Here is a 144,179-nt window from a genome sequence, read left to right on the forward strand (position 1 = left end):
AAAATGCAGGTTTTGCAAAACAGAATTGGAAATAGTTGCACACCTCATTTCTGGCTGTGACATACTAATGGCAGAAGGACTGTATATGGAAAGGCATATTAATGTGGTGAGACTGCTGCACTAGGGAATATGCAAACATTATGGTACTGAAGTGGCTGAAAAAACACTGGAAACATGAGTCACAAAGCATCATAGAAAATGGTGACGTACCAACAGTTCAAAAGATAGATGCTAGAAAACTGGATGTAGTGGTCCAAGAAAAGAAGACAAAAGTAGCATTGATCATTGAAATTGCTACACCCAGTGACTATAGTGTCCTGTGCACAGAGAGACACAAAGTCATAAAAATGTCAGGATTTGCAAGCAGAAACAAGAGCAATGTGAAAGAAAGATATCCAGATCCTTCCAATAATAGTAGGAGTAACTGGTCTTAAAAAAAAGTCTAGAACCATATTTAGATATGTTACCAATACATGTAACTCTGTACGAATTATAGAAGGAGTCATTACTGGGCACATTGCAGGTGCTGCGAAGAGCACTTTTTGCTGACATCAAAGAGTGAAACAATACTAATTTCAAGAACTTTAATCATACTTTGACTTAGGAATGGGGTCCATTCCCTTGTGGATAGATAGATAGATAGATAGATAGATAGATAGATAGATAGATAGATAGATAGATATAATAAATGTGTGTCTCCATGTGACTGTGTGTGTGGTAGCAATTGTTTTGACTGAATCACAGTTTATTGAGTCAGAGCTAACTGAATAGAATGCATTGAAACTAATTTGAGTGAATTGTGATTGACTGAAAATGATTAAGAATTGTGTTTTTATCTGATTGGCCTCAGGGTTTTACTTATAAAGGCTTTCATCCTGCTAGTATAAAAACCTTGTGCAAATGTGGTTCCCAGTGCTTGAATATAATCAGACCTCTCCAGTTTAAAATCCTCTGTAGGAAATGCTCTCCATAGTCTCACCACTGCAGGTCATCTAATAGTATACTACTAAACATTCTCACTTTGACCTTTTAAGTGACTGTCCCTTAATCCTTCCTATCTAGAAATTGTGTTTCCTTGCCTTACATAGCATAGGCTAGATTCAGACTCGCTGAATCTAGACTATTTTATATCATTGTGCTCTTAGACCAGCCATCTTACATGAAGAGAGCCTCTGCACCCTTGTGGAGTGTGCAGCTCAACACCCATCTGAGATGGGGATTGCTAGAGAAAGGCTCAGTTTGGGGCTTTCCCATTGGTAGTTGTATTAAAACTGTTTAAATTTGTCTGCATACAAGCCTCACATTTGTGCGAGTCTGTGCTCAATTTACTGGAGCTACTCAACATTTGGTAACTTTAGCCAGGGGTCTGGAGTGCATCTGCACTGAAATCCAAAGCATTCTCTAAAAAAAAAAAAAACTGAAAAAAAGTATATTTTAAGCCAGCACTGCACTTCATTAACTGTATTTATTTGATTACTGTTTCATTGTTGCTGTTTGTGACAAAGTCCAGCTAGCCCAATCCCTTCCCAAATACCAAATTCAGTAAAATCCTGCTACAATGAATGGGCAGTTTCCCATCATTTCTCCTGCCAGCTTGATTGACATGGGCATCTTGAGGCAATGCAGCAATTGCTTCATGTATACTGACAACCATTTACTCCTAAAGAAATCTAACATCCTATGTGAGAGATGCAAATACACTATGGAACTGGAGTCAATTCTCTCACATAAAAACAAACTAGACATCAAACAGGTTGTCAGCACACATACTTCACCTCTCACAAAAACCTCACCTCTCACACAAAATAAGGTCATGACACATAAGCTCACATGTGCAGAGGTATTCACTAAAAGCCAACAAAAAAAGAACAGAGACCTCCCAAACACACACCACCCACAGTCACCACTAAGCAAAAAGAAACCACTACACATATCAACACACACACACCTGTGTATAAACAAATAAGCCCCTGAGACAAAACACATCAAATGTCTTGGTCATAGGCAACGCCATAGTGAGACACACAGATGTCCCCCCTCACCCAAGTGGATAAGGAGAAGGTCACGGCCAGCTGCCTATCAGGTGCCAGCAGCCAACAAATCATGCATCTACTCAAGTCACTCAAAAACAAGTCATGTTATGACTTTGTCATAGTCCATGTTGGAGTGAATGACTTGAGACGTACCACTCTGGACTTTATAAAGAGAGACATGATGGAACTCTCTGATTATGTGCCCCAGACAGATATGTCCCTAGCCCTAAGCAGCATCCAACCCTCACCAAGGATGATGCCACAATATACAAAAAAAATGATTGACTTCAACAATTGGCTCAGCTTCTGCTGTCAGTCCAGGGGGATCCAGTATCTGCCAGCCTGGGAGGATACGTTAGACAGACCTTGCTGCTTTGCTAGAGATGGTTTGCACCTGTCCTCCCTAGGCTTTCATATACTAGCAAAGGCCTTTGCCTCCCTCATAGTGGCATTTTTAGGCAATGTCAAAATGACAGATTTTTCAATGTAACAAAATGTAATAGAAACAAACTCAGGGTCATGCTGCTTGATGCTAGGAGTTTAAACATGAAACTGCACTCCCTGGAAGTACTCCTCACCTTGGAGGATGCTGACATCTGTGCAGTTACTGAGACATGGTTCAAGGCCGCTGAGAGCACCCAAGCTGTGCAAGGTTACAATGCCTTCCACAAGTCTAGACCTCAAAATGAGCTTGAAGGAACGAAAGGTGGAGGTGCATCCATCTTCATTAAAACCAAACACACACTTTGTGACTGGTCAAACAGCATAACTCTCTCAAACTACTCCACATCAAATTAACTATTAGAGAAAGTACCATACAACATCACTGCAAGCTATAGATCCCCCACCATGAACCAGTATAAGCGCACCCCCTTCCTTTATTTACACAAATCTCTCACCATACAGCCTAACACCTTAGTCATGGGAGATTTCAACTATCTTTCCGTAGACTGGGGGACATACACTAGCAAAAATGCGCTCACCCAGAGGTTCCTGAACTTTGTTAATATAAATGTTCTGGAAAATATAGTCTGCATCCCCACTAGGGTCTCTAATATACTGGACATAGTGCTCACCAACATGGGGGGGGGCACTATACTTCCCCATGCATGATGCCTTCCCCCAGATCACAGATCAATCTTGTTTGAAGTAACTACTGGAACTGACATCCTCACAGGAACAAAAATTATAAAAAAACTTTACCCAAGCTAACTACAGCCTACTAAGTGATGGTATAAAAAGCTTCATACCACCCACAATCCCAGACATCAACGATCACTATGCAGAAGTGTACAAACACTTAAGTGACTGCATAGACTCTACTGTATCTGACTGGAGCAAACCCAGGTGTTCCCATAAATGCAAGCCACAATGGTGGACTTCAAGTGTAAACAGACTATATAACAAGAGGAAGAAACTGTTGTCCAAAAGCAAGAGGGATATCACTCTGCAGAGAAAGAGTTCACTCCTAAGCCTAAACAAGAAAATCAGAAATCTTGTGAAATCTTCTAAAGCAAATTACAAAACTAAAATTGCATTCCTAGCCAAGGATAATCATAAGGATTCTTTAACTACATCTGATGTCTAAAAGGGAATGCCCAGCTATGCGCTGAACTGGTTGTAGATGGAATCACTCATGCTACACTGGAATATATCGCCAACCTGCTAGTTGACAGATACAGTGCAAACTTCAACCCCATATCCCAAAGCATACCTGACACCATCTCTCTGCCTAATATCTTTACAGAACAGGTCATCTCTGCACTGGCTAAGGCTAAAAACATGACCTCAGTGGAGCCAGATAATATCCCAGGTTGTTTACTAAATAAATTAAAAACAAGACCTAGAGGTCCAACTTGCCATTCCCTTTAATCATAACTTGAGAACTGGCTATGTTAATACAGAATGGAGAACAGCAACAGTAATCCTTCTGCATAAAGGGGGGGGGGGTGCCATCAACTGACCCTGGGAACTACAGACCCATGAAAAAGGCTAACCACCCCCATCTGCAAGGCCACAGAAAGAACTACAATGGGCCTTATCAACAAGGACATAGGCGACCTCCAAACGCTGGACCCACCCAATCTGGCTTCATTAAGGGTTAGATCTTGCTTATTAAACCTGGTAGACTTCTTTGAGAATGTCATCAAAGCAATGGACGAAGATAAGACAGTACACACAGCCTATCTTGACCTTGCCAAGGCTTTCAACATGATTTCCCACTCTGGTATCATTGAGAAACTCTCCAAGGTAGGGACTGACCCTTACGTTACTAGATGGATAGCCAATACGTTCACCATCAGAACACACTCTGTCAAAATCGGTGACTCCACCTCCACCTGTAGACCTGTCACCAATGGAGTACCACAGAGGTTTTTGCTGTGGCCCTTACTGTTTGGCATCTGATTTTCAGAAGTCCAGGCCAAAGCAGATGGCCATTGGCTGACTAAGTTCATTGATGACTGCAAACTGGGAGCAATCATTGAGTCCCCCAATGATGTCAACATATTACAAGAAGGGCTAACACAAACAAATGATTGGTTCCAAAGCCATGGTCTAAAACTAAATGCAAAAAATGCATTATTATTCCCTTTGGCAAACCAGAATTCCCTACCAATTACCATATTGACAGCACCCCCTGAGTTCCAACCCAGTGGTGTGAGACTTGGGAACACAGGTTGATAGCAATCTGAACTTTGACCACCAAGTTTCCACAGTGGTAAGAAAGCCTTCTATGTAGCATACCACATAAGCAAGAGCATATCATCCAGGTAAAGGAATGTTATAACTCCACTGCACTCAACCCTCATCAGACCACTAATAGAGTATAATGCACCCTTTTGCATGTACCTCACCAGACACCTGCAGCAGCTGGAGAGACCTCAGACATTTCTCACTAAGAAAATACAGGGAGTCTAAACCATGACCTACATGGAAAAGCTGAAAGCCCTGTCACTTTACTCTGTATCTTATAGGCTGCTGAGAGGTGACTTGTGCCTGGCCTATAGGGCAATCTCCAACCTTGGCCTAATTGAAATGCTGCATATCCACAAGTCAAATGTCACAGGAGTCACTCGCTCTAGGGATCTCAACCAAGCTATGTCTCCCAGAGACTGCCACTTCTCTGGAATAGACTTCCTATTCATGTAAACAGAACTCTTCACTGACCCTATTAAAATGCAACCTAGATAATTAGATGGGAGACTGCAAATTCACCTCTGGGTTGGCACCCATCTCCTTCATGGACAGAGGTAGCTGGTGTTGATCACAGGCTGGATCTGTTAATAAATTTGTTCTGTGAACTACCCAAAAAGAACAAATGAGGATACTTGGGATTAACATGGCTAGGCTTGTAAAGGCTGTAGGGCCGCTAGCCTGGTAACCTCTGATGAATCTATGAACTTATAAGAATCAAATATTAATCTTTAGTATAACAAGTTGTAGCAACATATGCCACGTTTTGAAATACAGTGATTAAATTCAGGATGTTACGAACAAAACAGTACTACAGCTATTGTTGAGTGCTGTATGTACATGTGCCTGAGTAGCTAACAACTCTGAAATCAGCAGCTCAAGATGTTGCCTAATATTGCAGTGTTAAGACAGAAGAAGAAGAAAACAAAGACAGCCAGTATATTAATGTACAACAAAGCAAGCAGTTTGATGTTTAGAACTAGCATGTCTCCTTACTTTCGCTTGCCAATAGAATTATTTGCTTAATACTTGTACATATTTTCCCTATGATTTTCAACCCTGCATCCATATTGGCATGCCTTTATTAAACTTCACTTGAAGAAATGTATAGATTAAAACTGATCAGGTTATGATTATTGAATTGCTGCTTTAAGCTTCATTTCACAAAATGAATGATAAAATTCATTGTTTCCAGATACATGCTAATATACAGAACACTCTTATCAGTTCTTTGTATCTATTAACATTATTCAAGTTGTAAATCATATAAGTAGATTCCAAAGAATAATTACATGCTAAAGTGGCTCTTCAGTTGTCCAATAACTTATCTATTTTAGTACATTTATTGAGATATTTCCTTTGAACAGGTTTTACTTCCTGTCATTTAAAGGGTGCAGCAATAAATTCACATATACTAACAAAAAGAAATGTATGTTCACAAACTGCAGATATGACAGCCTTTTATCTTAAATCAGAGATTTGACTTTGCTTTTAATTGTATCCCAAGCTTAACAATGTAGCAAAACTTCATATAAAATGCTTTGTATTCATTCCAAGAATGAAACCGAGGAAAACCTGTTTTTATAACTTTGCGCCTTCCAATCTGCTGAGATAGAACATGTACATGGCCACCAGTGAACTTATCTGAAGTTTCAGCTCAAGGGAATGTTTCCAGCCTTGCCATCTAAGAAGATAAATGGATAAGTTCACACTAAACAATATGATTTGACATAGCAAAATCATTCATTTCTGTATTTAGCAACCTCTCTTTAATTAAAAAAAAAACATATATATTTAATTTTAAAGCACTCAAGTAGCACTTTCTATTTAGTACAGTATATAGCTAACAGCAAAGAGGTAAAAGCACCAGTTCATTCAGTCTGTGTGATTTGTTTAACTACGGGTATTTCAACATATATGCCTTTTCCAATATGTACATAGTTATTGAGTTTTTTTGTTTTTATTATTCTGATATGAAGTCATAATAGGGCTTCCCCTTTGTTTTGACTTTGATGTTATTCAAACCTATTGACTGACCAGCAACCCCCCAACACACACACACACACACACACACACACACACACACACACACACACACACACACACACACACACACCCACGCACACATGCACACACGCACACACACACACACACACACACACACACACACACACACACACACACACACACACACACACACACACACACCACTTAATTCCGAGATTTTAGTTCTAACAAAAAGCATAATTCTAACATTTATTTTTCATAATTATGTTCTAAAAATGGTTATATGGTGTGAAATGTAATGTAATATTCTATTTTAACTCAGTTATCTACTGCTATTACCAAATATGCTTATATGAAGTCTAAAGTCATTTTTCTTTTTCCTTTTTTCCCCATCAGCTTGGGAAGTCCACCATGCTTCATAATAGAATAGTCTGAGATCTCAATACCCCAAATTCAGGAACAATGCAGCTTTGATAAACAGACTTAAAAGCTGTCATACACTTTCACTGTCACAAACAGAAAACAAAATTATGTTAGAGTGTAGTGTATAGTTTCTAATGCTGTTTGTTTAACAGTGATACTTCACTGATATCTATGTGACTGAGTTTAAGCATTTTGCAGCTTCTATGGCTGTAAAACCCTTTGCTTTCCTACACTATTTAGGCATTGCCGAAATGAACATTGAATCTAGATCTTCGATTCATTCCACTCTGAAATTATTGGTATCCATGTCTCAAACAAGTTGGTTATGAAAAGGAAGCAGGACTGCTAGAGAAGTTACACACCATTGATTGGGCTCATTATATACTCCAAACAACCCCACCAAACCCTAAGCCTATTCTCAGAGCAGCTGTCATGCTATCTGGACTCTGTGTCCCCTACATCAATGACAAGAATGGAAGGACACCAATGGTCTTGGCTAACACAAGCATTAAGCATATAATTAAACAAAGAAATGCAGCTTAGAGGCACTGGAAATCCAACCAGCTTAACAATGTACTGCAAAAACAATTCCTTGACCTTTGAGAAGAATGAAGAGTGGCCATAAATGCTGCCAAAACTACATATATTAGAATTAGACCTTAGTTTTTGCTCTTCTTTTGGCTTTTCCTGGTGAGGGGTCACCACAGCAGAACTCTGGTCCGCTAATGATTGGTAGTAGGTTTTTTATGGGAGTTGAGGTGCCAGCTCGATACCCAACCTTCAGCAAAGGCACGCCCATTTTACGCATGTCTTTCGAACGCCACTCGACCGCCGGGAGGACATGCAGACTCCACACAGAAGGCGCTCCAGCCAAGAATAGAATGGGAGAACCTCTTGCTGTGAGGCAACAATGCTACCGCTGCACCACATCAGACCTTAGTACTTCCATGAAATGTTTCTGGTAGGTTATTAAATAACTAACTAAACACATAACTGACAAAACAGCCCCATGCAAGCCCTTTAGATAGTACTAATTTCACCTTTGATTATAAAACATTCCTGCTTAAAACAATAAAGTTCATCATTCATGACATATTGCATAATAATACTACTCGATTTCTGAAAAGCTTAGCAACAGTGGCCTCTACCATCTTCTCTATCCCTATCATCACAAATACCTCAGATATTTCATTTTAAGAAATCGCATACAAGGAAACAAAGAAACTGCTGAACAAACTAAGGAAACAGTCAGCAGCCAGATTTAGTAAACTCCATCCATCATTCCAGACAATGGCCTCGCAAAAAAAAATTCAAACCTCTAACTTTTATTTTCAGCCTTTCACTTACTGTTGGTATTGTATCAACACCTTTAAATCATAACATTATTACACTTCTTCCCAATGTCACTTATGCTGTCACACTAACAGACTTCAGACCCATTTCTAACCTTTGCAGCTTTAGTAAAATCTTTGAGAAACTAGTTTACAAACAAATACTCATTACTAGCTAGGAGGTACTCTGCAACAAACAACATGGTTGTAATGGCTATAGCACAAACATGCTCTGTATACAGTAGACAACTTCATATGTAACAATAAAGTACAGTTGTGTACACTTACCATAAATGTAGATGTTCGAGTGTATTCACTGTTGTAGTCATCACATTTGGGTTATCTGCTTGCAGTAGCCCTCAGTCGGCCTGATTATCAAAGTCTTGGGTCCTGCGTCGGTTGCTGTCTCATCTTCCATGACATCAGGTAGTCATCGTGGTATAAAGCATGCAGCCGATGCCATTACATCAGTTTTTCTTGCCCCACATGTCAGGTGCCACCTAATGGGAAGCAATTAAATATATATATATATATATATATATATATATATATATATATATATATAAACAAGGTTATACCTCCAGCAAAAAAGCAAATACACCAAAAAGCTTTTAAGCTTCGTAAAAAGGAATAGAGGTATAGCCAAAAGAAGTCGGGGACTGGAGAAAGGGTAACCAGGACTGCAACAGTGAATACACTCGAACATCTACATTTATGGTAAGTGTACACAACTGTACTATGTTCTTCATGTTTCACTGTTGCAGTCATCACATTTGGGTAGATTCCCAAAGCTAAGGATGGGAGGAAGAATTTAGATAGCATTAGGATGAGCTATAAGGCCCTGCAAGACTACAGTGGAAAAAACAGCTCTGGATTTAGAGAAAATTGGCAAATGGTAATGCTTGGTGAAAGTATGCACAGAACTCCAGGTAGCAGCATCGAGTTCGTCCCTGGTAGGGAAACCTCTAAGAAAGGCTGTAGAGGTAGATGCAGCCCTGGTTGAATGTGGTCTTATCCTCTGTAGGATAGGTTTTCCATGGTGCTTATAGCAGAAATGAATGCAATGGCCTATCCATTTAGAAATGGTTTGCTTTGAAATGGCCTTCCTCTCTGCCCCTGTAGCAAATGCCACTAGCAGCTGTTCAGATTTCCTTTGAGGTTTAGTCCTGTCCAAGTAAAATCTAAGTTGTATGTGTACATCTAAGGAGTGCAGTATCCGTTCCCCTTTGTTCTGTGGATTAGAAAAGAAGGTTGGCAAATGAATGGAGTGATAAAGAGTCACACTGGATACTACCTTGGGCATGAAGGAGGGATTGGTCCTGAGGGACATCCTGTCTGCATAAAAGATGATGAAAGGCTCCACTGCCATAAGGGCCTGTAATTCAGACACCCTTCTTGCTGAAGTGATGGCTAAAAGGAAGGCTGTTTTCCAAGAAAGGAATTTCAACTCTGCATTTGCAGCTAGCTCAAAAGGAGGTAGAGTAAGTTTTTCCAATACAAAGTTAAGGTCCCAGGCTGGAGTAGGTGCTCTCCTGGGTGGTCTTATGTTTTTGGCCCCTCTGAGGAACTGTTTGAGCAATGGATGAGAGAAGAGGGGTGGTTCTGTGTTGTAATGAGCTGAAATGGCTGAGGCATTAATTTTGATGGGGGAAAATGAAAGGCCCTTGTGAAGCATCTCACTTAAGTATTGAAGAATCTGACGTAAATTGGGTGCTGATGTCCCCATCCCTTGAGTTTGGCTCCAGGAAAAGAATCTTTTCCATTTTTCAGCATAAGATTTTCTAGTACTAGGCCTCCTTGCCTCCAGAATGACATCCAGGACTTGTTTACTGAGGGATGGTAATGGAGAGATCAGGTAATTAGTCAGGCTGCCAGGTTCAGGGTTTGAAGATGAGGATGCAGAATCTGGCCCTTCTGCTGGGACAGCAGGGTAGGGGTCTGAGGCAGGTGCCATGGTGCCAGCAGTGACACACTGCATAAGAGGGGGCACCAGTGTTGACATGGCCAGTCTGGTGCAATCAGTATCATCCTTGGTTTGTCTTGTTTGATCTTTAGATGTATCTTGGAGAGGAGAGGCAGAGGAAGAAAGGCATAATTTTATATATTTTTCCAAGTGAAGGACAGGGCATCCACTTTCCAAGCTTGTTTGTGGGGAGTCCTTTTGCAGAATTTGTCCAATTGGTAGTTCTGGGGGGAGGCACACAGGTCTATATCTGGGCTCCCCCATTTGTTTATCAACATTTTGAATGTCTTTGGTTCCAGTTTCCACTCATGTGGGTTCATGCGATTTCTGCTTAGATCGTCTGCCAGTGTATTTAGCTTTCCTGGCAGGAATTGAGCCTGTAGGTGCACTTAGCAGCTCAAGGCTGTGTTCCACAGTGCCATGGCTAGTCTGCAGAGAGGGTGTAAGTGGGTTCCCCCCTTGCTTGTTTATGTACCACATAACAGTGGTGTTGTCCATCTTTACCATTAATTGTCCTGGAAGAATGTAGTCCTTTAAGGTTGTCAGAGCATTATGTACAGCTAACATTTCTTTTTGATTGATATGCAGGTGCATTTGACTTGGGTTCCATTTGCCCTGAATGCACTTCCCTGCCAAGTGAGCCCCCATGCATAGTCTGATGCATCTGTTGTTAGGGTTTGGGCAGCAGGGGGTAAAGTGAAAGGCAGCCCCTTGTTTTCGTGGCAGGCCTCTGCCCATCAAAGGAACTCTTAACTGTAGGCAAGGTATAATAGGAATCATTGCTTCTAGATCCTGAGAATGTTGACACCATAGGCTTTTTAGATACCATTGTAGTTTCCTCATATGCAGTCTTGCATATGGAATTAGGGGACTGCAGGAGGCCATGAACCCCAAGGCTTGCAGTATTTGTCTTCCAGATAGCAGAGTCTTTGTGGCCATTAGTTTGAAGTAAGCTGTCAAATGAATTTGTTTCTCTGGCGTGAGGAAAGCCATCTGTGAAGTTGTGTTCAAGCTTGCTCCCAGGAATACAATTTGTTGGCAGGCTACCAGATGTGATTTCTTTTCTTTTATGGTGTACCCCAGAGAGGTTAGCACATTCTGTACAAATGCCAGATGCTTCAATTGCATGTCCTGGCTTTCTGCCTGAATTAGACAATCGTCCAGGTATGGGTATATTTGAATATTTCTTTGCCTGCAAAATGCAATGACTGGAGCTAGGCACTTTGTGAATACCCTGGGCTCAGTAGATAAGCCAAAGGGCAGTGCAGTGAACTAAGAGTGCATGAAGCCTGCTTTGAAGCGTAGGTATTTTCTGCAAGATTCCCTGATTGGGATGTGCAGGAAGGCTTCCTTTAAATCCAGTGTTGTCAACCAGGCATCCTTGCCTAGCATAGGAAGCAACTGGTGAAGAGTTAGCATGTTGAATTTTGGGATCACCAAAAAAGTGTTTAGGATAGAGAGATCCAGGATAGGACACCATGAGTTGTCTTTTCTGGGCACCAGGAAAAGTCTTGAGTAGAAACCTTGTCCCCTTTACTCTTCTGGGACAGTTTGAATAGCCCTTATACTTTAGAGAGAAACAACATGCTTTTGAACCTCTGCCCACTGATTTAGGGGTAGATCTGGCCAACCGTTTGGGGTTGGTAAAGTGTGGAAGTGGAATCTGTATCCTTGGGAAACTATATTTAAAACCCATTTTTCCTGGGTAATGCGTTCCCAGTTTTTTGCCTGCAGAGCAATCCTTACCCCTAAAGGAGCAGTCAGTTGAGAAGGGCTTGGAAGTTTCAAAGTTAAGTCATTGAGGAAGTTTACCATAGGGGGGAGTCTTACTACTCCCTGCTCTGGAAGTGGGTGCCCCCCACTGCTTAGTCCTGTGCGTACCTTGGGACTTAAGCCTGAGCGTTCTTCTGGTTCTGGGTTTGGACTGAGAAGGCCTGAAAGAGGCAGGAAAGGACCAATTCTTAGAGGGCCAATGCCTACTAAATCTTGGAGGCTGTACTTGCAGGAAATCTTCAACAGTTTGCATAGATTTAGCTTTTTCCTCCATCTTTTTAAGTACTTCTTCTGCTTTGTTGCCAAACAGGCAGTCCTGGTTTAAGGGGGCATCCAGCAATTTAGCTTTAACATGATCTGGAAAAGATTGCTCCTTAAGCCAAGCATGCTCCTAAGTACAGATCCAGTGACAGCAGCCCTGCAAGATGTCTGTAATGAATCAAAACCACATTGCAAAGTATGTTTTCCAATTTGTTCAGCAGACTGCATTAAATCCTGTAAATTCTTATTTTCAGCAAAGTCAGGAATCAACATCATTTTCTATTTAAGCAATCCAATAAAGTGCTGCTGATACTTTAACATATGAAACTGGCAGTTAATGGCCAAGGTTGCAGAAGTGTATACCTTCTTACCCCATCTATCCAGCGCCCTGCAATCTCTATAAGAGGGGGTAGTATTTTTGCAGTAGTAGTCTTAATGCCCTTGGGTCCCTGTGAAATGGTCTCAGGATCCACAGTAGGATTTTTAAAGAGGAACTTGTGAGAGTCAGAAACCCTGTAATATCTATCTGTTTTTTTGGGAGCAGGAGGTAAGGAGTCAGTGGCCAAGCTAGACTCCAAAAAGGCATCATCAACAATGTCCATTACAGGGGGGGGGATAGCTAAAGGCTTGTGTTGGGACAGAAATATGAAATCACTAAGCCTCTTTTTAGAATCAGAGTAATCCTGGCTTTTCCAGCGGAAATGCTTCCTAAGAGTATGCAAGATTTCACCAAAAGAGAAATCCTCTGGAGGGGAAGGAGAGGGAACAGAGTCCTCTGCATCAGAATCCTCATAGGTAGATAAGGGTAAATCCTGGTCATCAGAGGAAACAGAAATTTTAGAATCCTGATCAGAAGAATCATAAGCAAATTCAGTCCTAGGTCTCTTAGAGGGGGAAAGTTGGCTTCCCCTGATTAAAGTAATAAGGTCTTCAGCCATTCTTATCATTTGTTTTTTAGGCATAGAGGCCTGACCATTTGGTCTGGTCATTGGTTTTCTAGGTATGGAGTGAGTTTTAGGCCTTGATGGGTGGATGGGAAACAGAAAATTTACCCCGGGGATCACTGTAGTGGCTCTGCTGGACAGAGGAGCAGGGAACTAATAGCTCTGCTAGTCAGATACACGGGGAACTAATCTAAGGGTAAATGCCCCTGGGCAGATAGCCTAGTACTTACCTATGAACCTATGAACCTATGAAGAAGAAGATGGTGTCGGTTTAATATGCAAGTCAGTAGGCCTGAATACACCCTCAGAAGACGGTGCCTGCACAGCGGCTTTGGACCCATCCAAGGTATAGACATATGCAGGTTCCACAGTTGAAGCATCTCCTGGCAGACTGGACTCTGAATGGGTCTCAGTAGAGGCCTGCGAATCTGAAGTAGTGGGTATCAGGGGCTACGAAAGCACCTCACTGAGTACTGGCGAACTGGCGACTAGCTTAGAAGAAGTATCGTCGGCAGCTTTGGACCAAGGCGGCCTCTTTCTGTCTTTATCTTTGCATTTTATTGGAATGTCTGTAGTCATGTGGCTTACTAAAGTCATATCTGGATAATTGAACCATGTACCAAAATATTTAGAAGCATAAATATAGCGACGACGAATAGTTCATTGTTTAAATAAGGCATAAAACTGACAGCGAGGTACGTCGTGGTCAGGGCCTAGGCAAGGAATACAGTATGAATGAAAATTTTTATGAGCTATTTGCTTTCCACAATAAATATAATTATTGACTTTTACTGACATCGGTTTAGAGCAAGAAAAAGTTTCCCCAACAGGGTACTTAGCTTTAGTTGAAGACTTCGGTTCTGAAACTCGAAAAAGAAAATTTCAGGAGTTGGCCGACCGGCACTTGTGAGCTGCTTCTGCTTCGGGCACTGCACAGCAAGAAAAACTGATGTAATGGTATTGGCTGCATACTTTATACCCCTGACTACCTGACGTCATGGAAGATGAGACAGCAACAGACGCAGGACCCAAGACTTTGATAATCAGGCCGACTGAGGGCTACTGCAAGCAGATAACCCAAATGTGATGACTGCAACAGTGAAACACAAAGAACATCAATACAGTAATAGCAGTTATCTTCACAGAAATGACAAGGGCCTTTGAGATAATCATTGATAATGTACTTTCAAATAAACTAGCTAGACTTAATTTGGACAAGCACAATTTCATGTCTACAGAGATATTTATCAGATAGAACCTTCTGCATCCCAGTAAATTTCCATCTCTCCAATGAAGGCACATTTACATGTAGAGTTCCGCCAAGTTCATGTTTAAGGCCTCATCTATTTTGTCTCTTTATAAATGATCTGACACAAAATCTCCCTTTGGTAAAACTGATTATCCATGCTTGTGACATCAAAACAGGTTTTGTGGATTATCCCTATACAGTGGATTATTGATCTGCTTTTGTGGATTAAAATTCTGCACAGTTAACAATGTCATGTGGACCGAATAAAGGTGTTTTTTAACTCGTGGTTGTAGGTTATTGGCTCAAGGAGTGATTCGTTGAACGTTAATTGTGGTGGTTTCCGCTCTTTTACACACCTTCAAGTGTTACAATCTTTATACTACAAACAGACTTCAAAGAATTTTTCATCAGGTAGGCAGCAAATGCTGGAGGCATGACAGAAGAGAGAGGAGGAAGAATGAAGTGTAGGGGAAAGAAGAAATTAAGCAATAGATGTAATATCAGAGTGAATGACAATTGCTGAAATGGAAATGTGTATACTGAGTGAGACAAATTCCTACCATGGTTTGTTTTAATAATGCATGTGCACATGTGTCAGTTTTAGTTGGAAGAAAAAAAGAAATGCCATGTTTGTCCACTATCAGAAAAGAGAAAAACACCGGAACATGTATGTGATGTAATATGTTTTACTGGACCAGTACACATTTTACAGTTAAACATTTGAGCTAGCAATATCCCTTATTTGGGAGTTTAAGTTACTGAGTTTAGACACAGTGCATAAATATCCATTTGAGCCTAGTAAGGAAAGTGCATCAGTCCTAAGTGTTTTTATTTTGTATATATATCTCAATAACTGAAACTCCCAAAAGGGAGCACAACTGCATTGTTCTGTGCTGGCCTGGCACTTCACTGAGACTCTCAGGTTCACTGCCTATCTGAGATAGATTGGGAAATGGGTCGAAATTATCTTCTTCTTATTTCTGTGCTTTACAAAAGCTGGCTGTTTTGAAAATGCATTTCACAACTTAAGGCAACAGTAAGTGAGCCTCAGCAATTTATTGGGAAAGTTTTATTGTGCCAGTTCCTATACAATGCAGTTTATAAAACCAATCATTTGATTTTTCTAGACACATATGTGGAAATGGTCTGCAACTGGAGACATTTTACTTTACATTGTGTGAGGTCTAGCAAAGTTAATTAAAATGTATGACCTGTCAGCTGTTTTTGGAAATAAAGCTATTAAATTTGTCTGCCTATGAACAGGTGAATGTAGAAGATTCTTTCCCTGACTGCTTGGAACAGCTGTTGTTAAGAGGATGTTTATACAAATCAGAAGTGTAGTTTCCAGACTTCTTGTATAACAGGTATGTTAACTCCCATTATGACTACACAGAGATCAACCATTAAGGGATCCCTCTCATATTTTCCAGATCTCTGCCTGTATTTAGTTCCATTTCACTTACTTTTAGAGTCATTGCCATTCCACCATTTTCAAGAAAGTAATATTGGAACAGCATTCTCATACTATAACCCATTTTGTATTCTGTGATTTTACAGTGAAATACTTTCTATTACTTTACTATAATAACTGTGAACATTATCAGTTTTGTCATTATATATTATAAAGAATTCTACTAGATATTCTGGAGTAAAAAAAGAAAAGATAAGGTTTTTGGATCGCAAAATACTTCATTCTCTTGCAGTCAAAAGAGACTGTAAAATGTCAAAGAAGATTCTCTGTGTACATGTTTAGTCCCAGCAGTAGCAGCAGCAGCAGGACCTTCATTATTGTTGCTCGAGTGACTTCCTGCAATTGTAAAGTGATTCTGCATTTTCATTAGTGGACTCTTGTAAAACGTAGAAATATTGATATCATTATACATTCTGATGTGAGTTACTGTCATCCAGTACCTTATGTTCTGCATTTTACATGTATCACCACAATTATAACAGTGTGATTGTGTTGCTAAATAAGGAACAGAATTTTAAATGCTTATTTATAAACTACTGGGGATGAAACTGTGCTGAAAGCACCCCCCCCCCAAAAAAAAATATGCATTACCATTGTCAACCTCCTGCCACTAAATGGGACCCCTCTTGTTGAGTTTCCACAGTTATGAGCAATAATGAGGTTGTGCATTGACTACTCAAGGCCTACAATGCTGTTCAAGACTGTTTTCTCCTTCTCAATTGTTACTTATACTTTACAGCTACAAGCCTTTCTGGTTGATTTTATTCAGCAGACAAAAGCATAACCATGTCCAAGCAGAAATGAAGGAAACAAAACAATTATGACTGTTGAGCTACAAGCTTCACTCACATCATGACAGGGAATCCTACTGTTAAAGGACCAAAATTATCTGATTAGATGCTGGGGTGCTGTACTTAGGCAAAATGTGTTGAGTTTATACTTTATACATTCTCTAAAACTAAAGTACTGCTCCTGAGAAACAGAAACTTCGAGTGCATGTCAAATCTTTTTACAACTTGAAGTACCTGATTCATTAGAAATAAGCAACAAAACTACTAAGAAACTGGCTGTTCATAACACTATACAGAATCTATTTAATTCATTGAAGGTGACCAGGAAACTAATGAACCACAAATGCATGTCCAAAGCTGCTGATAATCCCTTTCTGAATTCGGTGTACTGTCTATCTGCCAAAACATCGGTTAATTAATATGTCCCTTTTTAGACTGCTGCAGTGTTACATTCAGCTGAAGAAGCAATTATTTCTTAGCCAATGCAGTATGGTGTTATTAAAATGAAAATCTAAAATTCAGATATTTATTTATACTTGTTAAATGTGACTGTCCATCTATGAAGTCTTATTCTCACTGTGGTCTCAGGGAAAACAATCTGCAGTACAGTATACCTATACCATATACATAGTAACACCTACATACTGGGATATATAGATGGTTAGCTTACTGCACTGTGTAAATTAGCACAAGTAGTGTCCACTCACAGTGTGCAGGCAATTCTAAAATACCAATAGTGTTGCCATGAAGTGGAGAAAAATAACATAGTATATAGTGCATGCTAATGAATCTATCCACAATTCCTTTTTCCCATAGGGGGTTGGGGTGTCACTTCAACAGTGACAATCATCTAGAGCCAAGGTTTACACAGCCAGCCAGCTAGCCCTGTCACAGTAGTTCTTTCCAACCACAATTACACCTATGGCCAGTTTAGAGTCCCCAATGCATCTACTACATGTCTTTGGAATGTGGCAAGAAACTGGAGCACTCAGAGGAAACCAATACAAACACAGGAAGGACATGCAGACTCCGCACAGAAGGCACCCCAACCAAGAATCAAACCAGGGAACTTTTTGCTGTGAGGTGGCAATGGTATCCGCTGTACCACTTTGCATGAATGCCTATCACGTAAATGAGGAACATCATGCAACTGAGCCAAATGATGTATACAACTTAAGGAATGCAAAACTTGAGACTGAATAAGAAATCTATAAGATGGTAGTGCATACCGATCTTGAGCACTGTGATTCATGGTATACAACAAGAGGCCATGACAGGAACAGCAGCATTAGCAGCAGAGCAGCAGCATGTGGTGGGATCTGCTATCACCAGCACCATCGTGTGTCATGGCCATCAAAGTCACTGCAGGAGGTAAAGACGACACCTGACACATCCCCAGCTCACAGTCCAACAGATTGTAGACCATTTCCATGTAGAGAGGGATACTGTAAGGGATGTAATTTAACTCTGTCACAAAGAAGTGAAATCAAGGGACACATGTGGTATGCCTATTCCTGTGGATACAATTGTATGTGTAATCTTAACCATCTTGGGAGGAGGTTCCTTCCTGCAATTTGTATGAGACATGCTTGGGATATCTCGGGCATCAGCCTCACACACTCAAAACCAAATCCTGGTACAGCATAGGGAGCATATCTAGTTGTCCAGGACAGTGAGGAAGGGAACAAACATCTATTAACTATTAGTTATTAATATTAGTTATTAATTATTTGTCAACCAAACTTTTTTAGCCTTGCTCCAGGCCATTCAGGCAATACAATCAAAACAAAATATTGTGCATATTAAGTCACATTCATCAGTAAGCCATTCCCTGACATCTGATTTGTTTATGAATTTCTGTACCAGCTTCAACACTGAACAGCTATGCTGGCTTTTCTCAGAGTTACTTACCTCTAGACAGAGTCATGAAACTGTGTGTCCAAAAAGAAAGTCTAATTATTTCATTTATTCACCAGAACAGAACCCTAATTCAAGAACTCAACAGTATGTCCTCTACCAGTGGAGCTATTAATGATTTTGCTAAATTTAAATGGATTATAAAATAGTGTCCAGTTTTTGCAGCTCTTATCTTAAGAGGGAAAATGTGTTAATTGCATCTCACTTTCATATGTCAAGTATCGTATCCCACAGGTGTATTAGCAAGCATTTCTATCCAGCTGATTTTGTAATCATTAGCAGGAGAAACATCAGTAATTTTATAGATTAGGACTTAATAAAGCAATCTTGCAAAGTAGTCCTTTTTTGGTTAGTTCACTCCTATGGACAGTTGAATCTCATACATTAAGTATATGTATGTCACTGATGTGCACTTAATATGTTTTTTTATCTTCTTACTTGCTTAGTCACAAGGATACAAATGGAGACTTAGAAAATGAAACTAAAAAAAACAGGATGACTGCCCAGCTCAGTAGCATGGAGGATAAAGTACTTAATATGCATCTGATGGCCATGATTCAGAGGGAGGTCAGAGTGCTGGTCTATCTAGCAAAGGAAGTGTCAGAGTTAGTAGCATATGCTAGCACATCTGTCTTCAGTGGAGGTAACTGGTGGTTCTAGTCTGTCCTTTTCCACTGTGCAAATGACATTTGCCTAAAGATCAATAGAGATGGACCTGAGGCATGGGATTCATCTTACCAAGCCAGTGATGGCAGACCTTAGAATATGTATGGTGAAACATGAATGCTTTAGAGGAGGATATAGTAAACCTGTATGATGATTAAAGTGCTCAAGTCAGTTATCAATGGATGGGGATGGAACCTCATATCAGAAAAGTCCTGATGAGTGATGTATTCTGAGACAAACTGGCACCCTGCAGAAAGGAGTAAAGATAGAACTAGCACTTGTTCAGTAGGGAATGAATCAACCAGTAGACCATCATGATGGATTAGTGCCAGAAGTCATTGATGGCCAAAAAAATAAAGACTACAGGAAGAAGTTTATAAGCAAGGAATGCCCTTAATTATCTGTCCTAAAATGTCCCTACTACACTCTCCCAAGATTCACCACTAAAGGACTGAGATAGATTTTAGAATTTTCTTTCAGTAATTGTACTATTGTTTATATTTTTATTGATTTCTGTTTAAGAGGGTAAGGCCTACAAGACATAAAATGTTCTTTACCTGTTTTCAGGAATGACCTGAGCAGCCTGGTCTGATTAAAGGACTTAGACAGCATACAAAGGGAAACTGCAGCGTTCAAAGGCCAAAAGCAGAGTAACAGGATGGTGCTCATTATCAGATCTCAGTCTTAGCCTTTTGCTGCCAAACCAGACTTAGTAAAGATGTACTTAGTTACTCAACTAACATAGTCATGCTGAGTACATGCAGCTCAAGCAATATGCATTTATTCTATTAAGCTTTTCATATCAACCAATTGTAATCTGTAAATTATGTTGCATTTTTTTATCTTTGCCTCGCCACACATATTATGCAATTTTTCTCTATTATAACTGTTACATTGCTATAAAGTGTGCACTGCATTGTTTATAAATCACTGTAAAATTGTAACTGAATGTAGAGCTTTTTTCCCTCCAGGCCTCCTCTGAAAAGGAGTACATTTGTCATCCCATTCAAACTGCCTCAATAAACAAAATGCTTAATAAATAAAATATAAATAAATAATTTACTACAGATTTGAAACAGGTGGCTTGATTTAAGTATACAAAATAATTAAAGGTAAAATGTTGCAGTGAGTGCTAGAAATTACTGGTTAACCATAAGACACAAGAAATAAAAATAAAAGTAAAATGTAGTACGTAGTAGGCATAATACATCTACTAAAAATTACATTTTCAAAACATATTTCCTACTAAAGATTACGTTTTTCAAAAAAGTTTGTTAAAAGAATAAAATTTGTTACTAATGCAGCTAAGTAACAGTAATTTAAATAAATAAATAAAATAATTTATGTAAAAATATATAAAAAAACAAGGATCATGTAGTGGTAACCTCTAACAAATGAATAATGAAGAAAAGTCAACTGTGCAACTTAGTAATGGAAACCAACTTTAATAATAAAGTACAAAACAAATGATCAAGCACTTTTGTCCCTATCACAATGGGGCTTCTTCAGAACCATTAACACTCCATCAACGTTCTTGTTAAATACTCATATGTACTGGTCACATGGTACTCATTAAAATCAATGTAATTAAAAAATCTTACATATGGTTGATGTCAAAACACAAGCTCATAAAATATCTTTACTAAAATATTGTAAAAACTATACTATAAAAAATTAATATAAATTATTGTTCAGCACTTGTTAAAACAAATGTATAAATTGAGTTATAAATCCATAACTTTCACTTTTTAAATAGGGAAATTTATTTATTTATTTATTTATTTCAGTTTGATTACCGGGGAAGTCCACTGAGCCAAGAAGTGCCCATTTTCAGTGGAGGCCCGGGGAGAAAAGCTCCAAGAACAGTATAATACAATATAGGTTACACAATGCAAATAAAGGTTACAAAGTAAAAATACATACAATATGGTTTGTAAAAACAAGTAGGGTTAATACCTTTGAGAGTTGCAGAGAACTTGATGGCAGATTTTTTTTTTTTTTTTTTTTTTTTATCAATATTTATATGCTTACAGTCACTTAAAGTTTGTTAGTAGTAGGTGTTTTGAGAAATTAGAATAAGTATGAGGGTATAGTGGAGTAGGAGTAGGGGTGCTTAGTTAAGAGTCCCTATGGAATTTAAGTGGGGTGAAAGCAGGAGCATTTCCATTTGGAGGATAGGTGAAGAAAAAGTTGAGTTTTGAAGGATTCAGTGTTGGGTATAGTCCTAAGTGAAGTAGGCAGAGAGTTCCATTTTTTACCTAGTGAGAAGGAGAGTAAAAGCTGGCCAGCAGGTCGTTTTGGTTTACTAATGGAGATTAGGTTTTGGTTTTCGGATCTCAGTGATCTGTTAGGGATGTATGGAGGAAGGATGTCCTTTAAGGCTGGGCATTTATTAGGGGAGAATATTAGTTTGTGAGTGGTGGTTAGTTGTAGATAGTCTAGGTGATTAGGGAGTTCTAGCCAGTTCAGAGAATGAAGGCTGTGGCAGTGGTGAGTTGATGTTTTGGATTTGGTGGCAAATGTAGAGATCTTATTATAGCATGCTTCAAGCTTAGAGGTGTTGGTAGCAGACAAGTTGGTTAGGAGAGGGGCTCCGTATAGAAGGGAAGGTAGGAGGAAGGATGTTGCCAGGGTATGCCTAGTGGAATTTGAAAGGAAGTGGTTGTTCCTATATAGCATACCTAGCTTTTGGTGGGTTTTCTTAATGTTATGTTGTATGTGAAGATCAAATTTGAGGTGTTCGTCTATGGTGATGCCAAGGAGTTTTGCAGAGGGGACCACTTCAATGGCAGTGTTAGTTTGGCTAAGAACATTGAAAGTGTTTTTGTCCAGAGAGGAAACTTTGGAGGGGAGAAAAATTAGTATTTTGGATTTATTGGAGTTAAGAGAAAGGTGGTTTTGGTGCATCAAGTTCTCTGCGGTGGTAAAGGCTAATTGGGTTTTGGTCTGGAAATGGAAATGGAGATGTTCTTATTAATATCTGGTAGTGTTATGGCATTTAATCTTAGTTGCCACAGGGGTTTACTTCTCTTAATTTTGTTCTCCCAAAAACCTCCCCTGTTATCTCTTCTCACCAAATCCACTATCCCAAACAAATTTTTTGTGAACTGAGGACAAAGTAAAGTGTGGTTATATAGTGCATTGTTATGGTTCTCATTCTGTATGACATACATATGCTCATAGATACATTTACATAGTGGTCTCTCCGTCTTACCTAAGTATAAAGGCCCACAGCCCTGGCAAATAGCTGTGTACACTAAACCTCTACTAGCATAATTACCTGCTACCAACCTAATCTGTTGAAGCAGGTTGCCTATTGTCACCCACTGTTCTTGTAAAATAAATTTGCATTATTTGCATGGTAGTCGCCATATCTATTGTGTTAGTTGCCAAAATATGGTATTCAAATAGATGCTATAAATTGGGTCTCATTTTATAAACAAAGGTAGGTTTTCCTCCTAGAATGTTAATAAGTTCCATACTACTCTTAAAAATCACCCAGTTCTTTATCAATATGTCTTTAATGTCCCAGGTTAGATCCCCAAAGTGTAACACCATGGAGTTGGTGAAAACTCTACTAACTTTTTTAGATTTTGTGTGTAGTGTGTCCACTTTACTACCTAAAAGTGGCTTATATCTAGTACTCCATCTTTCCAAGGCTTTCTCCCCAAAATCAGGTCCTCTGTCCTGAAACATCTGCAGTACATTACTGAGTTCCAACTTAAAATTAAAAATTTCAGAACATATTCTTGCTGCATATTAGTTGTCCCTTAGTAATGTTTTTCTTAATCAATCTCAGGTGGCAACTTTTAAAATCTAAGTAACTGTTTAAAATGTTGGTTTTCTATACATTTTTGAACTGAAACAATCATGTATTTCATCTTTATGAATAATCACATCCTAATATTTGATCCTTTTGTTGGAAGGTGTGTGAGTAAATTTTTAAAAAGGACAAATATTGTTTATAAAACAAATGAGCTCATCTCTTACGCTTCCTTTCCCTTTGCAAAGGATGAAGATATCATCCAAACATCGTAGGTACAAGGTCCAATGTTTATTAAATCTGGAATTGAATATATTTTTCCTTTTCTAGGAACACATAACTAGGTTGGCGTGCATAGCAGTGCAACTAGCGCCCATTGCCACACCCTTCACCTGTCTGAAAAGCTCATCATGAATTGTGATGAAATTGTGTTGAAGAATAACTTTCATAAATTCCATCACAAAGTTGACTAGAGTACTGTTTAGTGTAATCAGCTCAATGATTGCTTTCTGGAATAATTCCAAACCCTTGTTGTGTGTAATTGATGAAAATAAATTTACCACGTCTATGGTGGAAATGCATTCACTCGAGGCCCTCCTTAAAATGGAGAACATCGACATCTGTGCAGTGACAGAGACCTGGTTCAAGGCTCCAGAGAGCACCCCTGAATTACCAGGCTATAATTCATACCACACCTTTCGGCCACCTAACCTGGACCGAAACATTAAAGGCGGAGGCATGTCCATATTGATTAAGGATATCCACACCTCCAGGCTAGTTGCTCAGCATAATGCATCCGAGATTATCCAAGTCCAACTAACTCTGGGCAAGACCGCAATCCAAATTGTAACTTGCTACAGGTCTCCCACCATGCCCCAGGATTCCCACTTCTCATTTCTTGATACACTGGAAAATATTAGGGTACAACCCAACACCTTAATAATGGGTGATTTCAACTACCCCACCATTAAATGGGAAAACTACTCATGTACAAACTCTTTTGCTAAATGTTTTCTGGAATTGATAAATTCCAATGCCTTGGATCAACTTATCCACACCCCCACCAGGGGCAGCAATATCCTAGACCTGTTCATTACCAACATGGGTGACTGGTGTTCCACACTAGAGGTCAATTCCTCGTTGGTCAGATCCAACCACAAGCTAATCACCCTAGACATCCATATCCTGCCCCCACCCCCCATTAGGGAAACCACCGTTAAAAATGTCTCCAAAGCCAACTTCATGCTTCTTAAGTCAGAAGTGGAAAACTTCATGACACCCATGCAGACGGACAATAGAGACTCCTATACAAATGCACTTTATAAGCACTCACACGAGTGAATGGATCATGCTATCCCTAACAGAACCAAGATGCTATCCTCCAAAAAAAGGAAGCCAATTTGGTGGTCCCCAGCCTTAAACAAACTCTACAACAGAAGAAACAAACTGCTGCAAAAAAGAGCCAAATGACATGATTGGAGGAACTCCCTGGTCAGCCTCAGTAAGAAGCTAAGATCCCTCATAAAACCCTCCAAAACTAGTTACGAAATCAAATTCACCACTGAGTCTAAAGACAACGACAAAGCATTCTATAGCTATGTCAGGAATCTCAATAGTAACACTCAGATCTGCTCTGAGTTACAGCACAATGGCACTAAATATGCAGAACCAACTGATATTGCCAACATCCTGTCAGATAGGTTCAGTGCTAACTTTACCCCCTCTCACCCCCTAAAGGGCCCTTCTCTGTACCGGAAGAATGCAAAGTTCCTGTAATCACGGCTTCACAGATAAAAAACACACACTCCAAAGTCAAGAACACAGCATCCATGGGATATGACAACATCCCAGGCTGCTTTCTACACAAACTGCAGAATTAACTGGTACCCCACTTAAGTACCATGTTCAGTCATAGCCTCACCTCAGGCTTTGTGCCCACTGAATGGTGCACAGCGATGGTTATCCCACTCCACAAAGCGGGAGCCACCACAGACCATGGGAACTACCATCCCCAGTAGCCTAACAAGCCTGGTCTACAAGGCCATGGAACATATCATCATGGAACTTATAAACAAAGACATTGGTAATCTCCAAACTCTGGACCCCACCCAGTCTGGGTTTGTAAAAGGCAGATCATGTTTCCCAAACCTGATAGACTTCTTTGAAGCAGTCACCAAAGCCGTAGACAAGGGTAATGTAGATCACACAGCCTATCTAGATCTCTTCAAGACTTTTGACACCAACCCCAATCTGAAATTATAGATAAACTCAATAAACTAGGTATAAATCCCTATGTCACAAGATGGGTTGCCAACTAGCTCACTGACAGAACCCACACTGTGAATGTAGCAGATTCCAAATCCAACTTCTGACCAGTGACAAGTGGGGTAATCCAGGGTTCAGTCCTGGGTCCTCTCCTGTTTGGTATCTACTTTTCTGAAGTACAGGCTAACACAGAAGGTCTTTGGCTAATGAAGTTTGCAGATGAATGCAAACTAAGAGCCATAACTGAAACTCCTAATGATGTGGACATCCTACAAAAGGGTCTCATGAGACAGATGCCTGGTGTCACAGCCATGGCCTCAAGCCCAATGCCAAAAAGTGCATTGTCATCCCCTTTGGTAAAAACTCTGTACCCATGAGCTACCACATAGGTGGTAGTCTACTTAACACTAAAAGTGTGATAAGAGACCTTGGGACACAGTTAGACAGTAGTCTCTCCTTTGATAATCACATTGCCACAGTAGTCAGGAAATCCTCGTATGTGGCATACCTCATCACAAAAGGTTTCTCATCCAGGAAAAAAGAGGTCATTGTTCCCCTCTACTCATCACTCATTAGACTCATTATAGAGTTTAACGCCCCTTTTGGTATGTACCTCACAAAACATCTACAACAACTGGAAAGGCTGCAGAAATACCACACAAAGAGGATTACTGGCCTCAAACAGATGCCCTATGCAGACCATCTCAAAAAAACTCCAGCTTTACTACATCGCATATCGCCTACTTGGAGGCAATCTCTGCCTAACATACAAAGCTATGTCAAGCCCAGAGCTGTTGGACATGCTCCACTTAAAGAAATCCCAGTCCCTCTGAGCTACATGCTCTAGGGACCTAAACCTTGTCATCACAATAAACAGAACATGCTGGAGGGATAGATTACTGTCCCAGAGACTTCCCATACTCCAGAATAAACTACCTATCTATATCAAACAAAGCTCCTCATTAGCACTCTTCAAGAAAAATCTTGATGATTGGATGGGAAATAGGAAATTCACCTGGGGATCACCTCTGTGGCTCTGCTCGACAGGGACATAGGAAAATAGTTTTCTTGGATGGCAAAAGCCAGGGTACCTTTTTGGCTAGGCTTATATAGGCCCTAGGGCCAATAGCCTAGTACCTACCTATGAACCTATGAAAAACTACAGGTGTTGGTGTAAAATTTTTGTTTAATTTTTTGATAAAAAGTGCCAAGAATCTCTACTAAAGATTACATTTTTCAAAACAGTTTGTTAAAAGAATAAAATTTGTTACTAATGCAGCCAAGTAACAGCAGTAATTTAAATACATTTAAAAATTTGTTAGAGTCTTTTTTTTTTTTTGGAAAGAGAAAACCTTTCTGATTAGGAAGGTGGGAATGAGCCATTTATGACTTTTCTAGGTTCTGAGCCCTGTAAACATTGTAACATCAGTGAATATTGTGAATGTTATAGTTTAATGAAATGCCTTCATATATTTAAGTTGGAGGTCGTGTTTCCAATATTAAACAAGGGATTGTTTTTGGACTATTTTCATATTTTTTATTTGTGTAAAGTGGTTACTGTAGTTTCAGTGGCACACTTGTCGACGTGTAGTGAGAACATATTTATTGGTTAATATTTTTCATTACTATACAACATACTACATCTTGGCAACTATGCATACTAATGTTTTATATATTTTTCTGCATTCTTATTGGGTATCTTAGTGCATCTCATGTTTGTTTCTAGTGCAGTACGTAGGAAAAGATAACTCAAATAACTTGAACTCCTCCTCTTTCTCCACCTCTCATTCTCCTTCCTCAGTATGTCTGGGAGATGGTACAACATAAACATCCAACAACGCTCCTCACCTTCCCTCACTTTAACTCCTACCAGGACAGTCACCTGGGTTATCCTTTTCCAGTCTCCTTGTACTCTTCAAACAAGTTATTCCCACAGATCTGGACTTCATATCCAACTGAAAGCCCTTTCTCCCCCACATTCCTCCTTCTGTCCTTGTGTTGTTGGTCCTTGCAGCATGGAGACTTCTGGCTTAGTTTCACCTTTATCACTATTTTCTGAGTATATACCTAGACTTTTCCTTTGCTTTGCTTTCATAGCTGCATTTCTCACTTTCTCCGTGTAACCTTTTCCCACCCAATTCTTTCAAATGGCCTCTGTTTACTGTCCTCTTCAGTTCCATTTCACCCTTTCTTGCCTATCTGACCAATTCATTACCATCTCTACTCCCATATTCACTCTGGAACATCTGTCATTCTCCATAATCTTCTGCTGACCCTACATCTTCTAGTACCTCAAAGCTCCATGCACCAAGCAGCTGCCCTACATCTTACCCATATCCTCCATCTCCAGTCTTCTCTTCCATCACACAGTGGTCCTTTCATCTTCTCTGATTATTGGATAACTCCACTGTTCCTTTTTGTTATTATTTTCTGTTTATTTATATATAGGTTCAAAGGTTCATAGGAGGTTACTCAGCTAATGGCCCTAGAACCCTTAGAAGCCTAGCCAAGTTCAACCCTTGTTCTCTTAAGGGTCTAGATACATGGTCTATGTTCTAAGCAGATCTAAATCAGCACCAACTGCCCCTATTCAAGAGAGACATAGGCAAAACCCCTGGGATGAATTTGTGGTTTCCCATCCAATCATCCAAGTTACGCTTAAAAAGGGTTAACGAGATGCTCTGCTCAACCTGTATTGGAAGTTTATTCTAGAGGAGAGGCCATCTCTGGGACACATATCTGTATCTCCGGAAAGTCCTGTTGATGTTACATGGTAGGTTATGGTCCCTAGAATGAGTGAATCATGTAACATTTAACTTACAAATGTGCAGCATTTCCCTTAAAACAGGATCAGAGGTTGCTCTGTATGCAAGGCACAGGTTGCCTCTGAGAAGTCTATACGATACAGTATACTGACAATGATTTCAGTCTGTCCACATAAGATGTGCTGAAGACTCTGAATTTTCTTTGTGAGGAACCTTTGAGGTCTCTCCAGTTGCTGCAGAAGCCTGTTTAGGTACACAGCAAAGGGAGCATTGTATTCTATTATTGGCCTGATGAGGGAAGAGTACAAGGGGGTTATAACCTCTTTTGCTCTGGAAGCTATCCCTTTGCTTATGAAGTAATCAGTGTAGAAGGCCTTTCTTACCACAGTGGAGACATAGTGATAAAAAGTAAGGTTGCTGTTAACCTGTGTGCCCAAATCTCTCACCACTGATTTAGAGCTTATGGTAATCTGCAGGGCATCATTTTTGCCAAAGAGGATGATAAAAGCAATGCACAGTGTTATAACAGATCAGTATTTATCATGCATTATCACAAATGATAAACTAAAAATATCAGTACAGGCAGAAAAACCTAGAAGATGCATAAATAAATATAAAGGAAAAGTACTAAATAATTTATTGATGACCCAAAATGTTTTATAGAGCGTTGGGAAACAAGGTAAAAGGAATTGAAAGACCACCAAAAAAGAAGCAATAGATACATTTTGAAGAATTATCTATGAAGATCCTATGGAACATAACAAAGATGCTAAATGGATAGAAGTAGTAAAAGAAAGAATAAGAAGTTCAAATCTACAAGATATGAAATGGATGAAGTAATGGCCAGAGAGATAGACACAAAGTTAAGAAAAGCCTCTAACTGGAAAACCCCAGGCCCAGATGCAGTACCTCACTTCTGGCTAAAAGAATTGTTCATACTACTTGGTTTGTGGTTGAGCCCAACTTTACAGTCAGCAGGACTTGTTTTGCCATATATCTTTGCATGCAGATTTAGCCATGAATAAGAAATATTTATATGTGCACCCCGAACAGACACCAGCATGGCTAACAACAAGAAAAACAATTCTCTTACTTAAGAGCAAACCTGCAAGCTACTTTAAAAACTATAGACTGATAACTTGCCTTCCAACAATGTATAAACTATACACTGGAATTGATGTTGACAGAGTTTATAGTTATTTAGAAGAAAACTCAATTATGGCAATAGAACAAAAGGGTAATAAAAGAAAGTCATATGGAACAAATGACCATCTGTTGTTAAATAAAGTCATAGCAGAGAACTGTAAAAAGTGGAAGAATTTAAGTATGGCATAGATGTTGTTGTTTTTGTTGTTTGTCTTTCGGCTTTTTCCCGGTAAGGGGTTGCCACAGCGGAATTCCGGTCCGCTAATAATTGGTAGTAGATTTTTACAAAACGCTGAGGTGCCAGCTCGACACCCAACCTTCAACGAAGGCATGCCCATTTACGCATGCATGTCTTTCAAACGCTACCCAACCGCAGGGAGGACATGCAGACTCCACACAGAAGGCACTCCTAAGCCAAGCCTAGAATCGAACGGGAGAACCTCTTGCTGTGAGGTAACGCGTACCACCACGGCATGGATATATTACAAAAAAGGATTTGACAGTATCCCACATTCATGGATAAAAGAGTACTTAAAAATGTATAAGATACACCCTACACTAAACTACATCACAACGACCATGAGACAGTGGCAAACCACTTTGCAGTTAAGCCAAGATAAAGGACAAATTATTATTCCAGGGATGGAATTTCAAAGGGGATATCCCAGGGTGATTGTTCGTCATTGCTGCTGTTTTGTCTTGCTCTTAACCCATTAAGCTGTCTACTTAATAGATTAGGTCATGGCTACAGTCTGGATCCCAGAAAATAATACAGTGTAAAGACTTATCTTCTTTTTGTAAATGATTTAAAACTGTATAGCTTATTAGATCAGGGACTGAAAGCACAACTGCAAGTGGTCAAAACGTTTTCAGATGATTAAGAATGTCATTTGGTTTTGATGAATGTGCAAAAGCAACTTTAAAAACAGGAAAGCTGCAGCACCAAGAAAACATCAGTTTGTGACAAGAATGTGACATAAAAGAACTTGAGCAAGAGGGAGTATATAAATATTTAGGAACTGATGAAGGATCAACAATAAAACATGAACAGTTGTAAATAAAATTAAGTAAGGGATATTTTAGAAGACTAAAATTAATAATGAAAACAGAGGTGACATCTAGGAACAAAGTTCAAGCTATAAATCAATTTGCTCTTCCTGTCCTAACTTTCAGTTTTGGAGTGACCGACTGTCCTCTAAAGGTGTTGGATAGATTAGACAGGAAAACAAGAAGGATGCTTCATGCTCATCAAATGAGTTATAAAAAATCATTGCATACCAAGATTATTTATTCCCCATTCTGCAGGAAGTATGGGCCTCCTTGAAATGTATTACATTTATAGATCTGCAATTGTGACACTGCATACATATCTGCTGACCTCACAAGACCCAAACATAGTGAAAGTTTTGAAACATGAGGAGAATAAATCTAAGATCACTTTCCAGCTTAGTCTAGCAGAAGCATATTGGTGTCAAGCGGGAATAAAAATCAAACCAAAAGTAGATAAAAATCAGACAGCAACTGAATGTGCCAAAAAACAAAGGAAAGAATATAAGGTGATGAATCAAATGAGAAGGGAAAAAATGTGGAAAATGCATAAATATAGTTGCAATTATAGAAAACTCCTGGAACAACCTCATGTTGATTAGGACTGAATGCAGGAATGGTTAAGGAGAGGTGAATTCAAACCAAAAGATGAAAGGTTAATATTGGTGGCCCAAGATCGTGGATTACGTACATGTTGGTTTACAAAGTCCATTGAACATGTGGGAGAAACAGACAGATGTAGGTTTTGTAAAACAGGATTGGAAACAGTTGCACACCTTATTGCAGTGGTTGTGACATATTAATGGCAGAAGGACTAAAAGGCATAATAATGAGACAAGACTGTTGCACTGGAGATTGGGCAAACATAATATTGAAGTAGCTGAAAAACACTGGAAACATGAGCCACAAAGCATCATTAAAAATGATGGTCTACATCAGATGGGATCACCCATTACCAACAGTTCAAAAGACAGATGCAGGAAAACCAGATATTCATGGTCCATGAAAAGAAGATAAAAGTAGCATTGATCACTGAAATCGCTACACCCAGTGACTACAGTGTCTTGTATACAGAGAGACACAAATTAAAAAAATATGAGGATTTGCAGGCAGAAACAAGAGCAATGTGGAAGAAAGATATCCAGACAGTTCCAGTTGTAGTAGGAGCAATCGGTCTTAAAGAAAGGAATCTACAATCATATTTAGATATGTTACCCGATACATGTAACCCCATACGAACTGCAGAAGGAATCATTACTGGGCACACTGTGGGTGCTGTGAAGAACACTTCTGGCTAGCATCAAAGAATGAAAGAATACTAATTTCATGAAGTTTAATCGTACTTTGACTTAGGAATGGGTTCCTTTCTTGACATGGTATTAGAAACCCAAAGGACTTGGAGAAATTAAAAAAAGATGATAATGCATTTTTTGCATTCAGTTTAAGACCATGACTTTGGCACCGCTCATTGGTTTGTGTAAGTCCTTCTTGTGGAATGTGACATGAATCGGGGACTCAATGACTGCTCCCAATTTGCAGTCATCAGCAAACTTTTTCAGCCACAGACCTTTTGTTTTTACCTGCACTTCTTAGAAGTAGATACGTAACAATAGGGGCACCAGCACTGATCCCTGTGGAACACCATTTGTAATGGGTCTGCTGGTGGGGATAGAGTCCCCTATTTTGACTGCATGTGTTTTGTCAGTGAGCCAGTTTGCAACCCCCCCCCCAAGAGTATATGGGTTGACCCCCAGCTGGGTGAGTTTTTCAATGACGCCTGAGTCGGGGATTGTGTCAAAGGCCTTGACCAAGTCTAGGTAGGCCATATGCACAGATTTGCCTTCGTCCAGGGCTCGAAGAAGTCCACCAGGTTCAACAGGCAGGATCTCCCTTTAACAAAATGGTTGGGTCAAGTGTTTCAAGGTTTCCTCTATCCTTGTTGATAAAGTCCATGATGATTCTGTCCATCGCTTTGCAGATAAGGCTGGTTTGGCTAATGGATCTATAGTTCCTAGGGTCAGTGGATGCACTCCCCTTGTGCAAGGGGATGATGATAGCTGTTTTTCATTCTGCAGGAATAAAACCAGTGCTTATGCTGTGGTTGAAAAGAATATCCAATGGTGTTGTTAACTCCTGTTTTAAAACATTGAGAACGCAGTCTGGGATGTTATCACGTCCCATAGAGACAGTATTTTTGGCCTTGGAAACAGTGGTTAAGACCTGCCCTTTGGAGATACTAGGTGGAGAACAGATGTTAGGAATGCTTTGGGGTGTATTGGTGGGGATGGGGGGTGGGGAGTTTTCACTGAACCTGTCTGCTCGCAGGTTGGCTATTTCCACTGGTTCAGTATATGTGGTACATTTCACTACCAGTTCGGCACAAATCTGGGCTTTTCCTTTAAGGTTTTGGATGTAGGTAAAGTATGCCTTGTGGTTATCTTAGCTAGGGATTTTAATCTAAATTCATAGTTAGCTTTAGAGGGCTTTACTACTTCTTCTTCTTCTTTTGGCTTTTCCCAGTTAGGGGTCGCCACAGCGGATCACCTGTCCGCTCATGATTGGCAGTGGAGTTTTACAGTATCAAGTTGCCAGCCTGGCACCCAACCTCTCACAGAAGGCACACAAATGCACACACTCACACCTAAGGCCAATTTAGAGTGTCTAATCCACCTACCGCATGTCTTTGGGATGTAGGAGGAAACCAGAGCACCCAGAGGGAACCCATGTGACCACATGGAGGATATGCAGACTCTGCACAGAAGGCAACCCAGCTTTAGAGGGCTTTACAAGATCTCTTATTTGCTTGTTCAAGCTGAGAAGGGTGTGCTTCCAATTCTTAGATCATTCCTTCTTGCTCTTAGACAGCAATTTCTTCCCCTTATTATATAACCTATTTATGGCAGATGTCCACTAGGCAGGCTTGTTTTTTCATAAGGATCTTGCTTTGCTCCAATCAGGAACAGCTGACTCAATACAATTGTATAGATGCTTATACAATGCATTGGTGTATATCCCAGTATAGGTGTCCTGGCTGTTAGTGGGGACAGGAGCTTTGAAGCTATTAATACCTTCTCGTAAGAGGCTGTAGTTGGCTTTGTTGAAGTTTTTTAACCTAATTTCTCCTGGGAGGGAGGTCTGATGCTATCATTACTTTGAAATACATTGATTTATGATCAGACTTCACCAGGATGGACTGCACACTTGTGGTGGTGCATCATTCTACCATGTTGGTGAGTACCAAGCCTAGAATGTTTGGGCCCTTGCAGGGGTGCCAACTATCTGTTCTAAGGCATTTAAGTTAACAAAGTCCAAGAACCTTTGAGCTAGTGTGTTTGTATATATATATAATTTATGTAATCTATGGATGGGTAGTTAAAGTCATCCATAACCAGGGTGTTTGGTTGTATTTTGAGTGACTCAAGTAGATTCAAGTAGGTGGTGCAGATACCATAGAACCTGGAGGGTGATCTATAGCTGGAGATAACTTGAAGAGGGGTCTTTCCTTTAGTTACTTGCACATGGAGGTAATCTAGGAAATCATTCTGTTTAACCAATCTGAAGGTGCATTTATCTTTGATGAATATTGATACTCCTCCTCATTTAGTTTTCCAGCATTCATTTTGTGGTCTGAACATGTGAAAGGCATTATATCATGGTATGGCCGGGGTGCTCTGCACAGCCTTGAACCTGGTCTATGTGACTGCACAGATGTCTGCATCTTGCAAGGTGAGGAGTGCTTCCAGTGAGTGTAGTTTCAGATTTAGACTCCTATTTTTACATCAGGAGTTTCGTTTTTGTGACATTGCCTAAAAAAAGTACTATGGGAGAGAAAAGAGCCTTAGCCAGTAGCTGAAAGCTCAGAGGTGACAGGTGGAAACAATCTCTGTCAAAGCATTCTGGTCTATCAACCATATCATCCCAGGCTGACAGGTACTGGTTCCCCATAGGATAACACCAGAAACTAAGCCAATTGTTGAAGTCAATCATTTTTTGTGTGTACTGAGGCATCATCCTAGCTGAAGGTAGAATGCTGCTCAAGGCTGGGGACATACCTGCCTGGTATACATAATCAGAGAGCTTAGTCATGTCTCTTTTCATATAGTCCAGTGAGGTATGTCACAAGTCATTCACACCAACATGGACTGTCACAAAGTCATAACAGTGCCTGTTGTTGAGACACTTGAGTGCATATGTGATGTGGTGGAATCTGGCACCTGACAGACAGCTGACTCTGACCTTTTTCATATCTAGCCTGGTGAGTGGGACATTTGTGTGTCTCACAATGGAGTAACCTATGACTAAAACATTTGATTTTGTGTTTTGCCTTAGGGGCAATTTTGGTGAGACCCTAGTGTGTGTCTTTGTATTGTGTACTGTGATTTGCTGGGAATGTATTAAGTGAAGTGTGCTAATGTTTGGGAGGTCTCTGATCTTTAAGTAGGCTTCTTATGAGAATCTTTACCTATGTAGGTTTAGGTGTTGCAAGCATGGATGGTATAGGAGGTGAAGTGTGTGAGCTGAAAACCTGCATAGCATCAAATATACTGATTTGTGAGTGAGAGAGCCAAGATTCTAGATTATTTATATATATATATATATATATCTATATATATATATATATATATATATATATATATATATATATATATATATATATACATCTCTCACATATTTAATCTTTGTGAATTAGGAGAAGTGGGTTGTTAGTGTACATGAGGCAATTGCTACGTTGCCTCAAGCTGCCCATGTAGCTCAGATTGGCTGGAGGAATGGGAAACTGTCCATTCATGATGCTAGGTGAAGTAGTCCAGTCAGTAACAGGGAGGGGACTAGTAGGACCAGGTATGGCTAAGGGAAAAGAAAATGTTCTAAAACACAAGTAGCTCAATGGGTAAGACTTGTGGAAGAGTATCAGAGCCTCAGCTGAGTGTCTAACCAGGCAGTGAAGCACAACAGCGAGAAACCTCCAATGGAGCACAAGCAGTTGACTAAGGGAAAATTATCTGTCTAAGAGTTTGCGTCTATAACTGCCAATGGTATCCTCCACTGTATGGTAATACAAGGTTATGCAGGTGGTGCACACCACCCAAACTCAAGCTAACGTGAGCAACAAGTAGCAATGAAATCAAACTAATTTCAAACACTCTTAAAAATAGTACACTAGACTGGACCCTGGGCCAACAGTCACCACTCAGAGAGGTCCTTAGCTACAGTTTACCCTCACTAGGGTATAGGGGGAGGCCTTTTTTGTGGAAGAAAGCTGGACTAGTGCTCAGAAACTGTAAAAATGGACTGGCTTCAGCACATATGAAAGTGAAGATGCTTCTTGCACGTACGGCAATTGCAAGGCTTCAAAACACCAAAAGCATAATTCAAAAAAAGCAAAGCCAGCAGACAATGGCAAACTGTGAATTTATTAAACTCCTATGAAAGCATAGATAGTCAAAAACAACAAACCGGTTTCGGCTAACACTGGTAGCCTTCATCAGTGTAAAAAATGAATGATTTAGAACACATTTAAATACCATTCATATAAATGCATGTGCAACAACCATTGGTTCCTCACAAATTTTCATTTAACCCAGGTGAAAATAATGTACCTAATTTGACTATCCATTTATTTTCCTTCACATTTAAAAGGCTATGCCAACCTGCTTTATTAGCCCTATTGCCCAAGATTTTATCTATGACTGTGAATTAAAAAGAAGCACTGGGATGTTTATATGTATACAAACCATGAAAAGAACAGCACCAACTAAAAGGAAAAACACAACCACTATGCGTAAAGGAACACTGAATTTATGACTGTCACAGATTTAGCACTTTCGTCTGCTCAATGTCTGGACTTCTTCAGAATAAAAACACAGCTTGATTGATTTGGTTGATTTGGTTTGATTTGGCCCTAGAAGATTTGTTGCTCAATGGCCAAATCACCCTTAGTGACTTAGAGTATATGAAAGTGCAACATCCTAGGACTCCCACGATTTCTGGTCTCCCAAATATTCATAAATCTTTGGTTGAACCTCCCTTGAGATCCATTATTGATGCTAAGGGATCAAAGACATTTTTTATAGTCAGGTACATCAACCAAGCATTAAAGAACATCTTTACTGATTATTCTCTATTATTGAAGGACTCCTGGGACTTTTTGAATGGGGTGACATATAGATTGTACAACAATGATTTAGTTTTTGTGTGCATTGATGTTAAAAACTTGTATACCACTATCCCACATGAAAGAGAGATAGATTGGTTTTATGAATATTTAGCTTTACATACTGAGATAGGGAATGACAAAAGTGTCAACTTTGAGTTCACTCATGGAAATTGTCCTCAAGAACAATTTCATCAGTTTTGAAGGGCAATTATTTAGACAGGTCAATGGTGTTGCCATGGGCGGTGCATGCACACCAACTTTTGTCAACGTAGTCATGGCTTTTTTGGAAACCAATGTGTTATTCACATCAGAATTCAAGGATTGTTGGTGTCTGTATAGACGCTTTATAGATGACATCATAATTTTTTGGATGGATTCAGTTGACAGGTTGGATACATTTCTCCAATTTCTCAACTCATCCACTGATTTTTTGGAGTTTACCATGACTGTGGATCTAGAACAAGTCAACTTCTTAGATGTAACCTTGACTAAAAATAGGATTGACAAGAAATTTGAGTCCAACTCATATAGGAAACCCTCTCATTCCAACTCTTATTTGCATTTCCAGAGCTGGCATCCCACTCATCAGAAAAAATCCATTGTTAAGGGGCAATGTGTGAGACTTGCCAGGATGGTGAGTGAAGATGTCCAGTTTTTGGTTGAATGCACTAAACTATTTGACATGTTCCACAGAAGAGGTTACCCCCAAGATTTCTTAAATGAAATATTTGGTGAAGTGAAGAGAAAGAGACAGGGTGGATTTTACAAGCCTCTTTTGGGTTTCACTAGTACACCTACACTTAGTCAGGATGTACATGACAAAGGTAATGTTGATTACAACAAAGCTTTGGTTTTCTAAACAAACAAAATACTGAAAGAATGAACACGGCAGCATGTACTGAATAAAAAATTCAGAGGATTTTAATATATAAATCACGGTAAGCGCGTTCACATAAAAATGCTTCCTCAGACCTTTATAATACATAAACCAAAGACATGATATATATACAATAAATGAATTCAAATAGACCAATAACCTTTCATCACTAATTAATTATCTAAATCAACTTAAAAGGGAAACACATAAAAACAAGGAGCACTGGTAAAATAAAAACACATACATTTCATTCTAAACATGCTCTACTAAAACATATAAAAAAATCTATATAAATTACATACATTTAAAATATGTTTTATCTAAACAACCTCCTTTTTCTCAAAAGGGGTTTAATGGAAGCACGTTCATTAAGTCCATGACCTCTGTCAGCTCTAAAAATTATTATCCAATTATTTTCCTTAAACTCAGTATTATTACAAATGTTACCCATCCGTATATTAGGTAAAACTATGTCAATAACTCTAAAAACAAAATAATGCAATTCCCCAAAAGCCATAACATGTTTGGATAGGGCATTAGTAGTAATACCCTTCCTAATACTATAAACATGTTCTCTAATCCTGTCACGAAGGCTAGGATTAGTTTTGCCTACATAAAAAGACATACAGAGTGTACACTGAGCAAGATAGACCACACTGGTAGTCATGCAGTCAGCATTAACATTAAAAGAGAAACACCTATGCAGGTCAGGATGTTCAAAAACTAAAGAAGTATCAATGTATCCACAAAAATTACATTTACTACAAGGTAATGTAACACCATCCTTACTAAAATTGTTCTCTTTTTCTATCCCTCTACTACCACATAGTTTCCACTTCAAATTCTTCTTGTTCCTGAACACAAATTTAGGATTAGGATCAACAATATTCCCCGAGTCAGAATCAACATGTAAAATAGGCCAGAATCATTTAAAAATATCACAAAGCGCATTCTATCACAGGTCTTAAGTGCTTCTCAATAAAAATAGACAAGGGTTCCATTATCGGTCTATTTGAATTCATTTATTGCATATATTGTATATATATATATTATGTCTTTGGTTTATGTATTATAAAGGTCTGAGGAAGCATTTTTATGTGAAAGCGCTTACCGTGATTTATATATTAAAATCCTCTGAATATTTAATTCAGTACATGCTGCCATGTTCGTTCTTTCAGTATTTTGTTTGTTTAGTGGACGTTTTATTTATTTATACTGAACAAATGTTTATTCTGTGCCTTTTTGTCATTTTTGTTGGTTATCTTTATTTTTATTGTGACAAGGTACACAGAAAGATGGCAGAGGGGATCCCTGATTCCATTGAGTTGGACTACAATCCGGCCAGTATTGGCAGAGGTGATCTGAATTTGTCCAAGCGGTTCTCTAGTTATCTCGAGAAGGATCAGAAGTTGTTGATTACCATGGGTATCAACGAAGGTGTGACGGATGAAGTCAATGATGCGACGTGAATGAGTGAGGAACTTCAGCAACATCTAGAAGCTGTTGAATGTGATTTTTTAAAACTCAAGAAATTACAGCTACAAAGGCAGCATTTTGAGTTTTGTTTAGAGAATAATATTGTTCCTCGAGGACTATGTGTCCTCAATATGCTGACACAATGTAACCATTTTCCAGACTTATTATCTAAATGGCAGCGTATGCATTTAGAAATGAGCACCAGCTATATGCGTTTACTTAATGAGTTATTTTCTCCGGAAGAGGAAAGTTTAAGAAATGAACTTAAAATTAAGCAAGAGTTCTTGTTTAAGACATTTCCTCATGATCTTTTGAACTCTATGCTTGAGAGCATGTTAGATGGTGTGGCGGTCTTTGAAAGGAAACTGTTGCAGCAAAAGAAAGTGAAAATATTGAGAGAATTTAATGATTTTAAGACCGGTCAAGTCTTTGTTTGGTCTAGGTCGGAAGATTTTCCGGCTAGTACCAGACCTAAAAAAACAGTCTCTATGCCTATAAATAATGGTATATCTAACTTGGATGTTCTGAGACTTGATAAGACACATTCAGTGAAAACTGATGATTCCGTTACTGCTGGTCCCAATGTACGGAATGGTTCAGCAGTTATAATAACAGACAATATTGATTCTATTAATGCGTGCGGTTCAAGCATGCATATGACTCATGTATTACCATCTGTTTCTACTAATGTACCTAAGGATTCTAATGATTGTTAAAAGTGGAGATATATCTGTACCTCCTGCACCACATAATGAGCAAATGGGACAGAATTTGTTTCCAAAAGTCATTGTTAATAATAAATCTGCTGAAGCTAAAGTTGTTAGACTTAAGGTTGTTAGTCATGATGTTTCTGGTGTACCTTTTAGTACTGCTCCCTCTGATGTTTCTGGTGACCTCCCTTTTCCTCTGCCCGTTCGCCCAGATCAGTTTGGGAGACGGAGCAGATCGATGAGTCGGGGTCGTCAGAAAAGGAAGTTGTCAGGCGAACAGTGTCAGACTCAGTCACTGAAGAAAATGTGGGGAAAGATGCAAACTCGCTAATTATTAATATCTCCTCTTACAGGTTGAGCATCGAAGAGCAGAGTGTGCTCTGTAAAGGTTTATCCTTTATTCCTTCTGAAAACAGTAGGCTAACAGAAACTATTTTGGATCTGAAAGTATTTTGTAGGAACTTAATGTTACGACACTATTATGGGAATTCTCTTGCTAACATGAATGATGGGAATGTATTGAATTATGTTTGTGACTTTAAATCCCTGAGCACTTTTATTCCACCAAACCATCCTCTGGTAGAAGCCTATTATAAGCTTACCGAGAATAGTTTATATGAATATTACCTTCAATACCTGGGCAAGTACAGACCAGGTAAGAAATTTAATCTCACCATTTGTGAGAGGCAAGCTTTGATGATGCTTAAGAATAATCATGATATCTGTATTCGACCAGCTGATAAGGGTGGTACAGTTGTAAATATGGATAATATTCACTACCTCAGAAGTATGAAAGAGATGTTGAATGATACTGGTTTTTATCAAAGATTAGGAATGTTAGATGTTCTAAGTATTATTACTAGAATTAAACATTCGGTACTGGAAATTTATGATATTGGTTTAGTTTCAGATGAAACTTTAAAATTTTTTACTGTTTCTGATCCTCTGATACCTTTGATTCAAGGACTTCCCAAAATTCACAAACATCCAGCCAACCCCCCTATGCGACCTATTGTCTCGGGGGCTGGTTGGATGACGGAACCCTTGTCTATTTTTATTGAGAAGCACTTAAGACCTGTGATAGCATTGAATAAGACAGTATTACAAGGATCCAAACAATTTCTTATAGATTTATATGACTGTATTCAGACTATTGGGAATTTACAAGATCTGTTCTTTGTAACAATGGATATTCAATCCTTGTTTACAAAGATTCCCAATGAGCTAGGACTTTGTTATATAGATGAATACCTGAGGTCAAATAGTGATTATGAACCGACTAAGGCTGAGCTTATATGTTTTCTTTTAGAACTCATTTTGGAGAACAATGTTTTTGTTTTCCAGGATGAATTCTTTATTCAAAAACATGTTGTAGCTATGGGCACTTCATGTGCCAATAGCTACGCCAATATGTTTCTAGCGCATTGGGAGATGGATGTGCTATTTAAAATAGATTTATTTTATAAGAATGTTATTTTTTATCATCGTTTTGTAGACGACGTCTTTTTTCTATGGAATGGCAATACTGTTGATGATCTTGAAGCTTTTCATGTGCAGATTAATGATCTATCTGACTGTTTGAAATTTACAATGGTTTCTTCGAATGAAAGAATTGAATTCCTGGAATTGCTCGTAGAAAAGTTATCATGCTCTTTGATAAATACTGGTGTTTACCATAAGAATAGTTCACGTAATAGTTTATTGGCTAGGTGCAGTATGCATCTAAATTATGTGTTTCATAATTTAGTTCGTGGACAAGGAATTCGAGTATCAAGACTTAATCCTACTGCTCAAGGTTTTTCCTCAGATACAGATGAGTTACAACAGAGACTTGTATCAAGAGGGTATACACAGGATGAGATCCGGTTTAGTTGGTCTGATTTGACTTCATTGAGGAAGGGTATAGCAGCCCCTTATTATGGACCACAACCTACAGAGTCTGGTTCAACTCCATCTTCAATTGAGAGGTTTCCTGATTATGTGCGCATTGCTTTATTCTTTACTAGAGATCAGAATGCACTTTGTGATATTTTTAAATGATTCTGGCCTATTTTACATGTTGATTCTGACTCGGGGAATATTGTTGATCCTAATCCTAAATTTGTGTTCAGGAACAAGAAGAATTTGAAGCGGATACTATGTGGTAGTAGAGGGATAGAAAAAGAGAACAATTTTAGTAAGGATGGTGTTACATTACCTTGTAGTAAATGTAATTTTTGTGGATACATTGATACTTCTTTAGTTTTTGAACATCCTGACCTGCATAGGTGTTTCTCTTTTAATGTTAATGCTGACTGCATGACTACCAGTGTGGTCTATCTTGCTCAGTGTACACTCTGTATGTCTTTTTATGTAGGCAAAACTAATCGTAGCCTTCATGACAGGATTAGAGAACATGTTTATAGTATTAGGAAGGGTATTACTACTAATGCCCTATCCAAACATGTTATGGCTTTTGGGGAATTGCATTACTTTGTTTTTAGAGTTATTGACATAGTTTTACCTAATATACGGATGGGTAACATTTGTAATAATACTGAGTTTAAGGAAAATAATTGGATGATAATTTTTAGAGCTGACAGAGGTCATGGACTTAATGAACGTGCTTCCATTAAACCCCTTTTGAGAAAAAGGAGGTTGTTTAGATAAAACATATTTTAAATGTATGTAATTTATATAGATTTTTATATGTTTTAGTAGACCATGTTTAGAATGAAATGTATGTGTTTTTATTTTACCAGTGCTCCTTGTTTTTATGTGTTTCCCTTTTAAGTTGATTTAGATAATTAATTAGTGATGAAAGGTTATTGGTCTATTTGCATTCATTTATTGTATATATATCATGTCTTTGGTTTATGTATTATAAAGGTCTGAGGAAGCATTTTTATGTGAAAGCGCTTACCGTGATTTATATATTAAAATCCTCTGGATTTTTTATTCAGTACATGCTGCCATGTTCGTTCTTTCAGTATTTTGTTTGTTTAGTGGATGTTTTATTTATTTATACTGAACAAACTTTTATTCTGTGACGTGGCGACGAACCCTAAAGGGAGAAAACCACAGGTTCAATTTGAACAACAAAGGAAATCGACCTATCATACATCTAAAAGGGCTCCCACGTCGGGTGAAAGTATGGTTTCGGGTACTGAACCTGATACAGATGAAGATTTCCCATATTTACCGCCAGCTGGGAACAACACCTATTTGAACTCTTTTCGTGGAGTTAACAAGGGAAGAAAACGGAGTTGGAATGGGGCAGCACAGGGCTACTACCAAGAACAACGCACATACCAAAGGACTAATAAACGGGGTAAATGGGACTAATAGAACTGATTTATGCTCTACATGTGAGTATGTGGTTAATTTATCTGGTATGGAGCTCTCAGAGGCTCATATATCTGTATTATCTAAAGGTCTTAAATATATACCAACTGTTCTTCCCCGTTTACATGTTTTAAAGAGTGATATATTTCGTTTTATGCGAAAGATAAAACTGGCGCACTTTTTTTCTTCACAATTGGTAATGAATAAGGAAGATATTGAAGTTGATGTATGTAGTAGTAGTTCTAATGATAGCATCTATTCCTGTTGTTCGGGGGAAAATGATGATTATAATGCCTATTGTAAATTAAATACTGACAATATTCAAGTTAAAAGTGATTTTGTTCCATTTTGCAATAATGAAAGTATACAGTGTTTGGATAAATCATTAAATCATGATGTTCAGATAATTTATGATAAGTTTATAGGTCAAAAGAAAAGAAGTGTTGTATATAATTTGAATCTAATACAATGGCGTGCATTAAGTGAACTAAGTAGTAATACACAAATGGTATTTAAACCAGCCGATAAGGGTGGAAAGTTAGTTATGATGCATTATACACAGTATTTATCTATGTGTTATGAACATCTGAATGATAATAGTGTATATCAATGTATAGATATAACTGAATATAACACATCTCAAAAAATATATTATGATTTGTTAGAAAAAGGCAAAAGATTACATTATTTTTCAGCTAAGGATGTTACTGACAAACTGGCTATAAAAAATCCCAGAATGCCATGTTTTTATTGTTTGCCGAAAATCCATTAGGATTTATTGAATCCACCTGGCCCTATTGTTTCGGCCAGTGGGGGCTTTTTGAATAATATTTCTTGTTTATTACATGAGGTTTTACTTCCATTGGTAATAAAATTGCCTTCTTATGTGAAAGATGTTTTTCAATTTCTGACAAAAGTCTATCAGACTATATGGAATGAGAAAATGTTTTTTGTAGTAGTAGACGTAGTAAGTCTCTATACTAGTATTAAACATAGTGATGGTATTAGAGCTATGAAATATTTTTTAGGTGAAAGTCCTATGGCTGAATATATTACTGAATTAATGATGATGTGCCTTCAAAATAATATATTTGAATTTGATGGTCAGTTATATAGGCAACAACAAGGAACAGCTATGGGGGCTCCATTTGCCCCGTGCTATGCTAACATGTTTATGGGCTTATTTGAACATGAATATATCTATACTAATCAATTTTTTCGTACACATGTTATACAGTATTATAGATACATAGACAATCTTATTTTTATCTGTAAAGGTGGTTATGACCTAGTGGATCAATTTATTAGTCAAATTAATGCTAATAATATAGGAATAAGATTTGATGGATTACAAAAAGGCATAAAAGTACATTTTTTGGATGTAGAATTAATAGGGGATAGTCAACGAAGGAAAGTAATTTCTAAAATATATAGGAAATTTCCTAGTAGCAATAATATCTTGCATGGTGAAAGTTTTCACCCAGGGCACACTATGAAATCTATTCCATATACGGAATTTAATAGAATTAATAGATTGTGTAGTGAGAAAAGAGATAGAAATATTGAACTGGAAGACAGTTTTTTGAGATTTAAAGAGAGAGGATATGATGAAGTGTATCTTAGAGAGAGTTTAAATAAAGTATTAAACAGTGAGTCACTGAAATGTGGTCGGATATGGTATAATAATTATAAAAAGAGTGAGCAGGATAAAAATATTTATTTTACGACTACTTATTCAGTCATATCTGATGAAATTACAGATATGATCAAATCTAGTTGGAACATTATAAAGAAAGAAGTAGGTTGTTTACAAAATAATAAGTTATTATTTTCTTTTAATAGGGGAAGAAATATTAAAGATTTTATTGTACATAGTAGGTTTCACAGACCAAAACTGGAAATAATGGGAAGAATAAAAGAAAAAGGGACAGCAGTATGTGGTAGATGTAGTATTTGCAGTTTTGTTACACAAAAATTTGATAATATTAATAATAAGAACTTTGAAACTAATGATAGTTTTACTTGTAATAGTCAAAAAGTTATATATTCAATCAAATGTACTTGTAATAAATTCTACATAGGGGAAACGAAAAGAAGTTTCGCTTGTAGAATAAAAGAACACATAAGGGACATTAAAAATTATAAATTGTCTAGTCCTGTGGCAGTACATTTTAATGAAGTACATAATGGAAGTGTGGAAGGTTTTCAGGCTACAATTTTAGATAGGCTAATATGTAAAAAGTTTATGACAGATGAACAAGTTAAACAATTATTAAGAAAAAAAGAGGCATTTTTGATTTTAAAATTTAATACTATGTATCCTGTTGGTTTGAATCAAGAATGCTTTTGGAAAAGCTTTGTATAAGTGTGTTAAATTGTGCTTTATGTTTTAATAAGGTTCAATTAACTATGTAATATAAGTTATTAATTCATTATTCAATTAAGTATATGTGTATATAAACTGTGAGTTTTTCTTCATTTGATGTACTCTGTTAAAGGCTTGTTGGCCGAGGCGCTAGAGATTTTTTACTGCTGTTTGGTGAATAAATTTCATTCCTTGGAATTGCTGGATTGTTGCTGTTGTGGTTTTTACCAAACTTTTATTCTGTGCCTTTTTGTCATTTTTGTTGGAAAGCTTTGGTTTTGCCTTATAATGGACATTTCCGGGAAATTAAATTTGTTATTGAAAAATTTTGGTCTATTTTCAAACATGACCTGGAGGTCGCCAGTAAAGTAGGTGAAAGGCCAAACATAGTATACAAGAAAGAGGTTTGTTTAAAAACTATGACGGAAAGGAATTTGGGGGAGTTCCAAAAAACGTAAAATGAGTAAATTTGGACACTGCACCCAATGTAAAGTGATATTGGAGGCTGCAGAAGTTTTCATATATGGGTATGGAATGATTAAGTTATAAAAGAAATTCAATTGTGACAGTAAGGTGGTGGTATATGCCACCGTTGGTAATGACTGTACCTGTTTTTATATAGGTAATACCATCAGGCACTTCAGATATCGTGTTTATCAACATGGTTATGAGATCAAGAAGAAGGATGAACTAAATGCCCTTTTCAGACATATCAAAATGTATCCTACACATTCCTTCAAATTCATTGTCATAGAAAGTTTGACCCAGGACCCTAGGGGGGTCCCAATGATACCATTTTAGAATTTATTGAGTTAAAGTGGCAACTTAGAGTCAATGCTGGATGACATCCAGGACTAAATGATGTCATTTCTATCTCGAGTTATTTAAAGTTAAAATCTATGCTAGCATTATAGTTGACATGTCATTATTAATTAGTGTTTATGTTTTTTTATTTTGATGCATTGTTTTTCAGTATTAACCATCATTGTTTTTACTATCTTGTGAGTTGCATAATTGTTTTAGTTGAATGCCTATTGCTTTAATCATTAATTGGGAATATGGAGTGTGTATTTTGAGCTCTTTTTAGTGTTTGGGCATTTGCTGTGTTTTTATTCTGAAGAGGTCCAGGCATTGAGCGGACAAAAGTGCTAAATCTGTGACAGTAATAAATTCAGGGTTCCTTTACCCACATTGGATGTTTATATGTATGTTTAAATAATGCATTGGTAGTTTTTTTATTCCTGATTTCACTTAGATGTTCAGTGATACGGATCCTTAAAGGCCTCGATGTCTGGCCAACATAGAATGCAGAGCAAGTACAGGTGGCTAAGTAAACCAGCCAGTAAGACCCACAGTTAGCAAAAAAGTGGATATCAAAAACCTTGCCTATATTATGACTGGTGAAATCCTTTGTTTTGCTAACATTCTTACAGTGAGTACAATGCCCACAAGGTACACAGCCTACTAGAGGATCCCCAGGTCAATGTTCTCTGACTAAGATTATTGGGGCTTCTGAGAATGTGCTTATAATGATTTAGCTGGCAGCCAATATTCTTCCCCCTATGAAATGAAAACAAACACATTTCACCCAAAATCGTAGAAAGATATTCATCTGCCTGTAATATATTCCAATGTCTCTGCACACTATTAAGCAAGAGATCTGTATTTCTGCCATAAGTGGTCATTAAGCGGGTACCTGCCTGGTTATTCACAGATTTTGGTTTATATTGTAAAGTCTCCCACCTATCCATAGTGGAGACAGAATTGCTAGCAGTCAAAACATCCCCCATAGCATATAACCCCTGGCCCTAAATCTGGATATAAGGTCCTGATTATGAAGTTCATAAGAGTTATCCTCTGAACAAATACATTTTATTCTAAGAAACTGGGACTTGGGTATATTCCTGCAGACATGGGGTAGATGATAGCTGGAGGCATGAAGAAGGGAGTTGTACTGAGAGTACTTATGATATACCTGTGTCACTAGGGTATGGTCCTCATTCCTCGTGATAACACATCCAAAAATGTAATACTCTAGGAATGATAATTAGCTGTAAAATTAATACCCCACTTATTATCGTTCAAGTACTCTACAAATTCCCTGAGATATATAACATCCAATCTCCAAACCATCCAGCAATCATCCAAAAATATTCTCCAGATGTCAGTTTCATTCAGGTATATGTTGTGACTACCATCATAAATCAAGAACTCTATATAAGCCATGAACAAATCCGCATAAATCGGGGCAAATGATGCCCCCCATGGCTGTTCCTTGGGTTTACCAATAACATTTGTCTTGATAGTAAAATACATTCTTAGTCAGTACATGTTCAGCAAGCCCAATAAGAAGAGTACTGAAACCTGGAGAATAAAGTTCCGACCTCCGCAACCAATAATCCAGGGCATCCAATCCCGCCCAATGGGGAATATTGGTATATAAAGCAGAGACATCCAGAGTGCAGAGTAACAACCCAGATTCTAATTGGGTGTTTGCAATGATTTGGAGAAACTTTGTGGTGTCTTGCAATCTGGATCTAACCCACTTAAGTAAGGGTTGCAAATGTCTAGTGAGGAACTGTGATAGGGGTTCTGTCAATGAGCCCCCACCTGAGACAATAGGTCTAGCTGGTGGATGATTCAGGTCCTTATGTATTTTTGGAAGAAAATATATGTACTGGTTAGTAGGATCCATAATAGTCAAATGGTATTGATCCTGGTCAGAAATTATCCCTTCTTCCCTAGCTGACCTCAAAAATTTGTTAGTTTCCTTCCTGAACCTGAAAGTAGGATCTAAAGGCATACAGGTATTGTAACGTCCATCCCCTAATTGTCTCAAAGCTTCCTCATTATACTGTGTCCAGTTCATGACCACCACCACTCCCCCTCTGTCTACAGGTAAAATAACCAAGTCCCTGTTATCCATCAATTGTTGTAAACCTAATGTTTCCATCTTGGAAAAATTGTTGGTTTTACATATATGTTCCCTGAAATTGTAGTGTAAATCCTTCAGTACAGAGGTCTGAAACATCAAAACATGGGAGTGCATGGGGGTATAAATTTAGACTTATGATATTGAAATCTGTTATTACATACAGCATTATCAGAGTCCTTGAAAAATATTCTGAGATTTAATAATCTGCAATAATCAATAACATTTTGAGCTAGTTTGTCTTCCAACCCACAAAAAAAACAGGAATGAAATTGAGTCCCTAGTTTAGCACTTTTATTTGTATGTCAGTTAACACAACATTAGAAATGTTAAATACATTATTCTGATCAGTTATGTTCCTGTCATCAGTTCTAGTAGGCCATCGATATTTTTTATTCCTTGTATGTTTCCTACCACCCCTGACCTGCCGTTGTCTAAAGGGTTGGTTCTTTTGGCTGTTGGGGAATCACCAGTGTGCTGTGTGTCGGAGTCTGTTGCAGATAATGAATCATCACCAGAAGTTTCAGAATTTGAGATGGACTGTGTGACTCTTTTCAAGATTGATCTGGGTCTCTTACGTTTGCCCCCTTTATTTCCTGTGTCATTGAACCTCACCTGTTTGTTAATGTTACTATTAAACTGAGTTCCCTTTTCTTAATCTGTTGAGTCCCTCTGGAATTTTCTCATCTTCTCAGATTTGAGATATTGTTCTAAATTAACCAAATCCTTACTTAATTTATTAAGACAAATTGGGTATGCTGGTAATCCCTCATATGTTGTGGTAATGTCACACAACTTAGTGACTTCCACCATTTCCATTTCAATAATCCTATCATAATAAGATGATAGGATTTTGACAAAGCTCATAGATGCTTGTTGTTGGGCATTAGCCACCTGTACTTGCTCGGCATTCTATGTTGGCCAGACATTGAGGCCTTTAAGAATCCGTATCTCTGAACATCTAAGTGAAATCAGGACTAAAAAAAACCACCAATGCATTATTTAAACATACATATAAACATCCCAGTGCTTCTTTTAAATTCACAGTCATAGATAAAATCTTGGGCAATAAGGTTAATAAAACGGGCTGGCATAGCCTTTTAAATGTGAAGGAAAAGAAATGGATAGTCAAATTAGGTGCATTATTTTCACCTGGGTTAAATGAAAATTTGTGAGAAACCAATGGTTGTTGCACATGCATTTATATGAATGGTATTTAAATGCTTTCTAAATCATTCATTTTTTACACTGATAAAGGCTATCAGTGTTAGCCGAAACTGGCGTGTTGTTTTTGACTAACTGTGTTTTCAGAGGAGTTTAATAAATTCACAGTTTGCCATTGTCTGCTGGCTTTGCATTTTTTTTTAATCCAGCAAATCTGAACCAAGTCTATGGTAGGCTAAAAGTGCAGGAAACAGCAAAAATACTGTAAAATACAGTTCAAAAATAAAAGCAGACAGTTAAACACAATGCAAGACGTGCAGATCAAGTAAAAATATACTTATTTTTCAGTAGCAGGCAGTGGATGCTTTTGATAACGCAGGAGATTGATTGCTTGTTGCTAACCTCTGTGCAGCTGTAGTAAATGCATCTTTTAAGCCCATAGGTTTTGACTGCAAGTGTTTCTTAGATCTTTACTGTTAGATGCCTACCTGTCAGTAGTCACACAACTTTGAAGCTAGTTCTGATTTGGACAGAACACTTAGCTTCTAAGCAATTATACAATGAGACATTTTTATTTAACGGCTTCATCCTCAGGAAGTTCAAGGAGATAAACTCTCACCAAGTTTTAGCAGTTTACAGACATGCAATATTGACATTATTATAAGGTTGTTGTTTCATTACTTGCTAGCTGTTTAGAATTTCTAATCATATAACTTCAGTGCATTGTCTGACAAATAATCACAATTAATTTTATGAAGAATAAGCCTTTGCGTGGCTCATTTGAGTCCTTGTTGATGTATCAAAGCCTTCCAGTTTAATAGTATCTTGGATGGCTACAAATATTAAGTAACAGTCACAAGTTTCTTGACATTACAGTGAGGCCTTTAATGCCAGAGTACTGGATGTTTCTGACTCATGAGGTTAACAAGTACTGCCCAAAAAATCTACATTCAAGTAACAAAGTCCACTACTTATGTATTCTTTCAGCTTTTCCCAGTTAGGGGTCACCACAGCAGAACAATGGTCCACAGAATGATTGGCAGTGGAGTTTTATGGTGTTGAGCTGCCAGCCCAGTGCTCAACCTTCCACAAAAGGCACAAATACGCACACGCTCACACCTAGGGACAATTTAGAGTGTCCAATCTACCTACAGTCTTTGGGATGTGGGAGGACACTGGAGCACCCAAAGGAAACCCATGCGTCCACAGCGAGGACATGCAGACTCCACACCGAAGGCACCCCAGCCAAGAATTGAACCAGAGTACCTCTTGCTGTGAGGCAGCAAAGCTAAATGCTGCACCACTGTGGCTGTCCTAAAGTCCACTACTTATGAATTAGGAAAGAATAAACCATCATGAAGATATTAGCTGTATCAGTGCACTACTTATGCATGTTTATGGAAAATGCTGGTACAGCTAATATCTTCATGATGGTTCATTCTTTCCTAAGAAGTTCTTTTCGATTGCATTTTTGACAAGCAGGTTTATTATGTCATCTTGCATCTTTAACAAGCAGTATATTTTCTTTCCAGTTTCCTGTTAAGAAGCACAATTACATTAACTTTGAAGCTCATTTGTGGGATGCAATTTGTTGTTATTTGAGTCACTGACATCAAATCAAGTTACTTATTTACCTAATATGCTTTCTCTATTTACCCGCATCGAGGTATTGCTTTCCTGCACCTCACCTGTTTCTGGATTACATTTCCATGTTTTATACTATACAGTCCACAGATGCTTCAGACTGTAAACTATACACTTGCATTTGACGTTTATGTCAGAAAGACAGCACCACATACTGTTTCACTTCAGTGACATTTCTGATGAGAAAATCTGATTGGCAAGTTAAGCACCGTGAAGAAAGAACTAATAGCAGCGTCGGGTTTGGTTTACTTCAATGTAAATTCAATAATGACAATGGAAAACAAAACAAAATATAAATATGTTATTAGTAATGGACTTCCTTTGTAGAATTGTCTGAAAATATTAATTTGTCAATAAAACACCATTGCCATAATTCACAGACAATGCATGCAATGCGAGGTGTGCAGGCAGTGTGGTACTGATTCATAGTCCCATGTTGCAATGCTGTTACTGCTGCAGAAGATATATGGAAAATGATGGCGGGGTAAATGGTCTAATGATAATAAAATATAAGCAAGGTGAACAGAGTCATGATTCATAGACATCTATAAAGAAAATTATGTGGCTCTTGGCACTAGACAATAAAAGAGGTCTTGTTGCCATGGTTTTTAATGTTTCCACTGTCTGTGTTACCATCTTGGTGGATATTGGCATCTAGAGGGAATGTAGAAATTAACTCATGTTTACTGACAACCAGCTAACTCTCAAGCAAACTGATAAGGTATGTGAGAAATGTATTTATACAATGTCACTGGAGGCAAATCTCTTACATGAAAGCACTCCTACTGTCAATAAGGTTATCGGTAGTACACACGTTGCACCCATCATACACACGCAGAGTACAACAGACACATCGAATCACGTATGCTGAGACATTTAAATATAACAATCCTAAAACCCAAAGACCTCCTAGATGAAGTACACATAACAAATGCCCTCAGTGGCCTCAAGGGTGCTCTTTCAAAACAACACCCACATGAGCACATACAGCCACATCTCATGGAGCTTGTACTTCTAAGTCCATATGGCAAACCCACCACACAATCCAACATTCTGGTCATTGGACACTCCACTGTAAGGCAGACTGAAATCCCTCTAACCAGACTAAGTCAAAAGTCACGGTCAATTGTTTATCAGAGCCAGGATCTGACATATTACACACACACTCTCAAGTCATTGGACCACAAGTATCAGTATGACTCAGTCATAGTCTATGTGGGTGTAAATGATCTACGACATCCATGAAGAGGGACATCATGGAGCTGTCAGAATTTGTGTCACAGGCTTGTAGGATTCTAGCATTGAGCAGTATTCTACCTTCTCCAAGGATTATGCCACAAAGTGAACAGAAAATGATTTACTTTAATAACAAGTTTAGTTTCTGGAATTATTTTAAGGGGGTGCAATATTTGTCAGCATGGATGGAAATGGTGGGCAGATCACACTGCTTCGCCAGAGATGGTCTGCACGTTTCCCCTCTAGGCTTTTAAATATTATCTAAACTGAAAATACATCTGATATCGCAAATCAAAACCAAGAAAATCTAAAGGTGTTACTGCTTAATGGTAAAAAAGAAACCTCACTCCTGATAAGCCTGCCTGACTGTAGAGAACAATGACATACATGCAGTCACTGAGACATGGTTTAAAGCCGAGGACAGCACCCTAGCATTGCAAGACTATAATGCGTTCTACACATTTAGACCAGCTACTAGACAGGCAGTGACTAAAGGTGGAGGTATCTTGATATAGATATACCTCAAGGCTGGTCAAACAGGGCAAGGCACTTGATCCTCTCAGCATTCAAATCACCATAGGTAAAATCCCATAGCACTCCCTTGTAAGCTATAAGTTCCTCTCTATGACTCAAGAAACCCATAACACATATTTAAGCTTACTGGAAGCACTCACTATGCAACCCAAAGCCATATTCATGGGCAACCTTAATTACTCCACTATAAATAGGGAATTATACATATATATATATATATATATATATATATATATATATATATATATATGAAACCAAATGTGTAGGTACAGAGATTCCTGGATTTTGTAAACACAAGTAGCTGGACCTTATTGTCAATACACTGACCAGGGGAACAAACATACTGGGTATGGTCCTCATTAATATTGGAGAGTGCTGCATTCCCCTTGGTGTAATGTCCTCTCTGATGAGGCCAGACCACAAAATGGTCTTCTTTGAAGTAAAAATAAAACCCAGTACCCCAACGCACCCTGGAATGTTCAAGAACTATCCAAAGACTAAGTTCCTACTAATAACTTATAACCTGGCAAAATTTCAAGTCTCCCTAAACCCTAAGAACACTGTTACCTATGCAGAATTGTTCTCAGAAACCCTATACAATCATGTTAGTAACTACAAAGAGACAGCTGCACACACCAGGAATAAGTGCAAAACTAACTCAAAAAGGAAACCATCATGGTGGAATCACAACATCAATAGATGTATAACAGAAGGAAGAAAATCATGGTAAAAATTATCATGGAAATGATCGCTAAAGACTTAGGAAACCTCCAGGCACTTGACCCTACCCAGTTTGGTTTTGTCAAGGGCAGGTCATCCCTACTCAAACTGGGTGACTTCTTTGAAATGGTCACCAAAGCAATGAATGAGGGTAAAATGGTTCATACTGCTTACCCTGACCCAGCCAAGGCATTTGACACAATACCCCACTCGGGCATTGTTAACAAACTTAAGAAGTTATGTATAAATGCTTATGTCACACAGTGGCTAGCCAGCTGCCTCATAGACAGGACCCAGTAAGTTGGAATTGCGAAGTCCACCTCTACAAAGAGGCCAGCTCCGAGTGGAGTTCCTCAGGGATTCATCTTGTGACAGCTTATTTTTGTCATGTACTTCTCTGAAATCAAGGTCAGAGGCATAGCTGGCTCACTCACTGCCCTGTGCCAGCTCCTGAACTGCCACTCCACCTCCATGCTGTTGGTGAATGTAAAAAAAAAAAAAAAGGAAACACTCCCTTACACTTATCAGAGGTACCAAAACTTGTCAGAGATTTGAGATGCATGGCTAGGCTTAAAAAGGCCCTACTGGTCATTAGCCTAGTAAACACCTAAGAACGCTTAGAATCACAGCAACTGTTGCCCAGACAGAAAGAAACCTGCCGCCTGCACAGGTCCCAGAGGTATGCATATGGCTGGCACCAACATCAAAGTTAAAAAGTATGGCCAGAGGCTGACTTATGACTTATCTTCTTAAAGAGACTGTTGTGGAAGAGAACCAGAAGATTGTGCATGCCTTAATTGAAATGTCTTAATTGAAATGTCATGATGCCTGCCCCCACATGCCAGCCCACATAGAAATATAATATATGCACCTGTGATATATACAAATAGGAAGTAGTTCAATATGGGCTTAGAGACAGATGGGGGCACACTGACACTATGAGGGGACACACTGAGTATGCTTGCAGCTTGCTCTTTTTCATGTTTGCAGGATACATTTTCACACACTTGTTTACAATTCTTACCACACTTGTTTGTAACTAACTGAAAACTCTACTGAACTCTACCAAAACTGATCTTCGACTAACCAGAAAAATGCTTAGGCTTTTTATCTTATTTATTTTTTTTACTTTTTTTTTTTATTATTTATACTTACCTTATTTACTGTATTTATTTTTACTATTGTTCTAAAATTACAAATTTTTGTTAAATCTAAATATTTGCTTATTAAATCTAATAAATTTACAAAGCTTTTGCTAGTTTCACTGTTTGCTAAATATTTACTGGTATGTTCCACTGTTTTTAAGCTACCTGTTCTACTTGTTCTGTTTTTCCCACCAAGCACTGTTTAAATAACTGATCAATTAACTGTTTAAAACATTCATTAGAGCCTCCATGCTGATTTTTTGCTGTTTTGAACATTTGTTAGTGTCTTGCTGCTATTTTCTACTGTTTTAAACATTCTCTGGTGTTTCCAACTGAAACTAGGATAGCTAGTAGCTGTAGCATAGTCCAGATACAGGATTACCGCTTCTGGAACTGTCTGTAGTGGTTTGTTTGTTCTGAGCACATTTTCCAGGCCATCTTGGATTGGAAGTGGTCTATCTACAATTTTTTAAGAGAATTGTGCTGATTGGGACCTGGCTAGTAAAGGGATGCTGGTCTAGGGCTAAACATTCTTTAGCATTTCCCACTGAAATTAGGGCAGCTTGTATCTGTAGCATAGTCTTCTGGAACTGTTTGTAGTAGTTTGTTTATTCTGAGCACATTTTCCAGGCCATTTTGGATTGGAAAGGGCCTATCTGCACTTTTGTTTTTTTTTCTCATATTTTTTTTATTGATTTTCAAGAGTATAATTACAATTTTTAACAAGAAAAAACAACGTAATATCAAATTTTTACAAAAACTATATACAAAGTCCAAAATAGATACCACATCTTCAATAACATTACATTTTGTCTAATAGTTTTTTAAGCTTTATCCAGGCAATTTGTTTATGAGTCATGTTTGAGGAGTGTAACATAGCTGTTTGTAATTCCCTACTACAAATAATCTTAGTAAAATATATAAATTCCTTAAATGAGAGGTTATTTTTACATTTCCAATTTCTAGTGATAGTTTTTTTTGCTATAGCAAGTAGAGTCCAAAGGAGGTTCATTTGATTCATTGGAACATACCTTGGCATTGGTGCATTAAATAGTATCATAGAATCAGAGATCTCGCATCTGTCCAACCACAAAGCTTTAATAAATTTTTTAAACTCCATCCAAAATGTGGTTATTGTTCTGCATTCTAAAAACATATGTGCCCAGTCAGCATCTATTAGCTCCTCACATCTCCAACATCTATTAAAATTTTTCTTGCTTATTCTAGAGGCTTTTATTTGGTGTAATAAAACTTCTATGAATGAATTTCCATGTAAAAATGTTCCAATATGTGGAAGAAGAGGTATGGTAAACAGATCTGAGAATTAAAGTTTTATCATTTATATGTATTTGAGAGTTGTTGAAATTGTTGATATATTTCCATAAATTGTCGTCTAATATTATTAGATCTGATCTAAGAATGTTGTAAAATCTTGACAATGAGATACCATTATTATAGCCTATATTGGTGAAGTCAAAGAGGATGGATAATTTTTTGGGGAGGTCTGTTATAGCAGGAAAATGATGTCTTTTAAATTCCGTTAAAATAAATTCTCTGAAGATTTGAATATTTAACCAGTTATTTTGGTAGATATTATACCTGGCTAAAAGGTAGGTAGTATCATGAATATTATTAGTTCCTAAAACTGATGCCAGAATAATAACCCATTTTCTTCCATAGTTTTTATTTTCATCATGTTAAAGGAATCAAAGCATCCCTTGGTTAAGATTATTGGAAACATTAGAATGGACAAATTGTTGTTCAAAAGGTTCTTATTCATTACTTTTTTTAAATTTTGCAAGATATATTTAATTATAGGAATAAGATGTGATTTTTCCTGCTCATTGTTGAACAAGAATTCTTTAATAACTATAAATACCTTAATATTTTCAGAACAATATATGTTTTTGAAAAACTTGTCAAAATTACTTAATAGTATTGTTTTGTGTAAATTTTTCCAATTTGAATGGTATTTTGGACTTAACCACAGACTTGTTATATTAAGAATAATGGCATCAGCATAAAGCTCAAAATTTGGAAAAGCAATCCCTCCTTCAATCCAGTTTTTATAGTGCCAATCATATTTAATCCTTGGTTTTTGAGGATACCATAGAAATTTAATTAATATAGTGTTTATGTGTTTAAGTTGTTTTCTAGAAGGAGGAGCCAATAATGTTTGAAGATAAAAAAGAATTTTTGGTAATAGAATCATTTTTATCAGAGATAATCTTTCTTCTATAGTAAAAAACGTTTTCTTCCATCTATTAATGTATTCTGTGATTTTATTTAATGAAATTTTATAATTTATATTTATAGTGTCCTTCCATTTAGACAGAATATGAACCCCTAGATATTTCAATTTATCATTGGTCCAGTTAAAGTTATTGTAATTAGATAGAGTGTTATTCAATTTTTTATTGATGAGAATAGTTTCTGTTTTGTTTTGGTTAAATCTAAGGTTTGAGATTTCCTCAAAGAGTTTTAATGATCTGATAATGTGATCAATAGATGAATCAATATTTCCAATAGTTAATAAGATATCATCTGCAAAGAGTAACATTTTAGCAGAATGGTTCTCATTAACATCAAAACTTTTTATGTTTATATTGTTTCTTATAAAATTAGTAAATGGTTCTATTGCTAATGCAAATAGTAGTGGGGATAAAGGGCAACCTTGTCTAGTGCCTTTTAGAATTTGAAGTGGGCCAGATAAAAAAAGCACCGATTTTAATATACGCTATAGAACCTTCATATAATTTTTTTGACAAGTTTAAGATTTCTGAGGAGAAATTATATTATTTTAATACCATAAATATGTCCAGTTAATAGAATCAAATGCTTTATCTAGATCTAGACTGATGAGTGATAATTCTTTTTTTTTATTTGCAAAATCTATTAAAGTTAAAAGTCTAATAGTATTATCCTGAACTTTTCTGTTCAGTATAAAACCTGTTTGATCGTTGTTTATTAAAGTCGGCATCATTTGATTTAATCTGTTTGCTAAAATAGACGTAAATATTTTATAATCTATATTTAATAGGGAAATAGGATGATATGATGAAACAAATTTGGAGTCCTTATCTTGCTTTAGAATGGGAGAAATTAGCGAATATTTCCAAGAAGGACAAAGTTTGTCACTTATTCAAACTTCCTCAAGTGCTTTCATTAATATCTTCAAAGCGGAATCAGGGAAAATTTTATATAATTCACCTATTATGCCATCAAGACCAGGGACTTTATTATTGTTAAGATTTTGTAGTCTTTCTTTAACTTCTATTAATGATATTGATTTAAGTAATCTATTATTTTGTTCTTTAGAAAGTTTGTTATTTATATTGTTTTTTAGAAATTCTATTTTTGAACTATTATTAGTAAAGTTTAAGTTTGCTTTATTCATTGTTTCATGATATGAACTAAAAATCTCTAAAATATCTTTTAGATCTGAAGAAGGTTTTGAATTGTGTTTAGATGTGTCTAATATTTCAATTATGTGTTTACTCTTGTGAAAACTTTTCGTTTTGGTTGATAATCTATGCATATGTTTTGGATTAGATGAATAAGATTGTAATTTTAACCTCTCTAAATTAATTGCTACTTTATGACTAAGAATTTCTAACTATTCGAGATTTAGTTGTTTTAATTCCAGATTCGAGCCCAATTCTTTGGGGTGTAAGTTCTTTTTTAAAGTGTCAATTTTCAATTGTAGATTTAATAATTCTTTGTTCCATTCTTTTCTTTTATGTAAATACCAGGTTTTTATTTTCCCATATATATAAGATTTTAAAGAGTCCCAAATAAACACTTTATTTGTGTTATTATTATTATTATTATTAAGTTCAATATAATAGTTTACTTCCTTTATAAACCATTCTTTGAATCCTTTTATCGTAATAATATAGGCTGGTAGTCTCTGCCAATGAATAAGATCATTTGGTTTAAGTTTAATTTTAAATAGTATGGCATTGTGGTCTGACAGAGGGCATGATGTAATCACTACATCTTGAGTCTTAGATAATAGGCTGTCAGATATAAACACTTTATCAATAGTCGTCTGTGTACCATATCTATAGGAAAAGTGAGTAAAATTGAGAGACCTCTGCTCTTTGATCATGTATATGTCTTTTAGGTTATATAATGAGACAAAATCTATCAGTTTTTTGGCTGATGCATGTATCTTAATATTGCTGACATTAGTGGTATCTTTAGATGATAGAATACAATTAAAATCACCTGCCAAAATGATATCTCCTTTAGAATTTGATGTTATTATTTCCAAATATTTGTTTGCAGATTTAGCACCAATACCAGGTAGCCAGTACATATTTGCTAAAGTAAAATATTTCTTATTCAATTCCAATACTACTAGACACAACATACCATTTTTATCAGATAAACTGTTAATTATTTTAGGTATTGGTAATGTATTTTTCCACAAAATCATGGTTCCTCTTCTCTTTGTTTGGAAATGAGATTCAGCTAGAATACTATAACCTTTAAAAGCCATTTTTTCTAGATCTTTTTGAATAATGTGTGTTTTTTTGCAAAAATATAATGTCAGCTTTATTAGATGCTAGGTATTTGAGTAACCTTCCTCTTTTAGTAGGGTTATTAAGATCATTTGCATTCAGAGACAGACATTTAAACCCAGACATTGATTACTTTAAGCTTTCGATGGATAAATTTTTTTCTGGACTTAATTAACAAGTAATGTTCAGAGAAGGTGAAAATATAACTATATACAAAACTAACCATGGAACATCTAGTTCCTGGATTGATGAAGAAGTCATCAATACCACCCTCTATCATCCTTAGTGCTCAAGACTATCGTTCTCTAATGCTACTACCTAATATTTTATTGAATCAACAAACTGCAACCTATTAATTCTCCAGGATGAATAGGTATTACTATGTAGGAGATATTGTGGAAAAACATCAATTACCATGAATAATGTAATTTTCAAAATTTTTAAGAACAGTGTCTTTAAACTTGTATCATGACATAGTATATCATATTCATTTATGTCTATTCTATACTAATACAGATATTAATCTAGTATACTACATTAGATCAAAACTTACTTATCTAGGAATTCAATAAAGTTTATGTATAAAAATAAGAACGTTTATCATGTAACAAAACATTCCTGTATGAACTTGTCTGTGAAATCACAACAGTGTTAATATTTACTATAGAATCAACATATTAATATATAGCCTATAGGCTTATTTTCCTTTTATATAAGATATAAAATCACCAGTTTTTCCTTCCCCTAAAAAAAAACATATCTGATTAACCTTAAATAATTTCTTAAGGTATTAAAGATATTTAAAATAAAGATGTACTAATGAGAATTTTTTACATGAGAAGATAATATTTTAGTTGCACAAATATCTATGCAGGTATATAGATCTGTGTAATCATCAAAAACATTAGCTTTTCTTTACAAAGATGTGAGTCTAAAGAAACTATGTAGTGTAGCTTGATTTTGATAAAAATATCATATAATGAAGTCACAGCTTTTAACCTTCAAGGACACTTCAGTTTTAGATATTATAGTAATAATGTGTTCCCTTAAGTTGTCCTTTTTAACAAAATACATTAACACATTTTACCAATATTTTTTTCAGTTAGAGTGGCAGTGGTTAACATACAATATATCTTTTGCTAGAAAATGTAGTCTACAGACAGTAAAACATTCAATATTTTATGAATATTAGTGAAAATGTCAGATTGTAGTATGCACTTATGTAGCTGGAGGTGGATTAAGTAGATCACAATTTCACCATTCACTATAAATCCAACATAATGCAAACTATTAATTAGAAAAGCAGTTAAAAAGTAAAGGCTACCTTTGGAAATAACAACTGTCCTCATGTCCTGATGAAAGTAGTAACTATAAGTCAAGAGTAACCATCCCCACTTTGCACTGTCCCCCCTAACAGTCTTCAACTACTATCACTGACTAGTGAGGCAAAAGCATCACTTCAGTAACAACTAAGATCGTTCTCTAAGCAGAACTGTCTCTTTTTCTTTGGATCCGGAATTTTGCCTGCCCCAATATATTATTTCACCCTTTTATAACAGAATTTTTATTTATTGTAATGGTCTGTCTTCAGCTTTGGCTTCCTCATTCCAGCAGTATTGCCATCAACCAACAACTCATATAATCAGTAATATTGGGGACGAAGATATCAAGATGAAAGCACAGAAAATACATAGCTGCCCCAAACTCTACTTTAAAAATAATAAAAACACATTAATCCCCAATAGATAATGTATTTTAGTGACTTTATAACCACTGCATATGCCGCTTTCTGCTCTGCTAACCAAAAAGGATCAGATGACCTAGTCTATGTTTTCACTGTATCTGTTAGCTACAGCTGCCAACTAATGATCAAGTGTAAACTACTTTGTAAAACATGTCATCAGAAAACTTATTATGAAGGGAACAACATAGGCATCAACATTGGTTTAGTAAAAAGGACCTTTATATATGTCTATGTTTTTTATATATTTTTCTTTGTCACTCTTGGTATGTGATAAAGCATTCAGTTGTTCCGTTTTCTTTTTCTTTTTTTTTCATGTGAAGATTTCTGGTAATGTGAATATGTAACCAAAGTTCATATGACAAAAGAGACTTCGAGAGAGTACATGCATAAGTCTCTTGTATTACAAAGAAGATCTGACAAAGAAGTCTCGAGGCAACAGCCTTCTTTTTCCTTTTTTTCCCTTCCTTCTCCTTTAACATTTGAATTTTGGTGGTTAAAAGCTCGCACTAGGGAATCTGCAGCAAGCTATGATAACTGTTCATGAGATACTCGTGATGTGCATTTTGTGAGAGAAAAGAAAAACAGAATATGTTACTCAAAAAGCATGTATATGAAGTACAAAAAAAAAAAACAACTTTGCCCCATTTTATATAAATATAAAATTCTCTGTAACTATCAATTTTACTGGCCAATGTATCTGATATCAAGCATACAAACCCTCCTGTCCCTGCAACACACACTCCACCAGCTTTCATCAGAAAATACATCTCCTTTTCCCTCTCCATCAGCAGATGGACCCACAAACCACATTTAGTAAAGACACAAACCTCTCAAGTGTATGAGAATGCATTTTTACATGTCATGACGGATTCTTAGAAAGAAAACAATCTTCTCTTATTATGATAAAGAACAATTTCCAATACCTTTTAAACTATTTAGTACAAGTCACATTAAGTTATATCCGTTAGATCTAAAAGGACCCAAGCATAACATGACATTTAACAGGAGAGAAAGCCTGCTGATGCAAAAAGGGGCTACACTTTCATTTAATTGCACTGAGATGGGGAGCCTTCATTTCACTTATCAGAGCGATCTATATCATCATAATCTAATACACATACAGTATCCGGTATTAAGGGGGTTCTTGTTTTAACCAATATTTCTATGGTATTGCTACATTGCCCCTATGTAGTTGTCAACTAATAATACACTCTGTCAAGATTTAGAATTTTAACATCTATGTTTAACATTCTAGCATATTTGTATTAAAGGCTTTTAAACAGCAAATAAATTTAAAAATAAATAAATAAATAAGCATACTTAATAAATATTAAATGATTTTTACCTTAACATGTATGTTTTTCCCCGATGTAGGTGATTTGTAGCACGAAGATTTTGGGATTTGAAGGGATTGTGGAAGAGCTTCATTTGTATTATTTACCCTTAAGCTTCTTGCTTGTTTTATCAAACAATAACATTTTTCCATTTGTTGCCTGTCTTTTTAAACTAGGTAATGAGATGTCCATATCTTCAGTGTTTCCCAAAATCTTATTCTTTTTCACATATTCAGAGGTGTCATCAAGATTATTAAATATTTTTATTCCTTCAGATAGATGTATTTTAATTCTGGCAGGAAAAATGATTTGTGCTTTAATTTCAGCTTTCTTCAGATTTTTAATGACAGGAATGCAGGCTTTTCTTTTAGTTATTATAGTAGAGGTATAGTCATTGTCAAATCTTATGTTTTGACCATTAATTTGTATAGGATTACCTGCCCACGCTGTTCTCAGGATTAAGTCCTTGTCTTGAGATGATAAAAATTTTACAATAATGGATCTTGAAGCATTTGGATTTTTTGACACAGACATATTTGACAATGACATGTGAGCTCTCTCTATCCCAAAAGAGAGAGATTCAGGTAGGTTTAGTGTCTTAGGCAACCAGTCATTCAAGAACTGTATTGTGTTATTTCCTTCCATTTTTTCAGGTATGCCGTATATTCTAATATTATTTCTTCGTGACCTTGATTCTAGGTCCTCCACTTTATCTGAAAGTGCGGTGTTTTGCTTTAGTAAGAAGGCAATCTGGCTATCATTTTCATGCTGTCTTCCGTCTATTTCATTAAGAGATTCTTCAATTTCTGTTATCTGGTCTGTGTGTCTTGTAATTATCTCCTTGAATTCTTCAATCTGCTTTCTATTTTCTCTCTTCATGTTTTTCATGATTTTTTTCTAAATTGTCCATTTTCATGGAAAGATCTTGGATACTGGATATTATTGTTTGTAATTATTTCTTCATGGAAGTTTCCTAGAGAGAGGCTTTTGAATGACTCATGGCTGAGAGAGTCTGTTATATTCAGCTGCTGTACTTCTGACAGGATGTAATTCACTTTCTATTCACCAAAACTGAAATATTTGTAGAAAAAAATAATCCACTGTATCTAAATATATAGGTGAAAGAAAACTTAGATGTTTTTAAAATAATATTAAGAAAATTTCCTGTCAGAAAAATTTCTGTTAAGCAGAGCATCAAAAAAGTGCTGTTATCTCTCTGACATCTTGGCCACACCCCTATCTGCACTTTTGTGAGACAATTGTTCTGATGGGGACCTGGCTGGTAAAGGGAGACTGGTCTAGGTCTTGGGATAAGCATCATCATTTGTCCTTTTGAATCTTTTTAAATATTTTTTTTCAAGTTTTTAGCTTCTGGTATTTAGACCCTGCATTTGAGCAGGTATCTGCTTGTTTGTACCAAGTAGGTTTGCCACCTTTCATCATGGCTAAAGCCAGAGTAAAGCCACACCGCTTGTATCACCAGTAACCCTGCCCATCCCACTCCTTTCCCGCCCACATTCTGCCCATTTGTGATATCACTATGACATCGCTCAGCAAGGAACACCTTCTTTTTCCGTTCCTGCTGCCTGCTTTCGGCTGATTTACTATGCTTTTTTTGTTAAAAAAAGCATAATAAATCAGACAATTTACAAACTTCAATAGTCTGTTTCCTTTTTGAAACAGAATACCGGAGTTTGTACAGTGCTGTCCTGACTACCAGAGAATCAGTTTGATTTCTGGATAGTACAGGAAAAAAAAACGGAGGGGTGGCAACCCTAGTACCAAGCTGGACTGAGGTGGACTACCAGCCACAACTCTGAGCTGAGATATTAGATGACTAGAGGCTTCTGAACTTCCAAAAACATGCATTACTTTTTTTTTTTTGCTTATTTAGACTATTTACTGCAATTATTTTGTTGCCTGCTGCCCACTTTTGTACTATATTTATTTAATGTATACTAAACCACACTGTTGTACTTCTTTTATCTACTTTACTGTGCTTGTTAAATTGAATTATATTCTTGTTTTCACTGTTTACAAAGCTTTTTTGTTAGTTTTACTGTTTGTTAAATATTTACTGGTATTTTCAGTATTTTTAAGCTATCTGTTCTGCTTGTTTGGTTCTCCTGCCAAGTATTGTTTAAATAACTGATCTGTTAACTGCTTAAAACATTCTTTAGAGCTTCCATGCTGATTTTCTGCTGTTTTCAACATTTTTGGGTGTCTTCCTGCTATTTTTCTGCTTTTTTAAGCATTCTCTAGTGTTTTCTGTTGAAATTAGGGTTGCTAGTAGCTGTAGCATAGTCCAGAAACAGGCGTTCTGCTTCTGGAACTATTTGTAGTGGTTTGTTTATTCTGAGCATGTTTTCCAGGCCATCTTGAATGACTAGAGGCTTCTAAGCTTCCAAAAAGCAATAAGCTGCCTGGTATTTTTGTTTTTTGCTTATTTATGCTATTTACTGAACTTTTTATTACCTGCCAAGTATTTTGTAGTGTTTTTATCTACTGTGTACTAAACTACACTGTTGTATTGCAATTGTCTGCTTTATTGTACCTGTTAAATCAAATTTTATTGCTGTTTTCACTGTTTACAAAGCCTTTTTGTTAGTGTCACTGTTTAAGTATTTACTGGTATTTTTCACTGTTTTAAGCTATCTGTTCTGCTTTGTGGTTTTCCCACCAAGCAGTTTTTAAATAACTGATCCGTTAACTATTTAAAACATTCTTTAAAACCTCCTTGCCAATTTTCTGTTGTTTTAAATGTTTTTAGTGTCTCACTGCTATTTTTCTGCTGTTTTAAACATTCTGTAGTATTTTTCACTGAATTTAGTGTAGCTAGTCACTGTAGCATAGCCCAGATACAGTCTTGCTGCTTCTGGAACTGTTTGTAGAAGTTTGTTCTGAGCATGTTTTCCAGGCCACCTTGGATTGAAAGGGACGTATATGCACTTTTGTGAGGAAATTGTGCTGATTGGGACCTGTCTGTAAAAGGAAGGCCAGTCTAAGGCTTGGAATATGCATTGGTTCTTTTGAATCTTTTAAAAGTTTTTTTCAAGATTTTAGCTTCTGGTATTTAAGCCCTGCATTTGAGCAGGTTTCTGCTTCTTTGCGCATCGCACAGCACCACGCTCTGCCCCACAGTTTTGTGCAAAAGGCAAAAAGTTAAATTCAACAAGAAAAAAAGTCAAAAAGGCTGGCAAATATCATTCTAACACCAAAGTACTAAAGAATAAAGAAGGAAGGACAATCACCATGGCTAAAATAAAACAAAGAACTTTAATACAAAACCAAAATACAAAGGTATGCACTTTCACAGTCCTCAGACTGCTTCTTCAGTCCTATTAAACAGTGTTTCACAGATCAGAATTTAAATACCAAAGCAACCAATCAGCTTCCATATAACTACCTTATGATAAATGAATGTGGAAATGGATGTGCCTTCAACACTTGTTTTAGAGAAACATGCTCATTAATATCAGGGTATTTATTTGCATTTAAATAAATAATCCACTTCTGTTCTCTCATTTCAGTTAAGTTCTTAAAATCACCACCTCTTATACTTGGACTGAGTAGCTCTATAGCCATGAATTTAAACATATGTTTAAACATATGAATTTAAACATATTAATTCTTCTTACACCTCTTCCTGAATACCTAGTAAGACTTTTTACTTAGAACAAAAGTATTTATTACTTACCTACACCAACCTAACACTTGCACAATGGAAATTTGATTATGTGCTAATAATAATGTTTTTTATGAACATATAGTTTGTTATAAGTACTTTGTGGATGACATTTTTATGCTATGGAATGTGTCACTGCTTTGCCAGAGATGTTTTTTACCTGGCATCTCTAGGCTTTCGGCTGCTGCCAGAGGCTCTTGCCTCCACCATAGTGTCTTTTTTGGCAAGGTCTCGAAAACAACATTACCAGCATTATTAACCGATCAGTACAAAATAAGAGTCATGGTGCTAAATGCTAGTTGCTTAAACCAAAAAATGCACTGCCTGGAAGCATTTTTGTCACTAGAAGATGTAAATGTCTCTGCAATCACAAAAACCTGGATCAATGCCTCAGAGAGTACCCAGACCTTGCAAGGCTACAATGTCTTCCACACCTTTAGACTGCAAAATAAATGTGTGAAAACCAAAGGAGGTGATATTTCAATTTATATTAGAGATAATTTCACCTCCCATCTAATTAGACTGGACAACTCCATGGAGTTACTCCAGGTCCAGGTTACAGTGGTTAAGACCCCCATTCAAGCCATAGAAAGTTATAGATCCCCTCCATGGGTCATGATGCCCATGAAGCCTACTTGATCAAAGTGGAGACAATCCAAATTTTACCAAACACACTGGTTATGGTGGATTTCAATTATCTTACCATCAACTGGGAAACCTATACTAGCCCTAATTCACTAGCGCAAAAGTTCCTAGACTTTGTTAATTCAAATGCCCTGGAACAAATTGGCCATACCCCGACAAGGGGAACAAACATTACAGATCTGGTCCTAACTAACATGTCAAACAGATGGACTGCCACAACTGTCGGACCCTCATTAGTTAAAACTGACCACAAACCAGCCACCATCAAGTTGGCACTAACTCCAGAACTCACAAAGGATGAAATCAAACTAAAAAACTTCACCAAGGCAAACTAGTCCCTCCTAGGTTAAGGCATAAATGCATTTCAAGCTCCACCCCAAGCTGGAAGTGATAACTAAGCCAAAGCTTACACTAAAGCCCTGTACAATCACCTGCATAAGTGTATTAACTTAGCCATACCAGAAAGAATGAAAGCCAGAGCCCCAAGTAAAAACAAGCTGCCATGGTGGACATCCAACATCAACAAACTTTATAATAAATGCAAAAAGTTGCTGTTCAAGAAAGCAAAGTCAAGGTCCCAACAATGGAAAATCTTCCTCTTCAGCCTCAACAGGCAAATAAGACAACTTGTCAAATCCTCCAAGGGCTGCTTTGGGAGAAACTTAGCAAGTACAGTGAAGGATAACCATAAGGCCTTTTACAGTTACATACATAACCTAAATGGTAGGACCCAAGAATGTGCAGAACTAGTAGCCAATGGTATCACACACACTGACCCCACAGAGATAGCAAACCTGATAGTGGATAGGTTTGCTGAAAATTTCATTCCTTTATCCACTCCTAACTTACTACAACCTTCCCCCAAACTTCCCCTACCCTACATATCTGAAGAGCAGATCCTCAAAGCCTTGTTCAAGTAAAACAACACAGCCTCTATGGGACCAGATGACATCCCAGGCCATCTTTAAAACAGGCTAAAACATCAACTTGCATCACCACTAAGTACCCTTTTCATTCATAGCCTAACCACAGGCTTTGCTCCTGAGGAATGGAGAACAGTAACAGTTATTCCCCTCCAGAAAGGTGGCCTAACAACAGACCCAGGGAATTACAGACCCATAAACCTGACCAGTCTCATCTGTAAGGCCATAGAACATATCATTATGGACCTTATAAATAAAGACATAAGTGACCTCCAAACGCTGGATCCTACCCAGTTCAGCTTTGTGAAGGGCAGATCCTGCCTGTTAAATCTGGGAGATTTCTTTGAAAATGTGACCAAGGCCGTTGATGTGGGCATATCAGTGCACGCACAATATACCTCGACCTGGAAAAGGTTTTCTACACAATCCTGCATTCAGCCATTACCGATAAACTTTGCAAACTGAATATAAGCTCCTTCATTGTAAGATGGGTTGCCAAATGGCTCACCAACCAGACACACACACTATCAAAGTGGGTGACTCCACATCAACCAGCGGAGCTGTATCTCAGAGGTTTCTAACAAAGAAAATTAAGGTACTCCAGCATGTGCCTTACACAGACTGACTAAAGTCCCTATCACTATACTCCGTGTTGTATAGACTTCTTAGGGGAGATTTATGTCTGGTCTATTCAGCAATCCAAGACCTAAATCTAATGAACTTGCTGCATATCTGTAAATCAAACAGGACAAGGCCTACCCATTCCAGGGACCTACATATGGCCTGTGACTTAAATAAGACATGCTGGAGGGACAGATTTATCTCCAGTGACTGCCACTTCTTTGGAACGAGCCACCAATTCATGTGAAACAGAGCACCTCTATGACACTGTTCAAGAGGAACCTGGATGAGTGGATGGAGCACCATAAATTCTTACCGGGGATAGCATCCACAACCCTCCTGGACATGGACAGTCATCACTAAATGCCATCTTGGGTATTGACTAGCATTTCTATGGTAATACATTGGGATGAAACAGCAAGACTTAAAATGACCTCCTGGTCGATAGCCTAGTAATCTCCTGTGATCTTATGATCCTATGCTACAAGCGCTAGCACAAACAGTATATATATATATATATATATATATATATATATATATATATATATATATATATATATATATATATATGTACATATATATATACATATATAGGTACTTCACATCACCTAAAACCCATTTGGCTTTCATTTCACTGAGACCAAATCACCTAATTTTCAAAATATTGAAAACTCATTTGACTGAATCTCATTTGACTGAATTGTAAGCCATAGACATGATGTGGGTTTCCATTCACCTGTGACTTATTTGTGATAAAAAGAATTTCTGTAATTTACAGTGTAAACTGTCAGAATACCAATAGTCATGCAGAAAGCAGTGTAGTGTTTCTAAATGTGGGTATGTCTCTTTACATTTTTATGGGATGTATCTAAAGTAATATGGCGGATGTTTTGTGCATTCCCAGCAGTAGTGGCAGTGTGCAGAGTACTGTAAGGCAAGTAAAAGGTATATGCTGTTTTTCCCACTGTAGTGCAATCCTGGAGTTAGTATAGTTGGGGGGTGTGGGGGCACATTATTTTGGTTTTATATTGTCCGGTTTCTGTTAAGAGGGTAAGTAAATAGTTTTTAAGTTCTGGAAAGAGCTAGTTATTAGTGTTGCGAGTATGTTTGTTTATGGTTTAAAGTTTAGTCTTTTGAAATTTAGGATTGTAAGCTTTCGATGAAATGAGATTCGGTCAAATGAGTTTTCAGTATTTTGACAAATTGGTACACTGGTTAGCATTGTCACCTCACAGCAAGAGGTTCTCCGGTTTGATCCTCAGTGGGGTGAATTCTGTGCGGAGTCTGCATGCCCTCCCTGTGGTCGCGTGGGTTTCCTCTTGATGCTCCGGTTTCCTCCCACATCCCAAAGACATGCTGTAGGTGGATTGGACACTCCAAATTGGCCCTAGGTGTGAGTGTGTGCATGTGTGTGCCTTCTGTGGAAGGTTAGTCAAGGGGCTGGCAACTCAACACCATAAATCTCTACTGCCAATCATGAGCAGACAAGTGATCTGCTGAGGCGACCCCTAACCAAGAAAAGCCGAAAGAAGAAGAAGAAGGTGATTTGGTCTTGGTGAAATGAAAGTCAGTCGAATGGGTTTTAGGTGATGTGAAGTAGACCCATATGTGTGTGTGTGTGTGTGTGTGTGTGTGTGTGTGTGTGTGTATATATATATATATATATATATATAGGTTCATAGGTTCATAGGTAGGTACTAGGCTATCTGCCCAAAGGCATTTATAAGCCTAGCTGGAATGAGTTGGCTTTCGCCACCCCCTTACATTAGTTCCCTGTGCCTCTATCCAGCAGAGCCATTGAAGTGATCCCTGGGGTAAACTTTCTGTTTCCCACCCACTCATCAAGGTTTCTCTTGAAGGGGGTTAGCGAGGAGCTCTGCCTAATGGGACAGGAATCTATCCCTCCAGCATGTCCTATTTATTGCTGTGGTGAGGTTTAGATCCCTGGAGCATGTGGCTCAAGGGGCTATGGTTTTCTTTAGGTGGAGCATGTCCATCAATTCTGGGTTGAACATGGCCTTGTATGTCAGGCAGAGATCATCTCTGAGTAGGCGGTATGCAACTGAAAACAGCTGGAGTTTCTTCGGTCGAGCTGCATAGGGCATCTGCTTGAGGCCAGTGATCCTCTTGGTGAGGTACTTCTGTGGTCTTTTCCAGCTGTTGCAGGTGTCTTGTAAGGTACATCCCAAATGGGGCATTGTACTCTATGATGGGTCTGAAGAGTGATGCGTAGAGGGGCCCAATGACCTCTTTCGATCTGGATGCAAACCCTTTTGGGATTAGGTGGGCAACATAGAAGGATTTTCTAACCACTTTGGCAATGTGATTATCAAAGAAGGGGTTACTATCTACTTGGGTCCCCAGATCCCTTATTATGTCTTCCATATTTAGGGGGCTACCACCTATGTAGTAGTTTGTGAGTACTTTATTTTTTTCCAAAGGGGATGACTATGTACTTTTTGGCATTTTGCTTGAGGCCATGGTTTTGACACCAGGTATCTGTCTCAGTGAGACCCTTTTGGAGGATGTCTGTGTCAGCTGGAGAGTCAATTATAGCCCCTAGTTTGCAGTCATCTGAGAACTTGGTCAGCCATAGTCCTTCTGTGCTTGCCTGTACCTCTGAGAAGTATATGCCGAACAGAAGGGGTCCTAGGACTAATCCCTGGGGAACGCCACTTGTAACTGGTTTAGAGTCAGACCTAGCTCCCGCAACTCTTGCCATGTGTGTTCTGTCCATGAGCCATTTGGCAACCCATCCCGTAATGTAGGGGTTTATGTTCGGGCTGGTGAGCTTGTCTATAATACCTGAGTGGGGAATGGTGTCGAAGGCCTTTGCAAGGTCTAGGTAGGCTGTGTGGACCACCTTTCCCACATCTATAGCCTTGGTAATTGTCTCAAAGAAGTCCACCAGGTTTAGGAGCATGATCTGCCCTTAACAAAGCCGAACTGGGTAGGGTCCAGTGTTTGGAGGTTCCTAATGTCTCTATTAATGAGATCCATGATGATGTGCTCCATAGCTTTGTGGACCAAGCTAGACAGGCCTATAGGGTGATAGTTCCCAGGGTCCATTGTGGCTCCACCTTTGTGGAGCAAAATAACCGTTGCTGTGCGCCACTCTGTGGGCATGTAGCCTGTGGAGAGGCTGAGTTTAAACAGTGTGTTTAGGTGAGGGGTTAGTTCATCTTTGAGCTCATGTAGGACGCAGCCTGGGACACCATCCGGTCCCATTGATGCTGTGTTTTTGGCTTTGGAGAAGGCTGTTTTAACCTGAGTATCTGTGATTTCAGGGGCACTACATTCTTCTGGTATAGTTATGGGCCCATTTGGGGGTGAGAAGGGGGTAAAGTTTTTACTGAACCTGTCTGCCAGGATGTTGGCTATATCGGTCGGTTCAGTGTATTTTGTGCCATTCTGCACTAACTCTTCCCAGATCTGAGAATTGCCACTTAGATTCTTGACATAGCTAAAGAATGCCTTGTGGTTATCTTTGGAGTCCATGGCAATTTTTCTTTCGAAGCTAGCCTTGGATGATTTTTATGAGGGAACGTAGTTTCTTGCTGATACTGATCAGGGATGTCTTCCCTTCTTGGGATTTTACTCTTTTTCTGTACTAGTTTCCTTCTTCTGTTGTATAGCTTGTTTATGGCAGGGGTCCACCAGACTGGTTTCCTTTTCTTGGAGGAGTGAGTCTTGGTTTTGTTTGGGATAGCACGATCCATGCATTCTTGTAGGTGCCCGTCGAGTGCATTAGTAAAGGATTTTGCAGCTTGGACAGTGTTATCCTTTAGCATGAGGATTTTGAAACTTCCCACCTCAGTCTTAAGTAATGTGAAGTTTGCTTTTGAAAAGTTTTTCACTGTGGTTTCTTTGACCGGGGGTGTTGGCAGAATGTGGATATCCAGAGCTATTAATTTATGGTCAGATCTAACCAGCAAGGGGTTGACCTCCGGTGTGGAACACTGGTCACCCATGTTGGTGATGACCAGGTCCAATATGTTGTCACCTTTGGTGGGGGTGTTGACCATTTGATCCAGGGCATTTGAGTTTATAAATTCTAAGAAATGTTGGGCAAGGGAGTGTGTACTTGAGTAGTTCTCCCAGTTAATGTTTGGGTAATTGAAATCACCCAATATCAGGGTGTTTGGTAGGACCTTTATGTTTCCCAGTGTTTCCAGGAATGCAGAGAGGGGGTCCTGGGACATGGTGGGTGATCTGTAGCAAGCTATAATTTGAATAGCAGTTTTGCCAGTTAGTTGCACGTGGATGATCTCTGAAGCATCGTGCTGTGCCACTAACCTGGAGGTGTGACTATCCTTGATGAATATGGATACTCCCCCACCTTTTTTATTTCGGTCCTGGTTTTGTGACCGAAATGTATGGTATGAGTTGTAGCCTGGTAGTGCTGGGGTGCTCTCTGGAGCCTTAAACCAGGTTTCTGTTACTGCACATATATCAATTTTCTCCATACTGAGGAGTGCCTCGAGTGCATGCATTTTGAGGTTTAGACTTCTGGCATTGAGTAGCATTACCCTCAGTTTTTTGTTACTTGTGCTATTTACAGCAGTGGGTTTGTCTTTTGAGTCTTGCCTAAAAAGGCACTATAGGAGTGGCAAGAGCCTTGGCCAGTATTCGAAAGCCTAAGGGTGACAGGTGCAAGCCGTCTCTAGTGAAGCAGTATGGCTTGTTGACCATGTCATCCCAGGCTGACAGACACTGGATCCACTTTGAATGACACCAGAAGCTTAGCCAATTGTTGGAATTGATAGTTTTTTCTCTATACCATGGCATCATTCTTGGTGAGGGCAGGATGCTACTCAGGGTTAGGGTCATACCGGCCTGGGCTACGTGATCCTTCATGTCTCTTTTCATGTAGTCCAGGGAGGTACAGATCAGGTCATTCACACCAACATGAACAATGACAGTGTCATATTTGTACTTGTTCTGGAGCGATCTGAGTGCTTGTGTTATGTGGCGGATCATGGCACCTGACAGGCAGCTAACAGTAACCTTCTCCTTGTTCAGTTTAGTGAGTGGGACATCAGTGTGCCTGACGGTTTACTATCATAATCTCGAAGTTTAAAAAAAAAAGTATACTTATAAGCGAAATGTTTCACCAAAAGTACACATTACCGAATGTCCCCTAATGTCACAAAATACCTGTTAATGCAGAAAATGTCGATCACGACATTTTCAGCACTTAACAGCAATCCATCCCTTTCCTGTAACTCCCTAACTAGCTAACCTAACATCCCGTTTATGCAGGGGGGCAAGCCCCCCTGCACCCCACACACCCCCAACTTAATATTCCAACTCTGAGATTGCACTACAGTGAGGAAAGGGATGTATTTCGCTAACCGCACTGTACCGCAATCCCTTTACATGAGTGAACGTTATATTTGCGAATGCACAGTCCATTCGCAAAAATGACGTTCGCTCATGTAACCTGCACACATATGAAGTATTCGAACATCTGTTGTTCGAATACTTAATAGCCATGCAATTGCATGGTGACATTTCAATGGTAAACCGTGCCTGACTATAGAGTCACCTATTAATAGTGTGTTGGGTATGTTATTTTGCCTTAAGGGCTGTGATTGCGTGGCACACTGGTTTTGTTTAGTATATGTTTCATGGTTTGTGTTGAGGGTGGAGGTTGCTTGGATGTCTGCTTTGGAGGTCTCTGTTGCTTTTGCAGATTTTATTTAGAGCCTCTGAGTATGTTTTTGTGTATTTATGTGTGTTTTTTGCCGGTGCTGATTTCATAGGTCTATGTGAGACTGGTGGTGTGATGCAAGTAATTCCCTTCTCCTCTTGACTGCCTGGTCCAGTCTTGGTTTGAGAGAGCTTAGCTTCCAATTTGGCAGTATAATTGCATCTCTCGCATGGATTAGTGTTTGGTGGAAGGAGGAGAGGGTTGTCTTTGTACATGAGGCAATTGTAACATTGCCTCAAAATGTCCAGATTCACCAGTTGGACCAGAGAGTACACCTGAAACTGCCCTTTGGACATGCCTGGATAGGAACAGTGAGCTGTTTTACTGATTGGCTGGTAAGGTCAAATAGAGAGCCTTGTCCTTTTATACAGTATGGGGGGGAGTCTAGTGCTAAGGTTTATTAGTGCTTGCTATGAGTTTGGAGCAAGTGCTGGGATGAGAAGTGAATGGTTTGAGTGCTTAAGTTGAATGTTTGTCTAGTACCAAGGGAAAAATTGAAGAGTAGTACAAATGATGAGCCGCGGTGGTACAGCGGTAGCATTGTTGCCTCACAGCAAGAGGTTCTCCTGTTCGATTCTCAGCTGGAGTGCCTTCTGTGTGGAGTCTGTATGTCCTTCCCGCGGTCAAGTGGCCTCCAAAAGACATACATGAATGGGTGTGCCTTCGCTGAAGGTTGGGTGTCGGGCTGGCAACTTGGCATCATAAAAATCGACTGCCAATCATTAGTGGACCGGAGTTCCGCTGTGGCGACCCCTAACCAGGAAAAGCCGAAAAGACAAACAACAACAACAGTATAAATATATGTGCTCTTGCAGCATACACACACACACACACACACACACACACATATATATATATATATATATATATATATATATATATATATATATATATATGAAGATATATATATATATATATATATATATATATATATATATATATATATATATATATATATATATATATATATATATATATATATATATATATATACACACACACACACACACACACACACACACATACACACACACGCACATGCTTGCACCACACACACTTACATGCCCATGCATGTGAGCATGCACACACATACATACATGCACACACACACACACACACACACACACACACACACACACACACACACACACACACACACACACACACACAGATGACCAGCAGAGAAGGCACAATAACACCTTCACCTACAGAGAGTGTGGTTAAACAGCAACAATTGTGGAGCTACCCTGTAGACAGTGACAGACCATAAAAGACAAGGCAGCACTGTAAAGTATCTAGATCTCATTTAGCTGGATGGGCCCCGATGAACACACAGTGGCAGTGCAGTTTCATGCATGTCAAACCTGAGTCATGCAGTGTAAATAATAGGCTATGTCGGTAGTACAAGAATTAACCAAACTGTGCACTGGGCATTCCCAAATATCCCACTCAGGAGGGAGGGGAGAAGTTGTTCACAGTTGTCATCATCTGCACAAGTATCTAAGAACACAATAACACAAGTATCTCTACCCATAATGGGTGGGTGAGCCGTTTAATGGGAGTCTAAGATAGGGGTCTTGAGATGATGAGTATTCTGAATCATGTACTATTTCCCCCCTGTAATAGCTGTGGGTACATATATTTGTGTAGGTTTCTGCAGGGTCATGTTCTAGGATGGGGTCACACTGCACCATGCAACAGTGACTGCAAGCAACCTTGTGTGTCTCTTCAAGTATACTTCACTTTATGTATCTTCATATATGCACAGGGACACAATCATGCCTTAGTATGGTAAATACTATGTATTATTGTAGCATTTCACCCTACACTTATCACTTTCCCTTAATGTGCCACTTTTTTTCTTTCAGCACAAGCAGAATATCTTGGGAACTGCATAGCCATCTGCACCTGCCAGTCATGGTTAGTTCCTCACAAAAGGGCTTATTCCAATGTCAAGACAGAATCACCTATGACTACCTACCAATTTCGTCTCCTCACTGTATGTCCAGATTTCAGGTACTTCCAACATGTCCTTCCCCAACTGAGATTATGGTTGAGGTTTATAAGGTTGATGAGGCTGGGAATGCCTTACAAAATGTGGATTCTGGCTCATAATTGGCAGGTAGCCAGCATGCAATGCCTGACATTGCCCTGACACATTTGGAATAGGTGGTGCAGACTGCAAAGGGACAAACAGTAGGCAGATATGTGGCCATCTTATAAAGCATCCTGAAGTGAATAGCAGATTCACTACAACAGTTGTCCCCTATAATCAGATCACCAGATACTTGAATGGCTGACCCCTAAAATCAGGCCAGAAGTGGATGATGTGGCCAATACCGCTGACCATATCATTTTGTCACATGGTGATCGTTGCATTGTCCTTGTGAAAGAGGCTGAGGCTGACATGGCAGCTATTCTTCCCCCACCTTACATCCCCAGCCATGTGTGCTCTCATGTTCTTGTGTCCTGCCACATAACCCCGGCATGGTCTAACCCTCCCATTTCTAATTTCTCTACCAACTCTCCTTTTACTTCCAATGTCTCCACATCCTATTATGTGCACTTTCTATTTGTCTGTGCTTTTACATATGTCTCTCTGTCTGTCCCATCATACTTCCCCTTCCCCTTCACCTTTTTTCTTTTTTTCTATAAAGAAATAAAAAGATGGTAGCCTGTTCTCCCAAAGCATTTCACGCCTTCCACCATCTTGAACACTCTTATAAGATCTCCTTATGTTTGTGACCATCTGTTTACTCTTCTCTTTTTTCCTGTTTTCATTCATGTCTCTGTCCTTCCTCTTTCTGGATGCAAAAGGTGTCTTCATATATGGACACCATAGCAGCGTAATTGTAACTAATATATACGTGACATAGGGCTACTTAGTTGGCTAGGAGCACGGTGCTATCCAATCAAAGAATGGCAAAACACACAACCTTCTTGCTGAAAGTGCAGCTTTATATTGGCATAGTTCACTATTTCTCTTCTCATGAGATTTCATTTTTGTGAAACATGCCACACTATGAATTGTTTCCTGCATTGTGGATTATACATTTCACTGCATGACTTTGTTTACCTGTGCAGTTGCACTGTACAGTGAAGTCACCTGCATACTTGCTACCAGGCTTATTTATGTATCATGTAGTGTGTCTAGCTGCCCAAAAGTGCTTCATGTTTTTTTTAGGATATTCATTATCTCCTGTTGCTGGGCCTTTTGTAGAAGGACAATACAGATACCATTGAATACTGGCCCATTGGTCATGTGCTATGTTACTTTAACCTATATTAACAGAAGTAAAATCCATGCATCTGGAACATTTATAAAACTGATTCTTTACAACACATTGAAAAAGGAAGGCTGATCACACTGGCTTCAGTCACTGATTTTGGTTCCACATTTTTAAAGATTAGAATTCTAGGTATAAAGTTGTTTGTTGCTAGCTGTGTGCTGTTGCAGTAAGTTATGCAAGTTACATAACCCTGTTTTGCTCAGCCAGGAAGAGGAATGACGGCAGTAAATATTTTGTGCTATAGAAACACATGTTGTTAGCTTAAAGTCTGTAGCTGAAGTAAAAGCCATGCCTGTGATAGCTAAATGTCAAAATGTCAAAAACATTGGGGCCTTACTGTTCAGAATCCTGGACATGCAGTAAAAAGGTCATTTAAGCCCAAGAGAAACCAACAGCGCAACAGCTGATTCTCACATTCACAGAGAAGCAGATCTGCTAGGAATGCATGCTATCCCACTGTGGAAAATCTGCCTTTGAGCCCCTCTACCTAGCCCTGGTTAGCCATGTAGGTCACATAACAAGACAGTGACAGCTTCTGTCAAACTCAGTGTGGCGTTCTTTTTTTAAGAAAATGGAAACTGAGAAACACACTTATCTTAACAGCACATTCCTGCAGACAACGACACACACAAACATCATGAGCAAAAATATAAACACACACTGGAATTTACTACATTAACTGGATGCAATGATAATTGTCATCTTTAAAGAGTTTGGGGGCAATGAAAAATAAAGTTCCAGAACTGCTATACTTTGGTATTATCACCTGGCCTCTAAGTTTGTTTTCTTTGTATTTAATGTTTTATATATTTTCTTTTTGCCTATTAAAAAGTTATCTGCTTTATAAGATTTCACTGAACAGCCACCAGACAAGGATATTATTCCAAAGCTTAACTTGTTATGTAACAGCTGACTGATATGCCACTGGCAAAATATTGGATGTGATACATAATCATCACTGCTAGTCAAGATGTGGAAATGCTTGAATATTAACTACAAGTGAATGCCATTCCACTGACCTTTATCAGTAGTCAGGTGATCCTAAGCTCATAAGGATACAGTCCAAGTATGAGACGGAACCTGGCAATGTAAGTTAGTATACCACACAGCATATCTTATTTTATTCTGTTGGCCAAACTAACCACTCCTAGGCCAAGGTGACCATTTTGTTACAGGACCTAAACTGGGACACTTGAGGGCCACCCCAGGAAGCCAGGTCTGCAGTCTCATTCTCCCAGCCCCCATGAGAGTGGAGATAGGACAGCCATGTCATTTCACACTGGGACAGGCAGGTTGGCCTCCCGTCCTTCACCAGGCACTGTGGGGATGCCAATCTATGATTAGCACCAACCAGGAGGCAAGAGGCCACATGCCAGGAGGCTTGAAGTGATGCAAATTCGTTGGCGCCTGGCACAGTGGGGTGAGAGACTGAGGTGTACCGCAAAAAGTGCAGAGATGGGGGCCCCAGGGCCATCTTCCCTATGAGTCTGAAAGCCCTAGGTGTAAGGCAAAGTGGAGAACCAGTGTCACAGAAGTCTGGATGAGGGACTGTCTGAAGTTTTGTGGCCCAGCAGAGTTCCATGAGGCAGGGAAGATCCCCTGAGAGGCTTCTACAGTGCATGACACTGCATAGTTTGGCAGCAGTTAAGAGATATGTAACCCTGGAAAAAAGCTCTCTCTCTTGGTTAGAAGTAGAATCCCAGAGGGGGTCAGTTTCGATGGAAGTTTGGAAGGGAGAGAGAGAGAGAGGTAGAAAGTGACTGGTACAGGATAGCTCTCACCTAGGTGAGGGGGTACGAACAATGCCTCCCCGGGATGGAAATCTGGACGGGAGAGAGATGCAGATAATGGCAGGGCTGGGTGAGCTCTTGCCTGGGTGATGGGGGTCAGGTAGAGCTCCCCACAACAGAAGTCCTTAAGGGAGCACTAGAGAAGACAGCAGCAGGGCCCAGAGAGCTCCTGCCTGGATGAATGGGGTGAGGCACACCCCCCCCCCATGATGGAAGTCCTTAAGGGAGCAACTGGAGGACAGTGGTGGGGGCCTGGAGAGCTCCTGCCTTGGTGAGCGGGGTCAGGCAGAGCTCCCCATGATGGAAGTCCTTGAGGAAGTGACAGGGTGGATGGTAGAGGGGCCTGGAGTGCTCCTGCTGAGGTGAAGGCATCCAACTTCATCCCATAACCGGTAGCATCCTTGAAATATCTCAAAGTCCACAGAGCTGCTCTGGATGGGAAAGCAGGGGGACTCTGAAGCCTTCATGAGAGAGGATCTGCTCCTCAGCAGCCAAGAGGAGATCCAGAGGAGTGGATGAGATTGAAGGGAAGCTCCCCTGAGAGGGTCCGAGGGCATGAGTGATCCGGCATGATTTGGCAGCCTGAAGGAGGCATGCAGGTGGCAGAGTCCCCTGACATGGGAGGCCGTGGCTGGGGTAGGTCTCTTGGCCAGGTCAAAGGGGAGGACTGTAGGGTTTGGCCCTGACAAAAGTCAGTACGGGAGTGCCAGGCAGATGGGTGTAGGGCCTGGAAAGCTCCTGCCTGGGTGAGTGGGGTGAAGCAGAACCCCCCCACGATGGAAGTCCTTGAGAGAGTGGCTGACTGATGGTGGCAGGGCCTGGAAGGCTCCTGCCAGGGTGAAGGCATCTGACCTTACCCCACACCCAATGGGATTCCTGAAAAATCACAAAGTCCCCAGAGCTGCTTAAGATGGGAAAGCAGGAAGACTGGCCACACTGGCAAGCCAAGTCACCATTCAGACTGAGCAGTCTAAAATGGGACATTTCTGTGTCCCAAAGACAATGTTTGGGATTTCTGGACAGATACTTCCAAACTGGGACTGTCCTGGAAAAACTGGGACCATTGGTCACATTGTCTTAGGCCTGATTCTGCTAAATGAATGCTTTCTTTCATTTCTATTATAGTCTCAATGCTGATATTTTATAGTTTAATGTTTTTACTAATCATATTCAAAGAGAAAATTGCCTGAAAGGAGCTTTTAATATGTATCAGTCATTCAAAAAGATTATTTTATGCTATCAGAGAATCTTAACTCATAACTCTGAACTTTGTTCTAAATTTAACAAGAAGATTTTGCCTAAAGTGAAAAAATACAAGATCTTTTTATTTAGAGAGTTAAGAAGTTATTTGCTTTAACTCCTCCTGTTGCTTCTCCTTCTTTCAATGGGAAAGCTGCTGTTAAATCTCTGAATAATGTAGAAGGAACATCTTTAAAAGACAAGAAGCATGAGGCATGTCAGTCATACATTTAATCATTTATTTTCTGCTACTCACCTTGTTCTCTTCAGGGTGAAGGGAGAAGCAGGGCAACAATCATAACATTTAAAAAAAATAAAAGTAATGGAGCCAACATCATGTGTACTGTACATGAAGGTGTCTCTTTCCAAGGCGCCCAGGGATATTGTACAAGGAAAATCTCTGGGAGGAATTTAATAAAGTAAATCTTAATAAAAATAAATCTGGAGCATTTCTCCCCGGGCCTCCGCTGAAAACAGGCTCTGTGGAACCTAGTCAGACTTTCCCGGTCAACAAATGCTAAATAAATAAAAATAAATAAATAAACAAATAAAATAAAGCCTACACAGACATATTTTCCATGTAGGCCTAGTGGCACGCTGCTTACATGAAAGTAAGCAGGTGTGCTATCCAGGAAACAGAGCTGAGGGGCATGCACGAGAGCGCCAACACATAATAAGCAGGTGAATTGCATGCAAATGAGGGTGGTAGAGTGATCCAGCATGCAGATAATCAGTCACGCAGACCCCGTGCTGGTGTCCAAAATGTACACAGAAAAATTCTGTGTACAGGATGTGAAACAGAACAGAGGCTGTAAAAGTGCATTAAGAAGGACAGAAATAACATAGCAGACACAGATACTGTATGTGCAGATCTATCCACTGTGTGTCCAAACCTAATGGAAAATAATTTTAAATAATTTTTTTTTAATAATCAGATCATGTTTTTTTTTTTTTTAGTGGAAAGAGTAAGGACTAGAGGAAACTAAGCTGATTAGCCTTCTGCTTGCTGCTCAGAAAAAAACATTTTTAAAAAGTGTAAAAATTAAAATTAGTATTACGTTATAGTAATGCATTATAGGACCCTATGTGAAGTATGTACAATGGTAGACTGCTGTGTATGCTAATGAGGCAGGGCGTGGAACTGTGTAGTTCCCAGGTTGTGTGCATGGATCTCTATGCAAATGAGCTGGGATTGCTGAATAGCACAAATGGTTATCTGTGTCCACAGATCCCGTCCGTGTAGGCAGAGAACTATGTTGATGTCCACAGAAGAGATAGTCAACATCAAAAGAAGTCTGCATACTTCTAAGCTCACCGGAGCACAGCAGTGCTTTGTTGCATGGTGCACCACTTTGCTCAGCAAGGGAGTGTGTACAATGACTGCTGAGCAAGGAAGGCTGTTAAAAAATGGCTAAGAAAGGCAATGAGATCTTAATTACTATGCATCATAGGTAGCCAATCACAAAGGCTGCACCAAAAGTAGAGCATTATAAAGGTTGCAGAAACCATAAAATCTTATTTCACCCCCATACTCTGCATCATTGGAGTACAGACATGGGACTTTTAACTGAAGAAATGCTAAGGACTGATGCAGGTCTGCTACATATGTATGTGCTAGATGCTGAAGTCACTGCTGTTGCTGCTGCTGACAATAGGCCTAAACAGAAAAGGAGAAGGGTTTTCAGGCCAAGGGTAACCTTCCAGAAGCTACATAAGTTGTAGATTGTAGAGCACTACAGGGTGGACAGGGACATACTACAAGAACTCACTGAACTCTGCCACCCTCAACTCAGACCCAGAGCCAACAGAGGTGAACCCATGCTGTGAAAACTAAGGTATGTGGATTTCTTAAGATACTAGCTAAGGATACATTCCCAAGACCAACTGGGGACATGATGGAGGTCTGACAGGCATCAGCATCCAGGGTACTCCACCAGTTCCAAGAAGCCATGCTTCCACACGCACGTGAGCACATTTAGCTTTCCTCACCCCTGAGGTGAGGACCAGCAGTATGCAGCACTTCTACCATGTAGCACACTATCCTGAGGTACTGGGTGCCATAGATTGCACTCATGTATAACCAAAGGCACCACCTGGTGAACCACAATGAGTACCACTCATAGGTTCATAGGTAGGTACTAGGCTATTGGCCCTAGGGCCTATATAAGCCTGGCCAAAGGTACCCTGGCTTTCGCCACCCAAGAAAATTATTTTCCTGTGCCACTGTTGAGTAGAGCCACAGAAGTGATCCCCAGGGTGAATTTTCTATCTCCCATCCAATCATCAAGATTTTTCTTGAAGAGTGCTAATGAGGAGCTTTGTTTGCTATAGATAGGCAGCTTGTTCCAGAGTATGGGAAGTCTCTGGGACAGGAATCTATCCCTCCAGCATGTTCTGTTTATTGTGGTGACAAGGTTTAGGTCCCTAGAGCGTGTAGCTCGTAGGGATTGGGATTTCTTTAAGTAGAGCATGTCTGAAAGCTCTGGGTTTGACATAGCTTTGTGTGTTAGGCTGAGATCGCCTCTGAGTGGGCGATATGCGATGGAGTAAAGCTGCAGTTTTTTGAGACGGTCTGCATAGGGCATCTGTTTGAGGACGGTAATCCTCTTTGTTAGGTATTTCTGTGGCCTTTCCAGTTGTTGTAGATGTCTTGTGAGGTACATAACAAAAGGGGCATTGTACTCTATAATGGGTCTAATGAGTGACGAGTAGAGGGGAACAATGACCTCTTTTTTCCTGGATGAGAAACCTTTTGTGATGAGGTGTGCCACATAGAAGGATTTCCTGACTACTGTGGCGATGTGATTATCAAAGGAGAGACTACTGTACACCTGTGTCCCAAGGTCTCTTATCACACTTTCGGTGTTAAGTAGACTACCGCCTATGTGGTAGTTCATGGGTACAGAGTTTTTACCAAAAGGGATGACAATGCACTTTTTGTCATTGAACTTGAGGCCATGGCTTTGACACCAGGCATCTTTCTCAGCGAGGCCCTTTTGTAGGATGTACACATCTTTTTGAGTTTTGATTAAGGCTCCTAGTTTGCAGTCATCTGCAAACTTCATTAGCCAAAGACCTTCTATGTTGGCCTGTCCTTCAGAGAAGTAGATACCAAACAGGAGAAGATCCAGGACTGAACGCTGTGGTACTCCACTTGTCACTGGTCTGAAGTTGGATTTGGAGTCTGCTACTTTCACAGTGTGGGTTCTGTCAGTGAGCCAGTTGGCAACCCATCTTGTGACATAGGGATTTATACCTAGTGTAGTGAGTTTATCTATAATTCCAGAGTGGGGGATGGTGTTGAAAGCCTTGGCGAGATCTAGATAGGCTGTGTGAACCACCTTACCCTCATTTACGGCTTTGGTGATTGCTTCAAAGAAGTCTATCAGGTTTAGGAGACATGATCTGCCTTTTACAAACCCGAACTGGGTGGGGTCCTGAGTTTGGAGATTACCAATGTCATTGTTTATAAGTTCCATGATGATACGTTCCATAGCCTTGCAGACCAGGCAATTTGGATTGTGGTCTTGCACTGAGTTAGTTGCAATTGGATAATCTCTGATGCATTATTCTGAGCAACTAGCCTGGAGGTGTGGATATCCTTAATGAATATGGACACGCCTCTGCCTTTAGTGTTTCAGTTAAGGTTAGGTGGCCAAAATGTGTGGTATGAATTATAGCCTGGTAATGCAGACCTTCTGTGTTGGGGACTCTGGAGCCATGAACCAGGTCTCTGTCACTGCACAGATGTCAATGTTCTCCATTTTAAGGAGTGCTTTGAGTGAGTGCGTTTTGAGGTTTAGACTTCTAGCATTGAGTAGCAATACCCTCAGATTCTTCTTGCCTGTACCTGTTAGGGTGGTGAATTTGTCATTTGAACCTTGCCTAAAAAAGGCACTATAGGGGTGGCTAGAGCCTTAGCCAGTATCCGGAATCCCAGGGGTGACAGGTGCAGGCCATCTCTGGCAAAGCATCGTGGTTTGTTGATCATGTCATCCCAGGCAGACAGATACTGGATCCCCTTAGAATGACACCAGAAGCTTAGCCAATTGTTGAAGTCAATCATTTTGTCCTGTGGTATCATTCTGGGTGATGGCAGGATGCTACTCAGGGCTAGGGTCATACCTGACTTGGGCTACAAGATCGGACAGTTCCTCCATGTCCCTTTTCATGTAGTCCAAGGAGATACGTCTCAGGTCATTTACACCAACATGGGCAATGACAGAGTCATATTTGTACTTGTTGTGGAGTGACCTGAGAGCATGCATTATGTGGCGGATCCTGGCACCTGACAGGCAGCTGACAGTAACTTTCTCCTTGTTTAGCCTGGTGAGTGGAACATCAGTGTGCCTGACTGTAGAGTCACCTATGACTAGAGTGTTGGGTACGTTGTTATGCCTTATGGGCTGTGGTTGAGTGGCACACTGAGTTTGTGGGCTATGTGTCATTTGGGTTGTGTTGGGGCGTGGAGGTTGCTTGTGTTTCTGCTTTGGAGGTCCCTGTTGCTTGGGCAGGTTTTTACTGAGAGCCTCCATGAATGTAGGTGAGTGTTTTGTGTTTCTATGTTTGTGTTTTGGTGGTGTAGGTTTTGAGGGACTATGTGCTGAGTGTGGTGTGGTGCAAGGGTTTACCTTCTCCTCTTGACTGTCTAGTCCAGTCTTAGGTGAAGAGAGCTTTGCTTCCAGTTTGGCTATATAAGTGCATCTCTCACAGTTGTAGTGTTGGGTGATAGGAGGAGAGGGCTGTCTGTGTACATGAGGCAATTACTGCATTGCCCCAAGATACCCAGATTCATCAGGTAGACAGGAGAAAACACTGGGAGCTGACCCTTAGACATGCCTGGATAGGTGCTTATTTGTAAAGTACTAGAAACTGTTTTCCTCTAGACAGTGAGGAAAGTTGAGTGCTGTAGTAATTTGTAGCTTATTTAGTGCTTACAATATGTTCTGAACAAGAGCTGAGCTCAAAGAAATAGACTTGAGTGCTAAAACAAAAAAAAATGGCTAGTTCTAAGAAACAAAATTAAGCTAGAAGGCTTCCCTCCAACACAGAAAGGCTTGGGGGCTTAGAAGCTTACAAATAGTCCTGGACACAGCAAATCTATATCCAGACTAGACTACCCACATGAAAGGCAGGAAACAAGCTTAGAATTTTTTTTTTTTTTTTTTTTTTTTAGTGGAGAGAGAGAAAGGAATAGAGGATACTAAGCTGATTGGCCTTCTCAAATGTTCTCCCTGTATTAGGTAGAATGAGGTAATGACACTAGACTGGAAGGAGGGTCCCAGATCAAATTTACAGAAGGGGCGGGCAACTGCAAAGCCACCAACTATAAGAACGACATACCAATAGAGAGGGAGGGAGGGTGAGAAACAAACTGCAGAAATGTTTCTCACAGCAGAAAAGTGAGCCTTTAAATGAAAGTTTTAAACAGCTAAAGGACCATCTAGAGAAAGCATTTAACAGCAAACAAGTTATAAGAAACAAACAACCCAACAGATGCGTAATAAAAGTGAACAATTTCCAGTTAATACCTCACACACAGTGAACCTAGCTAGAAAAATATACAGTACACAAAGTGCTATAAATAACTCGAACAAAGTAAGCAAAAAAACAGGATACTTAATGTTATATATTATAGATCCGAGTTTGCTCAGTGTCCTTCCTTCGATTAGCTCAGTGTGAAATGGCAGAAATGCTCACAACTTAACTTCTTAGATAACAGAAAGATGAAACCTGAGACAACTTTTAAGAAAAAGCTCAAAAGAACCAATGAGGTGCTTATTCTAAGCTGTAGTCCAGGTGACCTCAGTCAGCCAATGACCTTAAACAATTCTCTCTCACTGAAATGCCTGATGGCTTTGGCTAAACCAAGATGTCCCTGAATATGTGCTCAGACACACAGCCTCCACAAACACTAGGCCCAAATACAAGCCTGAATATGGACAATGCTACAAATATCCACACTACTTAGAAACAAACTGCAGAAATATTTTTCACAGCAGAAAAGTGAGCCTTTAAATGAAAGTTTTAAACAGCTAAAGGAGCCTCTAGAGAAAGCATTTAACTGCAAACAAGTTATAAGAAACAAACAACCCAACAGATGCTTAATAAAAGTGGACAGTTCCACCAACTCCACCAACTGCCAGGTCATGTACATTGCCCAGGGCATTATCTTGAATGTATGTGCTGGCAGTCCTGGTAGTTATTACAACTTCCATATCTGGCAGGCATCACAGCTGTATCAGATGTTTGCTAGGGGAGACATCCCACATGGCCATTTACTGGGGGATGCTGGCTATGTACTAGAGCCACGGATGATGATACCCATCAGAAATGGACACACACCCACTGAAGAATGCCATAATGAGGCACATGCACAAATTAGGAACATCACAGAGCATGTGTTTGGGCTGCTGAAGTCAAGGTTCTGGTGCCTCGATATATCTGGTGGAGCCCTGCATTAATCTCCAGCTACATGTGCACTGATGTTCATGGTATGTGCCATGCTACATAATATGATCCTGCGGAAACAGCTGCAGCAGGATCAGCAAAGAGAAGTGATACACAGCCCCCCACCAGTGCCTAGGTCACCACAGCCACACCCACAGGGGAACTCTGAGGAGGAAAATCCTGAGGTTGTTCCTGTAGGCAGATGTAGGCATGCCCGGTATGCCCTGGCCTTGGCCAAGAGACAAAGCATAGCTCATGCACTGACAACCTAAGGCCCTAGGGACTGACGCCTTACTCTGACTCACATATATAGTAAAAATGATGCCTACTAGCCCACACAACCTGCACCTCACCATGTATTGGCTGTGGAGTGCATGCATCAGACAGAGTCAGCCTTGAACTACAGGTCTGTCAACTAGTGCACTCATAAGTTAAGTCACGAAGCTACTCACCACCTGTAAGGGGTAGTAGAATATGGTGGCATATGTATGGACCTGCTGCATGTATGCAAGGGAATATAGTGGGGTACTGGGCTATTTGCAGAGATCTAACAGCCACTTGGGACAACAGGTACTCTGTCCAATAGTATGTGCCCCATAATATTAAATAGGCCACATGTATGGAAACCCCACTACATTATTCAAGGGAGATCCCAAACAGTATGATCACAGAACAGTCTCATGTGTATGCCAGTATAGCATGGGCTAGTTGTCCCCCACTCCCAACTCATCACTGTACCCATATAACAGCTGTAGCAGTATATTTGCAATGATATGTCAGCATACCACCCAATTCCAGGGCTGTGACTTAGAGATAGAACCTGGCCACATGTTCTAGTTCTCAGATAATGCAGGGGTGATAATGTGTATGTCTGTATGCTGTTGCTTGTGTGATGAATGATGCATCCCTGTCTAGCAGCCTATGTGGTTCAGTAGGCTATGAATATTAGCAGGGGTGATGGTGATGATGGTTTGAATCTGGCAGTAGCCACATCTTTTGCAATTGAGGTAGTTGTTAGGTGGTATTCCCACAGATTGTCATAACCCCTCAATCTGTTACAACAAGAAAGCTGGACAAAGCCAGAGTGAATTGGGGGACAAAGAGCCAAATGTACAGGCAGACATTATACATGCTCTGAGTAACCTAGAAGGGGACTAGTATAACAGCAGGTTGCAACAGGTCAGATTAGCTGCAGGATTTAAATGCCATCATTGAAATGTGTCAGTAGTTACAACAGTTCAGTGACTGCATTTTACAGTATAGTACCAGAAAACCACAAATGTATGAGGAACAGAGCAGGCATATGGGGAGAAATGCTGGACATTCTGCAAAAACATGTTCATGAAGAGGTATGTAGACTGTCACCCTGTGTGTGTTTTTACATCATGTACCCCAGTCGCATCATACCTCTCAACCTCTTAAAGCAAGAAACTGGCCAAAGTCATGAATAAAAGTGGGTCAAAGGCTCACAAATAGGGACACGTTTTAAATATTGCTCTTACAAACGTAGAATCTGATAGAATAATAGGTCTTGCATTAGCAGGAATCTCCTGATGTGTATGGAGTCTGAAACTCAAATGTTTGTCATTAATTCTTGACTTCAATCTTCACTGATTTGCCACTAATCTAATTTGCCAGAAAATCACAATGATATGTAAAATGGACCAAAAATATGAGGCAAAATTCTGAACAGTCTGTGAAGCTGTGTATAGTTGTAAGGTATGAGTTACATATTAAGCTCAGCAAATATCCGGGTAATGGCTTGGACAACATCAGAGAAATGCAGTACTGTGGTAACAGGTGCAGCAGCCAATGGCCTTCAGCACACATAATCCCGGACTGGAGTACAGATAGCTCTGGCCTGGAGTCACCTTGTAAGTACTGACAGTCACACTGGGCATGCTCCCATACAGCTAACTTGAGCCAAAGTCTGTTGCTTCTACTGCCCAAAGACCTGCAATATAGAAATATGTTTGTACATACATACAGCTATGTATACATATCTGTCTCTCACTATCCCCCTCACATTATATATATGGTAACAAGATATATATATATATATATATATATAGGAGAGCCTTCTGTGTGGAGTCTGCATGTCCTCCCCGTGGTCGAGTGGCATTCAAAAGACATGCGTAGAATGGGTGTGCCTTCGCTGAAGGTTGGGCATTGATCTGGCACCTCAGCACCCGTAAAAAATCTATTGCCAATCATTAGCAGACAGGTGTTCCGCTGTGGCGACCCCTAACCTGGAAAAGCCGAAAGAAGAACAAATATATATATATATATATATATATATATATATATATATATAGTTATAGTTATATAAAGTACAATGATACACAGACTTTCCACATATATCTACATAACAGATTTACATAATGCACACACACAACAGTTAAGGAGACATCCCTGTTATACACATTTGTATAAATATGTGTGGGGATGTACAAATGTCCCCACAAATCCTGGAATGCTGGAGATATCTGTACTTACACACCACAACGGTTGTCCGATGGAACCAGACCAAGACTGCAGGAGTACATAATCCACTCACCCACAGACCCCTGTACCTGTAGACTGTCACCATGTAGACAGACACAGGTATGAAGGTGGTGTAATGTACAATGGGTGCAACACATGCTTTGGACAGGCCATATTGTCCCTGGCCACATGTCCGCCTATCAAACTGCAAACAGCCACATATGGCCATACTGGTAACTGTACATACATAGCAGGGATATTATCAGGTATCCAACCCCTAGGGCAGTAGATACAATAACAGTACCAAGCAGTATCACTCTGCAGGCCACACATGCTGTCTAACACAAGGCCACTTTGCATACTCCACAAGTACTGTGCCTGCATCCACACGTACAGCATGCATAACCTGTTGCACGTGTAATAAGTACTGTGAGCTGTAGTGTGTAATACTAGATAGGTAGGAGTTCTAGTTTCACATCATCCAACTTGTGTGTATGTAAATATATCCCCTTGCAGTACTCCAGACATGACTATCTTTGTGCAATGGTTATGTATTTTAAGACCTTGTGGCTAGCTACTGGGATCTGCATTGGCCTCCTTTACAAGGCCTGCTGATGTCATCTACCTTAAGGGTGCTGGCTGTGTGTCTAATGTCAAGTAGACTCCATGGTGCATGTGATAAGTACTGCAAGCTGTAGGGTATAACAGTAGACAGGCAGGGGTTCTAATCTCACTTCATTCAACTTGTGTATGTGTGTGTGTGTGTGTGTGTGTGTGTGTGTGTGTGTGTGTGTGTGTTTGTGTGTGTGTGTGTGTATGTAAACATATCCGCTTGCAGCACTAGAGACATGTCCATACAGGTTATCTCCATGAAACAGTTATGCATATTATGGGCATCTGACTAGCTGCTGGCCTCTACACTGCCCTCCTCCACATAAGCATAACTGATGTCCACCACCTACTAGATATGTACAGTCAGAAAACCCAAGTGACAAGTATCAAGGGTAGCAGATCTTGTCACAAAGTATGAATGCATGATTATGCTGACTGCCCCCATTGTCCCTATTACACTGTTATATACACATGCACCTAGGGAGCCATGCAGGTATACTGCCTTACCATGCTGACAACAGATGTCTGATGTGCTGCTGTATTGCACCTTTTTAATCCTAAAATTATTTCCACTACTGCTAAGACACTTACTCTTAAGCAAATACTTGACCATCCAGAATACCATAAATCCAAACCAAAACACTCAGATATAACTTCCTTCAGCAACCTCGTCTTAGCTGGAGACATTCACCCCAACCCTGAGCCTAACCTACGCACAAATAACAATTACCCTCCCCCTTCCTCTAACCTTTCATCCCTCTACAATACTCTTATATTTTTCACACTCAATACCCAGAGACTCAACAACAAAGGACATCCGTTTCAAGCATGGCTAAGTCATAACCAACCTGACATTGTAGTCATCTCTGAAACTTGGCTCAAACCCCACATCTCTGCCTCTGAAATCCTACCCCCTGGATTTGACATTCTTAGATGTGACCGCCCAAAGAAAAAAGGTGGAGGCGTTGCATTAATATATTCCAATCTACTTACCTTAATTCCCCTACCAAACCCCATTCCTAAATTCACCAAAGCAGAATGAACAGTCGGTCTATTAAAAATGAATAATCACAAAAGCCTCTGCATCATTGCCCTTTATATCCCACCCGGAAATAACATCTCAACCCTTGAAGACATACTCCAATGGGCTTCAGCTGAAATTAACCTTGAAACTTACATACTAGGTGATCTAAACATCAACTGGAATAAAATCAACAGCCCTATACCCTCCGTGTTCATTAACCTCTTTAACTTTACTCAACTAACCCACTCCCTCACCGGACCCAATAAAACAAATCCCCTAGGATCCACTCTTGGCTGGATCTTAGTCATCCATCCAAATAAAATTACCAACTCTGGCACCATCCCTGACTCTATTAGTGTCCAGCTCCCAGCTTTCATTTACTGTGCAACTACCTCCCATCCACGCCAACATCAATATATTCAGTCCCACAACCTTAGTAAATTTGACCCCAAAACCTTCTCTAACTATCTCAAACAAATGAATTGGAATTTTCTAAAAACCCTTCTACTCGATAAAGCCATAGACAACTTTAATTCTACTTTCCTAGACACTCTAAATTCCCTAACTCCACCTAGGAAGAAAAGAATAAAAACTATAACTACCCCTTGGCTAACCAAAGAAACAAAGCAAATTATGCATCAAAGAGACAAATCCTGGAATCCTTATCAGAAGAATAAACTTCCCGAAACATTTCTACAATATACACAGCTCCATAACTTTGCAAAAAAATCAAATCTTCAAATGCAAAAAATCCTACTCCACTAAGCTCCAGTCCAACTATTCCCAAAACCTTAGGCTTTTTTTGGAACTCCATAAACTCACTCCTCAACCCAGGCTGCAAAAATAACCCCATCCAGAACCAAGTAAATCTGACCTTGAATTAGCATCACTATTCAACTCTTTCTTTATAGAGTCAATATCTGACCTAACAAAAAGTTTACACAACAACGACCCATCTCTCCTACATTCCACCTCATCTAAGTCCCTAAATAATTTCCCCCCCATGTTTGAGCTTAAACCTAACTACATAAAAAGACTTCTATCCAAACTTAAACCCTGCTCCAATGCACCTGACAACATCCCCTCTTCATTTCTCAAGTCTGCTGCCGATGGTATAGCTGTCCTAATTATTATCCTAATTAATAGATTCATAAAGGAATCCTATGTCCTTAAACTCTGGTGTTCTGCCTTTATTCTTTCTCTCCACAAGGAAGGCAAAAACACTAACATTTCAAACATCCACCCTATAGCTCTTCTCTCTCCAATCTCCAAAATCCTCGAAAAATGCATCCACCTCCAACTTATGCCTTTTCTGGCTAAACACCAACTTCTTACCCCTACCCAACATGGCTTCTGACCAGGACATTGCACCATAACAGCTCTACTCTCATTCTTAGAAACTGTCAATCAAGCCAGAGATTCTGGGAGCTTAGTATCCACAGTGCTCCTAGATCTCTCTAAAGCATTCAATACTGTTTCCCATAAGCACTAAGTCATCTATCAAACCTAAATCTCTCCCAAAACACTCTTTCCAGGTTCTCAAGCTGTCAGATAGATCTCAGGCTGTGAAATGAAAAAAGGCACCTCACTTTTCTTACTCACCCCTACCAGAGTACCACAGGGGTCCATACTCGGACTAATGCTGTTTAATATCTGTATCAATAACTTTCACTCTGCTATTCCTAATGCCAAAATAATCCAATATGCCGATGACTCTACACTTGTCTGCTCTGCCTCTAACCTCCTGACCTCCTATCTAAAACTCAGACTGCCTTCTCAACTACTGAGATCTGGATGCGCCAAAATCACCTTTCTCTCAATGCTAACAAATCTAAAATGCTACTATCCACATCCTCAAAATCTTTCTCTTTTGATAACAATTCCTTCCAAGTCCTTAGCCAAAGCAATTCTCTGATCAAAGTTGCTTCCTTTGCCAGACTACTCGGTGTAACTATAGATGAACACCTCAAGTTTGACATCCATATTCAGCAAAATATAAAGAAAACCCACCAAAAACTAGGTATGCTATACAGGAACAACCACTTCCTCTCTACTTCTACCAGGCATATGCTGGCTTCCTCTTACCTCCCTTCTGTATGGTGCCCCACTTCTAACTAACCTATCTTCTTCCATCACTTCCAAACTTGAAAGCTGTTATATCAAAATTTCTAAATTTGCCACCAAAGTGAAACATTCCACTCATCAGTGTTACCCTCCAATCCCTCAACTGGTTAGAATTCACCAATTACCTGGACTTCCTCCAGCTCACTACAGCATATAGACTAATATTTAATCCAGACAAATTCCTTGCTCTAACTAACATCCTTCCCCCCATATACCCCAAACAGAACTCTCATATCTGGTCCACAAACCTAAACATCCTGCTGGACAACTTCTCCTCTCCTTCTCCTTAGGTAAGAAATGGAACTCTCTCCCTTCCACACTAAGGACAATGTCAAACACAAACAACTTAAAAACTCAGCTTTACACCTACCTCTCCTCTAAATGAAAATGTAACTGCATTCACCCTACCTAGAACTCTTTAACAAAAGCCCCTGGGAAGGTGTCCTCCTGAGTTCCTAAGCACCTTATAGCTGGCTATAACCTTCTATAGCTAATTCCCATACGATCTCTCACACTCTGTAAATATTGTAAATAGATTTTGACTTCTGACTTTAACTGTGTGAACATGTTAAAATGTATCTGCATAATATTTTTCCACTATGGGCAATATGCTTTGTATTATTTGATATGTATTTGTACTTGTACTTTTATTTTTATTGGACTGCTATCTTTACTGTAATTTGTTTCATGGAGCTTTTCTCCCAGAGCATCCACTGAAAACAGGTTCTCTGGGCCCAGTGGACTCCCCGGTAATCAAACTGGAAATAAATAAATAAATAAATAAATTGCCACCATGTGTCCATTATTTAAACCCTCAGACACCTGGAATGGACTGATACACAGGTCCATGACACACCTGTCATTCTGTAACTCTACCACTAGTCTAACATCATGCAACAAAGTTGCACGAAGTTTGATGTGTAGTTATGACACATGCCAGAATACAGTACTTGCAGTGGCCCACAACAAGTGCCATGGCATAATAATACTGCACTACACAAGTGCATGTAACATAATATAGTCATCCTGTGCATCAGACACATATTTGCATTTCCCTGGATCGATATCAGGGATGGCAGGGATGTGGCACAGGTATCATCACATGCACATGGTGTGGTGTGGAGGTGCCAGAGGACTAGGTTGTGTGTGTGTGAGTCAGGAAGGGGAGTGAGTTACATGGACCATGGAGAGGTGCCATGTGTGTCTGTTGGCGCCTATCATGCAACAGTGATGTTTGAGTGTGTGCATGTACACACTCAAGCCCAGTGCTATCCCTACACATGTGTATCTTGGACAGCTGTGGACCATGCATGGTAGAGTGGACAGTTCATTGTCTCTGGCCACAAACATGTGAACTGGCTCTTCCAGAAGTAGCACTGATGCCACCATGACCAGGGTTGGATACAGTGCCAGTAGTGGATGGTGACTGCAATATGCTGGGGCTGTATCCCACACAGGATCACCCAGGACCACATGCCCATGGCCTTCCATGTCATGGTGTGGACAGCACACTTCCCTCTGTAGTGCTCTAGGTACTGCCAGTACGTGAATGTGACTGTGCATGGCAATGTGGGCTCCCAGCAGATTGTGTTGATGACCTTCATCCACGTGTCCAATGCCTAACTCCAACCAGATGTTCCAGCACAGACATTGTGCAGTCAAAGACAGACACTGTGTCAGCCCAAAACAGCAAGGAACTGATCCAGGGTATTGTGGAGGCAGTTACGGATGTCAGACTGTGCTGCATCCATAACCCTAAGCATCTGTGTGGTGTTGCATTCAGAACATGCCTGTGCCTCCATGATGGACCAAAACATGTGGCGAGTGTACTCATGATGTGACAACTGCAACATAGGTTCATAGGTTCATAGGTAGATACTAGGCTATCTGCCCTAGGGCATTTATAAGCCTAGCCAGAGTGTATTTGGCTTCCGCCTCCCTATTAGATTAGCCTACTGTGCCTCTGTAAAGTAGGTCACAGAAGGTACCCTTTTAAGATTAGTTTACTGTGCCTCTGTCTAGCAGGGACACAGGAGAGATCCCAGGGGTGAATTTGCGATTTCCCATCCACGCGTCCAAATTTCGCTTGAAGAGGGTCAGCGAGGGGCTATGTCTAACATGAATTTGGATTCTATTCCAGAGTGAGGGGAGCCTCTGGGAATTGAATCTGTCCCTCCAGCATGTCTTATTTATTTTTGTGCTGAGGTTTAGGTCCCTGGAGCATGTAGCTCTAAGGGACTTGGATTTTTTGAGGTGGAGCATGTCCATTAATTCTGGATTTGACATGGCTTTGTACGTCAGGCATAGATCGCCTCTGAGTAGGCAGTAAGCAACTGAGTAGAGCTGGAGTTTCTTTAGTCGAGCTGCATAGGACATCTGTTTGTAGCCCATGATCCTCTTGGTGAGGTACTTTTGGGGTCTCTCCAGTTGCTGCAGGTGTCGGGTAAGGTACATCCCAAAAGGGGCATTGTATTCAATTATGGGCCTGATGGGTGATGAGTAGAGGGGCACAATGACCTCTCTTGATCTAGATGCGAACCCTTTCGTGATAAGGTGGGCTATATAGAAGGTCTTTCTAACCACTTTGGCAACATGATTATCAAAGGAGAGATTACTATCTGCGTTGGTCCCCAAATCTCTAATTACTTCTTCCATACTTAATGGATTACCACCTATGTGGTAATTTGAGGGCACCTTGTTTTTCCCAAAGGGGATGACTATGCACTTTTTAGCATTTAGCTTGAGGCCGTGGCTCTGGCACCAAGCATCCGTCTCTGTGAGACCCTGAGACCCTTTTGGAGGATGCTTGTGTCAGCTGGAGATTTGATTATGGCCCCCAGTTTGCAGTCATCTGCGAACTTTGTCAGCCATAATCCCCCCATGTTAGCCTGAACCTCAGAGAAGTATATACCGAACAAGAGAGGTCCCAGAACTCAGCCCTGTGGGACGCCAATTGTAACTGGTTTGGATTCGGACATGGCACCTGCGATTCTGACTATGTGGGTTCTATCTCTGAGCCAGTTTGCAACCCATCTTGTGATATAGGGATTGATATTTAAGCTGGTAAGCTTATTTATGATGCCCGAGTGGGGTATTGTGTCGAAGGCTTTTGCGAGGCCCAGGTAGGCTGTACCTTGCCCTCATCTATGGCTTTGGTAACTGTTTCAAAGAAATCAACTTGGTTTAAGAGGCAAGATCTGCCCTTAACAAAGCAGAATTGGGTATTGTCCAGTGTCTGGAGGCTCCCAATGTCTTTGTTTATGAGTTCCATGATAATACGCTCCATAGCTTTACAGACCAGACTAGTCAAGCTTATGGGGCGATAGTTTCCGGGGTCCATTGTGGCACCACCTTTGTGGAGTGGGACCACTGTAGCTGTACTCCATTCTTTGTGTACATATCCTGTAGTAAGGCTAAGTTTGAACAGTGACTTAATGTGAGGGTTCAGTTCTTCTTGGAGCTCATGTAAGACACAGCCTGGGACACCGTCCGGTCCCATAGATGCTGTGTTTTTTGCTTTGGAGAGGGCAGCTTTCACCTGTGCATCTGTGATGTCAGGGAGGTTACATTCAGTTGGGATAGGTGTTTGCTCCTTTGGGGGGGAGGGGGGGAGAAGTTTGCTCTGAATCTGTCTGCCAGGATGTTGGCTATGTCTGTAGGTTCTGTATATTTTGTACCATTATGCAACAATTCAGAGCATATCTGGGAGTTTCCGCCCATGTTTCTGACATAACTAAAGAAGGCCTTGTGATTATCTTTAGTGTCTAGGGCAATTTTTCTTTTGAAACTGGCCTTTGATGATTTTATGAGGGATCAAAGTTTCTTGCTAATATTGATCAGAGATGCCTTCCCTTTTTGGGATTTTGCTCTGTCATGTAGTAGCTTCCTCCTTCTGTTGTATAGCTTATTTATGGCTGGGGTCCACCAGACCGGTCTCCTGTTTTTAGAGGAGTGAGTCTTGGTTTTATTTGGGATAGCACGATCCATGCATTACTGCAGGTGCTCATAGAATGCATTTGTAAAGGATTCTGCGGATTGGGCTGTATTATCCTCTGGCCCAGGGGATTTGAAGGATTCCACCTCAGTCTTGAGAAGTGCAAAGTTGGCTTTTGAGAAATTCTTTACATTGATTTCCTTGGCTGGGGGTGGGGATGGGATATGGATATCCAGGGAAATTTGTTTATGGTCTGATCTTACCACTGAGGGGTTTACCTCTGGTGTGGAACATAGAGTCCCCATGTTGGTGATGCCCAGGTCCAATATGTTGTTCCCTCTTGTGGGAGTGGTGACCAGTTGTTCCATTGTGTTAGAGTTTATAAATTCAAGGAACCGTTGGGCGAGGGTGTTTGGGCTTGAGTAGTTTTCCCAGTCAATGTTTGGGTAGTTGAAGTCACCCAATAATATAGTGTTTGGAGAGACCTTCATATTCTCCAGTGTTCTTAGGAATGCCAAGTGGGGTTCCTGTAATAGGGAGGGTGTTCTGTAGCAGGCTACAAACTGAAAGGCAGTTTTGCCCGCTGTTAGTTGCACATGAATGGTTTCCGATGCTTTGTGCAGTGCCACTAACCTGGAGGTGTAGGTATCTTTGATGAATATAGATACTCCCCCTCCTTTTGTGCTTTGGTCCGAGTTTTTGGGGCTGAAACGCATGGTATGAGTTATAACCTGGGAGTGCTGGGGTGCTCTCAGGAGCCTTGAACCAGGTTTCTGTTACTGCTCAGACATCGATTTTCTCCATACTGAGGAGAGTCTCGAGTGCATGCATCTTGAGGTTTAGACTTCTGGCATTGAGTAGCATTACCTTTAGTTTTTTTTATCTTTGGGTTGTCTATGGAGGTGGGTTTGTCCTTTGAGCCTTGCCTAAAAAAGGCACTATGGGGGTGGCAAGAGCTTTGGCCAGTATACAAAAGCCTAAGGGTGACAGGTGCAAGCCGTCCCTAACGAAGCAATGGGGCTTGTCGAGCATGTCATCCCAGGCTGACAGACACTGGATCCCCTTTGAATGACACCAATACTTTAGCCAATTGTTGAAACTGATTATTTTGTCTTTATACTGTGGCATCATTCTTGGTGAGGGTAAGATGCTACTCAAGGTCAGGGACATACCAGCCTGGGCTACATCATCAGAGAGCTTCTCTATGTCTCTTTTCATGTAGTCCAGGGAGGTACGTCTCAGGTCATTCACACCAGCATGGACAATACTTGTACTTGCTTTGGAGTGACCTGAGTGCTTGCATTATGTGGCGGATCCTGGTACCCAACAGGCAGCTTACAGTGACCTTCTCCTTGTTCAGTCTGGTGAGTGGGACGTCAGTGTGGCGGACAATAGAGTCCCCTATAACAAGTGTATTTGGTGTGCTGGATGGACAGCAGTCCTCCTATGAGCAACAGTGTCAGTCTGCCTGTGTGGGACCTTGCCAGCTCTCTGGCTATGGCCAATGTCTATGATCACTAAAGCCATAGGTGTCACACTGCCCTGTTCAATGTTACCATCCTCTGACTGTCCACTATCTGTGGCCTATGGGCACTGTGCATGTGTGGGCATACTGACTGTGTGCTGTGACAATGGGGGCAGAAGAGGGATGTCAACCTCTGGGACAGATTCAGCCACCAACAACCCCACCTGTGCCTCACTATGACCACCATCATCATCAGCATCCTATGAGACAATGACATCAGGTTGTGAGGGGGACAGACTCCAACTCTCCCATTCACCTGTGAGAAGAAAACAACAGCAGTACATTACTACCTGCATTAATATGTATGGTAATCTACACAGACTCTTACAGCTGAGGATGCACAACTGCAGTATAAGTTCTACATCTTCACATCTCTGATCCATGCACAACCGACAAACTCACAACATACACAGACAAGTCAGGCCCATTATAACATGCACATCAGCTACATTTTATTTTTTTCTATTTAACATTTTGTTAACCGGGAAAGTCCAACTTGGAACAAAGCCAATTTTCAGTAGAGGCCCGAGAAGAAAAGCTCCAGATACATGTCTTCGTAACATCTAGTTAAAGTTGCCAGTACAATACACCTGTAAGGTATGCAATATGACAGTGTATGCGATAGACTTAAACATAACACCTAGTACACCTATATTGAGAATGATATGCCAGTCATACTAAATTGGCTTCAGGTATGTACCATGAGTATGGTCCTTTGACCCCCCCCCCATTTATTATGCCTTTGTCCTGAGTTCTTGCTGTAGGAGGTTGACATGTATGTGAGGCATAGCTTTCAACCAAACAGGGAAAAATGTTAACACACACAGGCACTTGGCCAGAGTACATCAGGGACATTCAGGGTCAGTTTTACAATGTTAGAACTAATTATGTGAGACATAGACAGAATGAGAGGAGGTGAATTACAGTACAACATTTGACATTACAGGGGTGTACACCCTCCATTATTGTTACTATGTACTAGATGTAATCCACTAGCTTTCCTACAATAGCCAGCCATTGTAGATGGGATTGACAGGAGGTGGGATGTGACTGAAATCAGGGACAGGTGAGAGGCATGGGTGTAGGTGTAGGACAGCAGACTATCAATGACATGTCATCACCACAGATCTAAGATGGACTTTCTGATGTAATCCCTATTCCCCATACCTCCATCCTCCTATCTGCATCCTATTATATGGAGAAATCTATTACATACCTGGTGGAGTGCAGTACTCCTTTGTTGAACTTTGCTTCAAGTAATCTTTTGATAATACACTTTCTGTGTGTGTTAAGTCTCATACAGACCTGATCCCCATAACAAGCCTCTTGCCTTTGTAAGGTACTGCTCAATAGCAGGTAATTGCCCCTGCACCACTCTGTGGCTCAGAATTGCTAATTGAAGCCAAAACAGCTGTATTGCACTATCATTAGCCAATGACATGCCACCACAGAGCAATATATCAGGCCTTCATGTAGGCCTTGGCATCTGTCTTAGTTTCTGAAATGGGCATTACTGATGTTTGGAGACTACAGCATCACAGAGGGTAGGTACAAACACCATCCACTGTAGAGGTTTATGACGTATGTCCACAGTTTTGCCTCATATGTGTGGTCAGTGTCCCATACCATTGTGCTCATCTGGCAGAGCACACTGGCAATCATTGTGGGCTGAGATCAGTAAGGTAAGACACACGTGTGTGTCACACTGCATACCCATCAGACTATGCATACAACTGCAATTGCTGTTATTCTATCAACATACTATCTATGTAGGGGCAAACTGTTCCACATGTCAATATCTGTGAGCCTTTGCCCCCCCCCCCCATTAAGTATGGCTGTATCCGGATCCTTTGTGCTAGGGGGTTGGGAGGTGTGGTAGGTTTGTAACAGCTACCTTTACATACAGCTGTGCATGCTACAGACTGCAGCTGCTGCTGCAGCCTACAACACATAGGGGGAGTGTGAACACGATGGTGAACAGCAAGCTGTACGTGCAACTGTGTCAGCTGTGTCAGGCCTGTAGTTACAGTAGACCCAGTGCAAGGGTATTCTATGCAGTGCAATTGGGGCATGTGCTTAAGGTATGTTGGTTATGCAACCATGCAACTAACAGAGTAGTAGGTGACATAAAGTTAGGCTATATGGATATGTGCATTGTGTCTTTGCCTGCAGGCCTTTGTCTTGCAAAACTGGGTAGCAGTTAATTAAGTAGCAGTAACCTGTGGAGAGTATGATTGCATAACTCAGTCATTACTTGCTGTTTTCACAATAATGTAATTGAACTGCAACACAACAGTGGATTTGAAACCCAGGATTATGTGTGGCAAAATGTACTGCATGCAAGGCATTTAACAGAATAAGCTACTGTGACTCTGCAAAAGCATGTGTATTTGCAGGATATATGTGCATATACAGGCTGTGAGGAACACGTCCACAGCCATTATATGGTTGAATTTCTGCACCAGGGTCCCAGTCATACATGCACTTTGCCATTGCTGCCATAGCAGGTGTCTTACCACAAGTTGCTGGTAAAAGAACACATATACTTGCTATCACAAGCTTTAATTACATCCATTAGTAAGTCTTCATTAGTATTTATTATTGCACCAGAGTCCAGGATACACTCCCAGTTTTCACATTACTTTTTTATTTCAGTTACATGCAGAATGTATGTAATTTGGTTGCAGTATGCTTTGCTAGAAACACCTGTTTAACCTAGAGCCAGTGTAGCAGGGAGGGTTAATGCAGTGTGCTATAGTAGAGAGGGCCTGGGTTTGACACTTGGTAGAGGTGTCTACCCTCAACATATGAGTAACACTGTCATAAACGCATATAGACATTAAAGCTGTTTAATGTTTGTTTAAGCTAAGAGATGCAGTGCACCACTCTATACAAACCTGCACTAAAAAACTATAAAGAAAAGGAGGGAATAGGAAAGTGGTGAAATGGGGGCAAGCAGGGGGGAAACAATGTGAAAGACAGGTACAGATGAGCAGGACTGGTGTAGGGCAGGACCATAGCTATCCATTTCTTGTACAGCAACAGCTATGCATTTTGTCAGGTTTTGTAGATGAATTTGGACTCTCAAACCACAGAGACAGGCATGAAAACAACATAAATGTGTTGTCAAGCCAACTGGACCAAATTAATTCTGTCCAGTGGACACATGTATGAAATGGAGAGCTACGTATGGGGCGATATTTTGTCTTTGTGGGACAGGCGCCCATTTATTTTTTTAAGGAGAGAGTGTAATGTTGGGAGAGGGACATGGGTACGTGTTGGGATTTAAGTTGGGTAGGCGAGGATGCAATAGCAGACAGACAAGACAAACAAGAGAGCAGGCAGTGGTGGTGTGTGACACATGTGGGGGGGTAAACCCCTTGGATGGAGAGGGTGTTGTGAAATCGGAGTCACGTGCACCTCCAGATCACAGCAGCATGACTGACATCCCCATCCATGGGTAGTCAACACTACTCCTTCACTAGCTCAAAGGTGGCTGTGCTGGAGGCTGGTGCCAGGACCAGCTTGCCTCACCAGGTTTGCCAGTGTGCTCTCAATCTAGTGCAGGCAATGTTCATAGGTCTGATGAATGATCCTGTGCACCATGACTGTCAGTTTCTATTGGGTGACTGCAGCCCCTCCACCACCACTCCCAGGGGCAGGTCAGGACTCATCCCCTGAGGTGGTTACACCTGACTCCACCAGTGGTGCATGGCAGAGGAGGGGGCACCACTAGCCTGGGCCCCTGATGTGCTAGGACCTGGTGCTATGGCCAGTTGAGGCATGGTAGGAGGATCACCAGGACCCATTCTACCCTGATGTGCTGTGGTGATGGAGATATAGCATAAAGTGTAGGTTAGTTATGAACAAAACATAGTTCGTAATAGCAGCATGCCAGAACAGTGGAAATAACCCAACTGCATATCAATGCATATTATGTGGAACACAACAATACATGCCAGAACAGTCAGTATGTTAATAGCATGCCAGTAACAATTACAGCATAAGGCCAACAAAATAGGTAATTCAGCAAGATATGTTAATATGCAACCATTATAATACATAACAATAATAATACACATCCCCAAAATACAGGTAATTGAACAACATATGTGAATAGTAAACCATAACCAATGGATAACAATAACAATGAAATGAAGATAAGGGGTGGGGAGAGAGGAAAACAGTCCATTAGTACTATTATAGGCTATTTACTTGACAGCAGTACTACGATCTACTCTATGTGTCTGACCTTTATTTATGTGTACAAGTCCCCTATAACTGCTGTAGCACATATAGATCTCTCAAGCTATTTGCATGGGGCAATATGGGTCAAGCAGGTACATTATTACACAGAACAGTGGCACATCAGGTGGACCTGTATAACTACCAAGGTGTACTGTGGGCTGATGTAGTGATACTTTGCAATTTAGGTAATCATGCCAGTGGTAATCCTGTGACAGACAGAATGCACTACAAATTACATTATGTGACAGCATGACACTTGAGAAACATGTATGTGTACAGTACAGACACTAGAAAAACTATCATGCCTTGTTTGGCAGGCATGGGGAGTGAACCCAGTAGCAGTGACTCCAAAGGAAATCTGCATGGAATGTATGAATTGGCTGCAGCAACTTTGAACAGACACTCCAGGCATACAGACATACCAGGATTACACATGTTATTTATTTCATTGTATTTTATTATTATATTTATTTCCTTTATGTTATGCTATACTTCGCATTCTTTCTAATGATTGTAAGAGTCTGTGACATCTAAACACACAATAATATGGGGTACCTCACCCATTTACCTGTAGTTCCTGAGAAGAGAGAATCTGTAAACATTACTTGAATGATACTGTAATATTTAGTACTGCATAACACTGGATTCAGACCCTGGTCTGTGTATGGCAAAATGTACTACAGACAGAGCATTTAACAAACTGAGCTACTGAGACACTGCTGATATTGAGTGACTGGTATTTGTCTACAGCTTACATGGAACCTATATATGACCTGGTATACTACTACAATTGTATACTAGACTGTAGTGACAGTGGAACACACATGCATGAAATACAAGCATGACAGAGCAGAGACAGTAGGTAATCTATACATTAGTATACAGAGTGCAGGTGTACATAATATATTGTTACTGGTTTGAAATATCTGTGAAGTCAACAAACAATATCAGATCATATAGTGGGCTGCCACATCCATATACCTTGCTTACCTGCTGCTTGTGGATGAAAGAGCATTATGTGGACAATATTGTTAAAATTTTCATGCAGTGTCATAACCATATTTCATTATGTACTGCTACCAACTCACTGTGCTAATTTCAGTATTTCTTTTATGAGCCTTGACATACACAATTAACCTTGATGTTATTGCTAGCAGTACATGAGTTATTGCAGAACAGTTGGCATTATTAATTTCTTGACAAACAGCTCTAATTCCACACTTATTGCACTACAGACTTTATTGTATTTACTTTTGTGCAGTTTCTGGTACTGTTTCAAGGTTTTATTGAACAGCAGTTGTCATTATTCAGGTCTTGCAATACAGCTGTACTTCCACAGTTATTGCACTGCAGACTTTCTTATATGTACTTTAATTCAGGTAATGCTATTGTTTTATGTTTTTATGGCACTACAGTTGGCATTATTCATTTATTGCACTACAGCTTTAAGTCCACATTTATTGCAATACAAACTGTAGTGTGCATACTTTATTGCAGGTAATGCTTTACTTTTTCTTGCTTATTTCACTGCAGTTATCATAATACATCTATACTCACCACACTCACAGTGCAACCTGGCCAAATGCCCAGCATGTGCCTCGAGGTTGCGAGCCCTCTCCTCTGCAACTATTCAGAGAGAAGAACACCATTATGCATACCAGTTTAGCAGACATTCAGATTAGATATTGGTGGTACAGCTGCAAAGGTACTTACATACATGTGGGACATCACCCAGGTGTCCAAGAGATCCCCCTTATGTCTCTTTAGGTCATTGTCGTGGTGACGACACTGCTCACCTGTGCGTGGGATACCAGTTGCACTGGTAAGGTCCCTTGCCAGCCGGTTCCAGGCCTCCACCTTGTACTCTGAGTCCTGGTAACCTTCCTGCAAAAGCCGGCCTTCATGGTTTATTACAAGGAGTCTGACCATGACCCTGGATTCAAGGATGCCCCAATGCTGTGTCCGAAAGTGCAAACCCTCACCATCGCCTGCTATAGTATCCTTCAGAGGCAGAACTCCAACAGATTATGCTGTATTCATGCCTGTTGGGCATAATATAGCCTGTTTTCCCACCCTTACATGCCATTGGGCAATATTTAAAAATGCAGCATGTTAATTAGTGCGTGAACCAGTGCAGCTAAGCTGAGCAATGTGAAAACCCCAAGGCCCATATGCGTAGCAGTGCATAACGGTGTGCAACCCAGCCAGGCAAAGCTGAGCAGTGTATAAACATTTTCAGCTGATATTGTGTTTATGCGGTGCTTAGCAGGGCTTAGCAGGTCTTAGCAGAACTTAGCAGAGTGCAGTGGGCCATAATTTAAATAAAATTGGTATAATTTGTATTAAAAAATAAATACTTATTTTTACTTTGCATGTATTCAAACCCTGCATCTACTGCTCATGTGGCCATGTCTCTACCCATTTAGCTACAAGGATACATGGACTTCAGTGACACCTTTACATATACCTCTCAACTGCATATAAGTACTGCTGAGCAGTGCACCCTCACCACTCAAACCCACTCATCTATGCTTAAACACGACCTTTAAATAAATAATTACTTGCATCTGGTTTCTATTTTTAGATATCTGTTAGATTTCTTGGCATTGCTTTGGATTGCTGTGGTCCATGTCATGCAAACATGTTTTAAAAAAAAAACACTTACAGCAATTAAATAAACAATTGACATTATACCCCTGGGCAGTGTACAGAGTGTCTTACTCATCTGCTGACACAGTTGGTGCTACACTCCCTACACTGATTCAGTAACCATGTTCCATGGTTCTCCCTCGGCAATGTGCCATGATTAATACACATGACGTGCTGCCAAGGTGGAACCATGTACATGGACACAGCAACATTCAGTGTACACTCTAAACTATGCCTACATAGAGTTTATTAAATACAAAAGAAAGGTAGTTATGCATGCAACAATTGTAGACAGTGTATTTATATGAGTAATAAATCCTCGGTTTTCTTCAGTCATAATAAAAAAACTCTTTGAACTAGTAGCTATTACATGTGCAATAGTGAAATGGTAGTCTATGTGGCACAGTGCCTTTCATGTTCATGTTACTACATTAGAAAAACTACCAGATGTCTGAAAAGACGTATTTATGAACATCTGTTAGCCATAAGGAAAGGTGAAGAAAAAAATGCCTTAGCTAGACATGCTGTTGTTTGCAAGAGTTTTAAGAAATTTGTTTTTTCAGTGTTGGATAGTGTCAGTTCAGAGATATTTTCAGGAGACTACAAAACAAGGTTAGAATGTAAAGAAAGTTTATGGCAAATACGTTTAGGCACTGATAGTGTTCCAGGTCTTAATGACATTATTAATTTAAAATGTTTTTTACAATATATGTAAATCATTTTAAGTAAACAACTTTTTTAGTATTTAAATACGTTTTTTAAATTTTGTGTATTGAATATATATGGACTGTGTATTTAACTTCAGCAATGCTTAAAGCCTAATTAATCATGTGATTTTACAATTAATTATTTAAGTGTGTTTGTGAGGGTAGATGGATGTTTTCTGAGGAAGTTCACAATTATTAAAGTGAATGAAAGCTAAGTCACAGTGTCCGTGCTTTCCTGAGACATGATTTTGGTTTCAACTTTTGTTTTATATCTTGCAGTTCTAACTTGCAATTTTGGGGTGATCGACTAGCCCCAAAAGGTATTAGATCAATTGGACAAGAAAACCAGAAACATGCTTCACATTTATCATATGATATATAAAAATCATTGTATACCAAGATTATATATTCCTCATTCTGAAACTGATTACATATATAGATGTGTAATTATAGGACTGTATATATATATATATATATATATATATATATATATATATATATATATATATATATATATATATATATATCGATATATATATATATCTGCTGATTTCATCCAATCCAAACATAGTGCAAGTTATGAAACATGAAGACAACAAATCTAAGATGACCTCCTTGTGGAAAAGGCATAAATATAGTTGTAAGTACAGAAAAAACCTGGAACAACCTAATATTGAGCAGGATCTGATGCAGGAAAGGTTAAGGAGAGATGGAATTAAACCAAAAGATGGAAGGTTAATATTGATGGCCCATGACAGTGGACTATGTACAAATTGCTTTGCAAAGTCCATTAAGCATGTAGGAGAAACAGACAAGTGCAGGTCACACATCTCATTGCTGGGTGTGATACACTAATGACAGAGGGTCTGTATACTGAAAGGCAAAATAATATGATAAGACTGTTACATGGGGATTGTGTAAACATTACAGTATTGAAGGATTGGAAACATAAGCCCAAAGTATTATACAGAACGCTGAAGTTTATATCACATGGAATTACCCATTACCAATAGTTAAAAAATAGATGAGAGAAAAATAGATTTAGTAGTCCATGAATAGAAGACAAAAGTAGCAGTGATCATTGGAATTGGTACATCCAATGATTGCAGTGTCTTACATACAGAGAGACATAAAGTCATAAAAATAGCAGGATTTACATGCAGAAACAAGGGCAATATGGACGAAGGATACCCAGACAGTTCAAATAGCATTATGAGCAAAGGGTCTCATAAAGAAGAAGAATTTACAGTCATATTTCAATATGCTAGCAATGCATGTAACTCCATATGAATTGCAGGAGTAAATTCTGGGCAAGTTGTGGGTGCTGTGAAGAGCACTTTTGGCTAACATCAAAGACTTAAACAATACTAATTTTGCAAACGTCAATCATAGTTTGACTAAGGAATGGGGTCCATTCCCATCATGGTATTAGAAACCCAAAAGACTTGGAGAAATTAGAAAGAGAGAAGACTACTTCCAGTGACAGCAATGGCAGCAAAAGTTACAGTTTTGAGAAAGCATAAATGATCTTTAATTAAGCTGTAATGATTTAAAATGCAGAAATATTCCAGCTGTGTCCACTTCAAATGGAAACTGAGTACAATGCCTGTTTGTTTGTGTCTTTCGGCTTTTTCCCGGGTAGGGGTCACCACAGTGGAACTCCGGTCTGCTAATGATTGGCAGTAGAGTTTTACGTACTGGCTTGCCCGGCCTAATGCACAACCTTCAATGAAGGAATGCCCATTCACACATGTCGCTACACAGAAGATGCTCTAACTGAGAAATAAATTATGACTTCTTCTCTATACTAATGGATTTATAAACACTTAAGGATTTATGTAGAGCTATATGCTGAAGTTGGTTGAGTCGTTTTGTTCTTGTGAATATTTGGATTTTTGGTATTTTGATCTTTGCTGTGGCAAAAATATTGCTTGAATGGAGAAATATATAATTATTACTTCTGAAGTAATGTGAAATACTTTGGTCTTATATATAGTCATAATGATATCCAGGTATAATGTAACTTGACATAGTGTTATCAAGAAGTATCTGAGAATGCCTGTTTTAAATAGCAATGTATAATAAGTTATATCTCAAATACCATTTTACAGTTTTTATTACATCTTTCTTTCAAAACATTATACTTACAATCTCAGGTAAAAACTGCAGCTGAGAGTGGAGTTGCACCCTTCATTTCTTTAAAGGCAGTACAACACTGAATAGTGCAAGTTGCAGCTTTCCAGTGAAAGAAAAATTCTGTAATCTGTGTAATTATATGTACTTGTTATAAAATACCAATGTATTACAACTATATTTTGAACAAGTAATATGTTCTGTACTATGAAGAGAAGTTATATATGCACCTCCAATGGTAACCAAATATACTATAATTTTGAAAATTGATACATTGAAATACCAGTGGACACCTGGAGGTGATCTTTCATTCACTCATTGACAGTTATTATTTAAGCCTTCAAAAAATTATACTTGGGGCCATGACTAGGATAGTGACAGACTAGCAGTAGATTTCTCCTGCTCTACTACTTTATTTCTATTTCTGACAGGAAATTACATTTCTAAGTTACCCAAATTGATTTTTTGAGTAGATATAACTACTTAAAGTTGTTCTAAAGGATATAATCAAAAATGTTGCTACAACTCATTATTTTCCTGTAATTTTTTTACCTGGAACGTTTCTACACTTGTAATCCTGAAATGAGTCAGACAAAGATAAATTCACAGGACTTGTCCTTGAAAAAAGAACTTCAGTCTTTTCTTATTTACACAAAATAACTTTCTCAGAAATGGACACAATGGAGAATAAATTAGCTAACTTTAAAGAAAAAATACTCAAAACAGCTGGAACAAGTACATGAGACTTTAAAACAACCAGAATCTCAAATATCTGGAATAGAAGATATCCTAAACAATATGGGTGGAAGATTACCTGAAGGTGAAAACAATATTGAATTCCTACTCAAGCAAAACATTCTCCTGTTAAAATAGATGATATGGAAAACAGGACTCAGAGGAACAGCATTCATATTTTTTGTTTGCCTGAAAAAATAGAAGGAGAACGCATGGTAAACTTTCTAACTCCCTAAGGCTTTAGATCTGCCTGAAGGTATGTTGTATGATATAGAAAGAGCACACAGATTTTTGGTTATATGTTCACCAAAAAATAATCCTTTACTGAGATCTGCTATTGTTAGATTTTGTTTTCATCTCAGGACAAATAATCGATCCTTAAAACAGCTTACTCCAAATCTCCTGTCAAGATAGAAGACAGAATAATAAGGTGTGACAATGATTACTCTTCTGCTGCAATGTCTAATAGAAAATGTTTTTTTTTTTATCTTTATTAAAAGAACCCCCCCCCTAAAAAAAGACTGACTAAAGTATACTTCCTAGTTCCTGCCAGACATAAAATATTTCTCCCTGGTGATATGAAATCCTTTGAAGACTTGGACTGTGGTATGTCATTTATAAAAACTAATGAAATACTAGAGCAAATGGAAAAAATGGACTGGATCAACATGTCCTTAAAAGGCAAGCAGAGAGAAATGTCTGGAAAATTAATATATCATTATATTTTTATTTCTTATGATAAAGTGTACTCTTCTTCTTTAAAAAAAAACTAACTCAGTTCTTTTGAATAGTACAGAAAAGAAGGAAACATGGATTCACTCTTCTATAAAGAAATTTAGTTTTATTTTTACTTCAAGTTAATGTTTAATAACTCCACTTAATATTTAACTTCTTATAACTAACATATATTTCTTTAAAGTAAATATATAACTATTAAGTTTCTCATTGCTGATATGTCATTAATTCTTTTTATACACTCATGTTTCTTTTTATTTCTTCTTTTATTATGTTGCCATATGAATATAACTCTGATAAGATTGCTTTCATAGAGCGACTTTAGCTAGGTTCAGTTTGTTTCCATCATATGCATTATACCACTGTTTTATTCTCATCTTTGACATCCATGTTAGTTATTATTATTATTATCTAGTCTTGGGTGATTTAACAGGGATCTAGGAATGCTGAATAAATATGAAATATACTTGCCTTTGATGTATTAAATTTTAATGTAAAATTAGACTGATTGGTTATAGGATGGTGTGTTTGAGTTTAATGATTTGGATTTGGTGCTCATGGCTTCCAATTTATCAGAATGTTTGTTTTGTTTGTTGATCCTCTTGATTTCCTGCTGGGGGATTTTGTGGTGGATTTGCTGCTTGTTGGTGGTCCTTTTTTTTTCTTTCTCTTCTTTCTCCATTGTATATACTTTTACATTGATTTTTTGTACTATAAAGTTGGTGTGGAATTGTGGATGGGAGCGAAAAGGAAGGCAGAGATGGTTGTTTTGTTTTGGTTGCTGTTTTGTGTGAAGATAGGGAAGCAGTGGTTTGAATGCTCTGATGGTGCCACAGGTAATGGTTGTATTAAACTGTATTTCTTTGGGCACTTACTTTTACTGAGATAACTTGGAGTTTGTCCATTTTCTTTTTATGCTGCTGGAATCTAGTGAAGTTTCCCAAGCTTTTCTCTCTGTTTTAGTGGAGAAAATGTAGTGCAGGTTATAACTGATGTCATTCACATAGGAAGAAGACAGTTTAAGCACTAAGCATAAAAGGTCAAAGGGCAATGTCAAGTGAACTGATTTAAAGGCTCCCTTCTAGCTGATTTATAACTGTTAAATAAGGAGTCAAATCATAATGAAATTATAATAAATACAAAACTCAAAAACTGAGTCTGAACATTTGTATTTTTAAACATTTAGAAATAGAAAGCTAGCTTGCTTAGTTTTTCATCATGTTATCATTTTGAATGATTTATTTGTCAATAAAAAAGTTAGCTTCCCTTTATATCTATGTACCATTTCAGTCTCTTACTTTCTCTTTATCCCTCTACTTATTTGCAAATAAGAGTGGAAAAGGCAAAGGCAGTAGGGAAGGGAATGAGGAGAAAGGAAAAGAGAAATAGAATTTTCACTCATATGCTTACTACAGATGTTGCTTTCCTTCCTTTTTTATGATTCTGTCACTTTTATGACAGTGAACATTTAATTTTCTCTCTATGTTTGGGATTTCCTTATTACCAGGAGCTGAGTTTTGTGTTCTTTATTTAACAGATGTGTGCATGCTGAATCTTGATGGTGTGAATTTCTAACTCTGTTGTATAGACTTGGTGTGCTAATTCATCCTTGGGTTTGATTTGTGTGGAGATGTATCCTTGTTTTGGCTATGTGGTCTTATATTCACATGGGGAGATCTGTGTTTTTGTTTGGAGTACTTTGATTGCTTCTCCTCATTTCTCATGATATATTGAGGCATTTTCACTATATATGTGTTGTGTACCTTTTTAAGAGGTGACAGGTTGAAAGGCATTTGATTTAGAACTTAATATTCAAGTTTATGACTGAGGAGGCTGGTTGTACATGTTAGGAGTGGGAAGAGATTTCTTCAGAGTTCTTGATGAGGAGGACAGACAGATAGAAAGAGTGATACATAAGCTAGCTTATAAATCTGTTTTGTTATGCACACATTTGTCATACATGTGAAAGGGATGGGAGAAGGAGAAGAAGAGAAAGGAGGGAAGAGAGAAACAGGGAGAACAGAACAGAGAGGGAAAGGGAGGAAGACAGAGGAAAGGAAAGAAAAAAAAGAAAGAAAAGGAAATAGACACTGTATATGAAGTATTGTCCTTAGTTAAAAATGAAAACAAAATTGTCATTGTTACTAAATGTTTTTAATAAAAACAAAAGTAGTATTAAATAAGTTTATCTCAAGCTGAGAGATGAAAGGATAATATTTAATATCTGTGAAAATGAAAAAAATCTGTTTTGGTGCTTTAGTCTGATTGTAAGGAATGCCAATACCCAGAAAAGGAACTGCAATATTAAATAACAGAAGGACTATAAATGATTATATGTATTAAAGGAAGACTCTACCTTCTCTTATAATTTAACTCAACTCTTAGTTTGCTTTTCTCCCTACAGAATGATTCCATTTGTTCTTTATAAAACTTTTATTTCCTCACTTTGGTATCAAAGGAAGGGAAAGACCACTCACTTTTTTAAGTTTAAATTCTGATATAAACTACAGTGGTATTTGTCAACACTTGCATGACATTCTACAGGCACAGAGATATTTGTAGTTAGGAGTTTAGGCCACTGCAAACAAGACAGAGAGGTGTGATATTGATTTTCATTGTCTGTATTGCAGGAAGGAAGAGAACTTACACAGATTCACAGCTGCTTCTAATGTATCCATGCCTTTCATAGCAAAACAGTGCAATTAGATCAGTCAGGGGTTTAAAGGCAGTTGTCATCTCTTTTGATAAATTTACATAAGCAGCATCACAGTATTGAAATGTTAAGCTTTAAACTTAATATGTTTGCTGTTTATACTACCTTACATTTAAGAGGATTTGACTGCAGTATTAAAGATGTCTGCAACATTTAGAGAAAAGTCAGAAAATATTACTTCCTTGTAATTCTTTTAAAGTATCAGAACATTTACCAAAATGTAGGGGGAGAGGCTGTCAGGTCATCTTAGGTTACAAAACTATATTTTGAACAAATGGGTGCAATTTAGCAATTGTTTTGCTTGCAGTTGGATAATTTCTTAGTATACTATAAAACAAACTTTGCGACTTGCACATATGAGGGACATTCAAGAAATAAAAGAAGCAGTCCTGTAGCTGACAATATATATAAGATGACAGTAACTGACACTAATCCCATTATGTGTCAATGGAATGGGAATACACCACTATTTTCTTAAATCTAGCACAACTCATATAAAGCAGACTTGAAATGAATTATGGGAAAGAGAATGGCTTGAAGAAAAATAAGACCACATTGTTATGTCAAGCCCCATTGACTGTCATTTTGCAGAAATCATATTAAAATTCTATAAGAAGTAGTCAGAGTGATTTTGAGAAGTTGAAATAACCCAGAAAACAGAGATAGAGTGAAAAATAGATTTGTTTAGTTCAAAGGTGGAGTTTTCCTTTAAGTAATATCAAATATAATATGATAAAGTTGGTGAGTGAATCTGTCAAAGTGAGTGAAATTAAGGATAGAGTGGATAAAGTGGAGCAGGAGATCATTAATAGGAAGAAGAAGAAACTCACCAAGGATTTAGGTGATTTCCGGAGCAGTCTCATTTATGCATGGCAGTGGAAACTGTGTCATGGGATGTTCAAATCTGTTTTCCAGAAGTCTAACAAACTTGAAGTGGTCGGCTTGGATTCTTCGGTCTCTTCAGCTGAGACCTCTTAGAAAAAGTATCTCCTTTGAGAATATAGAAGGGGATGAATTTTCTGATTATTCACTTCAGTCTGAATTTAGAGAGAAGGTGTTTTTTTCTCAGGCAAATGGAGAGGGGTGCAAAAGAATTGAGGCAGGGGAAAGAAAACTTAGTCACATTTGCACTCCTGTGGTGCTTCCTTTGATGTATCTTCTGGCATTTTTCCTCATCTTGTGAATTTGGATTTTTTCTGGCTTGCAGAACTTGAACTGTTCTTTTTTTGCCAATGAATCTGTAAGTAGTTGTAGTACTTTACACATTGTGAATTTAACTGAGGTGAATTTGCCTGAGATAGCTGTGAAAGTTTTATGTAAAGGAACAAAGTTTGTTCCTACTAAGATTCCAACTGTGGAAGAAGTTTTATTGCAGATACAAAGTTTTTGTAGAAAGATACATCTAAATGTTTGCTTTGTTACCAAAAAGAGTAATGTGTTAAATAAAGAATGAGAAATAATTACTGATTATGGTCCTCTGTTACATGTTTCTATTTATGATTGCGAAATTTTGTGATGATGAAGAGGGTAAGCAAATGATGCATGTTTTCATACACGTTATGGCAAACTTGTGGTTCCCCAATTTTCTACCGGTAATAATTTTATACCCCCTAAGTTGTCTACTGCAGTGTTTCTGAGCATATTTTGTGTAAAAAAGTTGAACTTGAATATTCAATGCTCATTAGATCAGAAAAACAATACAGCTCGACCAGAGAAGAATGGAAAGCTCTTAAGAAGTTGAGAAGTATGATGGATATATGTGTGTTCAAACAGGTGGAGAAAAGGGTTAATTGGGTAGTAATTTTGAAGGTTAAGTATGATGGTTTACAAACTGTTGTCTGCTGAGAAAAAGTTATGTGAAATTAATTCAAAACCCAATTGACGTATTTAATTGTGAATGTTTGGAGTTATTAGAAAGGGGTGCAAGATTATTTTCTTATGAAGGATGATGTAAGAAGACTTTATATCCACAAACCCCTTGTTCCCATATTTTTTGCCATCCCAAAATTGCATAAGGATCTAATGGATCTACAAAGAAGGCTCATTGTTTCTGGAACTGACTCTTACTCTCACAATGCAGGTATATTGTTGGATTCATTGTTAAAAGATTTTGTGGCAAATATCCTAGCACACATTAAAAATACTCAGCAATTGTGTGATGTAGTGAGTAAGATGAAATGGCAAGAGGATTTTTATTGGGTCTTGGTTGACATAAGTTTGCTTTATACAAATATACACCTTAGGTGGGATTTGGAGGCAGTTTGTAATATCATGGGTTGGGGTCCCCATACTGCTTTTGTTGTCAGTATGTTAGAATTTTGTATAACACAGAATTATTTCAAGTTCAACAATGAAATCTACCTTCAAAAGAATGGAACAGTGATGGGTGCCCCTTAAGCTCCTGCTTATGATATTATATCCATGGGGGACTTCGAAATAAAGTTCATTTATGGGGTTGAATTTTAAAAGGAGCATGTGGTGATGTATAGATGTTACATCGATGACTTGATTTTTATTTGTAGGGGGGACCCATCAGGATTCAGTTACTTTATTTGTGAGTTGAATAAGAATGCATATGGACTGAAATTTTCCATGGTAGGAGGTAGTACATCCATTCAATTTCTGGATGTGGAATTCTTTGTTGATGGTTGTATAATATTCATTACAGACCATTTACAAAATGCACTGTGGTCAAAACACACTTAATGGAGTCTCTTCCCTATGGGGAATTCAAACATATATTTTGCAATATTTCTGAGATGAAATTTAAAGAAAAATATTTACAACAAGAAAAAAGTAGACTAAAAGCAAGTGGTTACATTGACGAAATATTAAATCAGGTTATAGACAGCATATATGGTAATAGAAGGAGTCAGAAAAAGTGAGTTGTTGTAAGTGGAATGTGTGAAATGAGAAAGGTTAAGAGGAAGAATATTCAAGCAGATAGTTTGAATAAATTATTTTTTTGGGACCAAATATTCCCCTTTCTCTGAGGTAGTGAAAAAATTAGTTATAGATTTTTGGCACATTATTTGTGTGGATGAGCCAGTAGGGCATTTGCTTCCTAGACATGCCACTTTTTCATATGGTAGGTACTTGAAATTAAAGGATTTTATGAATGTGATATTGTTTAGTGTGCCACAGGCATCAGTAGAGTCATTTGAATGTGGATGTTGCAAAGTCTACAGCAGGATCAGAAATCTTTCTGGCACTTCTATTAATGGGTGGAAATGTATGTCCAAAGGAAGATTCCATTGTAACACGTGTGGGGTGGTATACATTATGGGATGTGGATTCAACAATGTTATGTCAGACAGTAGGCCAGTAGGACAAACCAAGAAGGCAGTTAAGGTCAAAATATTAGAACATTTTGGGGGACATATGCAATAAGAACAAGAAGCGTCCTGTGGGTGAACACTTCAACTCTGTACATTTTGGTTCTGTTAAATCTTTTTTCTTTAGTGTTATGGCAAAACCTGTTTTGTACAGGGGTGGATTCCAGGAAGAGATTAAATGAGTTGGAGAGTAAAATGATTTTGAATTATAGAACACTTCATTCCAGGGGTTTCAATCTTGAGGTTGTTAATTTAAGTTAAACTAAGTGTTAGGACATAGTACACTTCAAATTTAGGTACAGCATTTTAAAGACAATTGTTTTGTTTTGGTTCTTGGCAATTAAGAATCTTGTATCTTTGCATTATATTATATTTATTAAGCAAAAACAAAATTTGTTGATTAAATAATTTATAGCATGTACTTTAATGCACAGTGCACTTTAAGACAATTGACTGGTGTTTAATCATGGGGATTCACCTGTCATAAATTGAACATTTGCCATTGTAGAATATCCATTGAAGGCAAATGGCTCAGGTACCGAATGTTTTATTTGTGAAGTAAAGGCTTTATAGAACTGCTTGTTCTTGGTCATATGTATTGTTTTTGTTTTATACTACAAAACAAGATTTGAGACACACTCATATTTGGGTTATTTAAGAAAGAAATAATAAAAGAAGCAGTTTTGTAGGTGACAATATATATATATATATATATATATATATATATATATATATATATATATATATATATATAAAATGTAACAGTAACTGACACTAATACCATTCTCTGTTAATGGAATGGGAATATACCACTACTTTTTTTAAGTCTAACATGACTCACATAAAGCAGACTTAAAATGAATTATGGGAAAGAGAAAGGCATGAAGAAAAATAAGACCACATTGTTATGTCAAGCCCCATTGTCTGCCATTTTGCAGAAATCATATTAAAATTCTACAAGAAGTAGACAGAGTGATTTTGAGGTGTTGAAATAACTCAGAAATAAGAGATAGAATGAAAAATACATTTTTCTAGTTCTAAGGTGGAGTTTTGATTTAAGTAATATCAAATGTAATATGATAAAATGATATATAAAATAAAATATCTATTGAACTTTGTTTTATGCCAGTAAAATAATTGAAATGTAAAGTATGTTACAATCTTTATCGATATGGTTATAACTTTAAAAATAGAAAAAATATATTCCTTTGCAATTTCATTAATGATAATATTAATTAGAAGATCAATAAGTTCTACAAAATGTTGGTATTCTTATGGTAACCCATCAAAAGTAAAAGAAGATGTACTGGGTTAAATGAGATATTCAGAAAAAGAAACTGAGATGCAAAGAGGTGAAAATATTGATTCTACTCTTCTTGTTTGTTCCTATAATTTTCTGAGGAATAAGACATACATATATATTAATGTTATTTAGACAATAATATGAGACCACTAAACTTTCACATATTTAGAGTTAAATACATTTAATAAATAGAAGCATGTTTTTAAGGCTTTGCCCAAATGTGCAAATGATAGTGGCAATGGTAGTTCATTGTTTATATTTATCTATCTATCTATCTATATCTATATATATATATATATATATATATATATATATATATATATATACGTGTGTGCGTGTGTGCGTGTGTGTGTGTGTTTCTCTCTCTCTCTTATATATATATATATATATATATATATATATATATATATATATATATATATATATATATATATATATATATATATATATATATATATATATATATATATATATATATACATATATATGTATAGGTATGTGTTTGTAAGTGTTCTCTGATAAGATTACGAGCACACTAAGTGTCATAAAATCATTTTGTATCTTTATCCTTATGTTTATTTTCAAGCATCAGACACATATTTACATAAATAATTTCACAGTAAGTAAGAATGTATAGTGAGGAAAACAATGTTTCTTAATTTAATATACTTATTGATGTAAGAATAGGACATATTTAAGGGTCTATATCACATAGTTGAAGTTTAATAACATGGAATGTTTGAACCATCCTGTTCAAAGTTAAATGAATTCGACTATGGATAAAAAAAAAAAGAAATCAAAACAAAATAAACTGTTGTAAGCAGAGGGGCAAGCCTCCCTGCACTCCCACAACCCCGCTACTTAAATATACCAACTCCAAGATCACACCACATTGAACAAAATGGAAACCTCCCCTTACAGAGATTTCCATTGAAATGTTCGAACTTCTGCAAATTCGAATTTATGGTATCGACCATATGAGGTTCGAACTTGCAGAAGTTCGACTATCTGATAGGAACCCCATATTTAATACTGAGTTTGACATATCAATTTTGTGTCTATTTGGAGTAAGACTCTTTAATGTTGTCTGATAGGAAATATAAAGTTTTATATTTTGTTGACACAGATACTTTAATTTAGAAGAGGCAAAATGTTCACAGTGTTAATAATGTGTGTTATATTCTAAATACTTTCTTACAGTTATATTTTCAAAAGTGGTAGAGGAGTGTCTGACTCCAACCTGTAGATGGTTGGGAATGTTTGGATAGCTTTGCTATTCAAGCTAGAAGTTTTAAACTCCATCAGAGAAAAGTGGGAAAATATAAACTTATGTCTAGTTTTGTGTGAGATATTTTGTCTGTTGTTGGTGTCTACCATTATTAATTCTACTATTATTAATAACAAATATTTAGTTAATAATTTCACAGTTCTTTCAGATATATTTATTATGAATCAGTTCAAGACATATAGAAGTAGTTCACTGGTAATATTATATTTTGTAATATGAAGATATTCTTTGTATTTTTCTTCTTTTATCGCACAATATGGAAAACTTAAAGAGTAAGATTCACTTTTTTTACCAGTTACTCACACAGACATAGTTCACAATCAAGGATAGATAGATCATATGCTTCAAATTATTTAATTAATAGACTAGGCAAAGTTAAAGTAGTTTCTTGTCCACTTTCAGACCATAATGCCATAGCCTTTGAAATAATGATAAATTTTAATAATACTATTTCAATTAAAAGGATACAGCTTATAAAACTCAGGCTTTGTCCCTACCGAATGGTGCCCTGTACAGTCATCCATCGCCACAAAGGAGGAGTGACTACAGATCCTGGGAACTATCATCTCGTTAGCCTGATGAGTCTGATATGCAAAGCTATGGAATTCATCATCACAGACCTAATAAACAAGGATATAGGGAATCTCCAAACACTGGATCCCACACAGTTTGATTTTGTGAAGAGTAGATCATGCCTGCTCAACCTGGTCAATTTTTGAGTCAGTCACCAGAGCTATGGCAAGGTGGTTCATACAGCCTACCTTGATCTGGCCAAGGCCTTTGATACCATTCCCCACTCAGGAGTCAGAGAAAAACTCACTTAGCTAGGCATCAACCCCTATATCACAAGATGAGTTGCAAACTGGCTCACAGATAAAACCCACAGTGTGAAAGTAGTTGTCTCCAAGTCAGACTGCCGACCAGTCATGAGTGGAGTCCCACAGGGTTCGGTCCTGGGTCATCTCCTGTTTGGTATTTACTTCTCTGAAGTCCAGGCCAAAATGAAGGGACTCTGGCTTACAAAGTTTGCAGATGATTGCAAATTGGGTGCTATTATTAACTCCCCAAGTGATGTTGACATCCTACAGAAAGGCATCACTGAGACCAACTGGTGTCAGAACCATGACCTTAAGCTCAATGCCAAAAAAATGGGTTGTCATCCCCTTTGGAAAAAACCTGGTTCCCGTGAATTACCACATCACTGGTAGTCCACTGAACACAGAAGGGGTTATAAGAGATCTGGGAACACAGGTTGGCAGCAACCTCTCTTTTGACCACCATTTTGCCACTGTGATCAGAACGTCCTTTTATGTGGCACATCTCATTACTAAGGGTTTTGCATCCAAGAAAAAAGAGGTTATTGTCTCCCTCTACTCTTCCCTCATTAGGCCAATCATTGAGTACAATGCCCCCATTTGGCATGTACCTCACTAGACACCTGCAACAACTGGAGAGCCACAAAAGTACCTCATAAAGAGGATTCTAGACCTTAAACACTTATCCTATATGGACAGACTCAAAAAACTCCAACTATTCTCTGTCTCTTATTGCCTACTTAGAGGCGATCTCTGCTTGACTTACAAAGCCATGTCTGACCCAGCTCTGTTAGAAATGCTACAGCTAAAGAAATCCTAATCCCTCCACACCACATGCTCCGGAGACCTCACCCTCATTACCACAATCAACAGAACATTCTGGAGGGACAGGTTCATAACCCAGAGACTCCCCATGCTATGGAATAGATTTCCCATACATGTCAAACAGAACACCTCACTGGCCCTCTTCAAGAGAAATCTTGATGAGTGGACGGGAAATAGAAAATTCACCCCGGGGATCACTCCAGTGGCTCTACTCAACAGAGGCACTGGGAAATAAGGTTGAGTGGCACAATGCCAGGGTAATCCTATGTGCTAGGTTTGTAAATGCTCCAGGGCCATTAGCCTAGTACACATCTATGAACCTATGAAGGAATTTAAAGAATTCTTTAATAAAGAAATTCAGACCTTTATTGAAATTAATTAGATAGATGATACCTCAGATATTTATAAATGAGATGCTCTAAAAGCACATTTATTCGGTAAAGTTATGAGCTGGCATGCTCTAAAGAAAAAAACAATGGGATACGGAACTGGTAGATATACAAGAAAAACTTGATAAGTTGAAATTAGATAGTCAAAAAGGAAATAATAACTTGACAAAAGAAATTAATAACTTAAACAGTAAATATTTAGAAATGTTAAACCATAAAGTTATGATTAATCTAAAAAACATTAAAATAAGCAATTATTCTAGAAATCCTGAGTCCATGCATAAGTTAGCTGCAGGAATAAAAATGATTATTAAATCTAATCATATAAAATAGCTATATTCTCCTAATGGTAAAAAAAAGTTACTGATATAGAAGATATTCTAGGAATATTTAGGACTCACTTTAATAAAATTAAGCAATATAATCTAACAATGGAGTCACAAGAAGTAATTAAAGCATTCATTAAAAATCATACTAAAAATAAATTATATGAAAACCAGATGAAATTAGTAGATGCACCTTTTTCAATGTATAAGCTCAGATCAATAAATTAAAACCTAATAAGGCTCCTGGTAATGATGGCATAATACCCAAATTATACAGACTAATGCCTAAATTTGCATTGAATGTTTTGCTCAAAAGTTTTTTTAATAGTTAAAGGTGAGAACTAAAAACAAGAAACACCAACAAATTAAAACAAAAATGAAGCAGGCAACCAGGCTCCACAAAAATATTTAATGAAATTAAACACTTTCATCTGAAAATTCAAAGGACTTCATCAGAATAACTAGTAAATCTAAAATCACAATATAAATACCCACTTCAATTAACAATACCCCCTCCCCTAAATTAACATTTCCAAGGCAACTGAAATAATCACATGGCATCTTTCTCATAAAGATTACATATAAAAAGCAAGCAGTATGTATAAAACCACTACTTGGTATATACAATAAAAATACATATGCAAATATGCCATAAACTAACCTCAGAATAATAATATATACAGTAAAACATACTGAACAACACACCTACCCTAAACCTATAGAAAATAATCTTCCTTTAACCGTAAGACACTACTTAAGGACATTGCATCATTAAGACCAGGCATAACTGTGGCATTAGTTTTTATCTGCCACTTCAATTCTAAAAAGTCTAAAAAATCACCACTAGGGCCACCCCTCTGCCCCATATCCACCTGGTCTATGACCACAAATCTGAATTAATTTGAAGGGTTGGAATCTACATGCTTAAATAAAAAAATTGTATCATTTTTCTTCCTTCCCACATTTGGCCATTTTTCCAACCCCAGGCTTAGTACCAACATTTTCTAATAAGTTCTTAAAATACATGTCCTTCTTATACATGATAACAGACTTTTCCCCCACAATCTGTTTATAGTGTTCATCTACACAAAATATTTCCAGTATTTTTCTAATGCTAGAACCCAGCTCAGAAAAATTCCTATTATATGTTAAAACCAATACTCTCTCAAAACTTCTATGCTCAGCATTTTGAGTACAATTAAGTTTAGTAACCATACTATCTCCCCTAAGTAATGGGGTGAACTGTCCTACATGTCTTTTCCTGTTAACCTCTAAAAGAATTACAGTTAAAAAAATCATCAGGATATCCTCTAACTCTAAACTTGGAACTAAGTACTTCACATTCTTTCCTAAATTCCATGTCATCCGATACCATCCTAGCCAAATGCACAAACTGGCCTTTGACCAGAGATTTTTTCTGATGTATAGGGTGCATACTTGAAAAATGCAACAAGCCATTAGAATATGAAGGCTAGATCTGAACATTAAGAAAGATAGCAAAGGAAAATTAACATCATCCCTTTACAAAAAAAAAAAAAAAAATAAAACATTACAACATGACATGAGAGTATGCATCCTTAATTTATTTTAATAAAATTGTGAATAACTAGGTATACAGGTTATACAGGAGATGTCAGAAAAGTGATAATGATAATGATGAAATTAATAAATTAGATTATTTATTTATAGGATACAACGGGTATAAACTGGTAATAAAGTATAAAAATTAATTATATTAAATATTAATCTATGGACCCAAATTAGAAGGACAACACAACAAACACAACAACATGGAACACAAGATTCAAAACAGTTTAGATGTATAATCAGTTAATAAGTAATAAGTAATATTTAATAAATATTATTATTATTATATGGCAAGCAATGGTCTATATTGAAATTATAAGAATAAAAAGAAGAAAAAGAATAGGAAAAAAAAAAGAAATATAAAAAAATAAAAAGAATTGAAAAAAGAAAGATTATATATGATAATGATCACATATGAACTATCCCACTTAGGGGACACACTCATAGTATCCTTCTGGAAAATGCAGTCATGTTTTTGGATCTCAATCTCAAAATTTTTTTTTTTATTTTGAATTTACTTTGAATTATTTGATATGATGATGCTAATTGTGAAGACAATAATGTATGTGATATATTTATGTGGAGTGACATTTATGTCGCAAAGACAGACATCACAAAAACAGATAAAAAATACAAAAAGATAATCCCAAAAATGCTATAAAACAAAATATTGTTTGAAACAAAACAAATTTTTCTTAGAAAGGATACAAAAAATTTCCTAAACAACAGGAGAAGAGGTGATAATTTTAATGAAGAAGAAAATCTAATATTAGACTGGATTTCTAGATTTCGACAGACTTTAGGCTTAGCAACAGCTTAGCATTAGAAATAGGTCTAATTTTATGAACCTATTATATTATGTTTATAACTTTTAATATAATAAGAAATAATATATAATAATATATAATATACAATATATAATAATATATTATAATATAATATATATTCAAAGTCTGTTTTTTTCAAAGTAATTGTTTATTGTTTAATGAAATATGTTAAGATAAAATAATATATTTAATAGATAAAGAAATAATGAAAAATATTTACATAATATAATTATTACACATATTATTTACATTTACATATACATATTTTTATATGAATTATTTTGATTTCAAATTGATTATTATTATTGTGTTAATATATGTTGTTTTATTGTTATTATTATTGATTATTATTCTTGTTAGAATATCTCTTGTCTATATATCAAGTATCTTGAGAAACTATATATATATATGCATAATATATTATATATATACATATATATATATTCATATTATATACATATTATATATATATATATTTTATATATATTTATTTTATTTATATTTTATATATATATATTATATATTTATATATATTTATATTATACATTATATGATATTACATTTGACATATGTATATGTATACATATAATATATATTGTCACATCATTTTGATATATATGATATGATGTATATGTGATAATTATATATATGATAATGATAATTGTGTATATTTTGTGTTTCTTTAATACTTGTGTTTTATTTTATTAATTTATTTAACAATTTACTTATTTTTTTTAACTATATAATATATTATTAATTTATTTTATAATATATATATATGTTTTATAATATATATTTATTGTTTAATATAATAAATATTATTTGTTGTTTTAAATATATATATTCTTAGTACTATAAAATATTTGTTAATCAGGACTATTTTATAATATTATATGTATTACTTTTATTTATTTTATATATATTTTGTTGCTTTATATATTATAATTATTATTTTACTTATTATAATATCATTTTGATGATTTATAGTTGTTTTAATTTGTATGAATGATGGTTGTTTATGCACATTGCTTGGCTGTATTGTTGATCCATAGTTGTGATAGAGTTTGATGGCACATGATAAAGTACAATTATCTATGACATGACATGACTTTTAATAGAAAATTTAGATTTGCATTGCATTTTAAAATTATTTTTAAATTTAGATATTTATTTTTAATTGATTAATTAGATTAATTTATATATCAAGTAATTTGTATTTTTGTAATATATCTTTCTTATATATTGAAAGTTTTTTATTCTCATCTGAAGAATTTGCACATTCTTTTACTAGTGTGATTCTCATTCTTTCAGTGTTGCTCGTTTTCTTTTTTCGAATTATCTTTTGTTTTTTTTTTTCACTGGTCAACTGCTTTAGCTTCCTATAGATAGTGGACTCATACCTCCCTATCTTATAATTCTTGCTGATGGTCACATCTAAATAATTAACCGTATCTCCTTGCACATCAAATGTAAATCTAAGAAAATGTGTATTCCTATTAAGATAATTAATGAATCTATGCAATTTATCCATACTGTCCTTCCATACGAAAATCAGATCATCAAAGTACCTAACATAGAAGGCCCAGCAGTCCTTGAACTCTGAATCCAGGACATAATTTATTTCCCAATGAGCAAGGACTGCATTTGTAAACTTAGGGGCACAGATGGTACCCATAGCCACCCCTGTTTTCTGCCTAAACAAATGATTTTCGAACACAAAGTAATTATTATGAAGGACCATTTCCATAAAAGACCTTAACACTGAAGCTTTCTCCTTACTGACCTTGGCATAACAGCAAAGATGTTCATAAATCCAGTCCACTCCTATTTCATGATGTATCACAGAGTATAAATCCTGAACATCCAGTGTAACAAAAAAATATTCCTGGTTAAATTCAACCAAAGCTATTTTTGTCAGGAAATCCCATGAATCTTTCAAAATACATTGATTGTTCTTAAATATGTCCTGAGCATGGAAATCAATATACTTAGCCAAGCAATAAGTTTTAGAGGCTTTTGCATCAACTATAGGCTGTGGTGGTGGATTAGTGATGCTCTTATGAAGCTTAGGGATGCCAAATATGGTGGGGGATCTTAGGAAAAGGCACTTTCACAAAATTTAACACTTCTAATGATATCTGTTCATTTAGTAACATGTCCTCTGATAGGATATCAATATTCCTATATGCTATATGCAACAGGTTTAAGGACACCTCTTCATAGGTGTCTAAAAACAGCATGGAAAGCATCCTATTAACATAATCATTACTCACAATTACAACTGAGCCCCCACCCATATCGGGCTTCATTATTCTTAGTTTTCTATTACTAATAATGTCCTTTAATAATGCATTCTCCTCTGCAGTCAAATTACACTCAGTAATAAAACTAGCAGGTGAATTCAAGTAATTCCGAATTTCAAATTCACATAGTTTTTCAAACAATGTAACCATGGGGTGACTAGGGGGAATAAAAGTGCTCGGCCTCCTAACATCCAAACATATTATAGAAGGGGCCACTCCTTTTGTTCTGCATCTGGAAAAAAGGTACAATTCAGTTTTCTCAAAGACAATTTAAATTGCAACAATACATTGTGTACTTGGTCTTTCCTAGTAGGTACAAACGTCATACCTCTTTCAACTAAGTTAGCCCAGGAAACATCAATCTCACAAGCACTATAACTGCAAATTTTAAAATTACCCTGTTCATTGTGCACAATTTTCACTATCTGCCCCTCCATGCATTCAACACACCTCTCCCTCCCCCCTCCTCCCCCAGTCCATCCCCCAAAATTGTATGTATTCATCTGTTGTTCTTGATGCACATAAGGCCTCCACATCGAGTGATCCATCTGGTTCCACCTCCTGTTTTCCAAAATTGCAATTAGAATCCACAGCATCAGAAACAGAAGCACCATGATTTTATATAAGCTTATTAATGAGCAAAGTAAGGTTTTAACAGAAGCAGCAAATTCAGTCTGCACTGCTTTTAGTTCATTTAAAAGGGAACCATCTGCCTCCTTATTCTCCATCACCAACTGAGAACTAAAAACAAGAAACACCAACAAATGAAAACAAAAATGAAGCAGGCAACCAGGCTCCACACAAATATTTAATGAAAGTAAGCACTTTCATCTGAAAATTTGCACCTAAAATCTTGAGTACATATAAAGATGATAAGGGAATGGTTTGTTCCACAATGATAGAAATCAAAAGGAAATTATATATGTTTATTAATGTATATTAGATCCCTGGAATAGGAGTTAAAACTGTTAAGCATCAATTAGAACAGATTACTCAAATCTCAAAAGGAACAATTATACTGGTGGGAGATTTTAACTGCATATAACATGATGAAGACTGTAATGCTAGCAGTAAATGAAGGAACCCTGCTTCAGCAAAAGCATTTAATAGAATTTATTGACTTATTTAATATTAAGGATATAAATGAATTTTCAGAGTCAGATTCACTTTTACCCATTACTCACACAGACATGCATTAGAATCAAGGCTAGATCGATCATATGTTTCAAGTGATATAATTAATAGACTAGGTAAAGTTAAAGTAGTTTCTTCTCCACTTTCAGACCATAATGCCATAACCTTTGAAATAATGCTACATTTTAATAATACTATTTCCATTAAAAGGATACCAGCTTATAGAACTAATATGAAGAAATTTAAAGAATTCTTTAATAAATAAATTCAGACCTTTATTGAAATTAATTATATAGATGATATCTCAGAGATTTATATATGGGATGCTCTAAAAGCATATTTATTTGGTAAAGTTATGAGCTGGTATGCTCTAAAGAAAAACAATGGGATAAAAAACAGATAAATATACAGAAAAACTTGACAAGGTGAAATTAGATAGTCAAAAAGGAAATATCTTGACAAAAGAAATTAATAACTTAAACAGTAAATATTTAGAAATGTTAAATCATAAAGTTATGATTAATCTAGAAAACATTAAAATAAGTGATTATTCCCGAAATCCTAAGTCCCTGCATAGGTTAGCTGCTAGAATAAAAATGATTATTACATCTAATCATATAAAATAGCTATAGTCTCCTAATGGTAAAAAAAGTTTACTGATATAGAAGACATTCTAGGAATATTTAGGACTCACTTAAATAAAATTAAGCAATATAATCTAACAATGGAGTCAGAAGATGCAATTACATTATGCATTAAAAATCATACTAATAATAAATTATATGAAGGCCAGATGAAATTAGTAGATGCACCTGTTTCAATGTCTGAGCTGAAAGCTCAAATCAATAAATTAAAACCTAATAAGGCATAAAACCAAAATTATACAGGCTAATGCCTAAATATACGTTGAGTGTTTTGCTCAAAGTTTTTTCAATAGTTAAAGGTCTAACAAAGGTTCTACTATCCTGGAAATACACTCTTATATCCCTGATATTAAAAGTTGATAAAGATACAAAACAAAGTTCTTCATGTAGACCAATCTCACTATTAAATATTGATTATAAAATATTTATGGCCATTCATGCTTGAAGAATATAACAATTTATTCAATTTCTGGTAAATATTGACCAAATTGGTCTTATAATAAACAGAAACTCTTATCATAATATTAAAAGAATACTAGCAATTATATATTATGCTAATGACACAATAGGTAAATTAACATTAGTAAGTTTAGATAAAAACAGTGCTTTTGACTCAGTTAATTGGAAATACCTTTTATTAGTTTTAGAGGAATGTCATTTTTTGAATAATTTCTTACAAATTATTAATCTTCTTTATGAAAATGTTGTTGCTTATTTAAAACCAGGTGCATACACTTCAGAATCAGTAAAAATTACCAAATGAACTAAACAGGGATTTCCTCTCTCACCATTGCTTTTTAGTTTAATTATGGAACCATTTGCTAAGTATATAAGATTAAATTTAGATATTGAAGGCATCCAGATAAACAATAATCTAAGTTCTAAAATGTAATTGTTTACAGATGATATTCTCTTGACCCTGAATGATTATAATAATTCTCTATTTCCTCTATTTAATGCTATATGAGTCTTCCCGAAGAAGTCAGGACTCAGTTTTAATGAAAACAAAACAAAACTTTTACCTACACATTACAATGCTTATAACATTTATGAAATATGTATATTTTAGAAGATAAAATAACTATTTAGGGATAACCTTAACAGATATTAAAAATAAAATAACTAACTATAATAATAGTTAAGTTCTATAAAGAATATTATAAATAAATGGAGTAAGTTTTTCTTTACTATGGAAGAAAGACTTTCTTTAATTAAAATTATTATCTTACCAAACATTTTGTATATAATACAATCTATATCTCTTCCTCCCCCTAAAATAGTATAAAGAGTTTAATTCCTTAATCCTGAATTTTTTTTTGGTTTCCCAACGAGCATAGATTAGCTTTAAATCATCACATTAGAGATTGGTCTTTGGGTGACATTGGTTTGTCAGATTTAGAATTATATTCTCTATCATCAATTATAAAAAACAATATCCTTTTGGTTAAATAATAATTATAAGGCCAAATGGAAAGAGGTACAAGAAAGCATTTGGTTAAAATCTAATAAAATGATAAGTTCACACCATTATAAAATATGAACTAATAATTTTCATTGGTTACTAAAAGATAATTTTTCGGTAGTAAAAGCAAACCAATCAATTTTTTTTTATATTTCTATGATAATGATCATTTAGAAACTTTATCCACAAGAATCCAAAATATAAAGTATGCATTTTCATACTATTTCCTGTAGCTCACACTTAAAATGAATACAGTATTATCTAATAATTTTCATTGGTTACTAAAAGATTATTTTTCAGATAGTAAAAGCAAACCAATCAATTTGTTTTATATTTCCATAAAAATGATCATCTTTAGAAATGTTATCTACAAAAATCCAAAATATAAACCATGGGTTTTCTTACTATTTCCTATAGCTCACACTCAAAATAATACAAGCATTATCAACAATGACTATACTTAAAGAAAAATGATATATTGGTTTCAGTTGATGAATAGCGAAATATTACAAACTGTAGATTATATTATAAATACATTTGACTTTAGTAAAGAAATATGCTTAGACATTCACATTTGTAAACAATCAGTTTTATGTAAGGTTAATTTAATGCAACCAACAGTAAGAAACTTTATTACCAAGCTTATTGATCTTTTAATTATTTTGATACATCAGAACATATTGGGGAAAAGACTTATGTCTAAAATATATAAAGTGGTTAAAAATGCAACAACATTTTATAAACAAAGTTATTGGGATTATTTCAGACTTATAAACAATAGCTATCCAAGTGAAGATGATAAAAACATAATGCTATTATCTTCAAAACAAATGTATCCTCACCAAAATGGAGATTATTCTCTTGGAGATTCATGCATAGAACTTTTATCCCACCGCATAGAGTTGAATTACTGTGCAAAAAACATAGGATGTTAGATATGTAAGGTAAATGTCAAAGCTGACAGGCAGCATATGATTTTGATTGTGTTCTATCTAAATCATTCTGGGATGACATAATAGTTTATAGACTATATTCAGTGATAAAATTATTTTAATGAAATCTCTAATGTTATTTAATATACCAATTCTGGCTTGTGTCACAAGACTAAGATATCCTATTTTATGGAGTATCTTAACAATGCCAAGAAAAGTTATTACCATGAATGGGAACAAAGTGTCTACTCCAACTATGAAAGAATTTATAAATATTGCAACTGAAGTATGTCAATTTGAACTTATTACAATCAAGACAAGAACAACCAGAGCCACCTTTACACTACAAATAACACTTGGATGATATTTAAAGAACTGCTAGATAAACAGTTGTCAATAATTAAGTAATTAAAGTTTGTGTTTGATTTCTTCTTGTTATAAAGTAGACAACATTGCAAATAGTTGTTTGGTTGTTTTGTAATATACTTTTTATATACATAGTTATAGAATTTCATATATTTCTAATACTTTATATTGCTGTTTGGAAGTCAAAACTTTAATAAAAATATATGAGAAAAAATAAATTATACTTAAACACTCTGGTAAGCATTACTTCTAAGAGTGGAGTTACACACTTAAAGATTGCATAAATTTCAAAGTTTAATTTCGCTTAGCTATTTTCCTTGTCAGTACAGGGATTTGTTATAGTGATATATTTATAGTGACAAAAGATAGCTTTATATATATATATATATATATATATATATATATATATATATATATATTTGTATGGATTCACTTTACAAGCGCAACATTTTAAAATGTCAAAATTCATATGGCTGAGACCAAATAATCGATGTTTTAAAACATCGAACCTGTAAAGCAGAGATCTCCATACAGAATGGAATGAGTAAGTTTCCCTTTTCCTCAATGTAGTGCGATCTTGGAGTTTATATATTTAAATAGTAGGAGGGTGTGGGGGTGCATGGGGGCTTGCAAAAACATCTTAGAAAAAAAATTGTTTTTGTGTTTCCTTTACAAGTTTGATGTTTTAAAACGTCGATTATATGGCCTCTGACATATGAATTTTAATGTTTTAAAATGTCAAGCTTGTAAAGTGAATCCATAAATATAGACACACACACACACACACACACACACACACACACACACATATATATATATATATATATATATATATATATATATATATATATATATATATAAAAAATATATATATATATATATATATATATATACATATATATATATACTCTAATGTCATACCACCTAAGTAAATATATGTTCTAATGTATGCCTACTCTAAGAAGAAGCAATATATCTACCCCTAACAAGTCCTGAATATAATGCAACTTGACAGAGTAACTAAAATGTCCAGAGATGATAGTAGTTGATGACTACACTAAACAGAGTAGCTAATTTTTAACCAGTCTTTCACAGTTGTTTGATACACTTTCAGGAAATGGTGCAGTGAACCTCTTTCATATAGTGTATCTAAGTATGCAATTTCATACTTTATATGTAATACAATCTTAAAGCTTGTTCTGCCATGGTTACCTCAGGAAACTTTGGTGTTGGCATTCTTCAAGTGAGAGTGAAGGTTACTTTTCTGGAAGAATTTAAAATCTGTTACTTCTGTTATAATGTTAACTCAATACAGATATTTTCTGGGCATGTACTGCATTCCACACCCTTAAAACAAGTTAGGTATCCATATCTTAGAGAAGCCAAACATGATGCAGTTGATTACCCTGCACATTCTATTGGCCATGTAGGCCTTGGCCTCCTCAACAACAAAACATCACACATCTGAAAGAGTTCACCATTTTCTTTTACACTATTTAGAAAACATATTTGGATATTTAGTTAAAAACTGCAATTATATGTACTTCTACACACAATGGCATTCCTGCCACTGTGGGAAAATGGCCACTATATTATATTTGTATTAATCGTTATGATAGTTTGTGGCTATTGCAAATATTAATGATTCCACATTTTAGTTTTGCTTTTAAACATGCCATTGCAAGGCCAGACCATAGCAGTATGCTAACATTTATCTTCAGTAAATTAGTGGCATCAAGTAGCAACTATATTTTTAGTTATTGTTTGCTTTCTTTTGTTGTTTATATGTGGAAAAGTAATATTTTTTATTTTATTCATTTGCTGGCTATGCCCCCAGTACATCAGGCTACCTTTTCAGGAGTGACCTAGAAGCACTGTCTGATTAAATGATGCGCTCAGACTCAAACAGTTTGCAAAAGGAGGGAGATATAATAAAGCCATATACCCTTGACTACAGGATGCAGCTCATTAACAGCTCAGAGTCTAAATTCATTAATTTATAGACTGCTTTCTTAATTGCTTATGTGCCAGTGAAAGTCTTCACATGAAAAAATATATCCTGGATCTGTGGAAAGTATGAGATGTTGTGCCAGATAGTATTTCATTAATATCAATCCTTTCTAATTTTTCATATTCCTTTTTGCTTTTCTGTATGAAAAGAGACCTTTCTGTATGCCTGTCTATTGGAATTACTTCTGGAGAAATATGCGACGACAATATTTTGTTTTATGTTACAGATTTTCCTGTTCCTTGTATATACTTTTATCGTATTTTTATCAAGACTTTATATTCTTCACATGTGTCTCTATTATACTATTCAATACCTATATCTCACAAACAATTTGGCTGTTTAGGAACTTTAGGGATCTGAAGGTCTCTGATTTTACCAATCAAATATCCTACCATATGCAATGAAGCATAGGTAATAATATGTACAGACTTCTTTTACTAGGGTTATGGTAATTGTTTTGAATCACATGTGCAAATTTTAATGGGTGACTGAATGAAGTTTATCTAGAGAAATATATACATATATTTGTAACTATTACTTCTAATTGTGTGGGTTTTAAATCCCTACTTTTTAAAGAAGAGATACAGAGTGCAATGTAACACCACTGCACTTTTTAGAGCTACTTTAATATTTGACATTGTGTTATGTCATATTTAGATGAAACAATGTCTGTTATGTCCTTATAAATAGACCATATGCTTGTGTGCCTTTATGTATTATTGTCAGCTGTTTATGACAATTATTATTTTTTTAAAGTAATATTATGCAGGGGGATCCTGGATTAACCTTGAGAATCAGAATTTTGTCTCAGTAAACATAGGTTTTCATAGCATTATAATGTTAAAAGTGTGTTTTCTGAGATAAAGTAAAAAAAATAAATAAATAAGGCCACTCAAGCATGGACTAATACTTTGGACATTTTTTAATGGGCATTTCATTCTATCAGAGTTGGTTAATGGGGACTTTTAATACATATTTACCTTATTCAGCTTACTAGTAGCTTAATTTTAAAGAATTGGGTGAACATGTTTTAATTAATGAAGCACGACATCCACTAAACAAACTTTCATATTGAATTCTAGTTCAATGCAACAGCAGCTGTGACCTTCAGGAGTTTTCACTAGTAAGTATTTAGTGTATTAACAACAGTTGTACTGTGTTTGGTGTATTTGGTGTGAGATTTAAACTAACCCAGTTATTTCCTCACTTTGAATTACATGAAACAGTGTACCTAATTTCTTCCTTATACCACGAGGATAATTCCTTACAAGCTAAGGTCTACTAACAAGATCTTTATTTAAAAGAGTTTTGATAGCTAACTTTTACCATGTTTTATATTAGATCCTCTGTATAAATGGAGTACATCTGCTGCATTATTTACTTTATTGAAATACTCTGCTGTGGTAATTTACTTCTGGGAACAGGAGGACAGACTCATATCTTCCTACCCTTAGTGTTGTATGATTGTTCTGTGTGTAATTAATAATATAACTTCCTGGCATCCTTCAAAAATATTCTTAAAACCAATAGAATACCTTGCACTTTCTTTCATTCTTACAAAACGATTCAAATAGTTTATTTTCTATTCTAAGTAATCTTTGTAATTGTGTTTAGTTTATTAATAGGCGCTGCATTTAACCAAGGGTTTTGTTTACTATTATAAAGCAATAAAATACTTATCTGAACTGCAAAAATAAGTGGTGCTAATATTAGAAGGAAATCTCATCTTGAAATAATACTTCAGACTCCTTTTTATGGTATTAGGAATCACTGAATCATGAGTTAAACCTGACAGTGGCATTCACTATATGACTAAAAATGGCTGTGAAATCTTCCAAAGTCAAAGTCTTGAAAGCAGGATGGTGGTAGTGGGGGGGGGAGTCTGTTATTAATCTCCTGACTAATCCCCTGCAGTATTATTAGATCTTCAGAGGTTAGAAACATTAAACCTGAATAGTATGTTTGTGACTGCATCATAAGCAAAGATAAAAGTCAATCTTTTAGCTATACCTGTTTATGTCCCTACTGTTTTCACCACCTGAAGTACAGAGTACATTGCATCTAAGGCTCCCTTTTCTCACTAAATATAATTATTCTGTAATATGTAACTCTAGTTTTTACTATAATTTCAGTTGCATGTTTTTGAATTTGGTTATACAACATTCCTTCTAGTGATAGTATACAAACCTTCCCAGCCTAATATCAATAAAGGAGTGCACTCTGCTCCAGATTGGAAGTTAGAACTGGTGTATCAAAATAGTTTGCCTGTGTGCCTTTGTTACAGAATACATAATTGACTTCATAGTGTCACCAGAACCTAATCATTCAAGTACAGTAAATAGATCTCTGTTAACTGAGCTAGTAATCAAATGATGTACTTATATATAAACTAATATCACAATTGCTGTAATAAAACACTCCATTGCCTTCTTAGCATCTTTTTTCTCCATCAGAAGAAATGCATTATGATAATAGTTAGGAGATTCTGGAAAGCTTACCATGCACTGCTTAAAGAAAATATTCATGGGATACCACCAAAACAGCAATACACTTCTTGGCAGGACTGGTATCTTTCTCAGAGAGTATCTCTTTTATGGAAGAGACTTCCCTTACAAGTAAAGCAAAGTAACTCCATAATCTCAGTATTGTTTTAATATAAACCACTGTGGAAAAGTTAGCAAAAACATAAAAGCAGACTACATCTTAATGATCCAGACTAGGAAATAAAATCCACATAAAATGAAGCAAAATCAAAGATAAGCCCAAAAGCAGCCAAACAGGCAAAAAAAAATAGAGAGGCATGCATTTTCTAGAAGAAATAATTTATTCAGATAAAAATTCATTGTATTAGTAAACTACACAAGCTATTAGATAAGCTGTTATATCTTCTCCTTTCTCAGGTATTCAAATACAAAAGAATAAAGCAATTTTTAACAGATAAGATGCTCGCATTACCTACTCAACCCAGCAATCAACTGCCAGAAAAAAATGTATAGCATAATTCATTTGATAATTAAATCAGCAAATAAAACATCTCATTCAAAAATAAATAATAAACTATAAAGCACATAAATATATTGACATATAAAAACTACCTTTCTTAAAATGTAAGAATATTTTGTTTCATAACTTAGGTATGTTTCTTCTTAATATACATGGTATGAATGACAAAATTTCTTTCAAACTATATTTATAAGTATAGTTGCCATTGCATCAGTAAGGAGTTATATACACCCTCTCTGTTACCTCTTTTAACCACTTGTAGCACAAAAACTGTATAATGTGGTATGATAGCACATTTTCCATGATTTGCTAACTTTCTGGCATTGTTTCTTTTGTATGTTCATTCAAATTTTACAATGCATGTATATTTAATTGAGGCTCCATTTTTCTAATATAAAGACATAAATACCTGCAGCTAACTGTATATGTCACCCTACTCATACTTGGCTTCATCATATTATAATGTTTTGTTCCAATAATTGGATGCTGAAAGTGGAGACCTTCCTGAAATGAACTACTTAAATTAGATTGCTTACCTTACAAAAGACTTCTAAGATTATCCCTAGCTCAGAATGGACAAGCCAGCCATTCTTTTACATTTTTCATTATTGTATAAGTGAAACAAGGACTGTCCAAAATAACAGATTTCAATCCTTAAACCAATGCTTCCTATAAGATTATCGTCACCAGGAAAGAGGTGCTGTGCATCCTGTAAAAGCATATTAGTCTTTTCTAAGTATACTCATCAATGTTTTCCATCTCTAATTTTTAAAGTCATTGTAAACTACATAGATAAAGCAAAGGAAACAATGTGGTATCTGCAAGCTATTATGTGCTAGAAACACATAGTGAAATGGTCAATGTGGGATGTATATAGTTAGAGTTATTATGGAGTATTTACAAAAATTTTGAAAAACATAACATATTTCCTTGTTTATGTTATTAATGCGAAAACAGCATGTAATACTGTCATATTGGGGTGGTGTATTCAAACAGTAGAGGGGAGCAAAAATGATATTAAAACATGCTGAGTAATGTGAAGAAATTCTGTAATATAAATGCATTTTTGGTAAAGCAGTAATGACTATAACCTATACTCTAATAACCATATTAATTTCATAAATTTCATAAAAACTGTTGTTTCACCTACAGGATAACAAATGGTGCCATCTTCTACAAAATATTAAGGAATACAATATTGATATTGATATTTGCCATCTAACACAAATTGTTTTGTACATTAATATTGACATATTGTAAAATTATTATATGCATAATTTGTATAGATTTTGAAAAATCACAAAACATCAGTATGTTATCCCCTCTTGTGATACATCATTAGAAAGCTCTTGAACAGGTAATCACTTCCATCACTAATAACATTGATCTATCTTGCACCCATACAGAGATACAGTCCTTTGTTTGACTATAACACTAATAGTTTTGGGGAACAACACCTGCAATATAAAATCAGCATCGACAGACAGAACTTTGATACTAACAGCAGTGTATAGCTCACCATCTTCCTCTTCACTGTGGGTTCCATGCTGATCTGCTCAGCCCATACTCTAGAAAAAATGCAAGAAATTACAGCAAGACTCTCACTTCCATTGAAACATGGCTTACAGACTCACAACTAGTATTAATCCCCAAACAAGAAAATGAATTCTATCCAGCCCAAAACAATTGGTAGCATAAAAAAGACAGTTCAGCATTATCTTATCTAACAATGTAAAAACTGACCTCATTATTCACACCAAACTCCTACACATAGCTACTAAAGAACACCTGACATTTGACCATCACATAAGACAGGCAGTAAAAAGAAACTCACCAAAAATTAGAATCAAATGTTGCCTAATAAACACTGCAACAAAGCATACTGCCTCACTCTACCTATTCTTAACAATCTGGTATGCAACCCCCATTTTCACAAAATTGCAGCCCTCACAATAGATGTATAATGCCACAATAAAGTGGTTAAACTGGCAACTAATCTACTATTTAGGTCATATCACTGCCTTGCATTCAAACAGTTAGACTGCATAAGAATTCCTCACTACCTAACCTTGTCACAGCTAGTCTCACTGATTGGCATACTCTCCCAAAATAGCAGAAATAGACACCTTTGTTCTATAGACAAACACCTACTACTTGTATTAAAATCAAATAATGCTGTAGGGGATTCGTTGCATTCACACTAAATCTAAAAAAAAAAGGAAATGCATCCAAACATTTCTCAAACAAATCAACCATCTATAGTCATTCAAAGTGCAAGTGAAAAATATCACTTATTTATTTATTTATTTATTTATTTGTCTTTATTGACCAGGTAAAAAGTTACACATTTATAATTACAGGGTAAAAACATCTGTACATGAGCTTATTTACATGAATTTTATGATATATTTTTATCATTTGAAATTTTATTATTTTGAAATTTGACTTGGTTTGATTTTTGTCATTTGAAATTATGTGATTTTTATCATTTGAAATATGACTCCATTCTGTGCTTTTGAAATTCCTAGGTTAATTAAACTCCACCCAAAATCTATTTCTGATAACTTTGCCCACAGACAAAAAACTATACTGATGACTTCACTTACATTTCCCTACTACCTTTTCTTGGCTGTCCTCTCCTTTCTTCCATCTCATCAGGCTTACCTCTGCCCTCCCCACCCCCAGATTAAACAACTGCATTACATCTTCAGTTTATAGTTCTGCTCGGTTTCCGCATTCTAAGCTACCCTTCCCTCTTCACTGCAAACCTAAAATACATGTAAACACAGCTGTCTTTTAGTGACATGAAAGTCTAAACTGTTTCTGACGTCTATACGATAACTCAAGTCATAATACAATTTTGAAAAAACACTATGCATGTATGTGTAACAACTCTCTTCATGACTGTAGATTTCATATGTGAAACAATCTTTGCACCTAATTTCCATAAGTGAACTCTGTCTCTAAATGTGAATCTTCACTATTTATATAATAACTATGCATCTGACTGAAAGTATATCCCTCTCTTCTACTTAACATATGTTGTCCTATATTTGTTAGAATACTGAGTATTCAAACTGCATTATTTTCCTTAAGTTGTCTGTTTATTTTCTTTATGTGGAACTTTTCTCTCTCAGCCTCCACTGAAATGGGGATGTTCTTCATGTTTCACTGTTGCAGTCATCACATTTGGGTTATCTGCTTGCAGTAGCCCTCAATCAGCCTGATTAACAAAGTCTTGGGTCCTGCGTCAGTTGCTGTCTCTTCTTCCATGATGTCAGGTAGTCAGGGGTATAAAACATGCAGCCAAAGCCATTACATTAGTCTTTCTTGCCGTGTGGTGCCCGAAGCAGAAGCAGTTCACAAATGCTGTTCGGCCAACTCCTGAAATTTTCATTTTCGAGTTTCAGAACCGAAGTCTTCAACTAAAAAGCTAAGTAATCCATTGAGGAAACTTTTTCTTGCTCTAAACCGATGTCAGTAAAAGTAAATAATTGCATTTCTTCTGGAAAGCAAATACCTCATAAAGATTTTCATTCTTACTGTAGTCCTTGCCTTTCTAAAAAGAGGCTTAGAGATTTCTTACTCCTGCCCCAGCACAGGCCTTTAGCTATCCCTCCTGTACTAGACATTGTTGATGATGCCTTTTCGGAATCTAGCTTGGCCCCCGACTCTTTACCTCCTACTCCCAGAAAACCTGATAGATATTACAGGGTTCCTGACTCTCACAAGTTCCTTTTCAAAAATCCTACTGTGGATCCTGAGACCATTTCACAGGGACCCAAGGGTATTAAAGCTACTACTGCCAAAAATCCTTCCCCTTCTGATAGAGACTCCAGGGCACTGGATAGATGGGGTAAGAAGGTATACACTTCTGCAACCTTGGCCATTAGGGCCTTAAACTGCCAGTTTCATACGTTAAAGTATCAGCAACATATTATTGGGTTGCTTAAACAGAAAATAATGTTGATTCCTGATTGTGCTAAAAAATAAGGATTTACAGGATTTAATGCATTCTGCTGAACAGGTTGGAAAACATACTTTGCAATGTGGTTATGATTCACTAGAGGCATCTTGCAAGGCTGTTGTCACTGGGTCTGTACTTAGAATGCATGCTTGGCTTAACTCATTCCCTCCAGTAGAGCTCTTTTGAGTGTACCTTTAACTCCCAGAGGGTGTGGCTTCAGCCTTTAAAAAATAAAGTTATCACCTTACAGTTCTAACAAATACTCATTGACAGAGGTCATATATCAATACAATTGTTTGCCATCATGTATGCTTCAAGATAAAATATTTTAATACCTTGTATATAGCATGGTTTGGGAATTATTAATGGAAATATGAACAAGAAATATTTGACGCCTAGAGGTGCAGTAGGAGGTAACTGCAGAAATGCCTGGAGATGTCACTTGGCTGTACTGAGTTTAGGAGCAATTATTGCCAGATCATGTTAAAGCTAAATTACTGGATGCTCCCTTAAATCAGGACCGCCTGTTTGGCAACAAGGCAGAAGAAGTTCTTAAAAAGATGGAGGAAAAAGCTAAATCTATGCTAACTGTTAAAGATCTCCTACAAATACAACCTCCAAGATTTAGTAGGCATTGGCCCTCTAAGAATTGGTCCTTTCCTGCCTCTTCCAGGTCTTCACAGTCCAAACCCAGATTAAGCAAAACACCCAGGCTTCAGTCCCAGGGTATGCACAGGACTAAGCAGTGGGGGGCGCCCACTTCTAAATCTGGGAGTAGTAAAACTCCCCCTATGGTAAACTGTCTCAATGACTTAACTTTAAAACTTCCAAGCACTTCTCAACTGACTGCCCCTTTGGGGTGAAAGATTGCTCTACATGCAAAAAACTGGGAACTCATTACCCAGGACAAATGGGTTTTAAATATAGTTTCCCAAGGATACAGATTTCACTTCCACATGTTACCAACCCCAGACGGTTGGCCAGATCTACCCCCAAATCAGTGGGCAGAGGCCCAAAAGCAAGTACTCTCTCTCTTAAGCATAAAGACTATTCAAACTGTACCAGAAGAGAAAAAGGGACAAGGTTTCTACTCAAGACTTTTCCTGGTACCCAGAAAAGACAATTCATGGCATCCTATCCTGAACCTGTTTACTTTAAACACCTTTTTGGTGATTCCAAAATTCAAGATGCTACCTCTTCACCACTTGCTTCCTATGCTAGGCAAAGATGCCTGGTTGGCAACACTCGATTTAAAGGAAGCATACCTACACATCCCAATCAGGGAATTTTGCAAAAGATACCTACACATCAAAGCAGGCTACATGCACTATCTTTCAGTTCTCTGCACTGCCCTTTGGCTTATCTACTGCGCCCAGGGTATTCACAAAGTGCCTAGCTCCTGTCATTGCATTTTGCAGGCAAAGAAATATTCAAATATACCCATACCTGGACGATTGTCTAATTCAGGCAGAAAGCCAGGACATACTTTTGAATCATCTGGCTTTTTTACAAAGGGTGCTAACTTGCCTGGGGTATACCATAAATGAAAATAAATCACACCTGGTACCATGTCAATAAATTATATTCCTGGGAGCAAGTTTGAATATAACTTAACTTCCCAAATGGCTTTCCTCACGCCAGAGAAACAAATTCATTTGACAACCTACTTCAAACTAATGGCCACAAAAACTCCGCTATCTGCAAGGCAAATATTGCAAGCCTTGGGGTTCATGGCCTCCTGCATTCTTCTAATTCCATATGCAAGACTGCATATGAGGAAACTACAATGGTATCTAAAAAGCCTATGGTGTCAACATTCTCAGGATCTAGAAGCAATGATTCCTATCATACCTTGCCTATGGTTAGAGTTCCTTTGGTGGGCAGAGGCCTGCCACCAAAACAAGGGACTGCCATTCACTCTACAACCTGCCGCCCAAACCCTAACAACAGACGCATCAGACTATGCATGGGGGGGCTCACCTGGCAGGGAAGTGCATTCAGGGCAAATGAAACTCAAGTCAAATGCACCTGCATATCAATCAAAAAGAAATGTTAGCTGTACAGAATGCTCTGACAGCCTTCAAAGACCACATTCTTCCAGAACAATTACTGGTAAAGATGGACAACACCACTGTTATGTGGTACATAAACAAGCAGGGGGGGTACCCATTCTTACCCCCACTGCAGACTAGCCATGACACTGTGGAACACAGCCTTGAGCTACTAAGTACATCTAGAAGCTCAATTCCTGCCAGGAAAACTAAATACACTGGCAGACGGACTAAGCAGAAACCTCATGGACCTACATGAGTGGAAACTGGAACCAAAGACTTTCAACATGTTGACAAACAAATGGGGAGCCCGGATATAGACCTGTTTGCCTCCCCCCAGAACTACCAATTAGACAAATTTTGCACAAGGACTCCTCACAAACAAGCTTGGAAAGTGGATGCTTTGTCCTTCAGCTGGAAAAATCAATTTATGCCTTTCCTCCTCTGCCTCTCCTCTCCAAAGTATTACTAAAGATCAAACAGGACACACCAAGGACGATATTGATTGCACCAAACTGGCCACACCAACACTGGTACCCCCTCTTGTGCAGTGTGTCACTATTGGCCCAATGGCACCTGCCTCAGACCCCTACCCTGTTGTCTCAGCAGGAGAACCAGATTCTGTACCCTCAGCTTCAAACCCTCAACCTATCAGCCTGGCTAATTACCTAATTTATCCTTTACCATCCCTCAGTAAACCAGTGATGGATATAATTTTAGAGGCAAGGAGGCCTAGTACTAGAAAATCTTATGCTGAAAAATGGAAAAGATTTTGTGCTTGGAACCAGTCTCTAGGGATGAGCATAGCAGCGCCCAACTTACCTGTGATTCTACAATACTTAGCTGAGATGCTTCACAAGGGCCTTTCTTTTTCCTCCATCAAAATTCACACCTCAGCCATTTCAGCTCATTATAACACAGAACCTCCCCTCTTTTCTCATCCACTGCTCAAGCAGTTCCTCTGAGGGGCCAAAAATTTAAGATCACCCAGGAGAGCCCCAACTCCAACCTGGGACCTTAACTTTGTATTGGAGAAACTCACTCTTCCTCCTTTTGAGCCAGCTGTTAGTGCAGATTTAAAATTCCTTTCTTGGAAAACAGCTTTCCTTTTAGCAATCACCTCAGCAAGAAGGGTATCTGAACTACAGGCCCTTATGGCAGTGGAGCCTTTCATCATCTTTCATGTGGAACCAATCCATCCTTCATGCCCAAGGTGATATCCAGTGTGGCTCTCAATCAGTCCATTCATTTACCAACCTTCTTTCCTAATCCACAGAACATAGGGGAATGGATACTGCACTCCTTAGATGTGCACAGACAACCTAGATTTTACTTGGACAAGACTAAACCTCAGAGGAAATCTGAACAACTGCTGGTGGCATTTGCTGCAGGTGCAGAGGGGAAGGCAATTTCAAAGCATACCATTTCTAAATGGATAGGCCATTGCATTCATTTCTGCTATAAGCACCATGGAAAACCTATCCCACAGGGGATCAGACCCCATTCAATCAGGGCTGCATCTAACTCTACAACCTTTCTCAGAGGTGTACCTACCAGGGACATCCTAGAAGCTGCTACCTGGAGTTCTGTACATACTTTCACCAAACATTATCATTTGCCAATTTTCTTTAAATCCAGAGCTGGCTTTGCCACTGCAGTCTTGCAGGGCCTTATAGCTGGTCCTAATGCTATCTAAATTCCTCCTCCCATCCTTAGCTTTGGGAATCTACCCAAATGAGATGACTGCAACAGTGAAACATGAAGAACATAGTACAGTTGTGTACACTTACAATAAATGTAGATGTTCCAGTGTATTCACTGTTGCAGTCCTGGTTATCCTCCCTCTAGCCCCCTGACTTTTTTTGGCTATACCTTTACTCTCCTTTACTATGCTTAAAAGCTTTTTGGTGTATTTGCTTTTTTATTTGAGCCATATCCTTTATATAGGTTCATAGGTTCATACTAGGCTATCTGCCCTAGGGCATTAATAAGCCTAGCCAGAGTGTGTTTGGCTTTCGCCACCCATTTTAAATTAATTTTGCTATGCCCTTTTTCGAGGTTAGTATACTGTGCCTCTGTCTAACAGTGACACAGAAGTGATACCCGGGGTAAACCTACGATCTCCCATCCACTCATCAAGATTCCTCTTGAAGAGAGTCAATGAGGGACTCTGCCTAACATGGACTTGGATTTTATTCCAGAGTGAAGGGAGCCTCTGGGTTATGAATCTGTCCCTCCAGCATTGCCTATTTATTTCAGTGTTGAGGTTCAAGTCTCTCGAGCGTGTAGCTCGATGGGATTTGGATTTTCTGAGGTGTAGCATGTCCATTAATTCCGGGTTGGATATGGCTTTATACATCAGACACAGATCGCCTCTGAGCAGGCGTTATGCCACTGAGTAGAGCTGGAGTTTCTTTAACCGGGCAGCATATGGCATCTGTTTGAGCCCTTTGATCCTCTTGGTGAGGTACTTTTGGGGTCTTTCCAGTTGCTGCAGGTGTCTGGTAAGGTACATCCCAAAAGGGGCATTGTACTCAATTATGGGCCTGATGAGGGATGAGTAAAGAGGCACGATGACCTCCCCTGATCTAGATGTGAATCCCTTCATGATTAGGTGGGCTATATAAAATGTTTTTCTAACCACTTTGGCCACGTGGTTGTCAAATGAGAGACTGCTATCAACTTGGGTCCCCAGGTCCCTAATTACTTCTTCTGTACTTAATGGATTACCACCTATGTGGTAATTTGTGGGCACTTTGTTTTTGCCAAAGGGGATGACTATACACTTTTTGACGTTTAGCTTGAGGCCATGGCTCTGGCACCAGTTGTCTGTTTCTATGAGGCCCTTTTGGAGGATGCTTGTGTTGGCTGGAGAGTCTATTATGGCGCCCAGTTTTCAGTCATCTGCGAACTTGGTCAGCCACAGTCCTTCCATGTTGGCCTGTACCTCCGAGAAATATATACTGAACAAGAGAGGTCCCAGGATTGAGCATTGTGGGATGCCACTTGTAACTGGTTTGGAGTCTGACATGGCTCCAGCAATTCTAACCATGTGGGTTCTGTCTTTGAGCCAGTTTGCAACTCATCTAGTGACATAGGGGTTTATATTTAAGCTGGTGAGCTTATCTATAATGCCCGAGTGGGGTATTGTATCGAAGGCTTTTGCGAGGTCCAGGTAGGCTGTGTGGACCACCTTCCCCTTGTCAATGGCCTTGGTGACTGTTTCAAAGAAATC

This window comes from Protopterus annectens, chromosome 2.part0 (genome assembly GCF_019279795.1).
Source record: "Protopterus annectens isolate FY-2018-M chromosome 2.part0, PAN1.0, whole genome shotgun sequence".
Taxonomy (NCBI): domain Eukaryota; kingdom Metazoa; phylum Chordata; order Ceratodontiformes; family Protopteridae; genus Protopterus; species Protopterus annectens.